Source organism: Taudactylus pleione, unplaced genomic scaffold (assembly GCF_031769625.1).
Source record: "Taudactylus pleione unplaced genomic scaffold, aTauple2 ptg000438l, whole genome shotgun sequence".
Classification (NCBI taxonomy): Eukaryota; Metazoa; Chordata; class Amphibia; order Anura; family Myobatrachidae; genus Taudactylus; species Taudactylus pleione.
The window spans coordinates 505,107-649,285 of record NW_028284840.1 but is presented as its reverse complement, the minus strand read 5'-3'; the positions used below and the strand labels follow the sequence as shown (position 1 = coordinate 649,285).

The window sequence follows — 144,179 nt, the reverse complement described above, 5'->3', positions numbered from 1 at the left end:
AGTTTAGAACACAAAAACAACATCGACTATCTCTCTAGAAATTATTGTGCCTGAAAATGTGTCTCTGTTTCTTTTCTAATATAGATCAACTGCACAATGAAATTCCATGTACTGATCATATAGGATTTCTATAAAAAGGTAACAATGTTTACTCTCAGTGCAGTGACACAATGTATACATACAGGGATATTTCCATTGTATATAGTATGTACACAATGTATACACAGAGCAGTGACACAATACATACAAACAGGGACATTTACTCACAGTAAAGTGACACAATATACACACACAGGGACATTTCTACACAATGTATAAAGTATATACACACAGCAGCCACAAATTTATACGCACGGGGATGTTTCCACACAATGTATAAAGTATTTCCACACAGCAGCCACATATTTATAAAGTCACACAAATCTATACACACAGGGACATTTCCACACACATTTCCATATGGGATGTGGTCAATATCCCGACCACCGGGATCTCGAAGGCACTGGAGCTAGGGGGAAGGTTGGGGGTTAGGCACTAGGGCTAGGCATTAAGAGGGGAGGGTTAGGTTTAGGCACTGGGGGGAGGTTATGTTCAGGCATCGGGGTGGAAGGGTTAGGGACGGGACAGGGGGAGGGTTAGGATACAGACCAACAGTGTCAGTATTCTAACCCTGTCAGGATGCCAGCATTGGGATTCTGGGTCTGAATCAGAGCCGGACGCTCTGACAATGCGCTCGCCAATGCGCTCGCTCTGAATCAGGGCCGGCCTTCTGTTTTTTTAGAGCGGCCTCCTGGCCGCTCACATAGCTGTGGGTGACAACCCACAGCTATAGCGAGCGGCCAGGAAGATGGTCGCTATGGTCAAGACCATCGGGCTTGCGATGAGACCCTTGTTGTAGGGTCTCGTTGCCGCAAGCCCTAGAGTGCTTTCGGCTCAAACAGAGCCGAAAGCACTCCCACTGACATCACTTGTGATGTCAGTGGGGCCGGCCCCAGACGGTAGGCGTTCCCATGGGAACGCCTCTGTCTGGGCAGCCACGCCCCCGGCCCGCCCACCAAAGGGGGCGTGCTGTCACTCAACATCGACAGCACGCCCCCTTTGGTACGAGACCCGGAGCGACGGTTTGCCCGTCGGTATCCGGGTCTTGCGCATGCGCACGACGGAGCCGGCTCCGTCGTGCGCATGCGCTCTGGCCACCATCGACCCGGTTGCGAGCGCTCAGCGCTTGCGACCGGGTCTGAATCAGGCCCACAGTGCAGTCACACAGTGTATACACACATAGCAGAAACAGTGTGCTCACACAGGTACATGTGCTCACAAAGCAGTCACGCAAAGTATGCGTACACTGCAATGTATACACACAGGGACACTTACAATCAATTTATACATAAGGTAGTCACACAATGTTCACACTATACACACAGCAGTCACACAATGTATAAGCACCATACATACATACACACACACACATGGTGCCACACAGATGTGGGGACAGTTACACACCGTGTACTGACACGAGAACATTACACACACAAAGGGACAGTTACACACCATATCCACGCAATGTATACAGTGTACACACAGAGCAAGGACAGTCACACGCCATGTACACACGCAGGGACAGTTATATACACCCTGTACATTTACACACACAAGGACAGAGCAGGAGGGACACGTGACACTAGTCAGGGACGCATGCGTAGTCGGTATGCGGTGACGTCATGACGCAGGAGACGTGCACACAGAGCACTGCGCGCGGGAAGTGTAAAGGGGAAACGGAGACCGGGCGCAGATCATGCAGAGGTAACGGCACCGGGAGTAGCGTTGATGCGGGGGGGGGGAGGGGGCTCTGGCTGCTTTAGTGTGTACAGCTCCATAGGCAGCGCTGGAGTCATGCTGGGACGTGTGGTGCCACTGACCTGCTCTATGTATTATTATAATACCCCCTCTCCTGCTCCATCCACCTCCCGCCCTACACTGTGCTCATTATACCACATATGTCTCTCACACTATGCGGATCCACCAACGCGACCCCTTCCACCAGGTACACCGTGCTGTGCTCCTGGGCTTCCCTCCTTATGTATGATAGCAGTCACCTGCGTTGTATTAGTTACTTTATAAGAAAAGTTTTTCAACTTCTGTGGCTGCGATTATAAATAAGGTGGGAAGCCCAGGAGCAGAGTATTGTGTACCTGGTGGAAGGGATCTGATGATATACTGATTATCTTGCATATGCCCCATTCTATGTACTTATATTACTGATTATCCCGCCTATGCCCCATCCTACTGATTATCCCGCCTATGCCCCATCCTATGTACTTCTATTACTGATTTATCCCACATATGCCCCATCCTATGTACTTCTATTACTGATTTATCCCACATATGCCCCATCCTATGTACTTATATTACTGATTTATCCCGCCTATGCCCCATCCTATGTACTTATATTACTGATTTATCCCACATATGCCCCATCCTATGTACTTATATTACTGATTATCCCTCCTATGCCCCATCCTATGTACTTCTATTACTGATTATCCCGCCTATGCCCCATCCTATGTACTTATATTACTGATTTATCCCACATATGCCCCATCCTACTGATTATCCCGCCTATGCCCCATCCTATGTACTTATATTACTGATATATCCCACATATGCCCCATTCTATGTACTTATATTACTGATTATCCCGCCTATGCCCCATCCTATGTACTTATATTACTGATTATCCCGCCTATGCCCCATCCTATGTACTTATATTACTGATTTATCCCACATATGCCCCATCCTACTGATTATCCCGCCTATGCCCCATCCTATGTACTTATATTACTGATTTATCCCACATATGCCCCATCCTATGTACTTATATTACTGATTATCCCACATATGCCCCATCCTATGTACTTATATTACTGATTTATCCCGCCTATGCCCCATCCTATGTACTTATATTACTGATTTATCCCACATATGCCCCATTCTACCTGTACCATCTCACCGACGTTAGCAGTATGTAGCAACAATTTAAAGAAGTGCTGAGCAGAGGCTGATTAGACTGTATTAGTATGTTCTCTCCCTATTTTCAAGGGTTTCCTTCCATAATCCAATGGCTTAGTCATACTGTATTATGTGATCTGTTCTCAGAGGTCATCAAAGGAGTCTTTATATGTGACATAACTTGGGGTTTTCTGTAGGAGACCTCTTCAAGAGATTCCCGCTTCGGGACGGAATACATCGAATCTTGGTTGGTCATGGGACTCGAAGAAGAGCTCAGACCTGTTCTGCGGAATGGGAGTGACCCCTATGGAGAAAGATCCACAGGACACAGAAAACACCCCTCAGGACCAAGTTGTGCAGATGACCCCACCTCAGAAACGCCAGAAGAAAAAGGAGAAAGATGACCTTTTTATTATAGCCAGGCGCCCCAGGTCAGCCAGAGCTTGTCAGTCAGGTATGTGTTACCTGTATCCCTGTTTCCCGTGAATTGTTGATTATTGCCAGTTTCTCTTGAGTATAGGACGTATTCAATTTGAGGCGAAAAGTCCTTTTCGGCGATAATTTTTCGCCAATGACATCATTTTCGCCTGTTTTGAGTTTCCTCCGTGTTCAATTTGGAAGACTTTTCACCTAGGCGGAAAGTCAATGCAATGTAATAGGCAAAAAAGTTTCGACTATGAATAGCAGGCGGAAAAAAGTGCAGAATTGCGGTTTTGGGGTACAACATTGTGGGAACCCCCGTGCAGCCTTAAGACAGTCCCCTAAAGGTAATTACGGAAAAAAGAAGTTTAAAAATATTTGGGACACCCCAAAAAAATGAAGTTTAATTTTGTGGGTAAAAAAAAAAAAAAAAAGGGGGAACAAAGTGCCAAACTATCTAAATTAATTCAGGTCGGGTCGCCATGTATGCGGCAGGTGTTCTCTTCATTGCGGGGACAAGCAGCAGGTGCAATTTTGCAGTTTTGTAAAAAATAACTTTAGGAACTTAAAAAAATGCTTATCCCCATTTTCATGTACCCCAAATTTGATTATTTTTTTGGGGAAAATAACTATTCCTAAGTGCTATTCTTTACCACTTCTTCATAGCCGCAAAATTGCACCTTGCGCGGCTATTACAAACCCCTACTTCCTTCAGCATGCAAAAATGGGGGTACCCATAGTGATCCCCCATGTCTGGACATCTTTAGGGGGAGTCCTACAATTATTTCTCAAAAGTTCCCCGTATTTTTTTCGCTGATCCAAGTTTCGCCTGTTTTCGTTTTCGCGTACTTTGGAATTGAATACGGGGAATAGCGGGCACGTGCGCTATACTTTTCCGCCTGGAAAACAGGCGAAGGAGGCGAAAAGTTCAGCCTCAAATTGAATACGGGCCTTTAAATCGGCTGTTGTGCATGTTCTATAATCATTTTTATTGCCATTTCCCTTCTAGGGGTGTCCTGGGACTCGTTGCCAGATGAGTTACTGCTGAGCTTGTTTTCTTACCTGCATCTTACAGACCTTCTGAGAGTCTCTCGGGTTTGCAAGCGGTGGAACAGACTTTCGTGAGTGTTTGATATAAGAGGATAAAATAATAAGTAATACTGACATCTCTGTTATGGAAACTCGCTATTCATAATGTAGCGTTCCTGCTATGCTGTTTTAGCCGGGTGCCGCGCCCTGCCCTATTTCTATAGGGCAAAAGCACTCTGGCGCGGCGCCCAGCTGAAACAGCCTGCGGGTGCCCCCCATGCGGGTCGCTGTGTCCCGCGGGTGGGAAAAACTGCAGTGTAGCAGTCACGGATGCTGGGTGCATGCGCCCAGCATCCATTCACACTGATAGCAGTGCTTGGGGCCTGTACTACGTGGAATCTATGAGAAGTCTTTACATATTAATCATAGACAAATTGTGATATATTTAAGAGGAGCTTATGGGAAGTGTTACTGCTGCTACCTTTATTATTATCCTTTATTTACATGACGGGATGAGGGCCCTGCTCACAATTTCAAGAGCTGCTGCAAATCACTGCGGTTCCGCTCCCTTTAATGAAATATATGCGGTATAGAGACAATAGGAGCGGTAGCAGCTTCTGTATTATGTGGAGGATGTAAGCGCCTTATGTGTTCTTTTTGGGTGTCTGTTTTACAAATCGGTAAATAAAACAAACAAACTAGATAACATTCTATGAGACAGTTTGGGGCCAAGACACATGAACATATTGTGGCACCATTAATTACACCATTATATCCCCATTATTATTATTGCTGTTTTCAGAGTTTGTAGTAGCACTTGATGTACTTTAGTTTGTGTATTTGTTGTGCTGTTTTCTTGCTTTACCAGACATGAAATTTTTTAATAGGTTGAATCCTTAATTTTTAGCCATTCAGTTGTTGTCTCTGCTTCTCTATCATACATGATACATTAATTTACCTGCACCACACACTACTGACATGAGCGCCCACTATGTGTGAATACAATCATTTCCTCCCCTTAGGTCTGATGAATCTCTGTGGCACAGCCTGGATCTGACGGCCAAACATTTGACAGACGGGGTGATTGGAAATTTGCTGTCGCTGGGTGTGGTTGTGTTGCGCTGCCCCAGGACTTGCGTTGGAGAAGTGATGTTTAAACAAATTAGGTGAGAAAACTTAGTCCTGTAAAACAGATGGGAGAGATTTAATCCTTATGTAGCCACATATTGTATTAAAATATTATGTATAATTAGAGCTTGTTCCTTACTTTCATGTCTATATATGTGGTGAGACCCAGTCGTTAGATGGCTGGATATTTGGCAACACGCAGTGTGACCAGATCTGTCACAAGGTTGGTGGCCCATTTAACATGGCTGCAGTTACTGCGGTTTTCCATTGGCACCAGCGGGCAGCCATGAGTGGTCCTCGGTGGTCTTTTTTTTGCTCCCGTCCCTTCTGTTTTGTCCTTCCTTCTCTCTCCTGTTCCGTCCTTCAACCACCCCTCTCTGCCCCCCACCGCACTCTCTCTCACACTCTCTCTCTCGCACTCTGTCTCTCTCTCTCGCACTCTGTCTCTCTCTCGCACTCTGTCTCTCTCTCTCGCACTCTGTCTCTTATATATATATATATATATGTGTATTTTTAGCAAAATCTTCACACAGCTTCATAAAGCTGCTGGTTTCTTGCAGGTTTTTCTACCACTTTGTGCAGTATTGGAGACCTTTAATGTGATGCTTATTGTGTCTCCTTAGGCCTCTGCGTCTCCAGCATGCAGACTTCTCTAATTGTACAGTAAGCACAGACACACTGCGGAGCATCGTCTCCTGCTGCCATAGGCTGCACAATCTGAGCCTGGAAGGCCTGGATCTTACTGATGACATATTATGGTAAGGAACTACAATACCATCAATGCTAGTATGGCGCCCGTGTATCCAGGTATTGCCAGTCTTAGCAGAGGATGCCAAATGTGTCCTAAAATGAATCAATGGAAAACCCGATATCTGCTCCTACGCGGGCGATTTAGATAGAAAGCTGTTCAATAACTTTTGAGTGACAAAACAAAGTAAACTCATATTGGAAAAATAAATTGAATGCATTGGTTTCAGTGACTTAACTGGCTAATATTTTTTCACAAAATGTCCCCAAAATTGTTGTTTTTTTTTAATTACATTTTGTAAATAATAGCTACCGTATTTAAGCATGATTCAGTTTATTTTCTTTTACAGATGTGCAGATTTCTTAATAAAATTTAAGTGAAACAAATTTACATAGATATTTTGTAGGCAATTAAATTTGGGGACATTTTTGGAACAAACTATTTTATGCAGTTTAAAAAAACCAAAAACAAAACCTTTACTGTGTTAGAGAGATAATATATATATATATATATATATATATATATATATATATAATAACATAGACATACCTCTAACTACAGGAGATTATTTTCCTGGAGTTGCTGAGCCCAGTGGCTGCCGGAATATTAGCTCCCGGCAGCCACCACTGGGTGATTCGGACGCGGTCACATCAGATGCAGCCGTGTCAGGGAAAGCCCAGCTCTGCGGAGTCTGATGTGATTACGCCAAGTGAGTGGTTGTACCGCAGTTTTTGATCTGTTTGGAAGAACTACTTCAACAGTGTAAGACACAAAACATTAGTCAAGTGATTGTCACCAGGTATTCAAAGTGGTGACAGAATATATATTGTGTATATTAGAAGTTACTGGTATTAGCTGGCCTTTATACTTGTGATTTGCCACTTCTGAATTGGGCAAACGTTCTAAAGGTGCGTACACACGGACAGATATATTGTTACGATATGAACGATATCGTTCATTTTTATTCTGTGAACGACCAACGATGCGCGTTCCCGCGTGAACGATAACTATATCTATGATCGTCCGTACATGCAGGCCAATCTGGACGATATCGTCAACTTTGCATGTTCAGAGATGTGGCAGGATGGCTCAGTGAAAGATATCTTTAATGTCGGTTGTACAGATCGTCCTGTGTGTATGCACCTTTAGACTGAATATGCTCTTTTATTGAATGAAGTACAGTGAGGTATGTAAAACACTCATTATGTCATACTTTAATTTAATTGGCATGTGTAGGTTTTCATTCCTACAAAATACCCCAAAACATTCCATTGAATGAAGTATAGACAATCATGTCCTCCTACTTCTTGCTTTTTGTCCCAAGTTTTGTGTCATCTAATCTTTGGGTGGGGCAATGTGCCGCCTGCTTCGTTTTATCCTTCCTTGCTGGGACCAGACATATCTGGAATGGGATGTAGTCAGCATCCCGGCGTGCGGGATGCTGACGAGCGAAATACCAGCGCCGAAATCCCAACAGTGTCGGGATCTCAGCACCAGAATCCCGACCACCGGCATCCCGAAGGTAGGTATCGGGCGTGTTAGGGGGAGGTTTAGGGTTAGGTATTAGGGGGAGCCTTAGGCACTAGGAAGGAGGGTTAGGTTTAGGGTGTGGGGAGGGGGAGATTAGGTTTAGACGCTAGGGGGGAGGTTAGGGTTAGGCATCGGGGAGGGAGGGGTAAGGGTTAAACTTACCATCTGTCCTTATGGGTGTCAGGATTCTGACTGTCGAGATGTCATACCCAACCCATCTGGAATAGATCTTGTACAACACCAAAGCATGTTCCTGGACAGTAACAGGACAACCTTCCTTTTAATGGGATTTTTAAACTATTTCTTCAGAAAATCTCCAAACCGATGAGTCTGGTTTCCTCCTCCGCCAGCCATATTGTAATCCCAGTACCTAGAAGTATGGATAGGTTTTCCTTTTCACAAAGTTTGGAATCTATGTGCAGTTCATTGATTACAGTTACTTTGTTTTTGCCAGGGCCATGGCGCAGAATTCAGATCTGGTACGAATAAACCTTGGCGGCTGTTCGGGGTTCTCTGCAGAATCGCTCAGGAAGATGTTGGAGAGTTGCACTGGGTAAGACACGGCTCGTATTGTGTCGGTAATGGTCAACATACAGTTAAATCACAACAGCAGCCTTCCCGGGAGGTGGTTGGCTGTAGCTGCTACAGCTAATCATCCTGGCTGGATTTTTATCTGTCATTGATTTAAAATGATTACCGATTGCACAATACTCAGACACTGGACATCGCCCAGCTGGCTGCAAACCAACTAAGATTCACTATAAGGTGCTATGAAATATAGCATGTTGCAGTGTCAGTAAGGTAGGAGAGCCATGTGGAAGCTTCGGTGTACAACCCTGGGAAATCAGGTAGTTGGGAAGTAATTCGCTGAGTGCGTTAGTGTCTGCACTGAAATGCCAGCTGGGTAAGTACAAATAAGAATAATTATGTGGGAGGGGTTCATCATTTTACCTAGAGATTACCTTTAAAAGCTACTGAAGGCGAAATGGAAGGTAAAATACACTTCCAGTGTTATTCTGAATTTAGTGTTGGAAAGTGCTGTACCATCAAAACGTATCATTGTGAATGGACAACCGGTTTACTATAGAGCGCAATGATCCCTATTTAAACAGTAAGTAAAGCTACTGAGAATAGGCCACATACACAAACTCCTGTGTAATCATATCCTTCATTTGAACATGTTAGTGATTATTATTATTTTTTTATTATTATTATTTAATTGTCATGTTTCGTGTCTTGCAGGCTGGATGAATTGAACCTGTCCTGGTGTGATTTCACAGCGGACCATGTGAAGATCGCAGTGGGTAACTTCCCTAGAAGTTTAACCCAACTCAATTTCAGTGGCTATCGGCAAAACCTGGAGATTGCTGGTATTTATAGTGCATTTATTCCTCTGGTAAACCATATAAAGTTTTTGTGTCTGCAGAAAAGGTTCATTGTATTGTGATGGTCTGTTGATGGGACGCAGTAACTGAAGCTGTAATATCTAACGCTCTGCAATTTCAACCAATCTTATTCTTATTGTAGATGTGGAGTCTTTGGTGCAAAGGTGTCCCGAACTGACGCATTTAGATTTGAGGTAAGAAGCTCACTGTTATAGAGTACAGTTTAGCCTATTCTATTAGTGATTTAGTAGTGACGTAACCTGTCTGTATGAAAGTCTTTTGGCTTTACCAGCTTGTTGCAGTGTACCTGTGAGCACGGCCTATCTACTAATTAGAAATCATTGTCATTAATGAAGCACAAAATGGCTGCCAGCATTGTGCGTAGGTAACCGGTATAGTGTACATTACCTCCGTGCTAACATTTCATTATTGAATAGTACTTAACAAATGGCAACAGATGAGTATCTCTGAGGATCTGCAGTATGTAAATGACACTGCTAGTAGTTTATAAAGAAATATTATTCCGGTCCTTATAGCGATTGTATAAAGGTATGATATGGTGATTGCAAATGTTTCTTTAGGTCTTTTAAAATCTGCTTGTTTAGTTCACAATCCCAGACAACGGAGCTTCAATGATCACAAACCTATCATAAAAGGCCAAACAGCTTGAAGATCCCTTCTGGGCTAAACAAACGCCAGCACTTCCTGTTCCCATGTCACATGCTGATCCCCCATTACTCTCTGTGAGTATGATACTAGGGGGGTTGACGCTTTACAGCTATTGTTTTTTGACGATTAACCCAGAAGGGATTTTCAAGTTGTTTGGCCCTAATAGTATCTGTTTTCTATCATTAAAGCGCCATTGTTTACCATGTTATATGTTTTGTGTAGGTGGGATGCTTTATTTATGGGAAACATATTGCAGTCATTTTTAGGGGTGCCAGAACACTATGGGGTCTAGTTACTAAGCAGTGAAATGAGATAAGGTACCAGCCAATCAGCTCCCAACTGTCATTTTTTCCAACACAGCCTGTGAGATGACAGTTAGGAGCTGATTGGCTGGTACCTTATCTCATTTCACTGCTTAGTAAATAGACCCCTATATCTTTATTTTAGTTAACAGGAAATGCTCATATGATTTATATGAAGTTTATAGAATTTATGACCATTGATTAAACACAAATATTATAGATTGGAAACTTGTCTTGCTTATGATAGGGCAGATATGAATGACAGGACTGTATAACCCACCCAGAGTAAACCCTGATAGGCCATATAAATATATACATTTCATTAGGTCATAATAATAAAACCTTCAGCCCCAGGAATAGTTATAGTAAGAGCAACATTGTACAAAACCTACAGATTTACCAAATCATGTATCCGTCACACACACACACAGTTACCAAAGTGCATCCTTTTATATATACTAAGTGGGCAGTTCCAAAAAGAAGTCAGTCATACATGTAATCAACACAATAAAAATATTAGGATTCAAGTACAAATACTAAATCTACTGACACTACAAAGTATACCATTACCCTAGAAGGACAAATGAAAGTGTAAAACCCAAGAGAGACACATCTACACAAAGTAACACAAAACACATGTACACAAAGCATACCACTCAGTAACACAAAACACACGTACACAAAGCATACCACCCAGTAACACAGAACACACGTACACAAAGCATACCACCCAGTAACACAGAACACACGTACACAAAGCATACCACCCAGTAACACAGAACACACGTACACAAAGCATACCACCCAGTAACACAGAACACACGTACACAATGCATACCACCCAGTAACACAGAACACACGTACACAAAGCATACCACCCAGTAACACAGAACACACGTACACAAAGCATACCACCCAGTAACACAGAACACACGTACACAAAGCATACCACCCAGTAACACAGAAAACACGTACACAAAGCATACCACCCAGTAACACAGAACACATGTGGCTATAGTGCCGCCCTCCAATACTTCCCTGGGCTCATAGCACCATGGTTAAAAGGGACACAATGACCTCCTCCTTTAATTGTGTTCCATGTCTATGCTTCCATTTCACTGTTCGTTACACACACAGCGGAGCATAGAATCAATGGAAGCAAATGCGCAATAGTACCTGGGGGCGTCAGAATGCGAGGGTTTTGTTTGGGGTTGTGTAATACTGGGTGAACATACCGCGATAAAGTCTTTCTCTCAACAGTGACAGCGTGATGCTGACCTCCGATTGCTTATCAGTCTTCCATCAGCTCCTCCACCTCCAGCATCTCGGCCTCAGTCGCTGCTACCAGATTTGTCCTGCAACCCTGCTGTAAGAACCTTATGCAACATAAATTTATTATATACATTTCACATACGTAGTGTTCGTTCTCGCACCCTGCACCTGGCGCAACTTGTGCAGTTCCTCTTTTCTGCCTGTGCTAGAAGCACCAGAGCAGAGAGCGACACCCCAGGCAGGAAAGAATAACTGTACGGGTTGTGACAGGTGCAGGGTGCTAGAATGAACACTAGATGTATATGATATGGATTTGGCGCGGTCCCTTCAGTTTCTGTGGTATGTATCTGTACGCCCGTGTTAGGGGATGTGGCACTGATCAGGAACCTTCTCTCTTTGCAGCGAGCTGGGAAAGCACATGCCCCTGAAAACGCTGGGGGTGTTCGGTATAGTGACAGACAGTTCCTTACAGCTGCTGAAAGAGTCGCTCCCTCACATCAAGATAAACTTTTCCTACTTCAGCACCGTTGCCAGGCCCACCACAGGCGCCAAAAAGAACCGGGATATATGGGGCATAAAGTGCAAGTTGTCGCTGAATCGTATGGACTCGTAGGAAGAGGAGTCGCTGATCCGGAAATCCAGAAACTTGAATTATTTTTATGACCACAACAAACTGCCCATTATCTGTGATTTACTATACGATCCGTTTCTTAGACACAGATTCATAGTAAAGTTAATGAGTGAGGCTCCACTGAGAAATGTAACTGGTATGCTGTGTCTGTGGATGGTTACATCACACCGTAATCGTCATTCGGCATGTCGGTCTCCCTATTACAAGCTACTAGGCTTTTTATGCTTGGTTTTTACAAGTGCTTTTTATACCTGGTTTTATGCATATCAGTTGGTGTTAACTAAGTTATTTGTAACTGGTGCTAATCAGTAATGACAAGCTACAAGGAGTGTCCTCTTTTTAATGCCTCATGCTATTTATAGTGGACATGGGCTACTGGTGCACATTGGTGACCCTCTTGCTGTCCTGTCCTTCACACAAAGGTTCTTTTCTTTAGTAATAGAATAAATTCCACTTCATAAGGCTGGAACCTGTTTGACACTTTTGCCACAAGGGGGAGCCATACTAGACTTGGACTATCACTTATTTCCACTTAGCGTGTACCTATTGCTAACAATATACTGTTTTGGAAGAGTTAGTGGCAGTATGAGCAAATCAATATATATGTACATAGCGTCTTACTGATTCTGAAAGAGAGAGGACTCCTTGAGATTGTAACGTCAGATGTGCTCAAATCATTATTTAAATTCTGACCATATTATTGGACAAAATAATGTGCTGTCATCTACAGAAACGTGAAGTTTATTATAAGGGTGTTTTTTTTTTTTGTTTTTTTATTAATCGGGACACAATGTTCAAACCTGTAATTATCTTCTCACAATCTTTATGCTAATATCACTTTTCTTTGGGGTGGGTGGGTTACTAGTGACTTTTATTATAAGTGACTGCATTATTTGTGTCTGCCACAAACAAACAGATTATTGCTTTAACACTTTGCAGATTTGGTGCAACTTAATTTTATTGCAGAAGGAAAGTTATGTTTCTGGACTGAGTTTAAAAGCATTACTGTATCTATGAAATGGCAGAACTGTGGCATCAGCCTAGCATGACACCTAATACGTCACTGGAAGTTATATTTGATAAATATTTTCACATTTCAAACTTTTTAAATATTCTCTTCAATATGAAAAAAAATTCTCACCTTCCATATTAGTAGTGGCAGAACAGCAGGAGCGTGGGATAAGTGCCTGTGCTATATTGATTTGTTTAAATGCTATAAAGAAAGATTGTAGGTTTCTGGGCCACATTTTTAATCACCTTTTTATGTTTTATAAATGAGATTTAATACAGCATATGGGGGTGAGGTAGGGCTGGACCAATACACTGCGGAATGAACAGCCATAGTTTTGTTCAATGTAAGTCGCCTTTTATGTCACAAATAATCTGGTGTTCTGCAAAAAAACTATGACAAGGACACTTTAAACATGTGACAGTATACATGAATTAAATAATGACGTAAGTATGCTTTTTTATATTCTGTTCGTTAAAATGCTTATCATCTGTTATTTCTCAACTGATGGACAAACAGACTTGAATAACTTTTTAATACACATTTTAAAATGTAGTCCTACAAAGACAACAAAAAAAAGAAAATCCAGACTGAGTTGGCTATTGTTGCATAACCTGGTTCCTATGGGCAACACCACCACTTATTTACTAAAGCTTCTAAAGCAGAAAAGTGGCAGTGTTGCCCATAGCAACCAGATTTTGTGTATCATTTTCTAGAATGCAGTAGAGAAATGATGGCTAGAATCTGATTGGTTGCTTTGGCAACATCACTACTATAAAATATACCCCTAAAAGAGAAATCAAACTAATGGTGCGTACACACGTAGAGATCCGTCGGCGATACGATATTGCTGACAGATCGTTATGCACCCTCCTTGGTGTGCTGGGTGATTGATATCGATCAACCAGCACACCACATACTTACCGTCGACTATAGCGATCGTGGGTCCCGATAGTAACTTGCTCGATAACGATATCGCTATCGTCCATACGTGCCCGCGCATTACTGGTCGAAGGTAAGTTGGTAGTGACCATTTAAAAGGATGATTTGATAGATAACGATATCGTTATCGTTTAAATCGCTACATGTGTACGCACCATAACTGTTTGGTATATATATTTGTTTTTAGAGAAGTAGTGATATTTTTTCATATTCTATTTTGCGGTGAGAATAGTAGGGACCCCAGCAATAGCTGCGAAATGATACCATAATGACATTAGTTGGACGCTTGTCAGGTTATTGGATGCCTTTACACAACAACGTTACAAATTCTGTGCCTTCTAAGATGAACACTATAGAGTGTATAAAAATCTGTTGTCGTAGTCATTTGTGCAACGTTGCACTGATCAGCAGCCCACAAACGTGGCGCTCGCATTTAATAAATCTTATCACTTTCACACCATTAACTCATTTCCAATGTATCTCTGTATGCTAGATCAATTTGTTAAAGCTAACTATACTAGTATTTACTGTTATATCCCCCCCCCCCCACCCACCCCCCTTTAGTTATGTATAGTGATGCGTGCCTGCAACATTATAAAGTATTCCATTTGATGCCATATAAGATTGCAATTTCAGGCGCAATGTACACTGCACACAAGTCCTGGAGCCAGGCGCCTATGACCTAACTCCGCAGCCCCCCTCCTGGGAAAAGGTGAGGGGGGGGATGGGTGACAGATGGAGGTGGAAGAAATGGGAAAGTGGGGAAAGACTATACAATAGCCATAGACGTGTCAAATGACAGGTCCAAAATACTAATATAAATAATGTGTATGTGGAGCAGCACAATAGCGCAGGCTTAGCATTACTGCCTTCCAGTAATGAGGTCATGAGTTAAAGTTCTGACCAATGCACTGATCTGTGTGGAGTCTGTTTGTTCTCTCTGTTGCATAGGTTTCCTTCCACATTCCAAAAAACATACTGGCTGGCTTCTGACAAAAATTAACCCTGGTGTGTGTATGTGTGTGTGTGTCCATGTAGTAGGGAATATCGACTATAAACTCCACTGGGGGCAGGGACTGATGTGAATGACCAAATATTTACTGTACAGTGCTGTGTAATGTGTGTGCTATATAAATAATGGTAATAAAGATAGCATTTCACCCTGTGACTTATCACCTCTGTTTGTGCTGCATACAAAAGTATCTGCGTTATCACTGCTAGAGTTTACCTGTGAGTCATACAACAGCAAGATGAGACGTCCCAAAGTGAGACATCGCTGCTGTGCAAGACTGAGGGGCCTATTCATCAACACTAAAATAATGCTTTTAAGGGGTGGGGGGGGACAGAATTACCGCAGCTGTAGGCAGTGCTGCGTATGCGCTGATTTTGTGAACGTAACATGCACAGCCCGGAATTCCAGCTGCGGTAAGGTAGTGGGGGAAAAGTATCTATTTCCTGAAAAGCTGTCATCGCAAATAGATTAGGTTATAGATAGGAGGAATGATTAATTCCTCTGGTAATTAGGTATAACTCCATGCGAGTTCGAAACCTAATTACCTCCATCCATTTTTTTTTTGTGTTGATGAATAGGCCCCTTTATCTCCGTTCAATTAAACATTTACCTGGCTTTTTATTACAGGACAATGTCATGCTTAGACCATGCACACCTCTCTCAATAAAGTTCTTAGTTCTGGGGTCTGTACATTCGTTTGGGCTACCTTTTGAACCACTGGAAGGATTTTGATGGGGTCTTCACTATTCTATACAGCATTGGTTGAGGAAGGTTTAGGTGTATGAACCATTCAGCTGTGACAAACAGGAGCCGTACAGTGACAATTTTAGTGAAGCAGCCACAGGAAAAAATCTAATCTTACACCGAGCCGAAGCAGTGTAGCTGCCCATGGTGCTGAAACCGCAAAGTGAGAGCCAATCGGAGCAAGCAATGTGCCCTGTTGCTTAGCAGCCTAGAGGGGGGAGTAAGCAGGATCACGTCTGAGGCAGACTGAGTGAGAGACAGCTCCTGCCTGGCTACTGTAACTTAATCATCAGGGCGTCTTCGGGTGTGGATCATTAGGTTTACAATAAAAAGATAGACAATACAAGTTAGACAGTCATTAGTCGACACACTAAAGGTCAACTGGTAAGAAGGTTGACATGGGCCGTTTGGGCACCATCGCAGCTGCACCCACAGTAGTTGCGCCACTGTTTGCATGCATGTTAGCAAACAATGGGGTCCTTTACAGGATCAGTGGAAGGTGAGGACAATGTAAACAAATAATGGCTGCAGGTGTACTTCAATGTTCAGTCGTCAATCCGGGCAATCCCTGCCAGCTAGTCTAATCTCAAACATTGTAGATTCAAGGAAACTCCTGGCAAATAGAATAATTTATGAGTATCCAGATAGAAGACCGACTATGTAAATGTCAACATGCAATAGGTCAACAAAAAAATGCAACATTTTTAGGATGAGGGTTAGGCAACAGGGAGTTAGGTTTAGGCAGGGGAGGGTTAAATTATAGAAAAACATGTCATCCATTTTTTTTTTGTGTTGACCTTTTGCACATGTCGGTCTACTGCATGTGGACCCATTGACTGTCAACCTTTACAGTTTTGATTTTTTGCACCACACCAATTTTATCAATATCCCCCTTCCCGCATACAACTACGGCCAGGCGATTGAAGTCCTAACAGCCATGTGCAGTTCACTATAGCAGAAGCTTTTATGTGGCTATGTGTTTATACTCCTGTGTGCATTTACGCTGCCTGCTAGGCCCAGACAAAGTACCTGTCAGCCTAGTGTGCCCAGGACTCGCCTGCCAAATACAACATGGACGGAGTCCGTTGCTAGTCGGTCTTTGGCTTTAAAGTAGAAAAAACGGCAGCCTCCAGTGAGTTGCACATTAAACACAGGTGGGCCATTCTCTGCCACATTCAACTTGATTTCCATTTCCAGGGTGGTAATGTTACATTGTAATTAGACATTGACAAATTGCACTAGGGATTGATCCCTTTCTCCATCCACAGTAAGCAGACACGTCCGCTTCGGTTCTATCCTCTGGGAAGCCGATACTTTCTCCCTCTCCCTGCTGCTGGGACCAGAGCTATGTACTCTTGGTACTAGGCCTAGTATGATATATAGGTGTGCCTTTTCTCACATCTATGGTTGTGATATATCTGTAGCTGCCAAACAGAGCAGAGGGAAGATCTGAAGTCTTCACGTTCCCCCAGGGGTAAACTTACTAAAGCATCGATTTGTTTTTTTTTCTCTCCTGCAGTTTGTCGATTTTGCTAAAAATAAAACAGATGGCAAATCACATGAAAATTTCCGACACTAGGTCACATTAGCAAACATCGGAAACTTTCCATAGACCGCAATACAAATCCCAGATTTACTAAGCATCTTGTTAGTAAAAACCAAAAGAAACTGCTTAAAAAAAAAAAAAAAAAAAATTGTAAAGGCCTCCAACTCGCCCAGACTTTATGCTAAACATAAAAAAAAAAAAACGCAGACAAATAAAAACTATCCTGAAACTAATAACACGCTCAACACAAACACATCACAGCAACATACAGTGAGGAGACTAAATTTAAATAAGACACCAGAAAAAAAAAAAAAAGACAATACACAACAGAAATACACAACACTACTTACACCACTTTTACACCACAGCTAAACACGGATTATTATCGGGTTAACCCGGTTGCTGCTGTAGAAGGGGCCAGAGTTGCATTCCCAGGTCGAGTCACCCGGAAATCCAACCCGGGTAATTTGCAAGGATTTAACACTGGAAGGAATCGTGTAACCCTGCAATGTAAAACAGGTCCTGTTTACAGGATGAATTTTTCGGCACTCGGAGAGTTCATCTCCAAGCGCTGGCATAAGAGTTCCAATGCACCGGTGTGCAGTGTGAACGTCGCTGACCCGGGAACATGGGTCGGGTCCATGGTCTGAAGAGTATCTGTCCTGGTTTGGAACCTTGTTCCAAATACCTGATCAGACCCGGGAATTTAGGCCCTGATTCAGAGCCGGACGCTCTGACAGAGCGCTCGCTCTGAATCAGGGCCGTCCCTGCTCCCTTTTGGAGCGGCCTCCTGGCTGCTCGCATAGCTGTGGGTGACCACCCACAGCTATAGCGAGTGGCCAAAATGATGGTCGTGATGGCCAAGACCATCGCGACCATCGGGCTTGCGACGAGACCCTGCGGTAGGGTCTCGCTGCCGCAAGCCCAGGAGTGCTTTTGGCTCTATCAGAGCCAAAAGCACTCCCACTGACATCACTAGCGATGTCAGTGGGGCCGGACCCATGGGAACGCCTCTGTCTGGGCAGCCACGCCCAAAGGGGGCGTGCTGTCAATCACTATTGACAGCACTTAACGACGGCTTGGCCGTCGTTATTTGGGTCTCGCGCTTGCGCACGCCGGAGCCGCCTCCGTCGTGCGCATGCGCACCCGGACACCATCGACCCGCTTGCGAGCACTCGCGAGCAGGTCAGAATCAGGCCCTCAGTGTAAAAGAGGTATTGCGCACAAATTCAGCCACAAAAACAACCACCAAACTCCTCTAAATCAATCCAAACTAGCTAGAGCTTTCCTTTTTCCACAAGTGCCAACTCCTTCCACCTAGAGCCACCACAGCGCTCGTGTTTGGACGATTTGTGGTGTTTTTATAGAATTGTGGTGACACAGTTGCATGTGATGCTTTTTACCAAAAGGAAGTTGATCGGAAATGTTTGCCGGTCTGTAGGTTTCACCCGTCTTATTTGATGCTGGAGTCCATCATAAAATATCAATCCGACTTTTAGACTGAAAAAAAAACGAGGGGTAACGCCAACGAAAGACAATAAGACACTCAAAAACAATGGTTAGTAAATACTGCATTTAGAACCTCTGAAACGCCGATGTTCAGCAGAAGTTAGATTTGATTCTTAGTAGATTTACCCCCCAGACATTTTCCTCTCGCATATTGCATTATAGGTCAGACTTTGAGTGGCATTTGTATGTGTTCAGTATGTCGACATTCAATATGACGACATTATGAATGTTGATACCCAAATTTAGTGTAAAGCTGCATACACACAACGATTTTCATTCATTTTTTCAAGGGAAAAATGAACGAAAACAGGATTTTGGTACTTACCGTTAAATCCATTTCTCCGATTCCACAGGGGACACTGGAGCTTCATGACAGTGGGGTATAGACGGTGGGTTGAGTTGAGCCTGGCACTTTAAAAATCTACAAGTGTGACTGGCTCCTCCCCCTCTATGCCCCATCAACCCCAGTTTTAAAGAACTGAGCCCGAGAGGAGACGGAGAACAGACTGAAGAACAGAGAAGGAGAACAGGAAAAGAAACATCCAACATACTGACACACTGCAAGAACACAGCAGGCTGCAGTGATAAACAGTCACACAATAAAAACAGACAAAACTGCAACAGAACTGAAGCAGAACAAGCAACTGAGAACAGGCAAGAAGCACTGGGTGGGCGTCCAGTGTCCCCTGTGGAATCGGAGAAATGGATTTAACGGTAAGTACCAAAATCCTGTTTTCTCCTTCATCCACTAGGGGACACTGGAGCTTCATGACAGTGGGGACGTCCCAAAGCTACCCTCCTGGGGGGGAGAGTGCTGAACGCCCTGCAAGACACTACGACCAAAATTTGAAGCAGAAGCCGCAAAAGTGTCAAATCTGTAGAAACGTACAAAAGTATGAACCGAAGACCACGTCGCTGCCCTACAAAGCTGTGAAGCCGAGACACCTCTACGTGCCGCCCAAGAAGTACCCACAGAGCGCGTAGAATGCGCAGAAATGGATACCGGCGGTGGTCGAGCAGAAGCAACATATGCCTGACGAATAGTCAGACGAATCCACCTGGCCAAAGTTTGTTTAGACGCAGGCCAGCCACGCCGATTAGCATCATAAAGGACGAATAAAGCCTCTGATTTACGTAGCCCCTCAGTACGGGACACATAAATGCGAAGTGCCCGAACCACATCCAAGGAGTGAGAATCCCCAGAAGAGTCCGACAACGCTGGCACTACAATCGGCTGATTCAGATGAAAACCCGAGACCACCTTGGGCAAAAAGGAAGGCCGGGTACGAAGTTCCGCCCGATCTTCGTGAAAAATCAAGTAAGGGGAACGGCAGGACAAGGCTCCAAGTTCAGACACACGTCTGGCCGAAGCCAGGGCCAATAAAAGGATCATCTTCCAAGTCAAATACTTCAATTCCACCTCCTGCAAAGGCTCAAAGGTGGATGACTGAAGAAAAGATAAAACAAGATTCAGGTCCCAAGGAGCCGTGGGTGGCACAAAGGGAGGCTGAATTCTAAGTACCCCTTGAAAAAAGGTCTGAACCTCCGGAATCAGAGCTAGGCGACGCTGGAAAAAAATAGAAAGAGCAGAAATCTGCACTTTAAGCGATCCCAAGCGTAACCCCGCATCGAGGCCTTTTTGAAGAAAAAGAAGACGTGGTAAATGAAAAGAGGAAGTGGAGGATCCACGACCTTCACACCAGGAGATATAAGCCCTCCAAATGCGATGATAATGCGCTGATGTTACCGGTTTTCTAGCCCTAAGCATGGTAGGAATGACCGACCTAGGAACTCCATGGCTTCTTAGGATGGCGGTCTCAATAGCCACGCCGTTAAACGAAGCCGCCGTAAATCCGGGTACACACATGGACCCTGTTGTAGAAGGTCCGATCGTAGCGGAAGAGGCCAAGGTTCGTCTGCCAGAAGGAATAAAAGATCGGAGTACCAAACCTGACGAGGCCAATCCGGAGCCACTAGGATGACGGTGGACGACTCTCGTTTGATCCGCTTGAGAATCCGAGGGAGGAGCGGAAACGGTGGGAACAGGTACACAAGGGTGTACGGCCAAGGGATCAGTAAAGCATCCGCTCCCACCGCTGCCGGATCCATGGTCCTGGAGCAGTAAAGGGGTAGTTGATGATTTATCCGAGATGCCATCAGGTCTATCTGTGGCTTCCCCCATCTGCAAACCAGTTGATGAAAGACCTCGGGATGAAGGGACCACTCCCCGGGATGAAGATCCTGACGACTGAGGTAGTCCGCTTCCCAGTTGTCGACCCCCGGAATAAACACTGCGGAAATGACCTCTACGTGTCTTTCTGCCCACAGAAGGATGCGACTGGCTTCTCTCATTGCCATCCGACTGCGGGTTCCCCCTTGGCGATTTATGTATGCCACTGCAGTGGCGTTGTCGGATTGTATCCGAACCGGAAGTCCTCGTAACAGAGGAGCAGCCTGTATCAAAGCTCTGTAGACTGCCCGCAGTTCGAGAACATTGATTGGTAAGAGGGACTCCTGCTGCGACCAAAGCCCCTGGAAGTGATTGTCCAGAACCACCGCTCCCCATCCGCGGAGGCTGGCGTCCGTGGTGACCAAGGTCCAATTCCAAATTCCGAAGCGCCGACCCGCTAACAGATGCTCCGTCCGAAGCCACCAGAGCAAGGATATGCGGGTCCGGGGAGACAGACGCACCAGCCGATGCATCTGTAGGTGGGACCCGGACCACTGAGACAGAAGATCCAGTTGAAATATTCTGGAGTGAAATCTGCCGAATTGGATGGCCTCGAAGGAAGCCACCATTTTCCCCAGGAGACGGATGCAAAGATGCACAGATACTTTCCTGGGTCTGAGCACTAGACGAACCAGCTCCTGTATGGCTATGGCCTTGTCCCTTGGCAAGAATATACGAAGCAGAACAGTGTCTAGAATCATTCCTAGGAACTGAAGTCTCTGGGACGGCATCAACTGAGACTTCTGGAAGTTCACAATCCATCCATGTTGAATGAGAATCTGATGTGTAAGGGACACTTGGTGTAAAAGGACTTCTGCCGTCGGAGCCTTGATGAGTAAATCGTCTAGGTACGGAACTATCGTCACCCCCCGAGAGCGCAAGTGAGACACCATGACGGCCATCACTTTGGTGAATACCCTGGGAGCTGACGAGAGACCGAATGGCAGGGCCTGAAACTGGAAATGAGCTTCCCTGATGGCAAATCTGAGGAAAGCCTGGTGAGGAACCCAAATTGGGACATGCAGATAGGCGTCCTTGATATCTATCGACACCAGAAACTCTTCTGCCTCTAGTCCCGCAATGACAGAATGGAGAGATTCCATCTTGAACCTGTGAAATGAAAGATACTGGTTCAAGGATTTCAGATTCAGAATGGGTCTGACTGACCCATCTGGTTTCGGAACCACAAAAAGGTTTGAGTAAAACCCTTGTTGTCTTTGTGCAGTGGGAACCGCCACAAGGACCTCGGCCAGCAAAAGTTTCTTGATCGCTTGACGCAAAATTAGTTGCTTCAAGGGATCGACGGGCAAACCTGTTGTAAAATAACGCAGAGGAGGAGTGAAAACGAACTCGATCTTGTACCCTTGAGATACCAGATTTCGAACCCAAGTGTCTGGAGAAGTCCGTCTCCAAACCTCCGAGAAACGCTGGAGGCGAGCCCCCACCTTCGGATTTCCGAGATGGGATGGGAGCCCGTCATGCCACAGGCTTGTCTGCTGGCTTGGGATCTGGACGGCGGCCAATATTTGCTTGACGTCCTCTAGCACGGCCTCCTCGCCCCGCTGAAGACGAACCTCGCGATCGTCCCTGAAATCTTGCCGATGCTCGAAAGGAACGAAAGGAAGGTCCCCTAAACGAGCGATGCGGAGGAGGTGCTGATGAAGGTAGAAAAGTACTCTTACCTCCAGTGGCCAGCGAGATCCATTTGTCCAGCTCTGGACCAAATAAAATATCGCCTGTGAAAGGAAGAGCTTCCACTGCTCTTTTTGACTCCGCATCCGCTTGCCAGGCACGAAGCCAAAGTGCCCGGCGAGCAGAGACCGCCGAAGCAGAAATCCTAGCGCCTACCTGGCCGATATCTCTGGAGGCGTCTCCTAAGTATACAGCAGACTCCTGAATATGTTCTGCCAAGGTAATCAGATCTGCCCGCGGAGTGCTGGATCTAAGACCCTCAGTCAATTGTTCCGCCCACTTTTCCACAGCCTTGTTGACCCAAGATCCTACCAAGGCCGGCCGGAGAAGTGCACCTGCGGCCGTATAAATGGATTTCAAAGTGGTTTCTAATCTCCGCTCTGAGGTTTCCTTCAATGTAGTAGCTCCTGGAACAGGTAACGTGGTCTTCTTTGACAACCGAGAAACCGAAGAATCCACAGGTGGCGGGGTCTCCCACCTCTTCCTATTTTCCGCAGGAAATGGGTAAAGAGAGAAAAAACGCTTAGGAATCTGGAATTTACGGTCCGGATTCTGCCAGGCTGCCGTCATCTGTTCATCCAACTGGAGAGAAACAGGGAATGTGACGGCCATCTTCTGTGACCTGGCAAATAAGGAGTCTTCTAACGATTCTGGAGCTTCCTGGCCAGAAATCTTAAGAACTTCCCTTACCGCTAGAATGAGTGCGTCAATACCCTGCAATGCCTCAGGTTCTTGTGAGTAAGTCTCTACGTCTGATTCGTCCAGCATCTCCCCTTCCTCCTGAGACGAGTGATCCGCTGCCGAATCCTCATCCGACTGGAGAACCGCCGGAAGAGCCCTCTTTTTAGATGAGCGACTTACCGTAGCTTCAGGAGCTTTAGACACAGAACCCATCGCTTGAGCAAGGCTATTCACCGAGCGGACTAAATTCTGAGCCCACGCTGGTTCTGCTAGAAAAGAAGGGTGAGATGTGCCAGGTAGATCTCTGGCAGACTCCCGTTCCCTACGGGAAGCGGCTAATTCAGAAGAAAGGTCCGCCATGACCCCGGCCAAACTATTTATGAAGGAGGGAGTGACAGACTGCGTGTTAGCACTGTCTGCTTCACACGTCTCGCACAGGGAAGACCCTTCGGAGCGAGCATGGGTAAACTTCTTCCTGCACTTAGTGCAGGCAAACAGCTTTTGTGATGCAGTTTTTTCTGTCCTGGATGTCATCATGTACTCACAGACAAGCACCACATACAATTCAGGAATGCAGAAGAAGTATAGGGAGAAGCAGAATTACAATAATAATGCTACTCAAGTATGGGAGCAGACAGAGCAATAAGGGAGGAGCAGAATTTCAATAATAATGCTACTCAAATTGCAGGCAGAGCAGTATAAGAGGAGCAGAATTTCAAGAATAATGCAACTCAGTAACAGGGGCAGACAGGCATATAAGGGAGGAGCAGTCAATAGGACCAGAAAGTAGTTAAAACCACCTTCTGTATTTACAGACCCCCTGTAGATGCTCTCAGTCTTCTTCTCTCCCCCTCCGCTCAGTGCCTGCAGTCTGAGGCGCCAATCCCGTTCAGAGTGCGCCAAACTAGCCCAGGCAGTGAAGGAGGAAGAGGAGGAGGGACCCATAAGCTCCTCCTCCTAATGGCCGCCGCTTTGTATGCGCGTGGCATACACTTATACAGTGGGACGTCTGTCCCCGCACTGACAGCGGGGGCCAGCGGCACGACCGCCACCAGTGTAACCGTGCCGGTGCCTTTTACACAAGCACCGGCACGCAGAGGCAGGACTGCTGTGACCGCGCCTACCTAACAGCCAGCGCCGGTGTTCTATCACAACACCAGCGTGGCAACTGACAGCGGGGCTGACAGCCGCGCGCTGTTTTCAGACCCAGCAGCTATTTTCACCTCTCCTGCTAGTCAGGAGAGGTGTGCTACTCACCGGGCTGCTGCGGCCAGAGCGCTGGGCAGTGAGGGGAGAGCGGGGACCCGGACACAAGCCAGTGGTAGCTGTGGTGGGCCCCGCTGAGTCTGATGACTCCTAACTGCCTAAAGCAGCCTCCCCCACGATGCAGGCAGACTGTCACAGCTAACAGTCTGCCTGTCCTCTTGTGACTTTGATTCTTTTATCTATAAAATTAATATAAGGGCTGGAGACAGCCCCTGTGCACCGGCTCTACTCGGGCACATTCTAAAAACTAGGGTTGATGGGGCATAGAGGGGGAGGAGCCAGTCACACTTGTAGATTTTTAAAGTGCCAGGCTCAACTCAACCCACCGTCTATACCCCACTGTCATGAAGCTCCAGTGTCCCCTAGTGGATGAAGGAGAAAATAGTTTACTAAAACTTCATTTACTAAATGTAATGAACGATTTTTATAACTACAAATGATTTTTGAATATTCCCTTACTGAAAATCGTTGAGTTGGTCAGTCTGACTGAACTACAAACGTGAATGCGCATGAACCATAATCGTTCATCGTTTTAACTTTCAACGAGTGAACGATATCGTTAATCGTTCAAAAAATCGTTGTGTGTTTATGCACCTTTAGAGTTAGGTCTCGGTTAGGACTAGGTTTAGGGTTAGTTAATACCTGCATAACGGTGGGTTTCGGTCTGATCGAAATGAAGTTACACACGTGACCATTTCAGTGAGTACAAATTAACAAACTTTATTTACAAGTAACTAACAAACAATTAACATACACAGTATACTCAACATTAGTTTATGTATTCAGGTGACACAGGTAGTTCACCTTCAACATAAGGTGTAGTTCATCTTCTGGAGAACCCTTGTTTCACAACACCCAGGTCATTCAATATACATTGCAGACACCCTACTGCAGTCCCAGGTCCATGCACAAGCCAAAGAGCCTTTGTCTATGTCTTGATTTATATACCATAGTCTGGGTGTTGGCTTTCCAGATATTAAACCCATATTAGTTACATACTGGGTACAAAGCACTGATTGGTACAACATAGCATGGACCATTCTTATGTCTTGCACATGCTCTGTAAGCATTAACATATACTACCAGACAAAGAAATACAGTAATGACATGTCCTAATGTCTGGAGATGAACTCTCAAAGGCCCTTTGTGTAGAATCTCAGTAACCCATAATGCTTAGCGTCTCTCCACATCTTACAATGGTCACCCCACTGGAATGTGGCTAACACCATATAAAGTATGAAGGGCTCAATATACATCTCTGCTAATGACAGGTACAAGTTAGGGCCCCTCAATATATATCTTGTTTGACCCCCAAAGGTTATCTGACCAGTCTATGCATAGACTAGAACTATATGAATACAATATCCTATTCAAGCCTCAATGGGGCCTAGCACAGGTATATGTGTTATAACTGATATGCCTATGTAGAAATTAATTATTTAACCCAGTGGTTACAATACCCCTATGGAAAACCGCATGGTCGACATGCCAACCTCCCATCCATGTTGACATACTGAATCTCACTTTTAATACCACACCCCCTGCACCATTTAGGTGATTTGCTTCTATGGTTGCTTTGGTACCGATGTACAATAGATACAGAGCAGAAATTCTATAGGGCACATGACTGCTCTTTAAATGGCTATGCTGGTTAGTTCTACTAGTGCTGTGTGACATATAGGGAGGTCCCTGGTAACTAGAGACAAGGCTTGTAGCACTCAGTCACTTGCTTCTTAGAGATCTCAATTAGGTTTTCGGTTGAGTCAGTGCTTGTGGCTTTGTCCACCTACTCTCCCGACTTATTTCTTGCGGCCAAGCTGTGTTGAGCACATCGGCCTCTTTTCATTGGTATCGGCATTCCCAGTTGATCATATTTTGTGTTCTTCTGTGGTCGGGTATAATTGCATTTCACCTTCACCGAAGGTGGTTACAGGTTCTTTTTTATTTTGAAGTCTAATTCCATGCTACAACAGATTTTTGTTGGTGTTCTCTGTTACACCCTGTGTTTTCCGTAATGCGACTGTTCAGTCCACGTTTCATACCTTGGTTTTGTTCTACAGTTTGTTCTCTTGTGACCCCTCTTTAATGTTGGTCGCAGGTTTCTGCAAGTCTCTGAGTGCCTTCCCAGCCAGGTCGTCAGCTTTGGGTCATCCCCTAGGGGATTAAGGAGAAAATAGGATTTTGGTATTTACCAATAAATCCCTTTCTCCAATTTCACAGGGGACACTGGGTGCCCTCCTGGCGCTGTTCCTTGTTGCAGTGTTCCTTGGAGAGGTTGTCAGCTGCATCTTGATTGTCTGCAGTGTGTCAGTTTATTCTGTTTTGATCTTGGACCTTCATGGTTGGTTCCTACTTCTCCTTGTCTCTCCTCTATTTTTCGGTTATCCATCTCCGCTCGGTCAACTTAGAGAGCACGTTCTGGGAAGTACAGTGACCCTAATCATATACCCTAACCTCCCCACAGCCCAACTCTAATGTAGACATTCTGGGAATGTCGGGTTTTTACATTTCAATATTTCATATGGTGAAATTGTAAAAATAACATTCCGAGGATGTCAACATGCCTGTCATTTCAACAAGGTTGACATCATTACCATTGACATAATGGGGGCAATTCAATTCAATGCGATAGATCTATTCAATTATCCACACTATTAACTAAGACTAGAGCATTTCTGTTTGCACCCTGTGAGCAGAAATCCGTCTTAAGTGCCGGCAGTTTCTGGCTTAGCATGGCCGGCACTTAAATCGGAGGAAAACCTGCTACCGCGACTTAACACCCGGCTTAAGGCACGGTAACCGGCATCTCCCACCTAAGTGCAGGGCGCGATGGGGACAATTGAATAGCTCCGGTTACTCCTTCCTGGCGCTGTTCACGCTGCGCTGAATTGAATTGCCCCCAATGACTGCATCCTATGGAAAATAGCCATCAGGATCTAGTTGGACAGTGGCACACGAGCACGTACAAGGTAACAGAAGCAGCAATAGAGTTATTTAATAGGGCATTGGGTCTCCAGCTAGAACAGCCATTAGGCACCATGGCATAGAGTCCATCAATGTATAAATGTGTGTTGATAGATGCAGCACTAATCTTCTACAAGAAACTTACTGCCACCTAGTGGATGATACAAAATGCAGTCTCAGAATATCCCGTAAATGCTCAATTACGTTTGGATCTGGGGACTGAAAAGGTCATGACATATGGACATCTGTATCCTAGTTCTCAAGCCACTGTTCAACCACATGTGCTTTGGGGGGAATGCTCTGTGAACCAATAACTCACCCCTCATATTCAGTCAGGCAAGAGGCTGCAACATGGGGAGAGTAGTTAACATTTGACTTTGCCTTCTATACGAAGCACCGCATCCAAACCATGAACCCTTTAATGTTGGAGACGAGCCCTCGGGATGGCTTAGGTTAGTGCCACATATGTACTCATTTGTTTGGTAAGAACATGGTGAAAGGATTTTGATCTTTAGTAGCCCACTGCCTGTGATCTTTCCATCAAACCCATACAGATTCATTGTCCTGCGAGATGAGCAGCTCAAGCACTGCAGGCACACTATAACCTTTACACCAGTGGTTCTCAAACTCCGGCCTCAGGACCACACACCGATCACCCAGCAGGAGCACAAGTGTATTCATTACTCACGGACACATTTTAATGATCCACAGGTGGAGCGAATTAATTCACTTGTAATTCTGTGAGGAGAAATGGAAAACACGCACTGTTTGGGGTCATTTACAGACTGAAATCTGTAGTTAAAATGAACTGTCATTTTGAAGTCTATCAAATGTAGTGATTGTAGAATTACATTTAGTCATCATAGGTTATAGATCAGCATTTTTCAACTAGTGTGTCGCAAGGTCAGTGCAGACAGAGCCATCTTTACTTGTACTGCTGGCTCAGGCAGTGTTGGGATCTTCAGGGAGGCCAAAGTGATTTATTTATTTTTTCTGTGAGGGCCAGCCAATGTGTTTGTTTTCTTTCTGTGGGGACTGTTTTGTTTTAGTTTTTTTCTGTTGTGCCCAATGTATTTGTTTTTGTTCTGTGGGGGCTATTGTGTTTTATTTATTTCTCTTGGGGGCGTAATGTGTGTTTATTTTTCTGTGAGAGGGCCAATGTATGTTCTTTTTTCTGTGGGGGGCCAATTTGTGAGTGTTTTTTTCCCATGGGGGACAATGTGGGTGTGTGTTTGCCTTAGCAATTTTAAAATCTTGTGCGGTGTGCCGCAAGTTGAAAAAGTTTGACAAATTAGAGTGTTATGGTAAAACTTACCTTTGTTAACTCTCTTTCTTCAAAGTCCATAGGGAGACCTTGGGGTGTAGGTGGTGGATGAGGACACCACGCAGTTAAAGCTTTACCTCCCAGGATGCATCTGTCCATACCCCAAGCCAGAGCCACCTCAATTCGTGACAAGCCAAAGACCAGAGTAGAAGAGAGAAGGAAGACTGGTACACACAAGAATCACACTCTAACAAAGGAGACAGGAAACCGGTGACCAGAAATATAGCCCATATGCAGTCAGGGGCGTCAGGGTGGGTGCCCTGTGGAACTTATGGACTTCGAAGAAGAGTTAACAAAAGTAAGTTTTACCATAACTAATTTTTCTTCTTCAGGGTCCATAGGGCTCCACAGGGAGACCTCGGGGATGTCCCAAAGCAGTCCTTTAAGGGTAGGGACTTTCCTGTGCTGAGAGGAGAATCCGACACCCAAAGGAAGAAGGAAGCATCCTGAGAGGTGAAGGTATCCAAAGCATAGAACCTAAGAAAGGTATGGACAGAGGACCACGTAGCCGCCTTACAAAGCTATTTAGCTGAGGCACCATGGCGAGCTGCCCACAAAGGACCCCGGGGGGCGAGTAGAATGAGCAGTAACAGTAGCCGGTACAGGAAGGCCTGCCTGCGTGAAAGCCTGTGAGATAGTCTGCAAAGCCATCTAGCCAATGTCTGTTGGCTGGCCATCCCTTATTTGAAATCCATAGAGCACAAATAAGGAGTCTGATTTCCGAAGGGAACTGGTATGGTCCACGTATATCCTGAGGGCACGGACCACATCCAAGGAGGCCTCACCTGGTGGGAGGTCTGGTGATTGAAAGGCTGGGACTACAATTTCCTCATTTATGTGGAAACTAGTAACATTAGAAAGGAAACCAGGGCAAGTCTGAAGCACAGACCTGTCCTGGTGGAATAGTAGAAACGGGGAGTGGCAGGAGAGCGTCCCTATATCTGACACTCTTCTGGCAGACGCTATAGCCAGAAGAAAAAGAGTCTTCGCTGGTAGCCACTGGGTTCCACAGAATCCAGGGGTTCCAATGGAGGACCCCAGAGGGCACGAAGAACGACTGGCAAATCCCAAGGAGCCACCGGAGGGACAAAGGGAGGCTGAATCCTGAGGACACCCTGGAGGAAGGTGTAGTTATTCGGTAGTGGAACAAGTCTACGCTGGAACAAAATGGACAGAGCAGAGACATGCACTTTCAGTGAGGCCAGGCGGAGTCCAAGGTCCAATCCGGCTTGAAGGAAGGCCAGGACTCTAGAACTTCAAAACACCTGGGGGTCGTAGCTTCTGGTATGACACCATTGGAAGTATGTATGCCACACTATGTGGTAGATCCGTCAAAGACTGACGGTCCAGGTAAAGGCAAGAACCCTGAGACAACAGGTCCTGTTGTTGAGGCAGCAGGAATGGAGTGTCGATGGAGAGACTCTGAAGATCTGAGTACCAATGACATCTGGGCCAAGCTGGAGCCACCAGCAGGACAGTGCCTCAGTCTTGTTTGAACTTCCGAAGAACTCGAGGAAGAAAGGAGACTGGAGGGAATAGGTACGCAAACTGGCAGGTCCACTTCACTGATAATGCATCTACAAAGGTTGCCTCTGTATCTCTTGTTCTGGACCCATACACTGGTAGTCTGCGATTGTGTCGGGAGCCCAGGAGGTCCACCTCTGGGAGGCCCCATCTGTTCACTAGGAGTTGAACCTCTTTTTGAAGAGACCATTCCCCGGGATGCACGTCGTGACAGCTGAAGAAGTCTGCTTCCCAATTGAGAACTCCCGGAATGAACACTGCAGAGCTGGGAGGTGACCCTCGGCCCATGTCAGAATACATGACACTTCTGTCATTGCTGCCCGACTGCGAGTGACTCCTTCATGATTGATGTAAGCCACTGTTGTGGCATTGTCGGACTGAACCTGTACAGGTTTTCCGTGAAGTATGTGCTGGGCCAGTTTGAAGGCCCTGTAGACAGCTCGAAGTTCCAATATGTTGATTGGCAGGGTTGATTCGACCGCTGTCCAACGGCCCTGAAAGGAGTGCGGACCGATCACTGCGCCCCAGCCCCGGAGACTGGTGTCCGGTGTTAGGATTATCCAGTCCGGGATCCAAAAGGAGTGACCCTTGGTTAGACGAGATGTCTGTAGCCACCGAGATAGAGACAGACGCACCTCCGGAAAGAGCGCCATCGTCTGAGCTGTGATCCGATGGGTTAACCCATTCCATCTGGAGAGGATTAGCCTTTGCAAAGGCCTGGAATGGAATGGAGCATATTCCACCATGTCGAAGGTGGACACCATAGATCCCAGAACCTGCATTGCTGAGTGGATTGACACTCGGCGACTGTGGAGACATTTGCGCACTTGTAGTAGAAGAGTGGAGATCTTGCCAGATGTCAGAAAGATTCTCTGATCCTGAGAATCCAGCAGCGCTCCCAGATGAATCATTCTCTGAGGGATTCAGGGACGACTTTTTCCAGTTGATTAACCATCCGTGCTTGTGAAGGAAAGCAATGGTTAGCTGTAGATGACTTTGAAGCACCTCTGGGGATCCTGCCAAGACTAGGATGTCATCCAGATATGGCAGCAGTCGGATACTCTGACCATGCAGGTGGGCCGCCATGATAGCCATAATTTTGGTAAACACCCGTGGAGCTGTTGACAGTCCAAAGGGCATAGCCAGAAATTGGAAGTGTTGCTGTAGTACAACAAACCGGTGATGAGGACGACACCATAGGTACATGTAGGTATGCGTCCTGAATATCCAGCGATACCATAAAGTCCCCAAGCTCCATAGCTAGGATGATGGAGCATAGGGTTTCCATCCTGAACCTTGGCACCCTTAGGAATTTGTTCAGGGATTTGAGGTTGAGGATAGGCCGATGAGACCCATTCGGCTTCTGAACCAGAAAGAGTAGAATAACCAGTCCCTCCCTGAGATAGTGGGACTGGCCCAATTACACCTGCTTGCAGCAAGGACTGTATGGCTTTCTGGATTTGTAAGGCCTTGTTCGGGTCTGAGAAATGAGAGGGCGTACCTGTGAGAGATCACTTCTCTTACCCAAGCATCCGTGGTGGTTTGACACCAGCACTGGGCGAACTGAAGAAGTCGGCCTCCCACTCTGGGATTTCCCAGAGGAAGGCCCATCCAGTTTGGCTGAGAGTTTGTCCTCGGGTTTTGAAGCAGGGCTTTTGGTGTTCCAGGTCTGCTTGGTCCTGGGTTTGGCGGCTCTCGTGGAAGCCGACTGCCTAGGAAAGGACTGGCCTTTAGGCTTTCCTTGAGTATGAAAAAGACTTAAAAGATGTAGTCAGAGGCCTTGTAGTAGAAATAGTTGAAGGCAGAAATGCCGTTTTGATGCTGCCAACGTGATTACAATCTTGTCAAGGTCTGGGCCAAACAAGATCTCCCCATTATAGGGTAATCCTTCAAAGCCTTTCTTGGAAGCCGTATCTGACTTCCATGAGCGCAGCCACAGGGTACGGCAGGCAGACACAGCCGCGACTGTGGAGGTTAGGCGACTGGCATCCAATGTTGCTTCCCCAATATAGGAAGCTGCATCTTGAATGTGGGCAACAAAAGACATCTGATCCCTAGAAGCTTCTGAGGAAAAAGAGTCTTCAAGGGCATCAGCCCAGCTCTCTATATATTTCAGGCAACCTTCCACCTTCCTATCTGTAGGATCCTTCAAGGAAGTAACTGTAGGAATAGGCAACGTAGCACTTTTAGTTAAACACGAACATGTGAATCCACCGCAGGGGATGTTTCCCATTTTGCACAATGAGCCACAGGAAAAGGGTAACATTAGGTCAGATGTTCTTGTGGTTGAAACCGCTTACCAGGCGATTGCTAGGCTGCAGCGATGTGTTCAGCTAGTTGATCCGATAGAGGGAATTCTGTTGAAGCCGCTTTCTGTCGTTTAAACAGAGGGTGCTTGGATTTAGGGGCTGGCTCATCATCTTCTATTAATAAGATTGATCTGACTGCTCGCACCAAGGCAAGAATATTAATTTTTGACCAACTCTCCTTCTCCTCCAGAGGGGAGTCAGGGTTAGAGAGATCAGCATCTTCTGCCTCCTCAGATGATACCTCAGAATCTGAGAATTGTGTGGACTGTTACGATAACACAGGACGCTTAAAGGGCTTACTGGGTAGGGGCTTCTCACCTTGCAACATGCATACTCTGCACCGACTTAGAGAGTACGTCTACCCATGGTGGGGGTACAGGAGGTACCTGTATCGCCTGAACCGGTTGTGGCAACACCAAAGGGGGCATTACAGTCTGCTGCAATAAACCCATGGGGAATTACAGCTGGAACCACTAGGCAGTCCGCTATAGTGGCCAGTACCTGAGAAAATGAAGTCCAGGGGGGCTCTTGTACAGGCGCTGGGTTGTCTGGAGTATAACACTTACTACATAACCCATCTTGTATCAAATCCTCCTCACTTAAGCCTGCAGAAGATAACTTGCATGGGAGCAGATGCCTGCTTGTTACTCTTGCCTTTGCTAGACATAGCTGCAGAGTAATATGGCACACAATATGGCACTGGGTATAATGCAACCACTGTGTATGTAGTGTACTAGTAGGAATGCAATATACTGGTCCTGTCTCATGCTTGGGAGCTGCAGGAGCACACAGCCCAAATATGGCACAGTGCAACGAACAACTGTATGTGACAAACCTCACAAAAACTTAGTTCTATAGATATGAGGCACAGGGAAACCCCTGAATACACCTGTATGTTAGGGCAATAGTCAGAGAATAAAGGGAAAGATATACAGTCAGGTCCATAAATATTGGGACATTGACAGAATTTTCATATTTTGGCCTCTATTCACCACCACAATGGCTTTGAAATGAAACAAACAAGATGTGCTTTAACTGCAGACTTTCAGATTTAATTTGAGGGTAATTACATCCAAATCAGGTGAACGGTGTAGGAATTACAACGGTTTCTATATGTGCCTCCCACTTTTTAAGGGGCCAAAAGTAATGGGACAAACTAAACAATCCTAAATCAAACTTTCACTTTTTAATACTTTGTTGCAAATCCTTTGCAGGCAATTACAGCCTGAAGTCTGGAACACATAGACATCACCAGACGCTGGGTTTCATCCATGGTGATGCTCTGCCAGGCCTCTATTGCAAATGTCTTCAGTTCCTGCTTGTTCTTGGGGCATTTTCCCTTCAGTTTTGTCTTCATCAAGTGAAATGCATTCTCAATTGGATTCAGGTCAGGGGATTGACTTGGCCATTGCATAACACTCCACTTTTTAGCCTTAAAAACTCTTTGGTTGCTTTTGCAGTATGCTTCGGGTCATTGTCCATCTGCACTGTGAAGCGCCGTCCAATGAGTTCTGAAGCATTTGACTGAATATGAGCATATAATATTGCACGAAACACTTCAGAATTCATTCTGCTGCATTTGTCAGCAGTCACATCATCACTAAATACAAGGGAACCAGTTCCATTGGCAGCCATACATGCCCACGCCATGACAATACCACCACCATGCTTCACTGATGAGATGGTATGTTTTGGATCATGAGCAGTTCCTTTCCTTCTCCATACTCTACTCTTCCCATCACTCTGGTACAAATTGATCTTTGTCTCATCTGTCCATAGGATGTTGTTCCAGAACTGTAATGGCTTTTTTACCAGGGAAATAATTCTTCTGTCATCCACCACAGTTGTTTTCCGTGGTCTTCCGGGTCTTTTGGTGTTGCTGAGCTCTCCGATGCATTGTTTCTTTTTTTTTTTACTTCAAAAATATTTCTTTATTGAAACACAGTAATTGTAAACAACAATACAAAAATTACACAGATAGAATTGGAGTCAGTAACATTGACATACTTATAGGATATGCACAGAAAAATCAACATCTAGTAACCGAAGTAATAGCTAATCAGTAAATATCTTCACCAATACATCTCTGCAATACAATTAGTAAAGCAATATAAATATAGATATAAATGACACCAACAATTTTGTGTTATATGAGCCCGGGATCCCGACATCTCTTCATGACTCCCAGTGGGACAATTATATGCATTAAAACAGTATCGGTGGATCATTTGCACAGATACGCGTTTCATACCAGAGTGTGTTCCTAAAACATTTCTCTAATTGTTCTGTCAATGATTGGGACAATGTTTCGATGTAGCTTTCCCAAGTGGAAAAGAACATTTCCGTGAACTTTTCTTTCTGCATCATGGCTTCAAGCCACTCCATTCGAAAGATATGGAAAAGTTTTCCTTGAAACATTGTTAATGTAGGTGCTGTGGGCTGCAACCATACCTGCAAAATGCATTTCTTTGCTACCGCCGAAATAATAACTTTTTACCCCCTCTCGGTACTTTAGTTTCCTTAGGTGTGATACTGATTATTGCCCATTCAGGTGTTAAGGAAGGCAATTTACTAAATATCTATTGACATAATTTCCCACCAAAACCCAAAAACCTTGTATAATCGGGCAGCTCCAGAGACAGTGCATCAATTCCGCATCCTGTGCTCCACAACGAAGACACCCAGAATCCTCCAGTAGTCCCATTACATATCTACAATGGGGAGTAAGATAGCTCCTGTGTAATATGTTTAAGAAGAGTTCAGTGTATGAAGTTGCTGGCATCAACTTAATCGATTGTTCAAATGAACGTAGTAAATGGTCTATGGATAAAGACGGAAAATATTCTTCCACTGTGCCAACCCTGTGTGTTGAGTACTATAATCCAGAGACTTATGTAAGAATGAGTAGTGTTGTGATATAGCTTTATTTTGAGAGTTCTCCGTAGTGAGTAGAGTATCAAGGTCATTATCGTAGTTAATGCTAGCTTTCTAGAGAGTTGAGCTATGTAATGTTGTGCTTGAAAGTATGATAAGGGTGAGGAACTTACAATTGGGTATTTGTCTCTAATTTGGATTAACGTTAAGGGCTTTCTTGAAGTAATATCTGTGAAATGCCGTATAGAAGTGATTCCTCCTCTATGCCAAAAGGTAAAGGGGTGTCCAGCATTACCGTGTTGGAAATTTGGGTTATGTACAAATGGAAGGTGTAAGGAAAAACAAGAGATATGGTAAGAACTTACCTTTGTTATCTCTGTTTCTACGAAGTCCATAGGGTCCACAGGGTTGACCTTGGGGTATAGCTGGATCTGGATCCATGGGCACCACGCAGTTAAAGCTTTGCTGCTCCCAGGATGCACTTGGGTCCGTCCTCCTCTATACCCCGCCCCCGACCACAGGCACCTCAGTTGGTAAGCAGCGAAGGCCGGAGGAGACTAAACAGAGAGAAGGAAGACTGGAACACACAAGAAACCATACTCACAGAAATGGGAGATGGAAAACCGGTGACAAGCCACACAGCCCATTTGAAGCCAGGTGCGTCAGGGGGCGGGCGCCCTGTGGACCCTATGGACTTCGTAGAAACAGAGATAACAAAGGTAAGTTCTTACCATATCTCTTGTTTTCTACTTCAGGGTCCATAGGGGGTCCACAGGGTTGACCTTGGGGATGTCCCAAAGCAGTTCAACTAAGGGCGGGGACGCTCCTGTGCTGAAAGGAGTACCCGGCACTCAAAGGATGCATCCTGAGCGGCGAAGGTGTCAAACGCATAGAACCTCAAAAACGTTTGAATTGAAGACCAAGTGGCCGCCTTACACAGCTGAACAGCGGAGGCGCCACGTCTAGCAGCCCAAAAGGGACCCACAGAACGAGTGGAATGAGCCTTAACAGAGGCTGGCACAGGTAAACCCTCCTGTGCATAAGCCTCACAAATAACGGAACGAAGCCAACGGGCTAACGTTTGCTTGTTGGCAGGCCAACCCCTCTTGTCAAAACCGAAGAGGACAAACAAAGAATCCGACTTCCTAACCGAAGCAGTCCGGTCCACATAGATTCTAAGTGCCCGGACTACATCTAAGGAAGCCTCACCAGCTGAAAGATCAGGTGACTGAAAAGCTGGCACAACAAGTTCCTGATTAATGTGGAACTTTGAGACCACTTTGGGCAAAAACTCAGGACGCATGCGGAGCACCGCCCTGTCCTGGTGAAAAATCAGAAAAGGAGGGCGACAGGAAAGCGCCCCCAATTCTGACACCCTCCTGGCCGAAGCAATTGCCAGGAGAAAAATAGTCTTAAACATCAGCCACTTGAGCTCCACCGACTCAAGCGGCTCAAAAGGAGGACCCTGCAAGACCCGCAGTACCACCGCCAAGTCCCAAGGAGCCACCAGAGGCACGAAGGGAGGCTGGATCCTGAGAACACCTTGGAAAAAGGTGTGAACATCTGGCAGTGTAGAAATCCGTTGCTGAAACCACACGGACAAAGCAGACACATGAACCTTCAGAGAGGCCAGGCGTAAGCCGAGGTCCAAACCCGATTGAAGAAACGCCAAGATTCTGGAAACCCGGAACACCTGCGGATCATAGTTTCTGGATTCACACCACTGAAAATAAGTGCGCCACACCCTGTGGTAAATCCGCGCGGAAGCAGGCTTGCGTGCCCTAAGCATGGTACCAATGACCGAACTGGAGAAACCCCTAGACCTCAAGACGGCTGTCTCAAGAGCCACGCCGTCAAAGACAGCCGACCCAGATCCGGGTAAAGGCAGGGCCCTTGAGATAACAGGTCCCGACGCTGAGGGAGAAGGTACGGAGCGTCGATGGAGAGGCACCTCAGATCGGAGTACCAAGGACGTCTGGGCCACGCCGGAGCTACCAGCACGAGCGTGCCGCCGTCCTGCTTGAATTTCCGCAGAACCCGAGGAAGCAGGGATATCGGAGGAAACAGATACGCCAGGTGAAACGTCCATTTCACCGACAGTGCGTCTACCAGACAGGCGCCTGCGTCTTGTCCTTGACCCATAAACGGGCAACTTGTGATTGTGACGGGAGGCCATCAAGTCCAGCTCCGGCAGCCCCCACCTGTCCACGAGTAGCTGAAACACCTCTGGGTGAAGCGTCCATTCCCCGGGATGCACGTCGTGACGGCTGAGGAAGTCCGCCTCCCAATTGAGGACTCCGGGAATGAAGACTGCCGAGATCGCTGGAATGTGACACTCCGCCCAAGCAAGAATGCGAGACACCTCCAACATTGCTGCCCGACTGCGAGTTCCCCCTTGGTGGTTGATGTACGCCACCGTGGTGGCGTTGTCAGACTGCACCTGAACCGCCCTTCCGTGAAGAGCGGGGCCAGACGACTGCAGGGCCCTGTATACCGCCCGCAGTTCCAGGATGTTGATGGGGAGAAGTGCTTCTTCCGCGGACCAACGACCCTGAAGCGATAATGAGCCGGTCACTGCCCCCCAACCCCGGAGACTGGCATCTGTCGTGAGCAGGACCCAGTCCGGGATCCAAAAGGGGCGCCCCTCGACAGATGCGCTGACTGAAGCCACCAAGCCAAAGACTGCCGAACCTCCGGGGACAACAACACCAGCATCTGAGAGCGGATCCGGTGAGGTAACCCGTTCCATTCCGATAGAATCAGCCCCTGTAGGGGCCGGGAATGGAACTGGGCAAATTCCACCATGTCGAATGTCGACACCATGGACCCCAGAACTCTCATAGCCGAATGGACCGACAGGCGGCAACTGCTCAGGCAACTGTGTATCCGCAGCTGCAGGGAGACCTTCTCCGGAGTCAGGAAAATCCGTTGCTGACAAGAATCCAGCAGGGCTCCCAAATGAACCATCCGCTGTGATGGAATCAGGGAGGACTTCTTCCAATTTATCAACCACCCGTGTGCTTGAACACAAGCAATGGTCAGGTGGAGATGTCGAAGAAGCACCTCCGGGGAGCTCGCCAGCAGCAGAAGATCGTCCAGCTACGGCAACAGACGTAGACCCTGACCCCGAAGGTGGGCAGCCATAACTGCCATCACCTTGGTGAACACCCTCGGAGCCGTGGAAAGGCCGAAAGGCAACGCCCGAAACTGGTAGTGATGGTTCAGGATAGCAAACCTCAGATACCGCTGATGTGCCGGCGCTATGGGCACATGGAGATAGGCGTCCTGGATATCGAGGGAGACCATATAATCCCCGGGTTCCATCGCCAGAATGATGGAACGTAACGTTTCCATCCTGAACTTGGGAACTCTGAGGTATCTGTTCAGAGACTTCAAATTCAGGATAGGGCGATGAGAACCATTGGGTTTCTGTACCAGAAACAGAGTAGAATAGTACCCCGTCCCACGCCGAGACTGCGGAACGGGAACAATGACCCCTGCTTGTAGCAAGGATTCTATAGCTACCTGAATCTGGCCAGCTTTGGTCTTGTCCAGAGAAGGACTTGTGCAGAAAAACTGGTGGGGCGGCCTGAACCGAAAAGACAGGGCGTACCCCTGAGAGACTACTTCTCGAACCCAGGCATCCGTGGTGGTATTGTGCCAACACTGGGCGAATTGGAGAAGTCGGCCTCCCACTCTGGGGTCCCCAGAGAGAGGCCCGTCCCATCAGGCAGCAGGCTTATCCTCCTGCTTGGAAGAAGGGCGCCGAGCACTCCATGCCTGCTTCTTGGGCTTGGGTGCGGCCTTGGTCGCCGAATGTCTCGGGAAGGACTGGCCCTTGGCCTTACCCTGAACCCGAAAGGCAGAGCTCCTCACTTTAGCCGGCGCAGAGGCCGAAGGGAGGAAAGCCGACTTGGACTTAGCCAAAGTATCCACTATTTTGTCCAAATCCGGACCAAATAGTAAATCACCATTAAAAGGCAAGGCCCCCAGACCCTTTTTTGAATCTGCATCAGCCCTCCAGGACCTCAGCCACAGGGAGCGCCGAGCAGACACCGCTGCAGCCGACACCCTAGAAGTGAGCAGGCTGGCATCCAAAGACGCTTCCCCGATATAGGAAGCTGCATCCCGCATCTGTCCCACTAACGTTCTCTGGATATCTGGAGCCTCATCAGGAAAGGTATCCTCCAAGGCATTGGCCCAGGCCTCAATGGCTTTAGCCACCCAGGAGATAGCCATGGACGGGCGAGCCACCGCCCCGGAAAGAGAATAAATGGACTTTAAACAAGTCTCCACCTTCCTGTCCATGGGATCCTTCAAAGAGGAGATAGACGGCAATGGCAGCGTCGCGCTTTTGATCAAGCGGGTAACGTGGGAATCCACCGCCGGCGGAGTCTCCCATTTCCTGCAATGAGCTTCAGGAGAAGGATAGTTCGCCGCCAACCTCTTCTGTGGATGGAACCTCTTACTGGGTAATTGCCAGGCCGCCGCCGTTAATTGATCAGACAGGGGGAACACAGTTGAAGTCACCTTGGCCTTTTTAAAATTAGGAAACTTCGACCTAGGAGCCGGCGCATCATCCTCAACATGTAGGATAGCCCGCACCGCCCTAACTAAGGCTGGAACATTAATGGAGGACTTAGCTTCCACCTCCTGCCCCATGGTATCAGAGTCAGAGTCCTCATGGATTTCTCCATCATCTGAGGACACTTCCGAGTCCGACAACTGCGCAGCTAGTGAATTCACAACCGGACGTTTAGACGCCCTTGGTGGCACATCACTTTGCAACATCGACTGAAACGCCGAGGATGAAGCCGCCAGACTCTGTATGGAGCTGGAGAGAACATCCACCCAAGGCGGAGGAGCCGTCGGAGCAAAACTCTGCAAAGGCACTACAGACTGACGCGTCACTGGGGGAGACTGCACATACACAGGCAGTCCCGAGTAAGGACCCACAGTCTGGGCCCCGGGGGGAGACCGCAATATTTGCTGAACACCCGGGGAATGGGGGATGGTGGGCTGAGGCAACGCCCTAGAAGGGACCGCTGATGGGACCGATAACCGGTCCGCAATAGACGCCAGCACCTGTGAAAACATCGCCCAAGGAGGGTCCTGTGACACAGGGGGGTTGGAGGGGCCCGGTACCAGCTGGCACCGCCCGCACAGACCATCCTGAGATAAGTCCTCCCCATCAACTCCAGCAGCACAGCGTCTGCAGGAAAATAGCACAGGAACCACAGAGCGCTCAGTCTCCTCATCAGACATGATACCGTAAATACACAAGAAATACGTATCACCAGAGGAATTACGGTTTTAACACCCGCGCACTCACCAGTATGCGACACAACAGCCCAGATATGGTACTGTGTAGCACACAACAGTATGTGACTGACCCCACAAATACGTGATATATATAAGTGAGGGTCTCAGAAAAACGCCCTTCCCCCAGTGACAGTAAGGAGAATAAGTCACAGACAGGCAGCACTAGCAATAGTCACATACAATGCAGAAAAGTTAGTACTCACTGCACCTTCCGCTACAATCAACCGCCCAGATTCAGTGTCTGGGAGGGCTATAGCGCTGTGTACACTGTCCTTTAGCAGGGGAGAGGTACACAGGGGGACCGGTCCACTCGATACCGCCTGGGAGTCTGCGATGCCTGCCATTAAAGATGGCCACCGGAGACCTCAGAGGAGGAGTGGCCGAGAGATAAGAGCAGCTCAGCGACGCCAGACTGCTAGTTGAAAGGCGCGCTGAGCTGAGGGGAGGAGCCGCTAGACAATGGCTAGTAATTAACCCCCGGGTTGCTGGTCCCGCTACCAGCCTGTTACCCTGGTGGTCTAGCGGACACGCGGGGTATTCCTCTATAGAGGGGGAGCCCGCCGCCGCCGCTAGCGCCTCCGGTCTGTCCCCAGAGACCGGAGGCTTCTGACTGCAAATAAAGTATCCGCGGGCCGCCGCACGCGGCGACCCGCGGCTTACCTGATCCCCGTCGCGTCCGGCAGCAGTCAAGGGAGTCCCCAGAGCCCGGCTAGTACAGGCTCTGGGGTCCCGCCGCGATCCCCAGAGCTGTACTGGCATCGCGGCGCCAGCGGGGAGAAGGAGCGGCAGCGTGGACGTCCTAAAGGACAGCCTGATGCTGCCGTTCTAGAAGTGTAAAAAAAAGTAGAAAAAAAATAAAAAATGTCTCTTTTAAAATAAAGCTTAGGGGCTGCTCCTGCAGCCCCACTGCGACAGGGTGACCCGACTCCGGCCGGGCACCAACTAAAACTGAGGTGCCTGTGGTCGGGGGCGGGGTATAGAGGAGGACGGACCCAAGTGCATCCTGGGAGCAGCAAAGCTTTAACTGCGTGGTGCCCGTGGATCCAGATCCAGCTATACCCCAAGGTCAACCCTGTGGACCCCCTATGGACCCTGAAGTAGAAAATATGAATTTAATGTGTGTCTACGACATAACTTTCTGGTGGTCATTAAAAGCGGATTGGTCTGAACGGACTCCGGTATTTCCTCATCATGTAAATGTATAAAAGAAATAATATTTATGTTGCCCAAAAAGGCTTCTTCCAGTGTCGTGTTGGCATATTGGTTTTTGTTATGAATCCAATCCCTTAAATAACGGAGATGTGCAGCATGACTATACAAAGTAATGTTTGGCAAATGTATGCCCCCATTTGATTTATGTTGTTGGAGTCGCACCATACCAATTCTGGCCCTTCCAGATAAATGTTCTCATAAGCGTTTCTATTTCTACTGTGTCCCTCTAGGTCAATAAGATAGGGAGAGATTGGAGTGGGTAGAGAAGTCTAGGAAATAAGATAATCTTTATTAAGTTGGCACGACTCAGATAAGAGATGTTGAGATGTTTCCATTTCTCAATATCCTGTTTGATAGAATACAAGATATGTTTCATATTGATTGCGTATAAGTTTTGAAGGTATTTAGGTAGTTGGATTCCCAAATAAGAAATAGATTTAGTTGTCCATTCAATTGAAGTTTCTCTAAACCAGGATGGTCGTGCACAACCCTTTTTTAAATAAAGTGCCTTTGACTTTTCAAAATTTTCCTTGAAACCAGATATTGATCCAATATTCGAAATTCGCCTTATTAATGAGCTAAGTATTCTCCGGGGTTCAGATATAAATAGGAGAGCATCATCTGCAAATGCAGACATTTTAACAGTTTCCGTGCCAATAGTAATTCCTTTAAATTGTGTCCAACTTTGCAATATTCTTAACATAGGGTCTAGTGCCAGGTTAAAGAGCATAGGGGATAGTGGGCAGCCCTGTCTAGTGCCCCTGGTCATCGTTATTCCTTCCCCTATAGTTCCGTTAATAAGCAATGATGTTGTTGGTTGTGTATAAAAAAATTTAATTAGAGATTGAAATACCGGGCCAAAGCCTCGTCTATCAAGAATTGCATAGCGATAGGGCCATGATACCATATCAAAGGCCTTGGTGGCATCAAGACTCAAGAGCATGGACGGGGTCTCGGGTTGTAAGTTAGCTGCCATTACCGCTGCTATTGCAGTACGTATACCTTTCACTGAATGTCTACCTTTAGTAAAGCCAAGTTGATGTGGTGTAAGTAAAGTTGTAAAAAAATGTTTGAAGACGATCTGACAATATTTTAGCTAATACTTTGAAATCAATATTCAATAAAGTAATTGGGCGATATGATGACATTAATGTCAAATCCTTATTGAGTTTTGGGATTAGAGAAGTGTATGCTTGGTTAAAGTTTGGATAACAAAGGGTATCAACTCTAATTTTTTTAAAAAGAGCACATAACATTGAGACCATCTCACGTTGTAAAATTTTGTAATACTCTACCGAGTAACCATCAGGTCCTAGCTATTTATTGAGGTGCATGGAGGATATTGTAGCAGATATTTCAGTTTCGGTAATATCGCTTTCTAGTTCCTCACGTTGTAAAGGTGTTAGGCATGGCAATGCTGCTTCGTCCAATATTTTTGTTAATAGAGCAGGGTCATAAGAATTCGCTGTATATAGATTTTTGAAATATTCCTGAAATTTTTTTTAGTTATGTCTGTGTTTTTAGTAAGTAATATCTGTGTATGAGTGTCTCTTATGACAGTTATGTGATGTTGTTTTTTAAAACTTTTTGTCATGTTCGTCAGTAATGTGCCGGTCTTGTTGCCCCACAAAATATTTTTGTTTCGTATGATCTAGTTTTGTTTGTGCCTGTACTAACACGAAACTATCCAGTAGTTGTTTCGCTTCTGGGTAAGCAGATTGTGTTTCTGGTGTGATTTGGGAAATATAATTTGTCAGTGTTGTTTGTAGGTTTCTCTGTAATGTCACATATTGTGCCTTGTTATCTTTATTTCTCTTCGCTATGTAAGAGAGGATGTGTCCACGCATTACTGGTTTGGATGTTTCCCAGAATAAAATGGGAGTGTCCCAATGGTCTATATTAGTATCCATAACATCTGTCCATTTTGCCACCAGAAATTTACGGAATTGTTCAGAATTATATAAATACGAAGGGAAGCGCCAGAGAAAAGGGCGGAAGTTATTTGATTTTGAAGCCAAAATTATTGATACTGGTGCGTGATCAGATACTGCGATGTCCCCTATTGAGGTAGAGATTATGTCTGAAAGAAGGGATGTGGCTAAAGGATTTGATGGAGTAGGTAAGTTATCTATCATTGGGTTAGCTACAGTATTCATATCTCCTCCTATTATTAAATTGAAATTGACTGTACTATGCAAAAGTTGTGTTATGGATTGGAAAAAAGCTTGTTGGTCGTTATTAGGTGCATAGAGGTTTAACAAAGTGTATTTGGTGTCACAGATTTGAATGTCCATCAATATGTATCGTCCCTCTGGATCTGAGGTAGAAAATAGTATGGTATATGGTAGATGTCTAGCAAGTAAAATAGCTACACCTCTGTATTTTGTGCGATATGAGGCCGATATACATTCACTAATCCATCTGTCCTTCAAAATAGATTTGTCACCCTGTTTCCAATGGGTCTCTTGGAGGAAAGTTATGTCAGGCTTCAGTTTCTTTAACGACATAACACACCACTTAAGTATAAAAAAAATAGTTAAGACCCCCTACATTCCAAGAGGTGACCTTAATTTTTTGAGCAGATTGAGTGTCAGAGGAGGTCATGTTTGTTATGGGAGCAGTCATCCAACGTCTATACCAAGGTGTAAACTTAAAAGGTATAGAGTAAAAATAACTGAATCCCCCCTGTCCCAGCCAGCAGGGAGAATTAATTGTGAATATAACACGACATCAAAACCCGGGCCTAGGTCATACAAAATAACTGTGTCACTACAATAATACAAACATAAAATGTGTTTCAATACTTTATCAAATTTTTTCCTAGCCAACATCTGACTGTACCTAGTCTGATTGTATTTCTCAGACATCGGTGGACAAATATCAACAAATAACAATTCAAACAAACACAACAAATAATAGCATAGCATAAATAAACCCATGAAATGAGATGTTCCATTCCCATTACCATGAACTGTAAATTCCCACATTTTTACAAAATACATAAAGCATGTATTTATTGAGGAATCATCAATTCGTCAAACAATCCTTAAGTGTTAATAGAAAAATCTGAATGAGAATGACCAGAGGAGTTTCTGGAAGAGAGGTTTGAAAGAAAATGTGTACGCGCTCTCTCAGGGTTATCAAAAAATAGCGTTTGGCCATTGTCAGTGACTTTCAGTTTTGCTGGATATAGTAATGCAAATCTCTTATTGTGTTCCACCAGGAACCTACAAACTGAGGAAAACGCTTTGCATTTTTGCGCAACCACAACAGAGAAGTCTTGGAATATAAGTATACGTTGGTCCTCGATTACTAAATCTCTCTGTTGTTTAAAAACTGATAGAATTTTTTCCTTAACTCTATAGTCTAGAAACTTCGCAATCACATGCCTCGGTCTGTTTCCCGGATCATCTCTTTCCGGGCCTAGCCTATGTGCTCTCTCTATTTGAGGTACCCCTATATCATCTTGGAGATCAAGATTTGTAATTAAAGTTTTTCCCAAGTATTCAATCAGTGAAGATCCTTTGACCTGTTCTGGTATGCCTATGAACCTCAAATTGTTACGTCTATGCCGATACTCTAGGTCATCGACCTTTTCTAATAACAATTTGTGGGAAGTTACATAGGAATGTGTGATTTTTATAAGGAGTGCAATTGATCTTCCACATCACTTGTCCTCTGCTCAACAGTGTCTAATCTATTAGAATGTTCCGATATTTTAGACAAAGCTGTATCTAAGGAGGTTTGAATTTTGTCTAGACTTATCAATTTTAGGGGCAATTTGATCAAGCTTTTCCTCCATTTTTGGGAGAAAATCAAGAAAGTTCTCATCCATTAGAGGTTTAAGTATCAAATTTTTCATCTTTTTTGGGCACGAAAGCGCTTAGCAAAGCCATCGCTAAGTCTGGGTTTGGGATTACAGAGTCGACTTTCCTTGTGTCAGAATTATCAGCAGGGGGAGTCTGTGTGGGAGAGGAAGGTGAAGTGCCTACTTTCGCTGGAGTTTTATTTGGCTTAACCATTGTGCGAGAAGAGGTTCTCTGTGGTAAAGGAGGCACAGATTTAGGGAAATATTTCTCCATATACCAGACACAATAAGACAAGCCAATATATTCCACCCACACTCAAAATATATGTCAGTTGTAGTGTGGCCAGTAGATGGCAGCAACTATATAACAAAGAAAGTATTCCTCCCTAACAAACTGAGTTAATCGTGAATAGTAGCGTTAAAGTATACAATAAGCCCTGTGACAGCAAAATATAACAGCAAGTGCAGATATTTAGTGAGTATACTCACGAAACCACTGTAATTTAAAGGAGCTGAATACTTAGTTCACCAATACAGCAGAGTATGGAACTAGATAGACAACAAAGGTCCAGAATTCCTCAGAGAGGTAGTAATTGTCAGCAGCTTTCTCGATCCCCTGGACTCCAAATAGCGTTATCCGACAGGTATACAATCTTTGCACTCCTTATAGATAGTAGAGGGGACCAGGCAGCATCACTCAGCAGCCTCAGAGATAGATGGCCCACAACAATGGAGATCCGCGGAAAGGACACAGACGGCTTCAGAGGGTTAAAGGGGGCGAAGCAGCGGCATCCAGCAGTCGTAGGGAAGGATGACCCACAGTAGCGGAGATCAGCGGGATAGGGCTCAATTGGCGTCAGAAAGGCAGAGGGGGTTAAACAGTAGCGCCCAGTAGCTGCAGAGGTGATCGGCTGAGACCTGTAGCGGGATAGGGCACAGCCAGAATCAAAAGGGGATAGCTTCGTAGGAGCAGGGGACGGCACCACTGATGTCACTCCAAACCCAGGGTACACCAGGACAGCTGATCGGTCTTAGTATTCTGTCCACCCGAATGCCCAGTTGCGCTGACTCCACAACCACAGCAAGGGACCAACGGAAGCGGCACCCGAGGACACCCAGACCAGGGAGGCAAGCCTGTCGAATGCGGTATCAAGGCAGGTTAAAGAACTGGCAGGCTGTCAAGGCTAAGTCCAGGGGGATATCTCCGTGCTTCAGTGCCAAAGAATTGTTGTCCTCTCAGCAGTCTTGGGCACACGCTCCGGCAGACCTGCAGTGAGCCATGAACTGCAAGATACCAGCCAAAGCCAGGGCGTAGGGGAGAGAGGAATGCCGGTGAGCGCTTCGGAGAGCTGTAAACAGCGCTACGCTGTCCAGTGCACCACCCATGTGGGGATCCTCAGGCCGCCGGCAGAGATGGGCGTCAGATCGCGGTGCACCAAACGCGAACCGCACCTCCTCCAGATTCTTCCGCCGCAGTCAGTGGAGAAATGACCCCGCCGTTGTCGCCTCTTCAGGAGATTGAGTATATCACTTTTGGCAGGGAAGCCACCGCTCCACGGTTGCAGGTAAGCACAAATGGCGCTCAGGGTGGTGGTGATAGGAAGACTGTCCTCGCAGCTTTCAGGTCTCTTGTCGGTGTAGGATATTAACCCGGCGCCGTGGTCTCCTACAATTAAGCACCGCCAGGAATGAGGATCGTCAAAGACAGCCCCACAGTAGGTTCTGAGCTGTATGCCGACTTAAGATGGCGCCAAATGCTTTCGCGCCAAGAAGGCCAAACGTCATGGCCTGACTGCGGGGTCAAATGTATGCTTCGGTCTGGCCACAGAGTGTCACCAAGTTGAACTCCGTATTCTCCCCTGTCCAGGGGGATACTTATGGTCAGTAGGTTTTCGCTTGGAGAAACACAATGCACCTGAATAGAGAAGCCAGATAGGGAGCTGAGCTAAAAAGCGGCCATCGCAGATGCCCCGCCCACCGGAAGTCCCGCATTCTTTCTTTTTAAGAATGTTCCAAACAGTTGATTTGGCCACACCTAATGTTTTTACTATCTCTCTGATGGGTTTGTTTTGATTTTTCAGCCTAATGATGGCTTGCTTCACTGATAGTGACAGCTCTTTGGATCTCATATTGAGAGTCGACAGCAACTGATTCCAAATGCAAATGTCACACCTAGAATCAACTCCAGACCTTTTACCTGCTTAATTGATAATGAAATAATGAGGGAATAGCTCACACCTGTCCACGAAATATCTTTTGAGTTGATAGTCCCATTACTTTTGGCCCCTTAAAAAGTGGGAGGGACATATAGAAACCGTTGTAATTACTACACCATTCACCTGATTTGGATGTAATTACCCTCAAATTAAATCTGAAAGTCTGCAGTTAAAGCACATCTTGTTTGTTTCATTTCAAAGCCATTGTGGTGGTGAATAGAGGCCAAAATATGAAAATTCTGTCAATGTCCCAATATTTATGCACCTGACTGTATGCTGACAGTAGATGAGAGAAAGACAGGCAGTGCCAGCATAAGTCACATACAGTGCAGAAATAATTGCAAAATAGCACTACAATCAACTACAGAGACTCAGTGTCTAGTAGGCTATAGCGCTACACACGCTGACTCCAGGGAGAGGTATGTAGGGGGACCGGACCCTGCATATCCCTGAGAGCATTGCGGCTGTGACCTTGAGAGAAAATGGCCGCCGGAAACCTCAGAGGGGGCGTGGTCAGAGAAGGAGAACAGCTCATGGAAGCGAGACCTCAGTGGAATGGCGCCCTGAGCTGAGGGGGCGCTTTGACGGTGAAGCTGACCTCCCCATGATGATTGTTTACCCACCGGGACACTGGTTCCCGCACCATATGTACCCTGGTGGTCTGGTGGATCACGGTGGCTGGAGCCTGTGTCCACACTCAGCGCCTCCGTTCTGTTCCGAGACCGGAGGTATGACTGCCCATGCGCGGGTCACCGCTAGCAATGACCCACCTTACCTGTCCCCTCGATGTCCGGGTTGCAGTCTGGGCCTATCCGCAAGGCCGGCTAGCTAAGACCCTGGGATGCACGCCGAGAGCACCAGCTGAAACTGGCGTTGAGGCGCCCGGATGAGTGACGGAGCAGCAGTGCAGACGTCCTGTGGACAGTCTGCTACTGCACACTCACCGGAAAACACAAAAAAATCATAAAAGTAAAAAGCTATCTGGGCTGCCTAAGCAGCCCACTGCATAATGGTGACCCGACTCCGGCTGTGCACCGACGAAACAGGTGCCTCAGGGGCGGGGTATAGACAGATGCATCCTGGGAACTAAAGCTTTAACTGCGTGGTGTCCGGGGTCCTCATCCACCTCCTATACCCCAAGGTCTCCCTGTGGAGCCCTATGGACCCTGAAGAACTCACTGTTATAGATCAAGGAAACATTTTACATTTATGCTAATTTAAAATCATAACCAACTCAGAGTCTAGTTTGTGATAAAATGGTTTGACATAATGCTTAATTCATCAATGTAGAACTTGTTCCTCCTTACACTCGTTACCAACGTATATGGGTATGTTACTTCTGCTAATTGTATTTGTCTGTTTTCATGACTGGGCCAGGAGCTCTTCCTCCTCATCATCATGCCTGCTTCCTGACCAATGTGCTTTCCTAAATTATGGTAACCACGGAATGCCAATTCCTGATGTCCTCCTGTCTGATATTACCATGGCAGTGTACAATTTGGTATCCAGTTGAACAAAATTGGCACTATGTATCACACAAAGATGGGCAGCACTTCTAGCATTTAATCAATAAAAAATTTTAATATAAAAATACAATATATATTATATATATATATATATATATATATATATATATATTATACACATACATACACACTCAACAGTGTAAACAGTTGAATGTGTATAAATTCACAATAAAACAGAAAACGGTAACAAAAAATATATACACTGGCAAAATATCTGAGGAAAACACAATAAATGTGTGAAGTGATTGCTGGAGGGTGTATATGCAAACTAGGGGTGAGCGGGTTCGGATTTCTGAAATCCGAACCCCCCCGATCCGAGTCAGGCTCGACTTTTCCCGCCTGACTCGGATCTGAAATCGAGGCAAAACGTCATCATCCCGCCTTCCGGGTCTCGCGGGTTTTGGATCCTATATAAGGTACCCGCGTCTGCGCCATTTTCTCACTCGGCTGTGGACAGTGAAGAGGGAGGGTGGGAGTTAGGGCTGGCTGGGCTGTGTAGTGTAGTGCAGAGTAGTGTTGTGCAGAGTAGTGTTGTGCTGCGCTGTGCTGCTGTTGTCCATAGGGGCAGTGTCCACTACTTCAAAGTCCATAGGGGCTGGCTGGACTGTGTTGTGCAGTCAGTTGTCCTAGGGGCTGTGTCCACTCCAAAGTCCTGTGCAGTGTCCCAGTCCTAAAGGGGTGCTGTAGTGTTGTCCAGGGGGTGCTCTGTCCGTCAGGGGTGCTCCCCCCAAGTGCTAAAAAAAAAAAAATATTTTTCCTGTGTTTGTGAATTGTGTGCGCAGTAGCCGCACGTGCATCAACAAAGTAGTGCCAAGCGTGCGCCTGAGTCATAAGTAAAGGGCCGGCTGGCTTGACCGTTAAAGGGTGCTGTAACCCCCAAAGTACACTTCAAACCAAATAAAATATTTTTTCTGCGTTTGTGAATTGTGTGCGCAGTAGCCGCACGTGCATCAACAAAGTAGTGTCAAGCGTGCGCCTGTGTCCCATAAGTAAAGAGCCGGCTGGCTCATTTCTTAAAGGGTGGTGTAACCCACAAAGTGCACTACTCTCCAGCAAAAATAAAAAAATATTTTCTGTGTTTGTGTGCGCCTTAGCCGCACGTATATATCAAATCGATATAACATAAATGGAGGACCAAACTTTCTCCGATAAAAATAAAATAGAGAAAGATCAAGAACCACTTCCTCCTAGTGCTGAAGCTGCTGCCACTAGTCATGACAGACGATAACATGCCATCAACGTCGTCTGCCAAGGCCGATGCCCAATGTCATAGCAGAGGGCACATACAATCCCAAATGACAAAGTTCAGGAAAATGACCTTGAAAAAAACATTTAAATCATCTGAACAGAAACGTAAACCTGCCAATATGCCATTTACGACACGGAGTGGCAAGGAACGGCTAAGGTCGATCCCTATGTTCATGACTAGTGGTTCAGCTTCACATGACGATGGAAGCCCTCCTCCCACTAAAAAAAATCAAAAGAGTTAGGCTGGCAAAAGCACAGCGAAGAACTGTGCTTTCTAAGAAGATATCACAAATCCCCAAGGAGAGTCCAAGTGTGGTGGTAGTTGCGATGCCTGACCTTCCCAGCACTGGACGGGAAGAGGTGGCTCTTTCCACCATTTGCACGCCCCCTGCAAGTGCTGAAAGGAGCACCCACAGTCCACTTGCTGATATGCAAATTGAAGATGTCACTGTTTAAGTACAACAGGATGAGGATACTGGTGTAGCTGGCGCTGAGGAGGAAGTTGGCGAGGAGGATTCTGATGGTGATGTGGTTTGTTTAAATCAGGCTCCGGGGGAGATAGTTGTTGTCCGTGGGATGAAAAAGCCCATCACGGTCATGCCTGGGCAGAAGACCAAACATTCCACCTCTTTGGTCTGGCAATATTTCTATCCAAATCCGGACAACAACTGTCTTGCCATATGTAAAGGTGGAATAAATAGGGGTAGGGACGTTAACCACCTAGGAACATCCTCCCTTATACGGCACTTGCAGCGTGTTCATAATAAGTTACTGTCAAGTTCAGAAACTTTGGCTAAGACCGTAAGCAGTCCAGGGACACCTAAATCCCGTTGTCCTGTTGTATCCAAGCGCCTGCAAACCACACCGTCAACTCCCTCCTCGTCAATTTCCTCCTTAGTCAGGATCGGAAGTAGTCTTACAGGCCATGTCACTGGCATGACTGACTCTCCTATCCGGGATTCCTCTGAAGGATCCTGCATTGCTCCGCCTCCTGTTGCCGCTGCTGCTGCTGGGAGTCGTTCATCATCCCAGAGAGGAAGTAGGAACACCACTACTTTTACTAAACAATTGACCCTCCAACAGTCCTTAGCGAGGAGGATGAAGTACGACAGCAGTCATCCTGAAGCAAAACGTATAACTGAGGCCTTGACTGCTATGTTGGTGTTAGACGTGCGTCCGGTATCCGCCATTAGTGCAGTGGGATTTAGACAATTGATGGAGGTAGTGTGTCCCCAGTTCCAAATCCCGTCTAGATTCCACTTCACTAGGCAGGCGATACCGAGACTGTACAGAAACGTCAGAAAAAGTGTCCTCAGTGTCCTGAAAAATGCCGTTGTATCCAATGTCCACTTAACCACGGACATGTGGACAAGTGGAACAGGGCAAACTAAGGACTATATGACTGTGACAGCCCACTGGGTAGATGTATCACCTTACGTAGCAACAGCAGCAGCGTCACCAGTAGCAGCATCTCAGAAACGCCAGCTTGTTCCAAGGCAGGCTACGCTGTGTATCACCGGTTTCAGTAAGAGGCACACCGCCGACAACCTCTTAGAGAAACTGAGGGAAATCATCGCCCAGTGGCTTACCCCACTTAGACTCTCCTGGGGATTTGTGATATCTGAAAACGCCACCAATATTGTGCGGGCATTACATCTGGGTAAATTCCAGCACGTCCCATGTTTTGCTCACACAATAAACTTGGTGGTGCAGAATTTTCTGAAAAGCGACAGGGACGTGCAGGAGACGCTTTGGGTGGCCCGAAAAATTTCTGGCCACTTTCGCCATTCAGCGACTGCGTGCCAAAGACTGGAGCGCCAGCAAACACTCTTGAACCTACCCCGCCATCACCTGAAGCAAGAGGTTGTGACGCGGTGGAACTCAACCCTCTATATGCTTCAGAGGATGGAGGAGCAGCAAAAGGCCATTCAAGCCTATACATCCACCTATGACATAGGCAAAGGAGAGGGTATGCACCTGACTCAAGCACAGTGGAGAATGATTTCCGTGTTGTGGAAGGTTCTCCAGCCCTTCGAACTTGCCACACGTGAAGTCAGTTCAGACACTGTCAGCTTGAGTCAGGTCATTCCCCTCATCAGGCTTTTGCAGAAGCAGCTGGAGAAAGTGAAGGAGGAGCTAAGACGGAGCGATTCCGCTCGGCCTGTGGGACTTGTGGATGAAGCCCTTCATTCGCTTTGCCAGGTATCCAGGGTGGTCAATCTGTTGAAATCAGACCACTACATTTTGGCCACCGTGCTCGATCCTAGGTTTAAAGCCTATGTGGTGTCCCTCTTTCCGGCCGACACAAGCCTGCAGAGGTGCAAAGACCTGCTGGTGAAAACACTGTCAGCTGAAGCGGAACGTGACACGTCAACAGCTCCTTCTTCATTTTCTCCAGCAACTGGGGCTGCCAGGAAAAAACTTAGGTATCCTAAGCAACCCGCTGGCGGTGATGCAGGGCAGGCAGGACCAAGTTTGGACATCTGGTCCGGACTGAAGGACCTGGCAACAATTTCTGACATGTCTACTGTCACTGCATATGATACTGTCACCATTGACAGAATGGTGGAGGATTACATGGTGACAGCATCCAAGTAGGCATGTCAGACAGTCCGTACCTGTACTGGCAGGAAAAAGAGGCAATTTGGAGGCCCCTGTACAAACTGGCTCTATTTTACCTGAGTTGCCCCCCCTCCAGTGTGTACTCCTGAAAGAGTGTTTAGTGCAGCCAGGAACCTTGTCAGCGAAAGGCGTAGGAGGTTGCTTCCACAAAATGTGGAGAAGATGATGTTCATAAAAATTAATTATCAACTCTTCCAGGGAGACCAGCCTCCAGAACGTACAGAGAGACCTGTGGTGGTGGATTCCAGCGGGGATGAATTAATACTCTGTGAGGATGAGGATGTACACAACACTTGTTTTGTGGGGGCCCAAACGAACCAATCATTTCAGCCACAGTCATGTGGCAGACCCTGGCGCTGAAATGATTGGTTTGTTAAAGTGTGCATGTCCTGTTTATACAACATAAGGGTGGGTGGGAGGTCCGAAGGACAATTCCATCTTGCACCTCTTTTTTTTCTTTGCATTTGCATTATGTACAGTTTGGGGCCTAGTTTTTCAAACTGCCATCCTGTCTGCCACTGCAGTGCCACTCCTAGATTAATTATGGTAGAAACAAAACAGAAGACCATTGATACACCCAGACGCGATAAAATAAGGGATATGGGAGCGAAACCTAAGGATAATAAATCAAATAAAGTAGTATCTAATTATGTCAAGCCTATTGAGGCTCATTTTTTATCCAGGAGGCGGGACCTAGAATGGAGGGAACAACCACAGAGGAGAGCACAACAATATATCAGCCCATATAAAAGAACAAGAATAGAAAATTCCAAGGGGGGAGAGGAGGAAAACACATACAACAGAAAAGAAAAAACAAAACATTATTAGAAAAACGTAAGACAGGGATTTTCAACTTATCGAGCAGAAATCTTAGCCCAGATGAGATTTCAATATTAACTAAGGGTTTAAAATTTTCGCCTACAGCTGAACCAAACCTGTTTGACCGCTTTGTGGAGTTGAACAGGTTTACTAGAACATTATGTCGCAAAAAATACTTTTGTAACCAAAATTTTGAAAGAGATTGAGTAGAAGCTTCCCCTATTGTTGTGGATCAATATGATAACTGAACATTAAACTTACTTACAGAATTACTAAGAGAATCAGGTACTCAAGAAGAAATACACTAGCCCATCTCCACTTGATCTGTCTATACCAATATTTTCCATTAATCATACGGACAAATTCAAGATCACATCAGAATTTTACCCTATGTCTTATAAAACTAAGTATATAGATCAATTTTATAAAACACCACTAGAAGGTTTTAGGAAAATATGTAACAAAAAAGATAATACAACTAAATCTAACCTTAATAAAAAAGAAAAAAATGCTTTAAACAAACTTACTAAGGATACCTCAATAGTCATTAAAGAGGCAGACAAGGGGGGAGGCTTGGTTATATTAAATACAACAGATTATGTACATGAATCACTTTGTAAAAATTCTCATCCCCCCCAATTGTCTAAGATTCTCCCTTCAAATCCTACGTCCAGTTTCCAGGAAGAATTATTGGAAATATTGGAGAGAGCATATACTAAAAAGAAAAACAATTTTTGTTTATCCCATTTCCTGTAACATCGATTTTTTATTATTTACCAAAATTACACAAATCCACAGTCTCGCCCCCAGGTCGTCCAATCCTATCCGGAATAAATTCTCTAGCTTCAAATATTTTTTATATAGACCATTATCTCCAACCTCGGGTCACAACTTTAAAATCATATATTAGGGACACCACACATTTTTTTAAATCCAATACACTATATCACGTGGCAGGATTCATATGCGTTTTTGACACTAGATGTGTCAGCACTATATACTAATATTCCACATGAATTAGGGGTGTCCCTGATTAATTCAAGATTGTTTAGAGACAATGATCTCACACAAGACCATGAAAAATTTATTGTAGAATGTATTAATTTTACTCTCCGTCACAATTATTTTTTGTTTCAGAGTAATTATTATTTACAAACGATGGGGACTGCTATGGGTGCCAGGTTTGCACCCAGTTATGCCAACCTCTACATTGGCGATTTTGAATCTACCCATGTGGAGGTGGGCCCTGGGCTGCGAACCTGGTGCTCTACGGTCGGTATATTGACGACTAATTTACAATATGGAACAGCCCAATAGAAACTGCTGCTTCTTTTGTAGAATCTCTCAATTCAAATACATACAACTTGACGTTTACACACACTTATAGCAGGTTGACCATAAACTTTTTGGCAATTACATTGGAGATTCAAGATAAGAAAATAGTTACATCTACATTTTGCAAATCGACAGATGCCAACAACTATCTACACTTTCATAGCGGCCATTACAGACCTTGGAGAACCAACATTCCTAGGGGGCAACTATTGAGAGTAAGGAGCAACTGTTCTGATCAAGAAACTTTCAATAAACAAGCAGAAAATATAATTAATCACTTTAGAGAGATCATTTCCAGAATCATTACTAAAAAAGGCAATAGAGGATACAAAAAGTCTAGATCAATTGGATCTAATACACAAAGAAAGAAAAAAAAAAAAGGGAAAAGGGGGACCAGGTGGGGTAGCAAAAGAAGCTGTTCTATACATTTCTAAGTATAATTGCAAATCATCAGAAATTAAGATTATTTCGCAGAATTATGCCATCCTAAAGTGTGATCCCATTCTTAAAAATAAATATCCCCACGGTAATCTAATAAAAAAAAACAAAAAAAAAAAAAAAACTTACTAGCTCCAAGCTTTCTTAAGAATGTACCTAAGGGTTTACCAGTCCAAAAGGAACAATGGTTACCAAATAGACCGGAGGGGTTTTTTTAAGTGTGGAAAAAAACGGTGTACTACTTATAAACATGTTCACAGTGTACGTAAAAACTTCACACTCCCATTTAAGGAGACTGAAATTAATATAAAGCAATTTATGAATTGTGAAACTGATTTTGTAATTTAATTTATTGTTTTGCAACTGTCCACTTTATTATGTTGGTCGTACTACAAGACCTCTTAAAAAGAGGTTCTTGGAACACAGACGCAATGTCATCAATTGCAAGATGAACCATGGTGTATCTAGACATTTTCTAGAATGTCACAACAGCAAAGAGGATTGTTTAAAAATTATGGGTTTAGAACATATAAAAACCACTGATAGGGGTGGGGATCGCTATCGGCATTTATGCCAACAAGAACTGTACTGGATGTTTAAGTTAAACACCCTGTTCCCCTGAAGGTCTTAATGAAGCTGTTGAATTGAATTGTGTTCTATAGAGGGGATACGTGATATGAAGATCTGAGATCCTAGGGTCCATCTGGTCCCACCATCCCTCGTCACCATACACGGCCCTATCTGAAGATATCCGTTACACATTATGGTTGGGTTATGACTTCACCTTTCGGGAGTACTCCCCCCATGTCCCACTTTAGGTTATCGTTCATATGGATACATCATGCATTACCTTAGGTACATTTGTTTTTCTTGCAGTCTGATTCAAAAAAATTGTAGTGATCCCATGTGATCTGTGGATGGGAGACGCGGAGTAGGGATGTGGGATCTTAGGGACTATCCGGTCCCATTATCCCCCATCGCATTCCGCGGGCCCATCCGGACAGATCTTAAATACATCTAGGTTAGATTATTACACCATCATATGGACTCTCCCCTTCCATGCCTTCTTCCTATCTCATTTATATCTATATACAGTCAGGTGCATAAATATTGGGACATTGACAGAATTTTCATATTTTGGCCTCTTCACCACCACAATGGCTTTGAAATGAAACAAACAAGATGTGCTTTAATTGCAGTCTTTCAGATTTAATTTGAGGGTAATTACATCCAAATCAGGTGAACGGTGTAGGAATTACAACGGTTTCTATATGTGCCTCCCACTTTTTAAGGGGCCAAAAGTAATGGGACAAACTAAACAATCCTAAATCTAACTTTCACTTTTTAATACTTTGTTGCAAATCCTTTGCAGGCAATTACAGCCTGAAGTCTGGAACGCATAGACATCACCAGACGCTGGGTTTCATCCCTGGTGATGCTCTGCCAGGCCTCTACTGCAAATGTCTTCAGTTCCTGCTTGTTCTTGGGGCATTTTCCCTTCAGTCTTGTCTTCTTCAAGTGAAATGCATGCTCAATCGGATTCAGGTCAGGGGATTGACTTGGTCATTGCATAACATTCCACTTTTTAGCCTTAAAAAACTCTTTGGTTGCTTTTGCACTATGCTTCGGGACATTGTCCATCTGCACTGTGAAGCACCGTCCAATGAGTTCTGAAGCATTTGACTGAATATGAGCATATAATATTGCCCAAAACACTTCAGAATTCATTCTCCTGCTTTTGTCAGCAGTCACATCAATAAATACAAGGGAACCAGTTCCATTGGCAGCCATACATGCCCACGCCATGACACTACCACCACCATGCTTCACTGATGAGGTGGTATGTTTTGGATCATGAGCAGTTCCTTTCCTTCTCCATACTCTTCTCTTCCCGTCACTCTTGTACAAGTTGATCTTTGTCTCATCTGTCCATAGGATTATGTTCCAGAACTGTAATGGCTTTTTTAGATGTTGTTTGGCAAACTCTAATCTGGTCTTCCTGTTTTTGAGGCTCACCAATGGTGAACCCTCTATATGCACTCTTGTGAAGTCTTCTCTTGATTGTTGACTTTGACATATATACATCTACCTCCTGGAGAGTGTTCTTGATTTGGCCAACTGTTGTGAAGGGGTTTTTCTTCACCAGGGAAATAATTCTTTTGTCATCCACCACAGTTGTTTTCCGTGGTCTTCCGGGTCTTTTGGTGTTGCTGAGCTCTCCGGTGCATTCTTTCTTTTTAAGAACGTTCCAAACAATTGATTTGGCCACACCTAATGTTTTTGCTATCTTTCTGGCTTGCTTCACTGATAGGGACAGCTCTTTGGATCTCATATTGAGAGTTGACAGCAACTGATTCCAAATGCAAATGTCACACCTAGAATCAACTCCAGACCTTTTACCTGCTTAATTGATAATGAAATAACGAGGGAATAGCCCACACCTGTCCATGAAATTGCTTTTGAGTTGATAGTCCCATTACTTTTGGCCCCTTAAAAAGTGGGAGGTACATATAGAAACCATTGTAATTCCTACACCGTTCACCTGATTTGGATGCAATTACCCTCAAATTAAATCTGAAAGTCTGCAGTTGAAGCACATCTTGTTTGTTTCATTTCAAAGCCATTGTGGTGGTGAATAGATGCCAAAATATGAAAATTCTGTCAATGTCCCAATATTGATGCACCTGACTGTGTGTGTGTGTGTGTGTGTGTGTGTGTGTGTGTGTGTGTGTGTGTGTGTGTGTGTGTGTGTGTGTGTGTGTGTGTATGTATGTATGTATATATATATATATATATATATATATATCAGGATTACTAAAATGTTAGACTTTGGCGGTGTTGCATGGCCTCACAGTAACTCTCTCCGACTTCACGCGCCACCTAGATAGTAAAGCTAAAGCTTAAGAAACGGGCTGATTGCTCATATGAGATGTGACTGTTGCTCTCTGGAGTTCTCAGTCTTTGTGTGAGCCCCCTTCCACTCTTGCCAGGGCATGTGCAGTGTGGCACTGGTGCCATTTTCCTTGCGATTTCTACAGCGATAAGCATAGCAGTGTGTATAGTCTATGGGTGCAGTGTGGGCCCCCTCTGTACATAGGGGGCCCCTGGGCACCGCACACCCATTATGAAGGGGTGGGCAATAAGCAGCCCCACCAGCTGTTGAACTACACATTCCAGCATGCCTTGCAAAAGTTTTAGCATGGCCAAATAGCAAAACCAAAGCAAGACATGCTGGGATGTATAGTTCTACAACAGCTGGGGTGGGTGCTTATTGCCCACCCCTATATTATAGATATGCCCATGGATAGGTAGCTGTCTCTTCACGTCTCATGAAAATAACCCTAATGTATTCCTCAGTCACCTTAGGTGGGGGGGAATGAGGGTGGTCTCATCAAGAGGAAACTACTTGCGTACATAATTCTAAACAGAATCCATTACTGGGGGTGGGGGGGTTGAACATAGTCTCTATAAACAGGCACTATATTAAAGAAAACATCACAGCATTTCACAGAAAGTACAGATGGACAAATTGTTTTTCATATGTATATTTATAGTGAAAAGCAGGAACTAAACAGCAGAACTAGTCAGTGAGGACAACCGCCCCAAAGTCCAAGGATTGGGTTTGCTAGAAAATAAAAAAGCTAATTTAAACAGCTAAAAAGAGCTTGATGCAAAAGAACCAAGCTATCAAAATTGCATTAGATGTGGCAATTTTTACAAAATGTACAACAGTCCCCAGAATGCGGGTTGCATCAATCATGTCAGATTGGCATCAGCATGGCCAGTAGTAGTAGTGAGTGGCAGCAATGAAGAAACTCGGACTGCGCCCGTCCCTGCCCCATTTGTGCTTGCGGTAGGTCGGAACTTTAGTCTGTAATAATCATCTACAATTCTGTTTAACTTATCCGAATAAAAAGTATCATCATTCCACATGTTCTTCCAGGACCAAGTCATTGTCTTGCACAGTGGGACTGTTTCTTTTTTACACAGGTGTAAGAGAATCCACAACCATTCCTATACATTACTAGAGTCCTGAGAATAAGGGGGTAGTGAGGGAAAGGATTGGAGGTCTGGCAGCAATAAATGCTTTCCTGCAGTAGGAGCTCCTCAAGCTCGCCAGCATCCTGTTCATTCGTCCAGCAGCACGGTACGTAGAGCGTCGTCACCCTCCATGGCTATCGTCACGATCGCTCCGTCATTGAACTCAAAAGATGTTCCGCCGTCGACAACCATGCAAGCATCCCAACACCGTGATCGCACGCACACCCTACAAAATATAAAGGACATTGGACGGTATTTTTATCAAGCCATCTTCACTGCCAAAAATAAAATTCAAGCTCCAATATAAAAGAGAGCTGCTAACATCTCCATCACTATATAAAGAGCTACTATCATCTCCATCACTATACAAGAGAGCTGCTAACATCTCCATCGCTATATAAGAGAGCTACTATCATCTCCATCGCTATATAAGAGAGCTGCTAACATCTCCATCGCTATATGAGAGAGCTAACATCTCCATCGCTATATAAGAGAGCTGCTAACATCTCCATCGCTATATAAGAGAGCTGCTAACATCTCCATCGCTATATAAGACAGCTGCTAACATCTCCATCGCTATATAAGAGAGCTATACTACCATCTCCATCGCTATATAAGAGCTATACTATCATCTCCATCGCTATATAAGAGCTGCTAACATCTCCATCGTTATATAAGAGAGCTGCTATCATCTCCATCGCTATATAAGAAAGCTGCTAACATCTCCATCGCTATATAAGAGAGCTACTATCATCTCCATCGCTATATAAGAGCTGCTAACATCTCCATCACTATATAAGAGAGCGACTATCATCTCCATCACTATATAAGAGCTACTATCATCTCCATCGCTATACAAGAGAGCTACTATCATCTCCATCGCTATATAAGAGAGCTGCTAACATCTCCACCGCTATAACAAGAGATATGGTAAGAACTTACCTTTGTTATCTCTGTTTCTACGAAGTCCATAGGGTCCACAGGGTTGACCTTGGGGTATAGCTGGATCTGGATCCACGGGCACCACGCAGTTAAAGCTTTGCTGCTCCCAGGATGCACTTGGGTCCGTCCTCCTCTATACCCCGCCCCGGCCACAGGCACCTCAGTTGGTAAGCAGCTAAGGCCGGAGGAGGAGACTAAACAGAGAGAAGGAAGACTGGAACACACAAGAAACCATACTCACAGAAATGGGAGACGGAAAACCGGTGACCAGCCACACAGCCCATTTGAAGCCAGGTGCGTCAGGGCGGGCGCCCTGTGGACCCTATGGACTTCGTAGAAACAGAGATAACAAAGGTAAGTTCTTACCATATCTCTTGTTTTCTACTTCAGGGTCCATAGGGGGTCCACAGGGTTGACCTTGGGGATGTCCCAAAGCAGTTCAACTAAGGGCGGGGACGCTCCTGTGCTGAAAGGAGTACCCGGCGCCCAAAGGATGCATCCTGAGAGGCGAAGGTGTCAAACGCATAAAACCTCAAAAACGTCTGAATTGAAGACCAAGTAGCCGCCTTACACAGCTGAACAGCGGAGGCGCCACGTCTAGCAGCCCAAGAGGGACCCACAGAACGAGTGGAATGAGCCTTAACAGAGGCTGGCACAGGTAAACCCTCCTGCGCATAAGCCTCACAAATAACTGAACGAAGCCAACGGGCTAACGTTTGCTTGTTAGCAGGCCAACCCCTCTTGTGAAAACCGAAGAGGACAAACAAAGAATCCGACTTCCTAACCGAAGCAGTCCGGTCCACATAGATTCTAAGTGCCCAGACCACATCCAAGGAAGCCTCACCAGCAGAAAGATCAGGTGACTGAAAAGCTGGCACAACAAGTTCCTGATTAATGTGGAACTTTGAAACCACTTTGGGCAAAAACTCAGGACGCGTGCGGAGCACTGCCCTGTCCTGGTGAAAAATCAGAAAAGGAGGGCGACAGGAAAGCGCCCCCAATTCTGAAACCCTCCTGGCCGAAGCAATTGCCAGGAGAAAAATGGTCTTAAACGTCAGCCACTTGAGCTCCACCGACTCAAGCGGCTCAAAAGGAGGACCCTGCAAGACCCTCAGTACCACCGTCAAGTCCCACGGAGCCACCGGAGGCACGAAGGGAGGCTGGATCCTGAGAACACCTTGGAAAAAGGTGTAAACATCTGGCAGTGTAGCAATCCGTCGCTGAAACCACACGGACAAAGCAGACACATGAACCTTCAGAGAGGCCAGGCGTAAGCCGAGGTCCAAACCCGATTGAAGAAATTCCAAGATTCTGGAAACCCGGAACACCTGCGGATCATAGTTTCTGGATTCACACCACTGAAAATAAGTGCGCCACACCCTGTGGTAAATCCGCGCGGAGGCAGGCTTGCGTGCCCTAAGCATGGTACCAATCACTGAACTGGAGAAACCCCTAGACCTCAAGACGGCTGTCTCAAGAGCCACGCCGTCAAAGACAGCCGACCCAGATCCGGGTAAAGGCAGGGCCCCTGAGACAACAGGTCCCGACGCTGAGGAAGAAGGTACGGAGCGTCGATGGAGAGGCACCTCAGATCGGAGTACCAAGGACGTCTGGGCCACGCCGAAGCCACCAGCATGAGCGTGCCACCGTCCTGCTTGAATTTCCGCAGAACCCGAGGAAGTAAGGATATCGGAGGAAACAGATACGCCAGGTGAAACGTCCATTTCACCGACAGAGCGTCTACCAGACAGGCGCCTGCGTCTCTTGTCCTTGACCCGTAAACGGGCAACTTGTGATTGTGACGGGAGGCCATCAAGTCCAGCTCCGGCAGCCCCCACCTGTCCACGAGTAGCTGAAACACCTCTGGGTGAAGCGACCATTCCCCGGGATGCACATCGTGACGGCTGAGGAAGTCCGCCTCCCAATTGAGGACTCCGGGAATGAAGACTGCCGAGATCGCTGGAACGTGACACTCCGCCCAAGCAAGAATTCGAGACACCTCCGACATTGCTGCCCGACTGCGAGTTCCCCCTTGGTGGTTGATGTACGCCACCGTGGTGGCGTTGTCGGACTGCACCTGAACCGCCCTTCCGTGAAGAGCGGGGCCGGACGACTGCAGGGCCCTGTACACAGCCCGCAGTTCCAGGATGTTGATGGGGAGAAGTGCTTCTTCCGCGGACCAACGACCCTGAAGCGATAATGAGCCGGTCACTGCCCCCCAACCCCGAAGACTGGCATCCGTCGTGAGCAGGACCCAGTCCGGGATCCAAAAGGGGCGCCCCTCGACCAGATGCGCTGACTGAAGCCACCAAGCCAAAGACTGCCGAACCTCCGCGGACAACACCAGCATCTGAGAGCGGATCCGGTGAGGTAACCCGTTCCATTCCGATAGAATCAGCCCCTGCAGGGGCAGGGAATGGAACTGGGCAAATTCCACCATGTCGAATGTCGACACCATGGACCCCAGAACTCTCATAGCTGAATGGACCGACAGGCGGCAACTGCTCAGGCAACTGTGTATCCGCAGCTGCAGGGAGGAGACCTTCTCTGGAGTCAGGAAAATCCGCTGCTGACGAGAATCCAGCAGGGCTCCCAAATGAACCATCCGCTGTGATGGAATCAGGGAGGACTTCTTCCAGTTTATCAACCACCCGTGTGCTTGAAGACAAGCAATGGTCAGGTGAAGATGTCGAAGAAGCACCTCCGGGGAGCTCGCCAGCAGCAGAAGATCGTCCAGGTACGGCAACAGACGTAGACCCTGACCCCGAAGGTGGGCAGCCATAACCGCCATCACCTTGGTGAACACCCTCGGAGCCGTGGAAAGGCCAAAAGGCAACGCCCGAAATTGGTAGTGATGGTTCAGGATAGCAAACCTCAGATACCGCTGATGTGCCGGTGCTATGGGCACATGGAGATAGGCGTCCTGGATATCGAGGGAGACCATATAATCCCCGGGTTCCATCGCCAGAATGATGGAACGTAACGTTTCCATCCTGAACCTGGGAACTCTGAGGTATCTGTTCAGAGACTTCAAATTCAGGATAGGGCGATGAGAACCATTGGGTTTCTGTACCAGAAACAGAGTAGAATAGTACCCCGTCCCGCGCTGAGACTGCGGAACGGGAACAATGACCCCTGCTTGTAGCAAGGATTCTATAGCTACCTGAATCTGACCAGCTTTGGTCTTGTCCAGAGAAGGACTCGTACAGAAAAACTGGTGGGGCGGCCTGAACCGAAAAGACAGGGCGTACCCCTGAGAGACTACTTCTCGAACCCAGGCATCCGTGGTGGTATTGTGCCAACACTGGGCGAATTGGAGAAGTCGGCCTCCCACTCTGGGGTCCCCCAGAGAGAGGCCCGTCCCATCAGGCAGCAGGCTTATCCTCCTGCTTGGAAGAAGGGCGCCGAGCACTCCATGCCTGCTTCTTGGGCTTGGGTGCGGCCTTGGTCGCCGAATGTCTCGGGAAGGACTGGCCCTTGGCCTTACCCTGAACCAGAAAGGACCGAAAGGCAGAGCTCATCACTTTAGCCGGCGCAGAGGCCGAAGGGAGAAAAGCCGACTTGGACTTAGCCAAAGTATCCACTATTTTGTCCAAATCCGGACCAAATAGTAAATCACCATTAAAAGGCAAGGCCTCCAGACCCTTTTTTGAATCTGCATCAGCCCTCCAGGACCTCAGCCACAGGGAGCGCCGAGCAGATACCGCTGCAGCCGACACCCTAGAAGTGAGCAGGCTGGCATCCAAAGACGCTTCCCCAATATAGGAAGCTGCATCCCGCATCTGTCCCACTAACGCTCTCTGGATATCCGGAGCCTCATCAGGAAAGGTATCCTCCAAGGCATTGGCCCATGCCTCAATGGCTTTAGCCACCCAGGAGATAGGGTAACGTGGGAATCCACCGCCGGCGGAGTTTCCCATTTCCTGCAATGAGCTTCAGGAAAAGGATAGTTCGCCGCCAACCTCTTCTGTGGATGGAACCTCTTACTAGGTAACTGCCAGGCCGCCGCCATATGATCCGATAATTGATCAGACAGGGGGAACACAGTTGAGGTCACCTTGGCCTTTTTAAAATTAGGAAACTTCGACCTAGGAGCCGGCGCATCATCCTCAACATGTAGGATAGCCCGCACCGCCCTAACTAAGGCTGGAACATTAATGGAGGACTTAGCTTCCACCTCCTGCCCCATGACATCAGAGTCAGAGTCCTCATGGATTTCTCCATCATCTGAGGACACTTCCGAGTCCGACAACTGCGCAGCTAGTGAACTCACAACCGGACGTTTAGACACCCTTGGTGGCACATCACCTTGCAACATGGACTGAAACGCCGAGGATGAAGCCGCCAGACTCTGTACGGAGCTGGATAGAACATCCACCCAAGGCGGAGGAGCCGTCGGAGCAAAACTCTGCAAAGGCACTACAGACTGACGCGTCCCTGGGGAAGACTGCACATACACAGGCAGTCCCGAGTAAGGACCCACAGTCTGGGCCCCGGGGGAAGACCGCAACATTTGTGGAACCCTCGGGGAATGGGGGATGGTGGGCTGCGGTAACGCCCTAGAAGGGACCGCTGATGGGACCGATAACCGGTCCGCAATAGACGCCAGCACCTGTGAAAACATCGCCCAAGGAGGGTCCTGTGATACAGGGGGGTTGGAGGGGTCCGGTACCAGCTGGCACCGCCCGCACAGACCATCCTGAGATAAGTCCTCCCCATCAACTCCAGCAGCACAACGTCTGCAGGAAAATAGCACAGGAGCCACAGAGCGCTCAGTCTCCTCATCAGACATGATACCGTAAATCACAAGAAACAGGTATCACCAGAGGAATTACGGTTTTAACACCCGCGCACTCACCAGTATGCGACACAACAGCCCAGATATGGTACTGTGTAGCACACAACAGTATGTGACTGACCCCACAAATACGTGTTTTATATAAGTGAGGGTCTCAGAAAAACGCCCTTCCCCCACACACCTGCCGGGCCGTAGGAGAAGGAAAGGGATAGTTATAAGCTGACAGTAAGGAGAATAAGTCACAGACAGGCAGCACTAGCAATAGTCACATACAATGCAGAAAAGTTATACTCACTACACCTTCCGCTACAATCAACCGCCCATATTCAGTGTCTGGGAGGGCTATAGCGCTGTGTACACTGTCCTTTAGCAGGGGAGAGGTACACAGGGGGACCGGTCCACTTGATACCGCCTGGGAGTCTGCGATGTGCCAGTAAAGATGGCCGCCGGAGACCTCAGAGGAGGAGTGGCCGAGAGATAAGAGCAGCTCAGCGACGCCAGACTGCTTGTTGAAAGGCGCGCTGAGCTGAGGGGAGGAGCCGCTAGACAGGGAAGGCTGCCTCCCCTGGCTAGCAATTAACCCCCGGGTTGCCGGTCCCGCTACCAGCCTGATACCCTGGTGGTCTAGCGGACACGCGGGGTATTCCTCAATTGAGGGGGAGCCCGCCGCCGCCGCTAGCGCCTCCGGTCTGTCCCCAGAGACCGGAGGCTCCTGACTGCATTGAAGTATCCGCGGGCCGCCGCACGCGGCGACCCGCGGCTTACCTGATCCCCATCGCGTCCGGCAGCAGTCAAGGGAGTCCCCAGAGCCCGGCTAGTACAGGCTCTGGGGTCCAGCCGCGATCCCCAGAGCTGTACTGGCGTCGCGGCGCCAGCGGGGAGAAGGAGCGGCAGCGTGGACGTCCTAAAGGACAGTCTGATGCTGCCGCTCTAAAAGTGTAAAAAAAGTAGAAAAAAATAAAAAAATTATCTTTTAAAATAAAGCTTAGGGGCTGCTCCTGCAGCCCCACTGCGACAGGGTGACCCGACTCCGGCCGTGCACCAACTAAAACTGAGGTGCCTGTGGCCGGGGCGGGGTATAGAGGAGGACGGACCCAAGTGCATCCTGGGAGCAGCAAAGCTTTAATTGCGTGGTGCCCGTGGATCCAGATCCAGCTATACCCCAAGGTCAACCCTGTGGACCCCCTATGGACCCTGAAGTAGAAATAAGAGCTATACTATCATCTCCATCGCTATATAAGAGAGCTACAATCATCTCCATCGCTATATAAGAGCTACTATCATCTCCATCGCTATATAAGAGCTACTATCATCTCCATCGCTATATAAGAGCTGCTAACATCTCCAACGCTATATAAGAGCTACTATCATCTCCATCCCTATATAAGAGCTGCTAACATCTCCATCTCTATATAAGAGAGCTGCTAACATCTCCATCGCTATATAAGAGAGCTGCTAACATCTCCATCGCTATGTAAGAGAGCTATACTATCATCTCCATCGCTATATAAGAGAGCTGTTAACATCTCCATCGCTATATAAGAGAGCTACTATCATTTCTATCGCTATATAAGAGAGCTGCTAACATCTCCATCGCTATATAAGAGAGCTACTATCATCTCCATCGCTATATAAGAGAGCTACTATCATCTCCAACGCTATATAAGAGAGCTACTATCATCTCCACCGCTATATAAGAGAGCTACTATCATCTCCATCGCTATATAAGAGAGCTATACTATCATCTCCATCACTATATAAGAGCGCTGCTAACATCTCCATCGCTATATAAGAGAGCTGCTAACATCTCCAACGCTATATAAGAGCTGCTAACATCTCCATCGCTATATAAGAGATACTATCATCTCCATCGCTATATAAGAGCTACTATCATCTCCATCGCTATATAAGAGCTGCTAACATCTCCATCACTATATAAGAGCTGCTAACATCTCCAACGCTATACAAGAGAGCTACTATCATTTCCATCGCTATATAAGAGCTACTATCATCTCCATCGCTATATAAGAGCTGCTAACATCTCCAACGCTATACAAGAGAGCTACTATCATTTCCATCGCTATATAAGAGAGCTACTATCATCTCCATCGCTATATAAGAGCTGCTAACATCTCCATCGCTATATAAGAGAGCTGCTAACATCTCCATCGCTATATAAGAGAGCTATACTATCATCTCCATCACTATATAAGAGAGCTGCTAACATCTCCATCGCTATATAAGAGAGCTGCTAACATCTCCATCGCTATATAAGAGAGCTGCTAACATCTCCATCGCTATGTAAGAGAGCTACTATCATCTCCACCGCTATATAAGAGAGCTATACTATCATCTCCATCGCTATATAAGAGAGCTGCTAACATCTCCATCGCTATATAAGAGAGCTGCTAACATCTCCATCGCTATGTAAGAGAGCTATACTATCATCTCCATCACTATATAAGAGAGCTGCTAACATATCCATCACTATATAAGAGAGCTGCTAACATCTCCATCGCTATGTAAGAGCTGCTAACATCTCCAACGCTATATAAGAGCTACTATCATCTCCATCGCTATATAAGAGCTGCTAACATCTCCAACGCTATACAAGAGAGCTGCTAACATCTCCATCGCTATATAAGAGAGCTACTATCATTTCCATCGCTATATAAGAGAGCTACTATCATCTCCATCGCTATATAAGAGCTGCTAACATCTCCATCGCTATATAAGAGAGCTGCTAACATCTCCATCGCTATATAAGAGAGCTACTATCATCTCCATCGCTATATAAGAGAGCTATACTATCATCTCCATCACTATATAAGAGAGCTGCTAACATCTCCATCGCTATATAAGAGAGCTACTATCATCTCCATCGCTATATAAAACAGGAGATATGGTAAGAACTTACCTTTGTTATCTCTGTTTCTACGAAGTCCATAGGGTCCACAGGGTTGACCTTGGGGTTATAGCTGGAACAGGATCCATGGGCACCACACAGTTAAGCTTTTAGCTCCCAGGATGCACTTGGGTCCTCCTCTATACCCCGCCCCCGAGCCACAGGCACCTCAGTTGGTAAGCAGCCTAGGCCGGAGGAGAATATGGAACAGAGAGAAGGAAGACTGGAACACACAAGAAACCATACTCACAGCAATAGGAGACGGAAAACCGGTGACCAGCCACACAGCCCATTTGAAGCCAGGTGCGTCAGGGCGGGCGCCCTGTGGACCCTATGGACTTCGTAGAAACAGAGATAACAAAGGTAAGTTCTTACCATATCTCCTGTTTTCTACTTCAGGGTCCATAGGGGGTCCACAGGGTTGACCTTGGGGATGTCCCAAAGCAGTTCAACTAAGGGCGGGGACGCTCCTGTGCTGAAAGGAGCACCCGGCGCCCAAAGGAAGCATCCTGAGAGGCGAAGGTGTCAAACGCATAGAACCTCAAAAACGTTTGAATAGAAGACCAAGTGGCCGCCTTACACAGCTGAACAGCAGAAGCGCCACTTCTAGCAGCCCAAGAGGGACCCACAGAACGAGTGGAATGAGTCTTAACAGAGGCTGGCACAGGTAAACCCTCTTGTGCATAAGCCTCACAAATAACGGAACGAAGCCAACGGGCTAACGTTTGTTTGTTGGCAGGCCAACCCCTCTTGTGAAAACCAAAGAGGATAAACAAGGAATCAGACTTCCTAACCGAAGCTGTCCGGTCTACATAAATTCTAAGCGCCCGGACCTCATCTAAGGAAGTCTCACCAGCTGAAAGATCAGGGGACTGAAAAGCTGGCACAACAAGTTCCTGATTAATGTGGAACTTTGAGACCACTTTGGGCAAAAACTCAGGACGAGTGCGGAGCACCGCTCTGTCCTGGTGAAAAATCAGGAAAGGAGGGTGACAGGAAAGCGCCCCCAATTCAGACACCCTCCTGGCCGAAGCAATTGCCAGGAGAAAAACCGTCTTAAATGTCAGCCACTTGAGCTCCACCGCCTCAAGAGGCTCAAACGGAGGACCCTGCAGGACCCGTAGCACCACCGCCAAGTCCCAAGGAGCCACAGGAGGCACAAAGGGAGGCTGGATCCTGAGAACACCCTGGAAAAAGGTGTGAACGTCTGGTAGTATTGCAATCCGCCGTTGAAACCACACGGACAAGGCGGACACATGAACCTTCAGAGATGCAAGGCGTAAGCCGAGATCCAATCCTGACTGAAGAAATTCCAAGATCCTGGAAACTCGTGAGGATCATAATGTCTGGACTCACACTACTGAAAGTAAGTGTGCCACACTCTGTGATAAATCCGTGCTGAAGCAGGCTTGCGTGCCCTGAGCATGGTACCAATAACCGAACTGGAGAAGCCCCGAGACCTCAAGACGGCTGTCTCAAGAGCCACGCCGTCAAAGACAGCCGACCCAGATCCGGGTAAAGGCAGGGCCCCTGAGACAACAGGTCCCGACGCTGAGGAAGAAGGTACGGAGCGTCGATGGAGAGGCTCCTGAGATCGGAGTATTAAGGACGTCTGGGCCACGCCGGAGCTACCAGCACGAGCATGCCGCCGTCCTGCTTGAATTTCCGCAGAACCCGAGGAAGCAGGGATAGCGGAGGAAACAGATACGCCAGGTGAAACGTCCATTTCACCGACAGCGCGTCCACCAGACTTGCGCCTGCGTCTCTTGTCCTTGACCCGTAAACGGGCAACTTGTGATTGTGACGGGAGGCCATCAAGTCCAGCTCCGGCAGTCCCCACCTGTCCACGAGTAGCTGAAACACCTCTGGGTGAAGCGACCATTCCCCGGGATGCACATCATGACGGCTGAGGAAGTCCGCCTCCCAATTGAGGACTCCGGGGATGAAGACCGCCGAGATCGCCGGAATGTGACCCTCCGCCCAAGTCAGGATACGAGACACCTCCGACATCGCTGCCTGACTGCGAGTTCCGCCTTGGTGGTTGATATACGCCACCGTGGTGGCGTTGTCGGACTGCACCTGTACCGCCCTTCCGTGAAGAGCGGGGCCGGACGACTGCAGGGCCCTGTATACTGCCCGCAGTTCCAGGATGTTGATGGGGAGAAGTGCTTCTTCCGCTGACCAACGACCCTGAAGCGACAAAGAGCCGGTCACTGCCCCCCAACCACGGAGACTGGCATCCGTCGTGAGCAGGACCCAGTCCGGGATCCAAAATGGGCGCCCCTCGACCAGATGAGCTGTCTGAAGCCACCAAGCCAAAGATTGCCGAACGTCCGGAGACAACACCAGCACCTGAGAGCGGATCCGGTGAGGTAACCCGTTCCATTCTGATAGAATCAGCCCCTGCAGGGGCCGGGAATGGAACTGGGCAAATTCCACCATGTCGAATGTCGACACCATGGACCCCAGAACTCTCATAGCCGAATGGACCGACAGGCGGCAACGGCTCAGGCAACTGTGTATCCGCAGCTGTAGGGAGGCGACCTTCTCCGGAGTCAGGAAGATCCTTTGCTGACGCGAATCCAGCAGGGCTCCCAAATGAACCATCCGCTGTGATGGAATCAGGGAGGACTTTTTCCAATTTATCAACCACCCGTGTGCTTGCAGGCAAGCGATCGTCAGGTGGAGATGTTGAAGCAGTACCTCCGGGGAGCTCGCCAGCAACAGGAGGTCGTCCAGATACGGCAGCAGCCGTACATTCTGGTTCCGAAGATGTGCGGCCATGACCGCCATAATCTTCGTGAACACCCTCGGTGCCGTGGAGAGACCAAAGGGTAGCGCCCGGAACTGATAGTGGTGTTGAAGGATAGCGAACCTCAGATACCGCTGGTGTGAAGATGCTATCAGAACATGGAGGTAGGCGTCCTGGATGTCCAGGGACACCATGTAATCCCCCGGTTCCATCGCCAGAATGATGGAACGTAACGTTTCCATCCTGAACTTGGGAACTCTGAGGAATTTGTTCAGAGACTTCAAGTTGAGGATAGGGCGATGAGAACCATTGGGTTTCTGCACCAGAAACAGAGACGAATAATACCCCGTCCCTCGTTGTGATAGAGGAACGGGAACAATGACCCCTGCTTTCAGCAAGGACTCTCTAGCCTCCTGAACCTGTAACGCCTTGGTCTTGTCCTGAGAAGGACTTGTGCAAAAAAACTGGTGGGGTGGTCTGTGCCGAAAAGACAGGGCGTACCCCTGGGAGACCACTTCTCGAACCCAGGCATCCGTGGTGGTATTGTGCCAGCACTGGGCAAATAGAAGAAGTCGGCCTCCTACTCTGAGGTCCCCCAGAGGGAGGCCCGTCCCATCAGGCCGCAGGTTTATCTTCCTGCTTGGAAGAAGGGCGTCGAGCACTCCAGGCTTGCTTCTTGGGTTTAGAGGCAGTCTTACTCGCAGACTGTCTCGGGAAGGACCGACCTTTCGCCTTACCCTGTACCCGAAAGGAACGAAAAGCCGAACTCCGAACCTTAGCAGGCAGTGCCGCCGAAGGGAGGAAGGCCGACTTGGATTTAGCCAGGGTGTCCACTATTTTGTCCAAGTCCGGACCAAATAGTAATTCCCCATTGAAAGGTAAGGCCTCCAGACCCTTCTTTGAATCAGAGTCCGCTCTCCAGGACCGCAACCACAAGGATCGGCGACCAGACACCGCTGCAGCCGATACCCGCGAGGTCAGCAGACTAGCATCTAAAGAAGCTTCACCAATGTAAGAAGCAGCGTCCCTCATTTGTCCCAACAACGCCCGCTGGACATCCGGAGCATCGTCTGGGAAGGTATCTTCCAATGCATTGGCCCACCCCTCAATGGCCTTGGCCACCCAGGAGATGGCCATGGACGGTCGGGCCACCGCCCCGGAGAGGGAGTAAATAGACTTTAAGCAAGTCTCAACTTTCCTGTCCGTGGGATCCTTCAGCGAGGATATCGACGGTAATGGTAAGGTGGCGCCCCGAGTTAAACGGGTGACATGGGAATCCACCGCCGGTGGAGTTTCCCATTTTTTACAATGTGCCTCAGGGAAGGGGTAATTAGAAGCCAACCGCTTCTGAGGAAGGAATCTCTTACTGGGCGCCTGCCAAGCTACCGCCATATGATCCGTCAACTGATCCGACAGGGGAAACACCGCAGAAGCCACCTTAGTTTTTTTGAAACTAGGAAACTTCGACTTAGGAACCGGTGCCTCATCCTCTATAAGAAGAATAGCTCGCACCGCCCTAACTAGTGCTCGCACATTAATGGACGACTTGGTATCCATTTCCTGGACCGAGGCGTCCGAGTCAGTGTCATCAGGGACCTCCCCATCATCTGAGGAACCCTCTGAGTCCGATACCTGAGCAGCCCGTGTCATGAGTGGGCGTTTTGAAATCCTAGAAGGCATGTCAGTCTGCAACATTGACTGAAAAGCCGAGGAAGCGGCCGCCAAATTTTGCACGGAGTTGGAGAGCACATCCACCCATGGTGGAGGAGTCGCCATAGGGGCCTGAAAAGGTACCACAGGCTGCTGCGGCACAGGGGAAGCCTGTATATACATAGGCAACCCCGCATAGGGACCTACTGATTGAGACCCAGGAGGACTCCGCAATAACTGCGGGACACCCGGGGAATGGGGGATGGTCGGCTGGGGGACCGCCCTAGTAGGGAGAGCAGTCGGGACCGACAGACGGTCCGCAATAGACACCAGCACTTGAGAAAACATCGCCCACGGTGGTTCCTGCGCCAGAGAAGGTCTGGATGGGCCAGGAGCCACCTGGCATCGACTACACAGGCCATCCTGTGACAAATCCTCCCTATCTACTCCTGCAGAACAGCGTCCGCAGGAGGCCAACACCGGAGCCACTGAGCGCTCAACCTCCTCGTCTGACATGACAGAATATATTATATATCTGGCACCAGGGTAGAAGTAAAACGCACTCACCGGTGTGCTGAACAACAGCCCACAATATGGCACTGAGTAGCACACAACTGTATGTGACGGACCTCACAAATACGTGATCTATATAAGTGAGGTCAGTAGAAACGCCCCTCCCCCACACACCTGTAGGGCTTGTAGGAGAAGTAAAGGGATAGGTATAAGCTGACAGTAAGCGGAAAATAAGCACAGACAGGCAGCACTAGCAAAAGTCACATACCATGCAGAAGTAATACTCACTGCACCTTTACACTACAATCAACCTGCCCAGATTCAGTGTCTGGGAGGGCTATAGTGCTGTGTACGCTGTCCTTAATCAGGGGAGAGGTACACAGGGGGACCGGTCCGCGTGCTCCCTGAGATCTGCGCTGCCACTGGGAAAATGGCCGCTGGAGACCTCAGAGGAGGAGTGGCCGAGTAGATGCAGCTCAGCGACGCCAGACTACGTGCTGAAAGGCGCGCTGAGCTGAGGGGAGGAGCCGCTGACAGGGAAGGCTTCCTCCCCTGGCTGGCCATAACCCCAGGGATGCTGGCTTCCTGCTTGCCCCTTTATCCCTGGTGGTCTAGTGGTCCCACGGGTTATGGGGGGGGCCCGCCGCCACTGCCAGCAGGCTCCGGTCTGTCCCCAGGACCGGTGGCTAAAGGACTGCATTTAAGGCATTCCGCGCGCCGCCGCTAGCCAGCGACGCGCGGCTTACCTGAATCCCCGGCGACTCCGGCAGCAGTCCTGGGAGGTAGACAGAGTCCGGCTAGAACGGACTCTGCCCTCCCGCCGCGATCCCCAGATCAGTACTGGCGTCGCGGCGCCAGTCGGGGATCAGAGCGGCAGCGTGGGCGTCTGTACAGACAGCCCTTCGCTGCCGTCTGTAGTAAAAAGAGATTAAAAATAAATAAAATCTAACTTAAAATAAAAAGCTTCTGGGGGCTGCTCCTGCAGCCCCCCTGCGCGGTGACCGACTCCGGCCGGGCACCAGCTTACACTGAGGTGCCTGTGGCTCGGGGGCGGGGTATAGAGGAGGACCCAAGTACATCCTGGGAGCTAAAAGCTTAACTGTGTGGTGCCCATGGATCCTGTTCCAGCTATAACCCCAAGGTCAACCCTGTGGATCCCCTATGGACCCTGAAGTAGAAACACCGAAATATTAATCCCTTCGGTAATGGCATTGCCCAACATTGATAAATTCAATATGATCACATAAGTGCCCAAAACATTTTTTTTTTTTGCCTACAACCATTCAATTCAGACAAAAATATTGTATTGTGTTTTGTAGTAAACAATGTAAGTTCTAGCCAATGGGAACACCCGCTGCTACTTCACTTACTTGGAGGTAAAACCACGCTGATAAATACTGGAAAATACTCGGTTTGCAATGGGCTCCCGCACACTGAAAAACATTTTTTGCTCCTCGGGGTTGAATATTAAAGAGTCATTGTATTCATTTGTTACTGCAGAGACAAAAGACGACGTATTTATCTGCATAGGAAGCGTAAGGAAATAACATTATGAACAATTCGTGTACCAGCTCTGTATGGTACTGCTTGTACAATCAATTTTACATTAAGTGTAAATGCAGACTGTAGAGCCGCTAAAGCAATATTCCTAAAGCGGCAGCTCATTAATTCATTAGGAACTGACTAGTCATAACTGGGTGGCAATGACAGAAGGATTCCATAGGTGGCATTTCAGTTACAATATAACACACACATGCAATATTATACACACACTGGGACGATAGGTTTGTCAGGCACTACAATAGCTTACCTCTCTCTATTAGGTCACTGTCCAGAGGCAAGTTCAGCTTCTTGTGGCTTTTAACTAAGAGACAATGATAAAAATAATTACCATACCAAAATTGGAAGCAGCGATACCGAATGAGGGTGGGGATACTGGCGGCCAGATTACTGGTACACGATTATATAGGTCTTCTACCCAACAATCTTCTTCTCCCCAGCAAGTGAGAGTGACATCAAGGTGAAATAACCGGGTTACTGAAAGAGTCCAAGGCTTAGGGCAGGAGTGGGCACAGTGGGTAGTGTCCACAGCAATGGGTTGCTTTGTAATGACATCAGTAAAATATATGGGGAAAGCTACAAGGATGGTTATAGCCATCTCGGTCATCACTTATGTCAGGTCATTACTATTTGCTGTCGAGGAACAATGCTATTAATAACACTTCCCAGGTGGTCTCCACCATTTCTCATATGCATTATGGAGGCATCAGTCACCACTAAAAAAGGTCTATAGTCATCCATTAGTGCACCTTCACTGCAGAAAACAAAAATACCCCAAAAACAAAACATATCTGATTGGAAAGTCCCAACGTGTGCAATAAATAAAAAAAGTGTCACTCACCGATGCAAAGTATTTCTTCCACTGTCTGCGGAGCCATTTTATTTATGTTGTAAGACCTACAAAAAGGCACAATGAAAGGCTCGGACACCTGACCATACCCAGCTATCAATATAATGCAGTGTTTTCCCCAGAATTTTTTTTCCAGCCGAGTGGCATAAAAAAAAATAGCCGGTTGGGGGCCTTCGCAATAATATGAGATATGGTAAGAACTTACCCTTGTTATCTCTATTTCTACGAAGTCCATAGGGTTCCACAGGATACCTTGGGGTATAGGTGTGACGTCAGTCGCAGGGCACCAAAGAGTTAAGCTTTCAGCCTCCCAGGATGCACTAGGTCCCCCTCCTATACCCCGCCCCCGGGCCAAGGCACCTCAGTTAGTTACCAAGCCATAGGCCGGAGGAGGAGAAGGAAGAGAGAGAACAAAGATCTGGACACATACAAGAATCACATTCTCACCAGAGGGAGACGGAAAACCGGTGACCAGAGCAAAGCCCATCTGCAGCACAGGTGCGACAGGGCGGGAGTCCTGTGGAACCCTATGGACTTCGTAGAAATAGAGATAACAAGGGTAAGTTCTTACCATATCTCATATTTTCTACTTCAGGGTCCATAGGGTATCCACAGGATACCTTGGGGATGTCCCAAAGCAGTATCCTTTAAGGGTGGGGACGCTCCTGTGCAGAAAGGAGAATCCGCCGCCCGAAGGAAGCATCCTGAGAGGCGAAGGTGTCAAACCTGTAATACCTCACGAAGGTATGGACAGAAGACCACGTAGCAGCCTTGCAGATCTGAACTGCCGAGGCACCACGTCGAGCTGCCCACGAAGGACCCACAGACCTAGTGGAATGAGCCTTCAGAGAAGGAGGGACCGGTAGGCCTTCATGAAGATAAGCTTCAGAAATAGCCATACGGATCCAGGCTGCCAAAGTTTGCTTTGAAGCAGGCCAACCCTTTTTACGGAAGCCAAAGAGGACAAACAAAGCGTCCGACTTCCTAAACGAAGAAGTGCGGTCAACATAAGTCCTTAAGGCCCGCACAACATCCAAAGAGGCCTCACCCACGGAAAGACCCGGTGAGTTAAAGGCCGGAACAACTATTTCCTCGTTAATATGAAACTGGGAAACAACTTTGGGAAGAAACTCGGGCCGAGTGCGGAGCACTGCCCTGTTCCCATAAAAAACCAAGAAAGGGGGTCTACAAGAAAGAGCCCCTAACTCAGAAACACGTCTGGCCGAAGCAATGGCCAGAAGGAAAACAGTCTTAGCTGTTAGCCATTTAAGATCCACTGAGCCCAGTGGTTCAAACGGCGGTCCTTGGAGAGCCCTCAGGACCACAGCCAAATCCCAAGGCGCCACAGGTGGAACAAAGGGCGGCTGAATGCGGAGAACACCCTGCATAAAGGTGCGCACATCCGGGATTGTAGCAATCCTACGGTGAAACCAGACAGATAGGGCCGAAACCTGTACCTTCAAAGAAGCAAGGCGAAGCCCATGATCTAGTCCCGCTTGCAGGAAGGCGAGAATCCGAGACAGACGAAACTCCCGCGGTGCATAACCTCTCGGTCGACACCACTGGAAGAACGTATGCCACACGCGATGGTATATCCTCGCGGAAGACGGTTTCCGAGCTCGTAACATGGTCCGCACCACAGAGCTGGAAAACCCCCGGGACCTCAGCATGGCCGTCTCAACAGCCACGCCGTCAAAGACAGCCGAGTCAGGTCCGGGTGAAGGCAAGGACCCTGAGACAGAAGGTCCGGTCGTAGCGGCAACCGCAGAGGAATGTCCACGGACAGACCCTGAAGGTCTGAGAACCAGTGCCGTCTGGGCCACGCGGGAGCTATCAACAGGAGCGTCCCTCCTTCCTGTTTGAATTTCCGGATTACCCGTGGAAGAAGGGAGACCGGAGGGAACAGGTATGCGAACCGGAACGTCCACCGGACGGACAGAGCATCCACCAGAGACGCCCCTTCGTCTCTTGTGCGAGACCCGTACACCGGCAACTTGTTGTTGTGCCGGGACGCCATGAGGTCGATTTCTGGAAGACCCCACCTGTCCACCAGTAGTTGAAAAACGTCCGGGTGCAGGGACCATTCCCCCGGATGAACGTCCTGGCGACTTAGAAAGTCCGCCTCCCAATTGAGCACTCCCGGGATGAAGACCGCTGATATGGCCGGAAGATTGCGCTACGCCCAAACCAGGATCCGAGAGACCTCTACGAGAGCCGCCCGACTGCGAGTTCCTCCTTGCCTGTTTATGTAGGCCACGGTGGTAGCGTTGTCCGACTGGACCTGCACCGGGCGACCCTGGAGAAACCGCTGTGCCTGCTGGAGAGCATTGAAGACCGCACGGAGTTCCAAGATATTTATTGGAAGCTCCGCTTCTGTCGGCGTCCACCTGCCCTGGAACAAGTGTGGACCCGAAACTGCTCCCCAGCCCCGAAGACTGGCGTCCGTTGTCAACAGGACCCAATTTGGAACCCAGAACGGACGTCCCTTGTTGAGGTGGGTCGTCTGTAACCACCACGTAAGGGACAGGCAAACCTCCTGGGTGAGCACAATCGTCTGGGACTTCAGAGACTGAGTCAGCCCGTTCCACTTGGACAGGATCAGGTGCTGCAGAGGTCTGGAGTGAAACTGGGCGTATTCCACCATGTCGAACACCGACACCATGGAGCCCAGTAACCTCATTGCCGAGTGTAAGGACACCCAGCGGCTGTGCAGACAACTGCGCACCCTTGACTGTAAAGCAGAGATCTTGTCCTCCGTCACGAAGATCCTTTGCTGTCCCGAGTCCAATAAGGCTCCAAGATGCAGAATCCTCCGAGACGGGATTAGAGTGGACTTCTGCCAGTTGATTAGCCAGCCGTGCCGTTGCAGCAGTGCAATGGTCAGGTCCAAGTGGCGTAACAGGAGCTCTGGAGATCCTGCCACCAATAACAGGTCGTCCAAATACGGCAACATGCGGACTCCCTGCAGCCGCAGAGAAGCCGCCATGACCGCCATCACCTTGGTGAAAACACGTGGTGCTGTTGCCAGGCCAAAAGGTAACGCCCGAAACTGGAAGTGGTCGCTGCTGATTGCGAACCTGAGGAACTGTTGATGGCGCCAAAGAATAGGGACATGCAGGTAAGCGTCCTGTATGTCCAATGACACCAAGTAGTCCCCAGGTTCCAGCGCCAGAATGATGGACCGTAGGGTCTCCATCCGAAACTTCGGGACCCGCAAAGACTTGTTGAGTGCTTTGAGGTTGAGAATCGGACGATATGACCCATTGGGTTTCTGTACCAAAAATAGATTTGAATAGAAACCCTGGCCCCTCTGGGAGAATGGAACCGCCACTATAACTCCAGCCTGGAGCATAGTGTGCAATACCTTCCGCAGCTCCATAGCCTTGTTCCGGTCTGATGGGAGACCCGTGGTGAAGAAGCGAGCCGGGGGTCTGTGCCGGAAGGAGAGGGCGTATCCGTGAGAAACCACCTCCAGAACCCAAGTGTCTGTCGTAGTGGTCGACCAACACTGGGCGAACTGTAGCAGGCGGCCTCCCACCCTGGGATCCCCCAAAGGGAGGCCCGGACCGTCAGGCCGCAGGCTTGTCATCTGGCTTGGGGGCCGGACGTCTGGTACTCCATGCCTGCTTCCGGGGCTTGACCGATTTCTTAGGGCCAGCCTGTCGAGGAAACGACTGTGGTTTGGGCCTGCCCTGGGCCCTAGATGACCGAAAGGACGATGGTCCCGAACCAGAAGGAGCAGCGGCCGACGGGAGACAGGCAGATTTGGCTGCCGCCAGCGTGGCCACAATCTTATCCAGATCCGGACCGAAGAGAACTTCTCCGGTAAACGGCAACGCTTCCAGACCTTTCTTGGAATCTGCGTCCGCCTTCCAGGATCGCAGCCACAAGGTGCGACGAGCAGCTACCGCTGCTGAAGAAATTCTAGACACCAGAGTACTAATGTCTAGAGCCGCCTCGTTGATGTAGGTGGCCGAATCACGGAGATTGCCAATCAACTCCGCCTGATCGGCCGGACAGTCGGATTCAAAAGAAGCCTCTAATGAATCCGCCCAGCGCTCCATCGCTCTGGCAACCCAGCAAATGGCCATAGCCGGCCGTGCTGCCCCCCCTGCAAGGGAATAAGCGGACTTCAGGCAGATTTCTACCTTGCGGTCCGTAGCATCCTTAAGGGAGGACATGGATGGCATCGGCAATGTGGCACTACGGACAAGACGGGTCACGTGAGAATCCACCTGTGGAGGGGATTCCCACTTCGCAAAATAATTATCCGCGAACGGATAAGCCACCGCCAGGCGTCTCTGCGGCTGGTATCTTTTGCCAGGTTGTTTCCACGCCTCCTCTAAATGGTCCACCAACTGACCCGAAAGAGGAAAGACTGTGGCATCGCCCTTCACATCTTTGAAAAAGGCATACTTAGATTTAGCCGCTGGGGGAACTTCGTCCTCAATCACCAAGGCTGTGCGGACCGCCCGAATAAGTCCAGGAATATATACTTTGGACTTAGCATCAGCGTCCTTAGTATGGAGAGGTTCCTGATCGTAAGGATCTAGAATCTCCCCATCATCAGACGTCCCTTCGTCATCCTCATAAGGAGCGGACAGAGACGCCACCGGCCTTTTATGAGACCGCATCACAGACTCCCCTTGCAACACATCCGACAAGTGCTGTACAGAACTCGTCAGGGAGTTAACCCACGCTGGCTCCTGAGAACCCGGGAGCGGGGAAATAGGGAGACTGTGGGGTACCACCAATTGTCGTGGGAACCCCTGCATGGGTGACGACACCACAGACTGCTGGGACAAACCCATCGGAGTAAACGCGGGCTGCGGAGCTAACTGGCCCACTAAAGCTGTTAACGCCTGAGCGAAACAAGCCCAGGGCGGCTCCTGTACCGGTGCTGTAACCGTAATAGGCCGCGCCATGGACAAACACTGCCGGCAAAGGCCCTCCGCGCTACCCTCCCCCTCCGCTAACGGTACTTTGCACGTGGTACACTGTAGCCGGAGGGGAAAATCACTTTCAGACATGATGGCACCACGTATGTGACCTCTCTCACCAATTAAGTATTAAATAGGCGAGAGACCACCCTGCAGCACCGCACCGCAAGGGCTGTAGCAGAAAGAACAGGGACAGTAATAAAGCTGACAGTTTAGATGAAGAAAAGATTACAGGCAGCAGCGCTAGCACAGTCACATACAATGCAGAGAAATAACAATTCCTGCACTAACAGCGCTGATCACTCAACTACACAGACACAGGGCCTGGTAGGACACAGCGCTGCATACACAGACCTGACCACAGCGGAGGAGAGGTATGCGGGGGGACCCAGACCACGATGCTTCCTTCCAGACTTCCAGCAGCGTTCACCATGCGTTCTGGAGAAGATGGCCGCCGAGGAGCAGAGAGGAGGCTGGCCTGGGGGAGGAGCGCTGCCACAGGACCAGTCGGCAGCATGCAGAGAGGGCTGTGTGCAGCGGGGGAGGCGCCGGCTGTGAGACAGGGAAGGCGCGCTCCCCTGGCATGCATTTAACCCCTGGGACGCCGCAGCGCTACCGCTCTGCTGCGGTCCGCTGTCCCAGGGGGTAGTGGAAGCGCAGGTTGGTCGCCTGGCTCCACGCTGCAGCCAGTCCCCAGGGAGCCCCCTGCCTGGGGACTTAGGACCATGTGATCAGCGGGGACCCACCGCGGGACCCCGCTGCTTACCTCTGTCCCCCTTGAATCCGGCCATGGTCCGGAGCATCTGGGGTCACCGCTAGCTGTGACCCCAGACGCCCACCAGCATCCCCGGATCAGTACCGGCGTTCTGGTACCGGCGGGGTGTAGGGAAGACAGCATGGACGTCAGGACTGACTGTCCATGCTGTACATCCAGTTGTGCAGCCACAGCTGCATGAAGAATAAGCTTCAGGGGCTCTTCTAGCCCCCACTCCAACAGGTGCACCCGACTCCGGCCGGGCACCAAACTAAACTGAGGTGCCTTGGCCCGGGGGCGGGGTATAGGAGGGGGACCTAGTGCATCCTGGGAGGCTGAAAGCTTAACTCTTTGGTGCCCTGCGACTGACGTCACACCTATACCCCAAGGTATCCTGTGGATACCCTATGGACCCTGAAGTAGAAAAAATGTTTTAAACCCTGACCTTATAATGATTTGAACTTGAAATAACATTTTATATATTAATTCTCTTCTTCTTATTAAGAGGCCCAGTCGTCTTATAATGAAAAAGTTGCAAAGTCTGTAGGATCTGGTTCTTTTTATAAAGCTCCCAGATACTGTCCCCACTTGCAGGCTCCAAAAGTGCCGGGTGGTGCACCCGCAAAAAACAGCCTGGGGAGAACACTGTAATGTATTGTTCTATTACACCAAAAGCCTATAATAAACCATTCTTGAAAAAGAATAACTACTTAATTAAAAATGAGAACACTTCGAATATGAAGTGACTTGTTTTCATACACTGTTTTTATATTATCATATACCTTTCTCTATTTCAGGAGAGTTACAAACAAAAAGACAACATTAAATCGTCAATATCCATTCCACACCTATAGCCACTGACCGCTCAGATCACAGCAGGCAAGTATAACAAGCCTAAACCAATTGCATCTCCTACCAAAATTAGACAGGAAATAACCAAATAAAAGTGAATATTCCACAGTGGGGGAGATGCGTCAAACCCTGGAGAAAGTGGAGAGAGATAAAGCACCAATCAGCTTATGTCACTTTACAGGCTGTGTGTGAAAGTTTATTTGTTGGTACTTTGATCTCTCTCCAAGCTTTGATACATTATACTATACAAATTACAAAGCGTATCCCTAGGTCAAGATTGCACTGGGATAAATCGATACCAACAGATAATTGTGGTATGACCACCGCAATATCTATCACTAGAAATAATGGCGATAAAATCGTGACTCTACGTTCACATAAACTGAACGATGTTTACACAGATCGATCAATAAGATTATGCTGGCATCCGATCACAATAAAATCTCTTAACGAGCAAGAGACCCTCCTCTTTTGTGCCCTCTCTCTTTTTTCTTGTATCGTAATAGCTCAGGCAATGTCTGGAGTGTTTAAGCCCCTGGGAGTGCCCCCGCTGGGTCTGCAGAAGGATGCTAATAGCATATAAAGTGGGCATGATTGTGGCACATGTCATTTAGTGTGGCAGAGGACAAGGAATTCCAGTGCTCCTCTTCCTGGACATGCACAAGTCTTGAAAGACAAATACTGACTCCAGTTGAAACTGCTGTTTCTAAAGCATATAAGAGCCTTACTAACCTGCTAGGCTAGCTAGAGAGCAGGGTAAAACCACATCGCTGGGAGAGTGAAAGCCTTGGGGAGCAGGAAACAGACAAACTTTGATTTGCTTTCAATATTTAGCACATGTGGCTGCGTATGTTTAGAGGACAGATCTGGACGGGATTGTTGTATCCAGTGACTGTAGTAGAGAATACTTACCAGGCCTTTGAGCCTGTCCCTGTGCAAACATTCAGACCCGAACTCTTCTGCTTCTCCCAAGGACCATCGTCCACCGAGATCTCATAGTAGGAGGCCCTATGAAGCGAGAAGGTAAAACGTGGTTTGCAGAACTTATAGTTCACCTTGAATGAGACAGAACATAAGTGTGTATCAGGTGTGCAAACGGATATCGCTCTATATTCAACACTGCAGCCAGGGCACAGCCAGAGCAAGCCATAACATTCAATGCGATAGGAAGTTAGGAAATGGGCGGTTTATAACAATGTAACCCATTGGCTGTAACATTTATGTGAAAAAAAAAAAAAAAGTCTTACTAGGAATCTAGATCAATGATAAACCTGTATATATAGGACTTACTGTTAAAGAGTATACTTTTCAATTACAGGATTGTTCAAGCAAAGAGACAGAAGTGTTTTCAGTTAATAATGGGGAATAGGAACGCTGCCTTGTTCTGTACACAAAGATGATTTTTGCATCCCAATAAGCCTTTTCTTGGAGCATTGTCTATGTAGATGACTGGGACATCCACTACCTCAGGGAGGCAGAATAAAGCATAGGAGAGACTAGATTTAGGAACTAAAATTGAAGATTAACCCCGTAGGTGAGCAGTTATGAAGGGACTAGGACTTCTGTAGAAGCTACTGGAGGCACTACGCAGAGTTAAAAATTCCAGAAGGAACGGTTTACTGTAGTGTTTACTTTCTACCAATGAAGTATTTAAGACTTGGGGGAAAAAAAAAAAGTTGTGCTATAAAAAACAGTTCATGTACTTGAATGTATGTAAATGTCCCATGCGTCACACAGAGAATCACTCATAGGAGGTTATTTTACAGAGTGATTGTGGTGGAGTTTATCTTAGTAAGCAATGTAGATGAAAGGAGGATAACCTTTAAAAGCAGAGGAAGATGGAATGGATGGGGCAAAGAATTGTCATGCTATTGGCTGACTGCCTGTCATTGGTCAATAGGCATTAAAAGTCCCATAGCCTAAAATAATTCCTGAGCAACCATAGAGGAAACACACCGGTTCCACGGTTTGATGAACCAATTATTTTGAACCATCAAGAGAAGTTTAGGAGGACAATCATGGAGTCCTTGGAGGTAATATATTTCAAGCTTGAGGCTCAGCCACTAGCCGTATGACTGCTGTTGGCACTTCCTTAACACTACCCTGGACTATCAGAAGAATGAAAGGGGTCTATGCCAGTGATTCCCAACCTCGGTCCTCAAGGCACGCTAACAGTCATGGTTTTAGTGATATCCATGCTTCAGCAGAAATGGTTAAATCAAAATAACTAAGGTACTAATTTAGTTACCTGTGCTCAACTATGGCTATCCTTAAAACCTGGACTGTTAATGTGCCTTGAGGACCGTGGTTGGGAACCCCTGGTCTATGCACTAAGCCTTGGATGGAGATAAAGTGAAGGGAGATAAAGTGCCAACCAAACAGCTGCTGTCATTTTTCAAACACAGCCTGTAACTTGACCGTTATAAGCAGATTGGATGGTACTTTATCTCCATCTCTAAGGCTTAGTACATAGATCCCAAAGTATCGTAGCCAACAAGTGGAGAGGTAGCAGGAGACATCGAAGTTGTAGGCTCAGGTAAAGGCCATACTAGGATAGGAGAAAACAAATGCACTAGTACTGTCCCACCTCAGCGGATATGAATGGTATGGAGAGGAGAATTGAGGTGGACATTTAGCAATGTAAGGTAGACTACCATCCAGCCAACTCCTCTCTGGAAGAGTCCACAGAAAGAGGAACAGTCATGGCAAACAAACATTCCTACTTCCCGTACATCGTGCCAAGATGTGAAGGTGGGAAACCTATTCCAGCAGGGATAAACCCTGCAGTCTTCTCTGGGACTAGATGTAAACGGGTGTTGTGACTTTAGGATGCTCCCAGTACCACTCCTAAGCTGGATACACACTAAACCAAGGATACTCCCAGTACCACTCCTACGCTGGATACACACTAAACGACTGTATCTAGCTATGCGACCCACGACCCCAGCGGGCCGACATATCGGGCGGTCCGTACAGACTGAACGATCCGGTGCCCGACATGCCAGCCCCGGCCTATTATCACTGCATGGAATCGTCAGACGCATCGCCTGATTTAACTGCGTGTACAAAAGATCAGGCGATGCGGCTGATGACCCAACGGGAGCCCTAACTACACGATGTAGTGCATACACCCTGCACGATATGAACGATCTGTAGTTCTGATGCGTCAGAATCGGCCAAAACTTTAGCGTAGTGTATAGGGGCTTTTTACACAGCCATCTCTAATACACAGATCGGGCAAACATTCAAGAACAAGAGAAACTAAGGTCTACTTCTTCTAGCAGGAGTCGATAGACCAACGATGGGCATACTGATAACTCTTGGGCCTCAAGTGTGATCCTCAGACCTGTAAATAGGGTCACGAATGAAAAACGACCCCCTAAAAGACCTTTGCACAGGCCACACCACTGATCCCAAAATGCCCACACTTGCTACAAAATACCACCACATTCCCTCAGAAGCCTGCAGGGGTAGGAAGGAGTGCCTGTGGTGCAGAAAGCAGATGAGGTTATGTAATGTGGGAGCTGCAGCTCCCATTCATTATTATTCTCTGCTCCGTTATAAAGCGGAATGGAAGAGCTGGAGGGGGCACATATAAAGGCTGCCTGATACCATAGCGATACACATAGTTGGTCTAGACCTAGTCAGGCTAAAGTCTATTACATGGACTACCCTGACTCGCTTGTGAGGAACAGACCTTCCAAGAAAGCATAAGCCTCAAGTTCTTGTAATAAGAAAAAATTATGATAATTATTTGCCATCATTTTAAGCATTAATATGGTGCGGAGCATAGCATTAGTGTGCAGGCCAGACATAACAGCAATTTATTACTACTAAACAAAACCACAGAGACAGTAAATGTCAACTTTCATGAGAAAATGGCTAACCAAACCATAAGACAAAAACTGGCCGCGAGTCAATTCAATGTGATGTTGAATAGCCCCAGGAGGGAGCTCCTGAAGTTATTCAATTCAACGCAATGATTTCTTCTCGCACCCTCCTGGGGAATGAGAGGAGAAATCCGACAAAAGTGCCGGCCGTGCGGCCGTTTGCCGACTTATTGCGGCTCTAACAGCCTTGCCGCCGGCACTTCAGTCGGAGAAGGCTGGTTCTCGCGACTAAACACTCCGGTTAAGTGGCGAGAACCGGCATTCTCCGACTTAACATCGCGCTGAATTGAATAGCTCTGGAAGCTCCCTCCCGGGGATATTCAACATCGAATTGAATCGCGGCCATTGTTTCATTATAGCACAACGATCAGCAGAAATGGTTATCCAGATAAAATTATGGACCCAACCATATCCCTTAATGATCTTCCTTACCATAATACTAATGTGTGTTTACCTAGCTGGCGAGAGGAGAGTGCACAGATACTGCTTCGCTGTCTGTCCAGCCTGCATGGATCAATCTGAAAAAGGCTGATCCTACCTCCACAGTAGTGTTCATACTAGCACCCTGCACCTTACTCTTTCCTGCCTGGGGTGTCACTCCCTGCTCTGGTGCTTCTAGCACATACAGTGCTGAATCTCAGTCGTTTGTTGCATCAGCTGAGTGTGCTAGAAGCATAAGAGCAGAGAGCGACACCCCAGGCAGGATAGAGGAAGTGCATGGGTTGTGACAGGTGCAGGATGCTAGAATGAAGACTACACAGTATTGTCATGTGTGCCAGCAGGTTACAAAGGAACTTGCCGCACAAAGCACATTACTGTGTAGCAGAGAGGCACGACATAGGACAAATCACTTTCATGTAGGCTGGGAACAGGCGGCTGACCTGTGTGCAGTAGCTAACTAAGCACAAATAAAATATTATGGGAAGGTCAAATGTTTGGTGGAAGGGTCAATAATATTTTAGTCTATGAACCCTGATGCAAATCGCACTAATCAACTGTAACCCAAAGAACTCGATTATTAGACTAGTGCAAGGTATAACAATATTATAAGAAAGTACCTGGAGGACAGAGACTCGCCGATGAATATCTCGTTTAATGCTCTTACAGGCAAAAGATGGGGCCCGGATACTGTTGCAGAAGCTAGGTAATGCCAAACAGTTATGTAATTAGATGGTGAAATAGCAACAAAAATGATTTTTGTATACACAACCTCTTTCTTCTGACACTACCAAGTACACAGGGCCTGACTCAGCAAGGAATGCAACTGCGAATGCAAGAGCGATTACGAAAGCAGTTCAACTGCGATAGTATGCCAATTCATTGCGATCGGAATACACAATCAGGCCCACTTTACTTAGCACACATCCTGCGAAACCATCGGTACAATCGAGTACCATCGCAGCCTAACGCACACTTGCACAAGCCCTGACCTTACTCAGATATTGCCAACTTCCATGCACGCTATCAGGCCTCAGGCTGCGTATGGCATCGCAGTGGATAATTTATGCACACCCCATGCAAACAGCGTTCAAACGCACTGGCACGCCTGCATTTTCCAGACCATCCCCCCGTTAACACCCACAAACTGCACTTCCTGTCGATTGTTGCGTACTGCGTATGCGCAGACCAATCGGCTGATTGCATGCTTATTAGCAACAGCGTTCCTTGATGAATCAGGCCCATAGTTCTCAAGATCTGTACGTTTAAAAAGGGAACCTAGCCTTAATCTTACGAAAATAATCAAATGATTAATAATCATGTAACGACTGTTTTGTAGCAGAGTGAAAAATGTCTCGAAATAGGCAACAGTAATCATGTAGATTGGAGCCATAAATAATTACAAAACTCATGGGCAGTGTGGATGTTTAGTCTTATATAGGATAGAAACACACATAACTACATAGAGCTGGTTTATGCAGAGTGTGACCAGATATGCATATGACTGGCTCCCGTGCGTCTAGCCCGATTGTCTCTCTGGTGCACTTTCCAACCTATTTCACATATCACGGTTGTTCCGGCACCATTCAATTCTCTCTAGAGAAAGAGGAAGTTACACTGCAATAGTGTCACCCTGCAGTGCTGTGTGTAACTGTATTTGCACAAGTTGCTTTTGACCAACTGGAGCAGTGGTGGTTTTACAGCCCAGGTCACGGAACGTCTGTAAAACCAAAAGGAAAAAGAACCTCCCTGCGTAAGTAATGTAACTGAAACCTACATTCACCTTACTTTGCTCTGGAGGAAAATGATGGGCCTTATTATGCTGTTCCAGGCTCAGCTGCTGCTCGTGCAAGTCTACAGGGCTCAGGTTTATACCCGTTCCTTCCAGGTAGAGTCTAATGCGCTGGCGCCACAGCCACCTAGTCAGAAAACAAAAAGTATTCTCTGTGGACACCTTCACAAGAACGGACAAAATAAAACATGTACATACACACTACTGCACACACGCACATTAATATAGTTCATTACAATACGCAGTAGACGCAGTTATTATGGAGATGACCCAAAGTTTGGGAGACTGAAGATCAGGTCACTAAGAATGAATAGCATTAATGCGGCCAAGGGCCTATTCATCAGCGTCAATGGGTCAGTTAAACATGTGGCCACCGTAATTCCTGCATGTTTCTCACATTTTTAAGGGAATCGGTATGTTCAGATCCTGACGCCGGAAGACCGGCAACAGTGAAGATGCCGACAGGGGATTTAGGTAAGTAAAACTAACCCAGTCTCGTTCCCCCCTCCCTCCTAACCCTCCCTTAGGGGTGCCTAACCCTCCCCCCCCTGTGCCTAAACCTAACCCCCCCGTCCCTGCAGCCAAAACCTAAGTCTCCCACGCGGGGGGGGTTTGGTATCGGGGTGCCTAACCTTAATCTCCCCCTGGGGGTGCCTAACCCTAACCCACCTTTCCCCTAGCCTAACCCTCCGGGGGAGGGGGGGGGTGTACCTAACCCTCCCGGGGGTGTGCCTAACCCTAAGTCCTCTCCCGGGAGCTCTTAACCTAACCCCACCCCCAGCTGTCCGCGCCCAGCTTACCTACGTTCGGTACGTCGGGCATCGGGATCCCGGCGTAGAGATAATGATAGGCGTCAGGATTTCGACGCCTATCATTAGACCCCTGCTGGGATTAGACAGTCGGGAAGCCGGCGGTCGGCATTTCGACCATCGGCTTCCTAACTGCATCCCTTTTTTAAGTAACTGACCCATTCTCCATTGCGGCAATGCGGATATCTCCTGCGTGCAGTACAGACCTGATATTGCCCGCCACCCCCTACACTAGTATGGGGTCAACTATTTATGAAACTCTGAAAACTGACTGCTGTGACTACTGTCCTCTTCAGACGCCATTAGCCCAGAACCCTGCTGTTTCCTAGTGGAAGGAGATCCAAATTGGGTAGAGAGCCAGGCGGACCCCTCCTCCAACACCAGCAGAACACATGCATGACCTAAAGCCGAAAGAGAGGCTCTAATTGAAGCCTGAGGTTATCACCCTTTTTCACACCCGTTAAATTAACGGGTCTAATTGAATTTGCCCCCTATATCATTTTAGACAAGTCCTTCACCCTTCCCGTTTGCTCTGCTCTAACTGTACAGCTAAAACATCCGCTGCAGGGCGCTATTTCAGCAACAGTGAAACAGGTAAAGTCAGATCACAATTTGCTTTTCGACTGGTACGTTGACAAAACACTTGCAAAGAGGATTTTGGGGTACTTACCGTTGTAGCTGGGAATGCAGTAGCTGGCAATTTACTAGCTAAACTTGTAGCTTTAACATGTTCCCTCTGCAATCCCATGATGTCAGTACAACTTCAAAAAGTACCTGGTAAGGGGAAGCAGTAACCCAGTGAAACTGTTATAACCAAAATAAAAACAGAACCGCAGGGACCAACCGGTCAAAAAACACACAACGCAACACGACTGAGCGTGAGAGAAGGAACGCAGTATCCCTCGGCATGACTCAGAGAAATGGTAAGTACACAAAAATCCTCTTTTCTGTTTCCTCAATGCTGGGGAACACTGGACCATGGGATGTTCAAAAGCCACCCCAGGGGAGGAAACGCTCAGGCTGCCTGACCGGAGAACTGTACGCCCAAAGTGGGCGTCGCCGGAGGCAAAAACATGAAACTTTACAAATAAAAAAATAATCCCTAGCTACAAAGGGCTGCAAGCAAGCCCTTCAAATCGTGCCCAACTCCACAGGCACTTACACTACACTGACATCAAGGGGTTGCAGAGGGGAGGAGCTTAGTGTTGAAGCTACAAGTTTAGCTAGTTAAGTGCCAGCTACTGCCTTCCCAGCTACAACCCATGGTCCAGTGTCCCCCAGCATTGAGGAAAGAGAAATTTACTTTCTAATTCCCCGTCACTAAAGAGTTCATCTCAGAAATTCTCAACGTAATACATAGAGCTTGATTTGTTACCTTGAGTGCCTGTTACAATGTACTGACTTTATATAAGTGCTACAGTTGTATTTTTCCTTTCACTGAACACATCAAGGTCATAGATACCTGCTAGAAGTATGACAGGAATCGTACCTGAACTCACCGCTATAAAGTTTGCGTAGAGCTTCTGGGAAGGAATTAGTGTATCGCACTGGGAGACAAAGGTGTCCTTCAGACCTTAAGGGAAATACCAATATGTACACAATACACAAAAGCTTATTAAAATGATTCCAGTTACACACAAATACAAAACGATATATAGAGTGGAAAAATGACGTACACACATCAGGGCACTAAGACTGTTGTATAAACAATCAAAAAAGACCTGGTCTCTTGACCTCTTTGTATACTGCACAAATAGGAAACGCTTGAAAACACCTAAATGAGATTACCAACAACAAACCTAGTACAAACATACAATATACGGTAACTGTTAAGGTGTCACATTAAAAAAAAAAATTACAAGATGATCCAATATGAAAAGGGGTCCAGTTTATACCATAATGCAGTGGTTCCCAAAATTGGTGCTGCGAGTTGGTGGCCCAGGACCAAATCACTTTATCTCAAACTCGGTCCTCAGGACCGAAACAGTGCATGTTTTCCAGGTCTCCTCACAGAATCACAAGTGAAATAATTAGCTCCACCTGTGGATCTTTTCAAATGTGTCAGTGAGTAATGAATACACCTGTGCACCTGCTGGGTGACCTGGAAAACGTGAACTTTGTGGGGTCCTGAGGACAGGGTTTGAGAATCACTGATAGGCAAAACAAGGGCTGCCAATTATAAAATATATGGACAAACCGAAGAGCAACCCTGTCCACCACCACATAACTGCAACCAACGGTGACAGGTAAGCACAGTTTACTTAATGTAAATCATTTTTGCTGAATTTTTCAATAATAAACTTTTGGCCTAAATGCTAATACTCTAGGGCACAGGTTCTTAAACTCAGGCCTCAGGACCCTAAACAGTGCATGTTTTCCAGGTCTCCTTACAGAATCACAAGTGAAATAATTAGCTCCACCTGTGGATCTTCTAAAATGTGTCAGTGAGTAATGAATACACCTGTGCACCTGCTGGGTGACCTAGAAAATGTGAACTGTATGGGGTCCTGAGGACAGAGTTTGAGAACCACTGCTCTAGGGCGCAGTGATTCATTAAAGTTTGGGAACCACCGCAGTAATGGAAACGTGAAGGTTTCCAAACCACGACAAGGTGTAATGATGTTGTCCATCTTTTGGGACTGGAGGATGGGTTAGGGAGTTACACAGTGAAATTACACCTAGGACAACATAATTGATGGCGGGATTCCTGTAAGAAACCTGCAAGAGGGGGGCGGAGGGATAAAATCCACTTACGGATATGGAAACCATGCAGAATTTTGCGATGACAGATTTGTGTATATGTCCATTTGGATTGGAACATAACAGTAGCACATTTCATATTGGGGTTAAGTATTATAAAATAAGTTGAATTTATGCGACACTGCCTTAAGAGTTTACCTCACTGGATCGGTATTAACTCCAATCACCGGCTTGTATCGGTCCTGCACTTTGCTAGCAGCGAGGAGCATCGTACCGTCCCCTAGAACGAAAAATTTTCTTCAAATGAGTAACAATATCTACGGACATGCTTCAACTATAGACAAGATCTCAATCTAAAACCAATGGAGTGCGGGCTACTCATGCAATTTTAATTTACTACTAGAAGGAAACCAAATTATATTCCAAAACCACCGCACTTGATCGTCTGCGAGCATATTTTGCAATCAATCGCATACTAACGCTATTTTTGTTTTAAAGCTTCAGCACTATGTAGAGCCGTCCAATGACTGGGACATACAGAAGAAGTTCTACAGTGCTCTCTCCGTGACTCATGTCCGCCCGCAGTAACGGAACGCAGAAGGTTGGCTGCGGACACAACACCCGCTTCAGGTTACTGCCTAAAAATCTCGATTCCCATAAGCAATAAGAAGCTCACAGTGTTGGTGAGAATGATAGAAGGGCAGAGAGAACAATTAACCCCCTAACACACAAACATTAAAAAAAAGCTTCTACTTTAGGAGTGTTTTTAAAATGCAACTATTATTTAGTTTGCTACAAGAGGTAGAGCGTTCTACCTCTGTACTGGGGACTCGCACTCTACTGACAGTCAATGTAATTGCATTTGCTAAAGCAACCTTTTTTTTTTTCTCTTTTCTTAGTGCCTCTTGCAAAAAGAATGGAAATTTACTGCATTAAACTGCTTTACATTTAAAAAATACTCTAAAAACTCGTGAACAGGTCGGGGCATCTTTTGAAGCAATGGATTCTAGTATTTGCTTCGTTTTCATCTTCATTTAGAAGAAACATGAGCATACAACAAATAGAATCTGAGAAATGTAGGAAGCTGGCTCTTTCTATCCTGTTCGTAAGCCAACGTAAAACATTTAATGTTCAGAGATTCAGAGTGAGAGTCCCCAGTGATTGTGCTGTACAGGTAAGTATTACACTGAATACAGGGTCGGGATTCGATCACTGAAGCGATGTGTTAGAATGTATAGAGGTAGAAGCACAATTCACTCTGCAAGCCAAATAGATTTAGTCTCTATAAATGAGGGAATTAAAGGCTAAATACCCAACTCACTCTCCTTTTATTGGTGGTTGGACACAAGAGGCAGGATGCATCAAAGCAAAACCCCCACAAATTACAGTTTTGGATGCTTACCGCATACGCACCAATCTCTAGAATGAGATACATTCCGGAGCTTAGATACAGTGGGCAATGACATCTTTACATCGCATTTCCCCCCGAGAGGGATCCAATTGACTCCTCTCAGCAACCCCTGTAGCACGTGCATCAATCGACGCATACGCTGAAGGACTCCCGGGTTCCAAACTCAGAAGTTCAATCTCAAAGGACAGATCATACCGGGAAAGCTGTCCTTTGCGGTTACTAACTCTGTATGCTTGCAGTAAAACCCAGTTAGGCTTGTGAGGAGTGGGGGAATGCATCCCGCCATGGGCTGGCAATATCACATATTCCATGGTTTCCATAAAGCCTGTCAAAATATCTTTAATATGGCTAATCAAATAATAATTTACAGTAATGAACAAGTACACGTGCTTTCAGGAAAGCGTTCACTTCACGATGTCAAGTTCAACATGTAGCGCTGCATGCACAAATGATGCACTCAGTGTCCATTATTTGGCGTTCAACGGGAGTCCTCACTGAGTACTTAAATCACCATTCGGTCTATGTATTAAGGAACATATGGCGGAAAAGCAGTGGCACAACCATTCTTTCTCCATATTTGCTAAATGCTCGGCCAACTGTGCCCGGAGGAGTCCAGGCAGAGCGATGGCATTGCATGAATGGAAGTCACATTAACCAGATGCGCACATTTCCCCTTACTCCACTGCCTTTATGCTCCAAATTCTGAGGTGTTGGTGGGTCCGCTCTCTCTATTTGAGCAGAGCTGTGCTATATGCAATTACTGAACATGTCATAGGTTGCCACTCTGCTGGGAGTTTCTTGACAACACACTTGGATGACAAACTATAAAGCTGGGTAGACATTTAACGATGTGTACCCAGCCGACCTGTCGTGCGCCGGGACCCGGCCACTTGCCGATGTCGGGAGTGACATTGCGACTGCGGGGGGCCATGCTGTATTCGGCAGCATGGCTTTCGCTGACTATGTCACCCATCAGACCTGCATGCAGATTCAACAGGCGATGTTGCTGAAGAGTGTACACACTAGATGATGTTGCCAGATGCGGCTGGATCGGACGACATATCGTTTAGTGTGTACCAACACTAAGGTCGCATCCACCCTAAAGATTAGGTCCACTGTAGAGAAGTAATGGATACAGAAACAAGAAAGACACTATAGTTGTGGGGTATCTGACACTACAGCTTTCAGTACATTGTAAGTAGCAAACTTCTGGGGTCTACCTCCTGCCGAGATAATGGCATCAGCCCATCGTACCGTCTGCTCGTCATAGTCTCTTCTTTTCACCACCCGAACTTCAATGCCTTCATTCCTGAGAGAAGAGGGGAGACCTGGTAAGTGCACAAACATGTACGGTGGTGTTCTAGTACGTGCTCCAGGCCTGCAGACATGCGGGGGGCAGCCACAGCCAAGTCGTTACTGTACTATATAATGCACACAGTATATTGTAACACCAACGTTGCCAGGGACAACAGAGCCCGACATCTCCAGCCTATCAGCATTATATAATGCAGTAAACCCAGCACTCACCAGCTGACAGGTCACATGTCGCTGACTCGTGAAGGTGTCTCCTGGTTAATAACAGTCGGCATATGTGGTGCTCACTTGAAATATAGAATGTACCCTGGAAGCAGCAGGTCATATTTGTAGTTTAGTTGGCCCAGCGCTTGAAGTCAGTACCGTGGGTAGCATCAATACTTTCCTCATCAGGATTATTAGATCGCCATTTGAGTAGTGCACACAGGGCAACGTACCGCTGGCACAACACCTGTGTTAATGAATTCCCCCCCCTAATCATTAAGAGGGTCAATGAAGCGGAAACCGTTTTAAAAGACAACGTACCTTAAACTTTCTACAATTCGCTCTACATTTTCTGAATGAATATTATGTCTCTGTAACAGACCATTGTAACTGGAGCCTTTCAATGCAAGCTGTAAAACACAAAAAAAAATTAAAAAATTAAATAATTTTAAAAACATAACCACGTTGGCGAAACATTTTGATGCAAGTTGTTCAAATCTTAAAGTTCTATATTATTTCCTTGCAAGGTCAGCAAAACTTCACCCTCCAGGACCTAATACACGTGCATAGCATTAAGTTTCGCTAAAGAATATCGCCCCCTGACTCACGTCACTTTATACAGGAGATAGGGCACAATAAAATAATTGAATAGCCCCCTCTGGCTTCTGAACAGACTTCCTCTCCCTTTGACTCACCTCCACTTGCCTGTTAAGAAACAGTGAACCCCCCATCCCTTATCACTAGTCCACATCTAATTTGTCAGTTACTGCCCAGTATTGTCCAATGATGTGTCATTTTACATTTACTATAGCACTGATGTGTCTTGTTTTACTGTTACTGTGTGTATATAAACTGTACGGTTCTGCGGAAACTATCTGGCGCCTTAAACAATTTGAGTTATGGTATAATATACCTCAGTTAACTCTTTCTTCGAGGTCCATAGGGTCCACAGGATCTAACTTGGGCTATGTAGTGGAAATGATCCATTGCACCAAACAGCTTACAGGTTTGAATCTCCCAGCATACACTGGTCCTCCTCCCTATATACCGCTCCCTCAGCCACAGACATTCAGTTTGTGAACAAGCCTAACAGCAAGAGACGGAAAGTCGAGAAGGAAGTACATCACACACAAGAAACACTAAACATAGGAAGAGGGAATTAGTGATACAAAAGAGCAAAAGAACAGATCCCAACTGAGGCCAGGTGCATCAGGGTGGGTGCCCTGTGGACCTCCAAGAAAACAAGAGATATGGTAAGAACTTACCTTTGTTATCTCTGTTTCTACGAAGTCCATAGGGTCCACAGGGTTGACCTTGGGGTATAGCTGGATCTGGATCAATGGGCACCACGCAGTTAAAGCTTTGCTGCTCCCAGGATGCACTTGGGTCCGTCCTCCTCTATACCCCGCCCCGGCCACAGGCACCTCAGTTGGTAAGCAGCTAAGGCCGGAGGAGGAGACTAAACAGAGAGAAGGAAGACTGGAACACACAAGAAACCATACTCTCAGAAATGGGAGACGGAAAACCGGTGACCAGCCACACAGCCTATTTGAAGCCAGGTGCGTCAGGGCGGGCGCCCTGTGGACCCTATGGACTTCGTAGAAACAGAGATAACAAAGGCAAGTTCTTACCATATCTCTTGTTTTCTACTTCAGGGTCCATAGGGGGTCCACAGGGTTGACCTTGGGGATGTCCCAAAGCAGTTCAACTAAGGGCGGGGACGCTCCTGTGCTGAAAGGAGTACCCGGCGCCCAAAGGATGCATCCTGAGAGGCGAAGGTGTCAAACGCATAAAACCTCAAAAACGTCTGAATTGAAGACCAAGTAGCCGCCTTACACAGCTGAACAGCGGAGGCGCCACGTCTAGCAGCCCAAGAGGGACCCACAGAACGAGTGGAATGAGCCTTAACAGAGGCTGGCACAGGTAAACCCTCCTGTGCATAAGCCTCACAAATAACTGAACGAAGCCAACGGGCTAACGTTTGCTTGTTGGCAGGCCAACCCCTCTTGTGAAAACCGAAGAGAACAAACAAAGAATCCGACTTCCTAACAGAAGCAGTCCGGTCCACGTAGATTCTAAGTGCCCGGACTACATCTAAGGAAGCCTCACCAGCGGAAAGATCAGGCGACTGAAAAGCTGGCACAACAATTTCCTGATTAATGTGGAACTTTGAGACCACTTTGGGCAAAAACTCAGGACGAGTGCGGAGCACCGCCCTGTCCTGGTGAAAAATCAGAAAAGGGGAGCGACAGGAAAGCGCCCCCAATTCTGAAACCCTCCTGGCAGACGCAATTGCCAGGAGAAAAACCGTCTTAAATGTCAGCCACTTGAGCTCCACCGCCTCAAGAGGCTCAAACGGAGGACCCTGCAGGACCCGTAGCACCACCGCCAAGTCCCAAGGAGCCACAGGAGGCACAAAGGGAGGCTGGATCCTGAGAACACCCTGGAAAAAGGTGTGAACGTCTGGTAGTATTGCAATCCGCCGTTGAAACCACACGGACAAGGCGGACACATGAACCTTCAGAGATGCAAGGCGTAAGCCGAGATCCAATCCTGACTGAAGAAATTCCAAGATCCTGGAAACTCGGAACACCTGAGGATCATAATGTCTGGACTCACACTACTGAAAGTAAGTGTGCCACACTCTGTGATAAATCCGTGCTGAAGCAGGCTTGCGTGCCCTGAGCATGGTACCAATAACCGAACTGGAGAAGCCCCGAGACCTCAAGACGGCTGTCTCAAGAGCCACGCCGTCAAAGACAGCCGACCCAGATCCGGGTAAAGGCAGGGCCCTGGAGACAACAGGTCCCGACGCTGAGGAAGAAGGTACGGAGCGTCGATGGAGAGGCACCTCAGATCGGAGTACCAAGGACGTCTGGGCCACGCCGGAGCCACCAGCACGAGCGTGCCGCCGTCCTGCTTGAATTTCCGCAGAGCCCGAGGAAGTAAGGATATCGGAGGAAACAGATACGCCAGGTGAAACGTCCATTTCACCGACAGAGCGTCTACCAGACAGGCGCCTGCGTCTCTTGTCCTTGACCCGTAAACGGGCAACTTGTGATTGTGACGGGAGGCCATCAAGTCCAGCTCCGGCAGCCCCCACCTGTCCACGAGTAGCTGAAACACCTCTGGGTGAAGCGACCATTCCCCGGGATGCACGTCGTGACGGCTGAGGAAGTCCGCCTCCCAATTGAGGACTCCGGGAATGAAGACTGCCGAGATCGCTGGAACGTGACACTCCGCCCAAGCAAGAATGCGAGACACCTCCGACATTGCTGCCCGACTGCGAGTTCCCCCTTGGTGGTTGATGTACGCCACCGTGGTGGCGTTGTCGGACTGCACCTGAACCGCCCTTCCGTGAAGAGCGGGGCCGGACGACTGCAGGGCCCTGTACACAGCCCGCAGTTCCAGGATGTTGATGGGGAGAAGTGCTTCTTCCGCGGACCAACGACCCTGAAGCGATAATGAGCCGGTCACTGCCCCCCAACCCCGAAGACTGGCATCCGTCGTGAGCAGGACCCAGTCCGGGATCCAAAAGGGGCGCCCCTCGACCAGATGCGCCGTCTGAAGCCACCAAGCCAAAGACTGCCGAACCTCCGGGGACAACACCAGCATCTGAGAGCGGATCCGGTGAGGTAACCCGTTCCATTCCGATAGAATCAGCCCCTGCAGGGGCCGGGAATGGAACTGGGCAAATTCCACCATGTCGAATGTCGACACCATGGACCCCAGAACTCTCATAGCTGAATGGACCGACAGGCGGCAACTGCTCAGGCAACTGTGTATCCGCAGCTGCAGGGAGGAGACCTTCTCTGGAGTCAGGAAAATCCGCTGCTGACGAGAATCCAGCAGGGCTCCCAAATGAACCATCCGCTGTGATGGAATCAGGGAGGACTTCTTCCAGTTTATCAACCACCCGTGTGCTTGAAGACAAGCAATGGTCAGGTGGAGATGTCGAAGAAGCACCTCCGGGGAGCTCGCCAGCAGTAGAAGATCGTCCAGGTACGGCAACAGACGTAGACCCTGACCCCGAAGGTGGGCAGCCATAACCGCCATCACCTTGGTGAACACCCTCGGAGCCGTGGAAAGGCCAAAAGGCAACGCCCGAAATTGGTAGTGATGGTTCAGGAAAGCAAACCTCAGATACCGCTGATGTGCCGGTGCTATGGGCACATGTCGATAGGCGTCCTGGATATCGAGGGAGACCATATAATCCCCGGGTTCCATCGCCAGAATGATGGAACGTAACGTTTCCATCCTGAACCTGGGAACTCTGAGGTATTTGTTCAGAGACTTCAAATTCAGGATAGGGCGATGAGAACCATTGGGTTTCTGTACCAGAAAGAGTAGAATAGTACCCCGTCCCGCGCTGAGACTGCGGAACGGGAACAATGACCCCTGCTTGTAGCAAGGATTCTATAGCTACCTGAATCTGACCAGCTTTGGTCTTGTCCAGAGAAGGACTCGTACAGAAAAACTGGTGGGGCGGCCTGAACCGAAAAGACAGGGCGTACCCCTGAGAGACTACTTCTCGAACCCAGGCATCCGTGGTGGTATTGTGCCAATGCTGGGCGAATTGGAGAAGTCGGCCTCCCACTCTGGGGTCCCCCAGAGAGAGGCCCGTCCCATCAGGCAGCAGGCTTATCCTCCTGCTTGGAAGAAGGGCGCCAAGCACTCCATGCCTGCTTCTTGGGCTTGGGTGCGGCCTTGGTCGCCGAATGTCTCGGGAAGGACTGGCCCTTGGCTTTACCCTGAACCCGAAAGGACCGAAAGGCAGAGCTCCTCGCTTTAGCCGGCGCAGAGGCCGAAGGGAGAAAAGCCGACATGGACTTAGCCAAAGTATCCACTATTCTGTCCAAATCCGGACCAAATAGTAAATCACCATTAAAAGGCAAGGCCTCCAGACCCTTTTTTGAATCTGCATCAGCCCTCCAGGACCTCAGCCACAGGGAGCGCCGAGCAGACACAGCTGCAGCCGACACCCTAGAAGTGAGCAGGCTGGCATCCAAAGACGCTTCCCCAATATAGGAAGCTGCATCCCGCATCTGTCCCACTAACGCTCTCTGGATATCCGGAGCCTCATCAGGAAAGGTATCCTCCAAGGCATTGGCCCATGCCTCAATGGCTTTAGCCACCCAGGAGATAGCCATGGACGGGCGAGCCACCGCCCCGGAAAGAGAATAAATGGACTTTAAACAAGTCTCCACCTTCCTGTTCGTGGGATCCTTCAAAGAGGAGATAGACGGCAATGGCAGCGTCGCGCTTATGATCAAGCGGGTAACGTGGGAAGCCACCGCCGGCGGAGTTTCCCATTTCCTGCAATGAGCTTCAGGAAAAGGATAGTTCGCCGCCAACCTCTTCTGTGGATGGAACCTCTTACTAGGTAATTGCCAGGCCGCCGCCATATGATCCGATAATTGATCAGACAGGGGGAACACAGTTGAAGTCACCTTGGCCTTTTTAAAATTAGGAAACTTCGACCTAGGAGCCGGCGCATCATCCTCAACATGTAGGGTAGCCCGCACCGCCCTAACTAAGGCTGGAACATTAATGGAGGACTTAGCTTCCACCTCCTGCCCCATGACATCAGAGTCAGAGTCCTCATGGATTTCTCCATCATCTGAGGACACTTCCGAGTCCGACAACTGCGCAGCTAGTGAACTCACAACCGGACGTTTAGACGCCCTTGGTGGCACATCACCTTGCAACATGGACTGAAACGCCGAGGATGAAGCCGCCAGACTCTGTACGGAGCTGGATAGAACATCCACCCAAGGCGGAGGAGCAGTCGGAGCAAAACTCTGCAAAGGCACTACAGACTGACGTGTCCCTGGGGAAGACTGCACATACACAGGCAGTCCCGAGTAAGGACCCACAGTCTGGGCCCCGGGGGAAGACCGCAACATTTGTGGAACCCCCGGGGAATGGGGAATGGTGGGCTGCGGTAACGCCCTAGAAGGGACCGCTGATGGGACCGATAACCGGTCCGCAATAGACGCCAGCACCTGTGAAAACATCGCCCAAGGAGGGTCCTGTGATACAGGGGGGTTGGAGGGGCCCGGTACCAGCTGGCACCGCCCGCACAGACCATCCTGAGATAAGTCCTCCCCATCAACTCCAGCAGCACAACGTCTGCAGGAAAATAGCACAGGAGCCACAGAGCGCTCAGTCTCCTCATCAGACATGATACCGTAAATACACAAGAAATAGGTATCACCAGAGGAATTACGGTTTTAACACCCGCGCACTCACCAGTATGCGACACAACAGCCCAGATATGGTACTGTGTAGCACACAACAGTATGTGACTGACCCCACAAATACGTGTTTTATATAAGTGAGGGTCTCAGAAAAACGCCCTTCCCCCACACACCTGCGGGCAGTAGGAGAAGGAAAGGCATAGTTATAAGCTGACAGTAATGGAGAATAAGTCACAGACAGGCAGCACTAGCAATAGTCACATACAATGCAGAACAGTTAGTACTCACTGCACCTTCCGCTACAATCAACCGCCCAGATTCAGTGTCTGGGAGGGCTATAGCGCTGTGTACACTGTCCTTTAGCAGGGGAGAGGTACACAGGGGGACCGGTCCACTTGATACCGCCTGGGAGTCTGCGATGTGCCAGTAAAGATGGCCGCCGGAGACCTCAGAGGAGGAGTGGCCGAGAGATAAGAGCAGCTCAGCGACGCCAGACTCCTAGTTGAAAGGCGCGCTGAGCTGAGGGGAGGAGCCGCTAGACAGGGAAGGCTGCCTCCCCTGGCTAGCAATTAACCCCCTGGGTTGCCGGTCCCGCTACCAGCCTGATACCCTGGTGGTCTAGCGGACACGCGGGGTATTCCTCAATTGAGGGGGAGCCCGCCGCCGCCGCTAGCGCCTCCGGTCTGTCCCCAGAGACCGGAGGCTTCTGACTGCATGTAAAGTATCCGCGGGCCGCCGCACGCGGCGACCCGCGGCTTACCTGATCCCCGTCGCGTCCGGCAGCAGTCAAGGGAGTCCCCAGAGCCCGGCTAGTACAGGCTCTGGGGTCCCGCCGCGATCCCCAGAGCTGTACTGGCGTCGCGGCGCCAGCGGGGAGAAGGAGTGGCAGCGTGGACGTCCTAAAGGACAGTCTGATGCTGCCGCTCTAACAGTGTAAAAAAAGTAGAAAAAAATAAAACATTTCTCTTTTAAAATAAAGCTTAGGGGCTGCTCCTGCAGCCCCACTGCGACAGGGTGACCCGACTCCGGCCGGGCACCAACTAAAACTGAGGTGCCTGTGGCCGGGGCGGGGTATAGAGGAGGACGGACCCAAGTGCATCCTGGGAGCAGCAAAGCTTTAACTGCGTGGTGCCCGTGGATCCAGATCCAGCTATACCCCAAGGTCAACCCTGTGGACCCCCTATGGACCCTGAAGTAGAAAAAAAGTGTTAACTAAGGTATGTTATACCATAACTCAAGGGTGGGGGCGCTCCTGCGCAGAGGAGAATCCGCCGCCCAAAGAAAGCATCCTGGTAGGCAAAAGTATCAAATGCATAGAATTTGATAAAAGTATTGACGGAAGACCAAGTGGCTGCTTTGCACCTCTGTTCAGCCGAGGCGCCATGTCTAACCGCCCACGAAGGTCCCACAGACTGAGTAGAATGTGCTGTCACCATGTTTGGGACAGGGACACCAGCCTTGTATAGACCTGAGAAACAGTCATACGTAGCCAGCGAGCCAAAGTCTGCTTGTTTGCTGGCCAGCCTCGTTTGTGAAACCCATATAACAGAGCTAATCTGATTTCCTGATGGAGCTGGTACGATCCACGTAAATACAAATCTAGGGAAGCTTCACCTGTAGACAGGTCTGAAGACTGAAAGGCCGGAACTACAATCTCCTCATTATATGGAAAGGGGAAACCACATTTGAAAGGTAACCCGCCTTCGTATGGAGGACAGCTCTATTTTGATTTAAAAAAATCAAATATGGAGAGCAACATGACAGAGCTGCCAAATTAGAAACTCTACGAGCCGAAAGTGGGGAGAAAAAGTGTGTTTGCTGTCAACCATCTTAAGTCCACCATATCCAAAGGGAGCTGTCTGCAATTCCCTGAGAACCAAAGTTAAATCCCACGGTGCCACCAAAGGGACAAATGGAGGTTGCAGCAGAAGAACCCCCTGCAGGAATGTTCTAACATCCGGCAGAGGGGCAATTCTGTATTGGAACAAATCTGACAATGCAGAAAACTGAACGCTGAAGGTAGCCAGACGAAAACCTAAGTCTAACCCAGCCTGAAGAAAAGAAAGTAGTCTTGCGACCTTGAAAATCTTAGGGTCATATTTTCTGTGAGAACACCAAAGAAAAAATTGATGCCAAATTCGGTGATAGATGCGGGCAGAAGCAGGCTTCCTTGCCCTCAGCATCGTCTGAATCACAGAGGCTGAAAAACCTTTGACTTTCAAGACGGCAGACTCAATAGCCATGCTGTTAAAGCCAGTCGAGGTAAATCTCGATATAGGCAGGGACCCTGCACTAGCAGATCCGGCTGTAGAGGCAGTGGACTGTCTACGGACAGACATGTCAGGTCGGAGAACCAATGCCTCCTGGGCCAGGCGGGGGCTATTAGTATTATCCTGCCGTCTTCCTGCTTGAACTTTCTCACAACTCTTGGGAGGAGGGAGATTTGAGGAAACAGGTATACCAACCTGATGTGCCACCTCACCACCAGAGCGTCCACGAAGGTGGCTGAGGGGTCTCTTGTTCTGGACCTGTACCTGGGGATTTTGTGATTGTGACGTGACACCATGAGGTCTACGTCCGGTACTCCCCACTTGTCCACCAGGAGTTGAAAGACATCCGGATGAAGTGCCCATTCTCCAGCGCGTATGCCCTGGCGACTTAGGAAGTCCACTTTCCAGTTGAGAACACCTGGGATGAATATTGCAGAGATTGCTGGAAGATGGCATTCTGCCTACAGCAGAATTTCCACCACTTTCTTCATGGCTGCCAGACTGTGTGCCTCCCTGATGGTTGATGTAAGCCACTGCTGTCGAGTTGTCGGACTGAACTTGGACAGGCCTGCCTTGTAGGAGGTCCTGCGCCAGTATGAGCGCTCTGTGCACTGCACAAAGCTCTAATATTTATTGGTAGGAGACTTTCCCGAACCGTCCATCTTCCCGGAAAGGTGTGATGGCCTGTCACTGCTCCCCATCCTCGCAGGCTTGCATCAGTGGTGAGGAGTACCCAATCCGGGACCCATGACGGACGACCCTTGTTTAAATGAGTCGTCTCCAGCCACCAAGCGAGGGAGAGCCGAACCTCCGGCGAGATGCGGATCATATGAGACTTTATGAGATGATACTGACCATCCCAACGAGCCAGACAGAATCCAATCCTGCAGGGACCTGGAGTGGAACTGGGTATAAGCTACCATGTCGAATGTGGATACCATGGAGCCCAGCACCTGCATTGCCAAGTGTACTGACACTGTTTGCTTGCAGAAAAGACTGTGCACATGAGACTGTAGTTGCACAATCTTGGCTTCTGGTACAAGACTCCTCTGTCCCAGAGAATACAGCAGCGCCCCAAGTGCAACATCTGCTTTCGAAACCCAGGCTACAGCCATAGTTGGTCTGGTAGTAGCTCAAGATAATGAAAACATGGATTTCAAATGATTAAAAGAGGTTACAAATTGTCAAGTTTTTTTTGAAGAGGATGCTGCAGGGATGGGTAACGTAGCGCTCCCAATTAACCTTGTGACATGAGTATCCATCATTGGGGGAACTTCCCATTTGTTACACTCACCAAGTGCAAATGGGTATCCAGAGGTTATATTCCTTGTAGCATGGAAATGCTTCCCAGGAATACTCCATGCCTCAGACATGAGATCAGTCAGTTACTCAGACGGAGGAAAATAATCCTTAGCCATCTTCTGACACCTAAAGACGGAGCGTTGGCTGTCAGCGGAGCCTCCTCTTCATCTATACTGAAGGACAGATCTAACCGCTCTCACCAGAGAGGGGACATCCACAAGGGACTGACTGTCTTCTACTACTACTAAGACCCAGAACTTTGAGCATCAGAGCCTGAAGTCCGGGTCGTCATGAGGCAACAACTGATGGGAACCTCTCTTATGCCCCTGCTTTACCGCCACTTGTCTCTCTGGCTGCTGAGGAGCTATAGACGGCGATATACTCTGACTAGAGTGAGCAGTAGAATTAACCCAACAAGAATTCATGGGGGGCATACATATAGAAGGATGCAAATGCTGTGAACACCCCATAGCATGAGGAAATACCACAGCCGGAGCCCGTGCTTCTGCGACTTTGTCCACTAAGGCCCGTATTCAATTAGTTTCGCACCCGCGATACTTTTTCCCATGCTGGACTTTTCGCCTACATCGTATTTTAGCTGCAGAAACTTATCGTGCTCTCCACCGTGATTCGCCATATTCAAGTCCAAAACACGCGAAAACGCCCTAAAAGATGCACTAACATTGGGGATCAATGTACATGCCCCCGAATAGGCTTAATAAAGCTATTTGGGCTACTTAAGGTGTGTCAATTCTTCTAATTAGCGTCTTTGCACTAGTGGTGAATAGCATTAAGCAGTTTTTTTGGGATAAAATAAGTAGGCCTGTAAAATTTGGAGTACTTGAAAATGGGTGCAAGCATGGTTTAAAGTCGCTAAAATAAAGTTTAAAAAAAACGCACCTGCAATCCAAAAAACCCATACTTGTAGACCCCCCAAAAGTCTATTACGCTAGTATTTACGTTTGCACCCCCACTTTGCACTTTATCGCCTTCTTTTTCCAAGTAATTTTTTGGGGTGTTCCTCTATTTTTTTTTTACGCAGATATCCCTATGGGGGCTGTCCCAAGGGTGCAGTGTGGTTTTTCCACCTTTGCACCCCAAAATAGAGATTTTGCACTTTTTATCAACACCTATTCATAGGCGAATCTTTTTTGCCTATTACATTGCGTTTTCACGTACACGAAAAAAAAAAGTTTGCAATTGAAAACTGAGATAAGCTTCCGTCTGGCGAAAAGTCGCAATCGGCGATAGTTTTTCACGGATTGCGTCTTTTCGCGGCTAAGTGAATACGGACCCAAGTGCGACAAAACAATACCACCTGGGTGGCTCTAGCGCTGGAGCAGATGTACCGGATCGAACAGGTAGCTGTTTACAACCGTAATTACACAATCCATCCTGGTTACATCCTGCTCAGACAGGCCTGCCAAACAAGACACACATGATCTTAGTACTGGCATATCATCCTTCTCACCTACACCTTTAGACATGACAAATGTATAAATGGTACAAGGTGTACAGTATAAATGCAATGTGACCCTTTATCAATGAAACCCCCAACGCCCTTCAGAGGGATGAGGAGAAACAGTGATAGGTATAACTGATAGTTTGGAAACAAAAAGGCAGTACAAATACAGCAGCTAGCATTAAAGTCACATACAATACATAAATACGCACAGTTGCTGTTGCAAATGAATCAACTAACCAGCCCCACAGGAGTAGTGGTAGGATATAGAGAGCTATATACCAGACCCAAGGGAGAGGTATACAGGGAGACAGACCAACAGCTACAGCAGTACTGTACATAGTGTTACCGCTAGGCTGTTTCAGCAGGGCGCCGCGCCCGGCCCTATTTCTGAAGGGCAGGAAGCACCCTGCCCTCCAGCGTGGCGCCCCGCTGAAACAGCCTGCAGGTTCTATGCTCCACCCGTGGGCCGCAGTGTCCCGCGGGTGAGGAAATGGCAGGGCAGCGGTCACCGCCGGTGGATGGACGCTGGGCGCATGCGCCCAGCATCCATTCATAGTAACCTCGGCGCTTGGGGGCTGCCTGGCATGTCCGTAAGTGCTGGGGACGCCCCCAAGAGTGTTTTAAAGGGGACGCGTCATAAAGACGCCCCCTTTTCAGGCGCGCGCAGAAGTACCCTTGCTCTAGGTCAGAGGTGGTCAAATATAGCAAACCAGACGCTGAAATACCATATAGGAAGTTGCGTCTGGGTTGGGAGAGGAGCGGCCTGGGGAGCGCCTATCTCCCCTAAGCTGCGATTTTGACAGCACGGGTATGCAGGCCTCATAGTAGTAGACGCTTACTAGTACGTCTACTACCCGTCCCCAGCGACAGACGATATGGCCCCGGCCGTCTTAGTGACGACACGTCAAACGAGGCATACACCCGCAGCTGCACTCGATGCGTCTCCTACGCCGGATGCCAGGACTGCCGCGCACGATTCCCCGTGAGGAATCGCTTACCTGTCATCTCCGTGCCTGATTGCAGTCCAAACCTCAGCAACAGCCGCTAGCTAAGCCACGCTGAGGCCCACCGAAAACCTAAGGGCATATAGCGGTACTGCTGTTTCAGCGTCGGCGGAGGTAGTAGGAGTACCTGCGTCGTTAATGGCGCCTGGTACTTCTAAACTCAGTAGTTCAAAAACGAAGGCAAATCAAAACAAAAAAGCCTGGGACTGCCTAGGCAGTCCTGCTGTACAGGTGCGTCTTGTCGCACACCAAACAAAAAAAACTGAATGCCTGTGGCTGAGTGCAGGGTATATAGGGAGGAGGACCAGTGGGAGCATCAAAGCTGTAAGCGGTTTGGTGCAATGGATCGTTTCCACTACATACCCCAAGGTAGATCCTGTGGATCCTATGGACCCTGAAGAAATAATAAAGGATAATAATGCTGGCCTGTGGTGGTGGTGTTGCCTCTGCTGTGAATTTTCGATTTGCAAGTGAATGGGACAATTTGGTGGAGTTCTTCCTTAAATTCTAGAATTAGGCACTGTAACATTTCTCCTAGTGACGACATCATGAAACAATCAGTTTTTCCACGGTGCGATAGCCGATACAACGGCAGACATATCGGGCACACACACTGAGCGATTTGGTGTATATATACCCCATATAACAAAAAAAAAAAAAAAAATATATATATATATATATATACACACACACACACATACATATATACACACACACACACACACACACGTACACACACTTTCCGCATACATTGAGTATTTTAACTGTGGAAACTTATCGTGTGCGTCCACACGATTCGCCGTATTCAATTCCAAAAACACAACCTGGCGAATGCAAAACAGACGAAAAGTGCTGTCACAATTGGGGAAATCAGCCTGACACCCCCTAAAAGATGCACTAACATTGGATTGGGGATCAATGTACATGCCCCCGATTAGCCCTAATAAAGCTATTTGGGGTACTTAAGGTGTGTCAATATCTTCTAATTAGTGTCTAATAAGTGGTGAAGAATAGCATTAAGCTGTTTTTTTGGGGGGGTGAACATAAGTAGTCCTGTCAAATTTGGGATAGTTAAAGTTGCTAAAGTTTTTAAAAACATAAAAAACGCACCTGAAATAATAATAAAAAAAAAAAACACCTCCCCCATACTTGCAGACCCCCCAAAAGTCTATATCGCTACTTTTTAAAGTTTATACCCCCACACTGCACTTTTTCGCCCCCAATTTCAAAGTGCATTTTTGGGGTGTTTCATTTTTTGATAAGGGTTTTTTGACGCAGCTATCCTTTGGGGGCTGTCCCAAGGGTGCCGAGTGGTTTCCCCACCTTTGTACCCCAAAATAGCGATTTTGCACTTTTTTTCTCCACCTTTTCAGAGGCAAATCTTTTTCGTCTATTACATTGCATTGCGTGTTCGCAAACGCGAAGAGTGTTTGCAATTGAATACGGAGACAAGCTTCCACCTGTTGAAAAGTCACAATCGGCGATACTTTTTCGCGTATTCCGACTTTTTGCGGCTAATTGAATACAGGCCGTAGTGTGCAATTCAATTGTTTTAGCGCGCCCAATCTCCCATCTAAAGAGGAGATCACGGGGCGCTTTTCAATTGCTGCCGATCTTCACCCAACCCTGGGGGTGCGAGCTTTAATGTCGGCGCTGGCAGCTGACCGCGCCAGACATTAGCAACAACTGAATAGCTCCATTCGGCGTGAAGGGGGGCTCAAATAATTTAATTCCACCCCTAATTTTAAACACCAAGAAGTATCGCACTGTATTAAGGAGCGCACGTGTTACTGATCTAATAGGGTCTTAAAAACGTTAGTATAATAAAAAGGGAAGAGACCACCTAATGCCAAAACATGTATATTCTTTTTTTTTTTTTTTTAAATCATTAGAAATTATATCGTCCATTGATGTGGGATGAGGGGGGAGTTGGCGAGCACAATTCTTTTTCTTTTTATTTGTTTAGATTGATTTATTTGATTAAATATTGAGATGAGGGTGTTATTTGTTTGTTATGTCTACTATGTATATTCCATATTATAAGATTACCTTTATCTATTTGGATATTTGTTTTCAATATTTATAGTATACGGTAATTTGATATGGATGACGTCTATATTTTAATATCTGGATGTTTTTGAATTATTTGTACCATTTTTCATCATAATGTCATATGTACTTTGATATTACAATTGTTATATTTTGTTGTATCATTCATTGCTTCAAAAAATAAAGATTTAAAAAAAAAAGAAATTATATCGTCTCCTTTAGACCTTCTGGATAGAATGCGCACAGTTAAAATATCAAAAAACCTCTTCTGAAACTGTTTCCACCACGTGGTGTGTGTTTGCATAATCTAGATCAAAACGTCTAGACACATGTAGGCAGCCTGTTGTGAAATTTTGTGTTCCAATATTTCACGTTTCAAAAGGTCTTACCGTCGTCCCTACATAGTGCATCAAACCTAGTCATTGGTAGTATCACAATTCATAAAAATACTTCAATATAAAGCTTTCTTGTGATACTTTAAAATACTTTCTGTGTCAGATTTACAATAATGTTACAAGTAATACACCGGTAACGGTCATAGGGTGTTCTTGGTGATTATGTGTTCACTGCTGTAATTTTATTCCTATATTAAATAATTAGGTAAACTAGAGACCAAATGATATTTTTAATTTACTTAAAAGATAACTTTTTTTTTCATGGGACCCAAGTACAGTGTGGGGTTTTAAAAAAATAAAAATGGTAATAATTTTCCTTAGCTCATAAGATCTTTTATTATGCTTGGAAACACAAGAAACGGGATGGGGTGAGTGTACTAGGGAGCAATGATTATTAGAAGGTACATGGTAAATTTTAGATGGCCAATATTAATCTATAAAACATCTCTAATCAACCAGTATCTATTATATCCACTAGTATGCTGTATAAAATTGTTTGACAATACTGTTTTTTTTGTATAATTAGAAGCGAACATTTGCAGGTCCTGCACCCAAACAAACAAAAAAAAATAAGTGTCTGGATTATACTGAAAAGTTAAGCCAAATTAAAAGTTTTGTAATTCTAAAAAGAAAATAATCAAAATCAATTTGATCGTCCCCATCGATAAGTTAGTCAGTGGCCCAGAGTGGTTGATCTGCCCCCAGGTCCTCCTCACATTGAACCATATAGGACTGTAACTGAGAATTTTAATCATCCACTGTTTGAAGCCCCGCAAGCAACACATAGGATTACGAGGGTGCATGGTCAGGTTTGCATTGTCAGCTATTGGGTTTTGCCAGGCAACTGTGTTTATCACATCTACACGCCATGCTTTCTTTGGGACTCGATTAGTTCCTAATTAGCAACAGTCTATGGGCGGTATTCAATTGTTTTTGCGGTCCGGATCTCCCGTCTCAAGTGACAGGAGATCGCGGGACGCTATGCAAAAGATGCCCATTTTCGTGCTGATCGCGCCCATAGTGGTCGGGTTTAGCCGCATAAAACGGGTACCTCCGACCAAAATGCTGGGCATGATCGCCAAAAGTGCTGTTTGGGCACTCAAACAGGTCACTTTCCACCAATTTCAGGTCGCACCCCTCTGGGGCTGCGAGCGGAAATGGTGTGCCGGCAGCTGATCACGCCCAACAGGAGCAACAATTGAATAGCTCCTGTCAGGCGCGGAAGGGGGCAAAAAAATTTAATACCGCTCTATATATTGTACGGAATGGTTTTACACAACCTCCAAGACACTATTATATATCACCCCCATGCCTACCTTCATCATCAATAGAGACTTGGACAGGAGATACAATTTTGTAAGGTTATGTTTACAAAAAGCAACACATGGTTTAATCTGGACAAAATGTTCCAGTAGTTAGTGAGTGAGAGCCAAAAGTTAAGAGGTACCTATTTTACAGCCTTTGGTGCTGGGAGTTTATATTACATGATCTTGCGTCAGCTGCATCAGTTCTCTTAATCCGGAAATCACCAGAGATTTTAACGATTATTCCTGCCTATGCTTTGAGCATCGATAGCCACAAATAGCAAGTGCCGTTTAAGATAAAGGAGGCCATACACTGTGCAATTAGCGGCTGATCAGGGCGATATTTCCACAGTCTATATACACAACCAAGCACCAATTATCAGTCTATCGGGCATACAAAAAAAAAAAAAAAAAAACTTTCAGCGTGCCCAACAGGTGCAATTATTTGTGCTTGGATGATGGACAGCCCAATACTCACCACAGACAGACAGACCACGTTTTCTGAAAGTGTTTGTTATTGGAAGTTTGGAGCATGTCAGATAATTTGTCTGTTGGTGAGTTTTATGTGACAGTATACGGCCAGTATTAGTGGCTCAACTGTTACATTTTCTGTACTGAAGAACCTCACTGGTCAACTGATGTGTATTGTAATACAGGTTGAGTCTCCCATATCCAAATATTTTCCAAAATACTGAATATTTTTTTGCATGACTGAGACAGTGAAACCTTTGCTTTTTGATGGTTCTCTGTACACAAACTAGGTTTAAGGCACAAAATTATTAAAAATAAAGTATAAAATTACCTTCAGGCTTTGTGTATATGAAACAAATGAATTGCATGTATGTACACAAACTTTGTTTGAGCCACATTATTGAAAATATTGTATAAAATGATCTGCAGGCTGTGTGAATAAGATGTATATAAAACAAATGCCATCTGTGTTTAGATTTGGGTCCCATTCCCAAGAGATCTCATTATGGTATCCAAATATCCCAAAATACACCTGGTCCCAAGCATTTTGGATATGCTAGACTCAACCTATATAGCAAGGGCTTCCTACAATGATAACACAGATTTACGATGTTTAAACCAGGCAAAACCTATCTTTGTTGCTTTTCAGAAATATTTTTTAAAAATGCAACAATATAAACCAATGAAAGAGGAGCGGTATAAAAAACACCCAACAACTACGTATTGAAACGGGATGCACTATATCTGGCCTTGAACTTGTAACCTTCGCTACACGTGACCTACTGTAGCAGGTAATTCTGCAACAGAGGATTTGTCTTAAACCTGATCATGTTAATTAGAGACATCTTACTGAGGCACATATTAAAGCTTCACAGACAGGATTTATATGGGGTTGGAATCTTTAATATAGAGAGTTGTATTCTTAATTTGCCATAAGACTAAATTGAATTGCTGACATTAAGCACAAATGGAGAGACGTAGGTCAACTATCCTGTCCTGAATTGCTGTCAGGATCACTGGGACTATGCGGACTGGTTGGGCACTAATGCCATTCCACCAGAGAAACGTCCAAAACTGGACCCGAAATTTAAAGGATAATTCCAGATTAAAGGGATTTAAGATTTTTTTTTTTAGATGACATACCCCATCACTACAACTACCAGAACAAGGTCTCCCAAACTCCAATAGTTCCTGAACCTGCAGTGCCAACACGCCACGTTCACGTGTACATCTGTGTTAGTAAGTATCACATCACCCTTTGCCTCTCCCTCATAGTTGTCACTGAGGCAATAAGAGGCTTAGAAACTCCACCAAGAGCATTGCTCCGGATCTCTGGGGGAAGGGGAATGCCAGCTAAAGAAATGTTTTTACATCAAGTTGTACTTTAAATATTCCCAGAAATAACTTCAAGAAGAGTGCTACATAGCAGCAAATACAAGTTTATACAAAATACATTTACATTATGTTTGTAGACCAAGCACCAGAAACATGTCTAAACTGCTGCTGGGTGGCACAGCTGGCAAAGTAGTCAGCATTACTACCTCGCCAGCACGACTATTTGTGTGGGTTTCTTCCGGGTGCTCCAGTTTCCAGGTTGAGTCTCCCATATCCAAAATGCTTGGGACCAGGAGTATTTTGGATATCGGAATATTCCGTATTTTGGAATAACTGCATACTATAATGAAATATCTTGGGAATGGGACCCAAATCTAAACACAGAATGCATTTATGATTTATATACACCCTATACACAGCCTGCAGGTCATTTTATACTATATTTTTAGTAATATTGTGCATCAAAAAAAAGTTTGTGTATATAAATGAAATAATTTTGTGCTTTAAACAAAGTTTGTTTTGTGTACATTAAACCATCAGAAATCAAAGGTTTCACTTTCTCAGTCATGCTAAAAATATTCCGTATTTGGAATATTCCATATTTCGGATTGTAAGCGCCACTGGGGCAGGAACTGATGCAAATTACTAAATAATCTCGAAAGTGCTGCAGAATGTGTATGCGCGCTATATAAATGTTAATAAATAAGGATTAAGGCTTGGTGCCACTAGGTATAATGTTGGTTTTTATGGGCTGTATACCATTTCAGGAAAACAATTATATGTTGGTCAATTTGTCCAGCCTTTTATTATCTAGTTCAAATGATTAGCGGATAGTTCTCAGCACCTATCCCTGTCAGCTCTGTGCCACGCTACCCTCTATAGTGCATGACCCTGTAGAGTCTGTTACCAGCCTGTGCAGCAGTCAAGCACCAGAGATGCAACCCGTACACAAACTCTGTAGTTACAACATTCCCCAGACAAACATGAAAGCACAAACCTGGCTGTAGTACCATAGTAATGCTCGGGAGCTCTAAAGGTCACAAAATGCCTCAAATCTTCCCAGCCCCTGTACTAAAGAGGGGGCTGTCAACTACACTTCTGTTCTAATGCCAGGGGAAAACCAAGAGACCACTTTGTTTTAGTCCCAGGTATTTTCCCAGAACTAGTATAAAATATAACTAGTTCCGGCAACTATATGCAGCTCATTGACAGGCATAATGCCTTCGTAGTATACTGCATACATATGGCTTATAATTTAATAGCAGACAAGTTACAACTACAATACTATTGGGTTATATTAACAGATTTTATTAACAGTTTCTTAAATAGCGCAGCATATTCAGTGGGGTTATTTACTAAGCAGTGTTAGGAGTCAGAGTGAAAAGTGATAAGGTACCAGCCAATCAGCTCCCAACTGTCATTTTTCAAACACAGCCTGTGAGATGGCAGTTGGGAGCTGATTGGCTGGCACCTTATCACTTATCACTCTGTCTCCTAACACAGCTTAGTAAATAGACCCAGTTGCACTTTACAATTAGAAACATTAATAGAACAAAACTGGGTAATAAGACATATAGGTAGGAAGGCCCTGTTCGCAAGCTTACAATCTATAGGGAAATAGGCATTGATACACAAGTATAGGTGCTATATATTGCAATTTGCTCCAGCCAGAATGCAGAGTTTCTTGGTAGACTGCATGATCCATTCACACAGGAATGTCGGCCAAATGTCAGGAGGGTGTGAGAGAAAGACAAACAGGGGTATTCAATATGGGAGCGAAAACATCCGTTTTTGCGTTAATATTGGAGGTATGACGTCATTATCGCAGGTTTTACTTTTACACCGTATTCAATTTCAAAGACTTATCGCAGTTTTGAAAAGTCTTTGATAAAAAACGGGGATAACTTTTCACCATTGAATAGGTGTCTAAAAAAAGTGCACATTGGGGTTTAGGGGTGCAGGCTTAAAAAAAAAAAATAGCCTGCACCCCTGGGAATGACATTTAAAAATGAAATGTGTCAAAAAAAGTTTTAAAAAAAAATAGGGACACCCCAAAAAATTTAAAAATTGGGGTGAAAAAAAAAAATGGGAAAAAATTGTTTAACAATAGGGAAATAGGTTCAGGGCTATTCTGCAAGTATGCGGCAGGTGTTTTGAAGAATAGAATTATAGCGGCAGGTACACAAATGCAGAATTTTAAAAAACTTACTTTAGGGACATAAAAATATGCTAGTACCCATTTTCATGTACCCCAAATTTGATGGGACCACTTAAAAAAAAACGAAAAAAATAACCTAAGTGCTCTTCTGCATCACTTCTTCAATGTCGGAAAAAAAACACCTGCTGCGGCTATTTAAATACCCGACTTTCAATTAAAGGCTAAAACGAGGGTACCCATAGTGATCCCCCATGTTTTTACAACTTTAGGGGGGGTCTTACGATTTTTTTAAGGAAAAATTCGTAACTTTACGCAAATCCAACTTCGGAGTTTCCCGTTTTTGTTAATTTTATATTGAATACGGGCATAGGCGGGAGCGCGCCCGATACTTTAACGCAGGTAAAATCTCCGATATGAAACGTTAACTTCGACAGTGAATTTAACGTTTCATATTAAATACCCCTCAATGTGTGAGGTTATGTGTGGACTGTGACAGGGGTTGTACAGCAGGGCTCGACAAATCCCGGGGGCCAGATCGCCATGGCTACCAGATTTTGCTGCCTGGCTACCAGATTTTGCAGTGAGGGAGTAAGCAGAGCCTCATCATCTCTGGTGGAGTTTCATGCCTATAGTATTGCGGTGTTCATATCATGCACAGGAGTGCATGTGCTGAGTGTCGCCTGCGGTGACTGCTGTGCCCGTGTCCGTCCCTGCCTGTGCTGACGACTCCTCTGATCCCTGCTGTCTTTCCCAGTCTACGCTGATCCTCCAGTACGTCACAAATGTCTACTGTATCTCCGGCTGCATAGATCTCTCCGGTAGTAGGGTCTATGCGTGGACAGGGAGAGAGGAGCAGCTTCAGAGGGATAGTGGTGTGACCATGAGGGGAGGGGGGTTTTGTTGTACTTTCTGGCATCATTATTTTATGTGAAATGTGGTCAGTTATTACTGGAGGGTGGGGGAGTGGAGCAGGGGAGCTGTGCAGAGCAGTGAGGGGGCCTCCATTTTACTGTGACCATTTTGTGGACTTGTATAGTGTGTATAACTGTTGCATTTGTAGATGCCCCACAAAAATGAGTGTATTCGGGAGGAGGGGTGTTAGAGATAGGAGCCCATATATCATATTTGCCAGGGCCGTAACTAGGGTAGTACAAATATTAAAGTTCCCTGTATGTGCCATGAAGGGTCCCTCCAGCAGATATCTGCCATGGTCCCTCCAGCAGGTATGCATGCAAATATTAAGGATCACCCTGACCGTACCATGGAGAGACCGCAGCAGATATGAGATATCTGCTGTGGTCTCTCCATTTCGACAGCATAAGCAGCACCCATAGCTTAGGGTAGTGCGGCCGATGCCGTCGCACAGGGCACCACAGGTTAGGGGGCACTGTTTGGGCCTGTCAAATTTCTGTTTAGTATCATTCTTGCTTGTAGCTTCCTCTTATTTCATCCCCAGCATCTCCTGGCATCTCCTTTCTATTCCCTGGCCCTTCCCCATGAAGCCATGGCCCTTTTTGGGTGCATTATGTCCCTTTGAAAAATGAGGGGGGCACCAATGCTCTCTCTGGCACAGGGCACCAAAAAGTCTAGCACGGCTCTGATATTTGCATGCTGAATGAGCACTATAGTCCCACTTACCACTTGTCAGCTGGGGGACAGAAGATCTGACAAAAGTCCCAATAGATTAGTGACAGTGGCCCCCAAATTGCAGACAAGCCCCCACTACAGGTTGGAGAGCCAGTAGCCCCCAGGCTGCAGACAAGGCTGGTGGGAGAGCCAGTGGCCCCCAGGCTGCAGACAAGGCTGGTGGGAGAGCCAGTGGCCCCCAGGCTGCAGACAGAACACACCTTCAGATTTGAGGCAGTGGCCCCCAGACAGAACATTCCCATCATATTAGAGGCAGTGGCCCCCAGACAGCCATTACATCTCTTAATCTCACGGGTTCCCGGACTGCAGATAGTGGCCCCCAACAGATGGGAGCCAGGGACCCCTGTGTCAACCACTCACCAGCATTTTCAGCTCTTCCTCCGACATCCCGGCATAGCGGTACCGCTGCTGCTCGAACTCATAGCGTGTGGTCTTGGTCACAACGGCCACCCGGTCCGGTCGGAACCCCTGGGCTTTGCAGAGACCCGTGGACACTCGTCTCGGGAGAGGGAGGCGCGCGGCGGCGGGGGGCGCCCGGGGCACGAGGCTGCAGCGGCACCGCGCGCACAGGAGGGCCCGGCACGAGCTCATGGCCGGGCCGGGTGCCGCGCGAGACTTCGGTGCCGGGTCACTGACCACCACACGCGCCAGAAACGCCCGTCTCCCCTCACCGCGCACACACACACACGGCGGATAGGACACTTCCCTTCTGTGCGCGCCTCCCTCGTGCTGTTGTTGACAGGAGGGCGGAGTGTAAGAGAGTGACCCGGGCGGGTGGTGGAGGGTTTCTTGGCGACAACCTTACTGTCCCTGAGAGTCCTTACCACCTGCTATAACTGACTCGGTCGCTATTACAAATCAATGCTCTCCTATGGGACATACGCCATTTTCCCGGAGACCATGCTTCCCCCTCCCAGTATTGCCAACTCTGAAATGGAAAACAAGCAACCTATAAGTGAAAACAAGCCCAAACCAATCCTAAAAAGCCCAATAAAAAAGGCCAATTTATGGGGGTGTCTCTTTGTTCACACTCTCTACCTGCCTAACATTTCCTTTATTCCCCCTCTTCTCTAACCTAAATATTTTAGTGTATGCACAGTCTTATCTGCCTATATTGCTTTTCTCCCTCTACACCAACCTCCATATTTTTACCTCCTCCCTCTTTTCATACCTCATTCCCTTGCCAGTCTTCAGCTGGGTTCACACTTGACGATGTGTGTGCCCAGCGATGCGACACCCGACCACGCAATATATATTGGGCGGTCAATACATACTGCATGATGTGGTGACCAAACGTCCGATATGTTGGACACCGGCTCCATCCACTATGCTGGCGTCGGCATCTGGGTCGTTTCATCGGCCCTACATGCAGGCAGACGGAACAACCCCGATGGATGACCAGCGGAAGTGCACAGGGTCACGCATAGTGGGTACACACTATCCGATTTGGACGATATGTCAGCCCAATTAGCAGGCCCCTCCCCAACACACGAAGATCAGCGATTATTAGTGATAAACTTTGTACAATATTCCGTTAATACCACCACCCCCTCCCCCATCTGTTAGTAACATCATTTCTATGACAATGATCATTGTTATAGTTTTTTTATGGTATCCTGTGGTACTAAAGTGCAGGTTTTTAGAAGTGGAGATGTTGCCCATAGCAACCAATCAGATTCCAACTATTATCGTCTAGAAGGTGCTAGATAAATGTTAAGTAGAATCTGATTCGTTCATATTGCCGACATTCTGGCAGTCCCCTCCGGGAGGGGGCAGCCAGGTCGGGCAGGCAGTGTGGCGTGGCGCGGTAGAGGGGGGTGCGGTCAGGGATACTACCTGGAAATGGGGGCGGAGCGGGTTTTTGGCCCCTTCCCTGCTACATGATGCTGAGATCTTCGGCATAGTGAAGCAGGGGGCGGGGTCATGATGATGCGATTCAGCGGGGGTTTGCCTGGTATTCGCAGGGGGGGGGTCCAGAGGGGTAGGCATATGGCTGGGAGGTTTACCTACTTTTCCGGGGGCCGGGTGCAGCACCCAATGTAAATATGGATTGGTTGCTATGGGCAACATCTCCACTTCTAAAAACCCGCACTTTAGTAAATATACCCCCTGTGTGTATTGTTCAGTGGCCTATGGTACAGTGGTGATGGCTCATCCTCATCTGTCATTTACTATATGCAGGAAAATATCTCAGTCTCACTTTCATGATTACTACAGGACATGGTTCTGATATCTGGAGCACTTGTAGCTCTGACCATACCTCCCAACCAATCCGATTTGACAGCACTGTCCTGCCATCCCAACTGTGGGCCACAGTTTGCCTTGAGGGATCAGGGCCGTAGAGAAGGGATCGACTAACTGCGTATGCGCAAACTATCGCCATGGATTTACCATCAAATGCTTGTGGTGTGATGGTGAACTTCCATCGCACTGAAACATTTGATGGCGGAAGTCCTTCCCAGCATTCGATGTCGGGCTTCCGAAGTCCATCTCTACAGTAAAGAGAGGGGCCGAGCTTGGGTACTGTTGGGGGCCCCTAAAAAAATGTTTTTTTTTAAATGAAAAATATCACACCGGCACTGCACAGGGGGGCGTCTTGCACCCCTCAGCCAGGGGAAGATCAAGGAAGTGGCAGGCAGAGAAGACTGCTGCTGGTCAGCGGCAGCAGCCTCCCTGGACCTACTGCAGCTTAGCAGCGTGTGCTGGGGAGAGAGATTGCTGCTGCTGACAGATAAGAATGGGGTAAAGGCGATTTCTCTCGCCCCTGCTCTGCAAAGGCATCCATTCACTACCAAGACTGCCAAGCAGGGATGGACATTGAATTTTGATGGTTTAACACCATCAATGTTTTTCTTGTATTGCTAGTGTTTTTACTATGCAGCCACCATCAAATGGTGTGGAAGCTATGGCCATTTGATTTTAAAATTCAGTTGAATTCAGCTGTTTATTATTGAGAACGGCGGCGGGTCGCTATTGCACAAACCACGGCAATGTTTTTTACATTGAATTATTTTAATGCAATGGTTAGTTAAAATCATATCGGAAGTTTAGATGGTGGAAGCCTGGCCATCATTTATTGGCAGAATTCAAATGTCCATCCCTACTGCCAAGAGAGGCTTAGGGTAGAACAGCAGCAGGAGAAGAAAGAGACGAGGTGCGTGATGTCTGACCACGCCCTCAAATTGATGTGTGTTGGGGCATACCACATTTCTTTTTTAATACGCGTACCTTTTGTGTGTGCATGCTGTTCCGAACCCCTTATATTCTACATGTTGGGAGGTATGTGATATTCACATGGCAAATGTGAAGGTTTAGTGGCGTCGCTAGGAGGTTGCGGGGAGAAGGGGAGCACAATGTGGGATGTGGTGGGAGAAGGGGTGCACAATGTGGGATGTGGTGGGAGAAGGGGTGCACAATGTGGGATGTGGTGGGAGAAGGGGTGCACAATGTTGGATGTGGTGGGAGAAGGGGAGAACACTGTGGGATGTGGGAGAAGGAGAGCACAATGTGGGATGTGGTGGGAGAAGGGGAGAACATTGTGGGATGTGGTGGGAGAAGGGGAGAACAATGTAGGATGTGATTGGAGAAGGGGAGCACAGTGTGGGATTGGAGGGATAAGTGAAGCACAATGTATGATGTGGATGCGGAGCACAATGTGGATGGCGGAAGGAGAGTGGAATGTGGATGGGTGAAGGGGAGCACAATGTGGAATGTGGTGGGAGAAGGGGAGCACAATGTGGAATGTGGTGGGAGAAGGAGAGCACAATGTGGGATGCGGTGGGAGAAGGTGAGAACAATGTGAGATGTGGATGGGGAAGGCACATTGTGGGGTGTGGTGGGAGAAGGGGAGCACAATGTGGGATGTGGTGGTAGAAGGTGAGAACAATGTGAGATGTGGATGGGGGAAGGCAATTGTGGGATGTGGTGGGAGACGGGGAGCACAATGTGGGGTGGGGTGAGAGAAGGGGACCACAATGTGGGATGTGGTGGGAGAAGGGGAGCACAATGGGTGTGGTGGGAGAAGGGGACCACAATGTGGGGTGGGGTGAGAGAAGGGGACCACAATGTGGGATGTGGTGGGAGAAGGAAAGCACAATGGGTGTGGTGGGAGAAGTGGACTACAATGTGAGATGTGGGAGAAGGGGACCACAATGTGGGTGTGGTGAGAGAAGGGGACCACAATGTGGGATGCGGTGGGAGAAGGAAAGCACAATGGGTGTGGTGGGAGAAGGGGACCACAATGTGGGTGTGGTGGGAGAAGGGGACTACAATGTGAGATGTCGGAGAAGGGGACCACAATGTGGGTGTGGTGAGAGAAGGGGACCACAATGTGGGATGTGGTGGGAGAAGGGGACCACAATGTAGGAAGTGTATGTGGAGCACAATGTTGATAGGAGAAGGGAAAACCTTGTGGGATGTGGATGGGAAGCACAATGTGGATGGGGGAAGGAAAGTGTAATGTAGATAGAGAAGGGCAAAACAATGTCTATGTGGAAGGGAGCATAATGTGGGATGTGGAGGGAGAAGGGGAGCACAATGTGTGATGTGGATGGGGAAGGGAGCACAATGAGGATAGGGGAAAGAAGCACAATGTTGAATGTGGATGGAGGAAAGGAGCACAATATGGATAGGGGAAGGAGGAGCACGGTGTGGGATATGGTGGAGAAGGGGCGCACTATGTGGATGGGGAAGTGTAGAACAGTGTGGGATGTGGAGGGAGAAGGGGACCACAATGTGGGATGTGGATGGGGGAAGGGAAGCACAATGTTGGGGAAGGAGAGCACAATGTGGAAATGGATGGGGAAAGGGGCTCAAAATGTGGGATGTGGAGAGAGAAGGGAAGCACAATGTGGGATGGGGAAGGGGAGCGCAATGTGGGATGTGAACGGGGAAGGGAGCACAATGTGGGATGTGGATGGGGAAAGGAGAACACAATGTTAATAGAGTACAAATACGGGGGAGGTACAATAAGGAGCATGAGGTGGCTCTCGGCTGGCATACAAGAACATAAGGGGGCTCTGGTATATAAAGTGTGGTTTTGGCGACACCCGTGTTCACGCCACATATCGGGGAATCTGGAAATAAAAAGTAACTCTCAATCTCCCTGTACTGCTCACGTGGAATGCAGTCATTGCTTCTGCAGCAAATCTCTCGTTGCTGCTCACTTGGGGGCTGATTTTGAGTTGAAAGCAAAGCAAAAAAATGAGCAAGTAACATTGCACTTTGGCAAAACTATGTTGCACTATGGGTGGGTGATGAGGGGTGTTTTTCCTTCTTTCTTTTTGTACACACAGGCCATTGCCAGCTTGTTTAATCCCAAAATATCTGAAGCAAATTATTCTATTTTTCATATAATCAGGTTATACGTAACATAAATATTTAAACTCTCAACGTGTTTAACCAGAATTATATACCTTTTAAATCATTTGGATAATTTCCTTTCATAAAGATAACGATGCACACAAAATGTTATAAGTAAAATGTTTTTATATTCATCAAATCAATCTTCATAAAACAGTGTTTAAACTTAACAATACTAGACCAGAAAGAAAGAGAGAGATAGAGAGACAGAGAGAGAGTGTTGTTGGGGCTCATGTCCTATTGTTCAAACCGCATGGTCTCAGAACACAAACTCCATTTTGAATGTCACAAAACTCACATAATGTTGTAACTTCTGTAAATCATATATCCATAATGATCATAATTATAATAACTATAATAAACCTATCTGAACTAAACAACACCAAAACTGGGTAGAGTTATAACTATGATCACAAGACTAGTAATTCACAACTTCCATTGAATCAAGCACATGATTCAATGGGGAAACAGGGAGCACATGGAATTTCCTTTGTTCACACCACATGGAGGTAGCCATCTTTAACAAACTGCAGACTACCTTTTACACGGTAATTATTACTTATACCGAATCTATTTGAACTATAAAATGCCCAAACTATGATAGTACATAACTTCACAATACTATCACAATATGGCTAGCAATCCGCAACTCCCATGGAACCACAACCAATAGCCGAATTCAACCTGAAATATTCACATTCCATACTACAATATTTCTTTATATAATATTTCAGAAAGTATAAACTACTAAACAGTGTACATTACTTATAAACTTATTACAATGTAATTGACCACTACCGAATTACGGGTTCCTTCATCACCAGCTGATATCAAACAATTATATATCTACAGATTGCAATATTTTACCCAATTTCCATCTTAATCTTAACCACACAATGCTACAGTCAGACCACAAGAATACAACACACACTAAACCTATCTTTCTCAGACTATGCAATTGTTAAAGCACATGGGAAGGAAGGGGGAAAGAGTATACCTATAAACTTAATATATATATCACAGCCAGCCATATGTATAAAACTGAACCCAAATCACTGCAAACTTTTACATATCGTCTACTACAGATTAACACAAACTATCTAAGGCATAACCAAAGCATTACAGCTTGATAACCTTGATGTTATCACAAAGATACACTATAAATTACAATATTAATCAAACCATCACCATGTTACTAACTACAGTAGAGATTATTACCCAATATCATTATGCCATTAATCCAGTCAAGTCAAATACTTATCGTGGTTTCAGAAGATATCTCCAGGCCTCCTGGGGACTGAAGCTGCATTCTTAGACGTTGGTTATCAGTCAGAGAGGGAGCATATCTTTTTGTGTCTTCCTCCAAGTGTGCGTGCCTGCATCTGTGAGAGACCCATCCTGTGTCTCTGTAGAGTGTTTGTGTGAATGCCATCCTCCTCCCCCACACCTGTGAAATCGTGCCTATACAGTGGCATCCCAAACCTTAGTGTGGTGTGTAGGGTCTTAGGCAGGAAGTGGTCTATATGTATGAACTAAGGGCCTGATTCAGAACCGGACGCTATTTGCGCTCGTTCGTTCAGAAAAAGGGGCCGGCTATTTAAATTGAGCGCTCGCTCTTTGCGGTCTGTTGACGCCTCTATGTCTGAGCGAGCGAACGAAACATGCGCTCGCTATTTTGTAAAGACGCCCCCTGGCCGCTCGCATCCTACGTCGTCTCCGCTATTTATTAGATTAATCGAGTACATCGAAAGGCGTCTGAACTGCTCGCAGTGCTTGTGGTTGGATTTTCCTACCGCAATCATGCGAACAGTTCAGGCTAAGAGACAACCAAGTGACGTGGCCGATGACGCTGCTTTGTTAATTATGCACACCCTTAAAACGCCCATTTTGACCGTTTGGCACGCCTGCGTTCGGATCTCCACTCCCCGTTTTCAAGCACCTTCCCCTGTTACCACCCACAAACGCCTCATCCTGTCACTCAAATTAGCAGGCACTCGCTATTTTGCGAACACACGATTTCCGACCGCACTGACTGGTTGGCGCATGCGCATTACGACCCATACGCATGCGCAGATGTGCGAACATCGCTCGGAGTGAACGAGCGGCTGCTTACGAGCGGCTCTGAATCAGGCCCTAAGGCTCTAGCCAAGTCTGTTCATATGCTAATGTGGACCCTGATAAACTTGTTTTGGGACCTGACTCTGGGATAAGGGATGACGGATTACATTTCATTTATAAATTTTGATTTTAGCTGTATAAGGAATTAATACTCTATATTTTGTGATTATTATACTATATGTTGATTTTAATATACACACTGTAACAGTGGGGCATATTTAAAATGTGCAGAGAGATTTAGGTTTGGTTGGGGCGTATCCAAACTCAAAGCTAAATTGTGATGCAAAACTAAAGTTGTCCAGCATTTGTGTGCTACATGCAAAAGCAGCCAGTATTTACCCTTTATTTAGAAGAATAAATATATTTGCGCCCCTTGCTTCACAACTTGAGACCTGATTCAGCATGGATCGCTATTACAACAGCATACACAGAATGGTCGATGGTGCGTACTGCATATACAATGTAGTGCACGTGCGTGAATTAGCATTGCGATCACTCAAGCAGAATAAAAGCCATCGCAGAGTGAGTGACAGGTTGTGAGTGTTTGGGGGTGGTGACGTGGGAGTGGACGGAGAAACGCAGACGGGTCTGCACGCTGTTGCAGGGGTGCACAGTATTTTTGCTTATGCCCAACTCTATATAGCCCTTAATGAGAGAGCCCCATTATAGCCCAGTTACGCCTCTTCAAGTGTACAGTAAATGTAATTGCAATGCGTGCCACTCTGCATCATCCTAATAAAACAGGAATATGTGGATGGACATGTTCCTTCAGCAATTCACGAATATATGCATGCTTACGTATTTTATTATTTCCTGCATGGTAATTAAGAGCATATAGAAATGATTGAGATTAACAAAAAGAGTTAAATCAAGATAGCATTTGTCTGCAATAAGTAGCTGAAGGCTAAAGGGGCAATTATGTTAGAATTCTACATGGGAACAGAAAGATAACACAGAATAAGTGTCAATATTATGGTTAAGACACCCATAACTAATTAAGGCCTAGCTCGTATGAATATTAAATAAATTAACATTCCCCATTGGATTAACGGGAGGTATAGCCAGAATAATAGTATAAAGCTTATGAGAGGGAGGGGGAGCAGTCGGAGAACAGAAGAGAGAGCACACAGGTTCTGGGGGTGCCGGGTGCCATTGCCGTATGTATGTATGAAATTGGCTGACTGGTATTTTGCACTGTGTGTCACAAATTTATTTTATAAGTATTCTCTACTGCTGCTGATATAACCTATCTTTTTGTTGTGAGTCTGCACTGGCAAAATACATATATGATTAAGCTGTCTTTAAGTAAAAGCATTGTCATTTATTTTAGACTCTATTTGTGTGAACTATTTAATTATCTTTTATAATAAGTAAGGTTTGTAAGTAATCAAGAACATATTGCGTAATCAATTTTGGAGGCCCCCAGCAGCGACATACACCCAGTTAACGCCCACTATAGGTCGTGATTGAGGGAAGGAGAGAGAGAGGACACAGGCAGTAAGTTATTTTGCTCATAAATTTATTTTTTAAGTGCGGAATTGTTTTTTTCTCTCCCCCTTCTCCCTCGGTCTCTGATGTAGTGGTAAGTTAAACTGTGCTGTATTAATTAAATGTTCTGGATTTGTTCATTCTTGTTAGACGTTTGATAAGTTTTCCCCCTTATTTTTGATTATAATAAGTGTAGTGTTGTAGCCTGTCTGAAAATGGCGCTGTGAGCTGTGTGTGTTTTTTTCTTCTCTTCCCCTTCTCAGTCTGGGCAGTGTGCCAGTAGATAAGAAAAAAGTTATTCTGGCCTGCGGAGCACTTTCCACTGAAATATGTTAAGTGTAAAATATTGGTGGTCTTTAAATTTGTAAATTGAGTGGTTGTCTTTGCATTATTCTTTTTGTTGATATATTGATTTCTGAAATTATTATTGGATTGCTGTTGTTTTTTAAGGGATTGCATTATCTGTCAGATATGGAACAGAGGGCCTGATTCAGACCCGCTCACGAGCGCTGAGCGCTCGCAAGCAGGTCGATGTTGGCCCAGTGTGCATGCGCACGATGGAGCCGGCTCCGTCGTGCGCATGTGCGAGACCCGGATAGCAATGGGTAAGCCGTCGCTCTGGGTCTTGTACCAAAGGGGGCGTGCTGTCAATGGTGAGTGACAGCACGCCCCCTTTTGTGGGCGTGCCGGGGGCATGGCTGCCCAGACGGAGGTGTTCCCATGGGAATGCCTACTGTCTGGGGCCGGCCCCACTGACATCGCAAGTGATGTCAGTGGGAGTGCTCTCGGCTCTAATAGAGCCAAAAGCACTCCAGGGCTTGCGGCAATGAGACCCTACCACAAGGGTCTCGTCGCAAGCCCGTTGGTCGCAATGGTCTTGACCATCGCGAACATCTTCCTGGCCGCTCGCTATAGCTGTAGGTGGTCACCCACAGCTATATGAGCGGCCAGGAGGCCGCTCTAAAATTAAGAAGGATGGCCCTGATTCAGAGCGAGTGCTCTGTCAGAGCGTCTGGCTCTGAATCAGGGCCAGGCTTCTATGTTATAATAATTTCTTGAAAATAGAATGTACTGAAGTTGTAGGCATCAAGGAATTGCATTGATATCTTCTATTTATTTTTCTGCTCACTCTGAGATTTAAAAAAACATTGTGCAAACCAGTTTTTTATTTTTGTCGTCCCTGTTTTGTATGAGAAAGTTGTGTGCATTTGTGTATGTTTTGGCTGATCTTAACGACAGCAGGATCTGGTCAGAATCCTACCCGGGTATCGCTTATGGCTGCCGCTCGGAGTTGGGATTAGAATAGATCCTCTGTCACTAGTGAAAAACACACACTATAAGGCCATAGACAGCAGTGTATGTAACATGTATGAGTGATCCATCAAAATAAGGTTGCACATATTTCTCTTATCTTTCTTTCTCCCACCTTTTTTTCCTTTGGTAGAATCCCCTGATTGGGTGGTTAAGGTAGATGTGTTTTAATTGTATTTTGCTGTGTTAGATTTAGCAGACAGTTTGATTAACATAGATCAGTTTCTGCTGATGTGTTATGATATATTGTAAACTTGAGGTGTTTATTCCTGAATTTGAAATATTGTTTAAGATTTTGTGTCAGATAAATGTTTAGGTTTTTTTGTTGTTATTAAGTAATTATTTAGGGGTTGAGGTAACAGGCATTGGTGACATATATATTATATATATATATTATCTATATATGATATATATATATTAGGGGTGAGCGGGTTCGGATTTCTGAAATCCGAACCCCCCCCGAGCCCCCCCGATCCGAGGCCGATCCGAGTCAGGCTCGACTTTTCCCGCCTGACTCGGATCTGAAATCGAGGCAAAACGTCATCATCCGGGTCTCGCGGGTTTCGGATCCTATATAAGGTACCCGCGTCGGCGCCATTTTCTCACTCGGCTGTGGACAGTGAAGAGGGAGGGTGGGAGTTAGGGCTGGCTGGGCTGTGTAGTGTAGTGTAGTGCAGAGTAGTGTTGTGCTGTGCTGCGCTGTGCTGCTGTTGTCCATAGGGGCTGTGTCCACTACTTCAAAGTCCATAGGGGCTGGCTGTGTTGTGCTGTGCTGCTGTTGTTAATAGGGGCTGTGTCCACTACTTCAAAGTCCATAGGGGCTGGCTGGACTGTGTTGTGCAGTCAGTTGTCCATAAGGGCTGTGTCCACTCCAAAGTCCTGTGCAGTGTCCCAGTCCTAAAGGGGTGCTGTAGTGTTGTCCAGGGGGTGCTCTGTCCATCAGGGGTGCTCCCCCCAAGTGCTAAAAAAAATATATTTTTTCTGTGTTTGTGAATTGTGTGCGCAGTAGCCGCACGTGCATCAACAAAGTAGTGCCAAGCGTGTGCCTGTGTCATAAGTAAAGGGCCGGCTGGCTTGACCGTTAAAGGGTGCTGTAACCCCCAAAGTACACTCCAAACCAAATAAAAAAATATTTTCTGTGTTTGTGAATTGTGTGCGCAGTAGCCGCACGTGCATCAACAAAGGAGCAGCGCCAAGCGTGCGCCTGTGTCATAAGTAAAGGGACGGCTGGCTTGACCGTTAAAGGGTGCTGTAACCCCCAAAGTACACTCCAAACCAAATAAAAAAATATTTTCTGTGTTTGTGAATTGTGTGTGCAGTAGCCGCACGTGCATCAACAAAGGAGCAGCGCCAAGCGTGGACCTGTGTCATAAGTAAAGGGCCGGCTGGCTTGACCGTTAAAGGGTGCTGTAACCCCCAAAGTACACTCCAAACCAAATAAAAAAATATTTTCTGTGTTTGTGAATTGTGTGCGCAGTAGCCGCACGTGCATCAACAAAGGAGCAGCGCCAAGCGTGCGCCTGTGTTATAAGTAAAGGGCCGGCTGGCTTGACCATTAAAGGGTGCTGTAACCCCCAAAGTACACTCCAAACCAAATAAAAAAATATTTTCTGTGTTTGTGAATTGTGTGCGCAGTAGCCGCACGTGCATCAACAAAGGAGCAGCGCCAAGCGTGCACCTGTGTCATAAGTAAAGGGCCGGCTGGCTTGACCGTTAAAGGGTGCTGTAACCCCCAAAGTACACTCCAAACAAAATAAAAAAATATTTTCTGTGTTTGTGAATTGTGTGCGCAGTAGCCGCACGTGCATCAACAAAGGAGCAGCGCCAAGCGTGCGCCTGTGTCCCATAAGTAAAGAGCCGGCTGGCTCATTTCTTAAAGGGTGGTGTAACCCACAAAGTGCACTACTCTCCAGCAAAAATAAAAAAATAATTTCTGTGTTTGTGTGCGCCTTAGCCGCACGTATATATCAAATCGATATAACATAAATGAGGACCAAACTTTCTCCGATAAAAATAAAATAGAGAAAGATCAAGAACCACTTCCTCCTAGTGCTGAAGCTGCTGCCACTAGTCATGACATAGACGATAACATGCCATCAACGTCGTCTGCCAAGGCCGATGCCCAATGTCATAGAAGAAGCCACATACAATCCCAAATGACAAAGTTCAGGAAAATGACCTTAAAAAAAACATTTAAATCATCTGAAGAGAAACGTAAACTTGCCAATATTCCATTTATGACACGGAGTGGCAATGAACGGCTAAGGTCTTTCCCTATGACTAGTGTGTGTCATACTAGTATGACTAGTATGTTCATGACTAGTGGTTCAGCTTCACATGACAATGGAAGCCCTCCTCCCGCTAAAAAAATCAAACGAGTTAAGCTGGCAAAAGCACAGCAAAGAACTGTGCGTTCTAAGAAGATATCACAAATCCCCAAGGAGAGTCCAAGTGTGGTGGTGGTTGCGATGCCTGACCTTCCCAGCACTGGACGGAAAGAGGTGGCTCCTTCCACCATTTTCACGCCCCCTGCAAGTGCTGAAAGGAGCACCCACAGTCCACTTGCTGATATGCAAATTGAAGATGTCACTGTTGAAGTACAACAGGATGAGGATACTGGTGTAGCTGGCGCTGAGGAGGAAGTTGGCGAGGAGGATTCTGATGGTGATGTGGTTTGTTTAAATCAGGCTCCGGGGGAGACAGTTGTTGTCCGTGGGATGAAAAAGCCCATCACGTTCATGCCTGGGCAGAAGACCAAACATTCCACCTCTTTGGTCTGGCAATATTTCTATCCAAATCCGGACAACAACTGTCTTGCCATATGTACCATATGTAAAGGTGGAATCAGTAGGGGTAGGGATGTTAACCACCTAGGAACATCCTCCCTTATACGGCACCTGCAGCGCGTTCATAATAAGTTACTGTCAAGTTCAGAAACTTTGGCTAAGACCGTAAGCAGTCAAGGGGCACCTAAATCCCGTTGTCCTGTTGTATCCAAGCACCTGCAATTTCCTCCTTAGTCAGGATCGGAAGTAGTCCTGCAGGCCATGTCACTGGCATGACTGACTCTCCTATCCGGGATTCCTCTGGAGGATCCTGCATTGCTACGCCTCCTGCTGCCGCTGCTGCTGTTGCTGCTGCTGGGAGTCGTTCATCATCCCAGAGAGGAAGTAGGAACACCACTACTTTTACTAAACAATTGACCCTCCAACAGTCCTTTAAGTACGACAGCAGTCATCCTGAAGCAAAACGTATAACTGAGGCCTTGACTGCTATGTTGGTGTTAGACGTGCATCCGGTATCCGCCATTAGTGCAGTGGGATTTAGACAATTGATGGAGGTAGTGTGTCCCCGGTTCCAAATCCCGTCTAGATTCCACTTCACTAGGCAGGCGATACCGAGACTGTACAGAAACATCAGAAAAAGTGTCCTCAGTGTCTTGAAAAATGCTGTTGTACCCAATGTCCACTTAACCACGGACATGTGGACAAGTGGAACAGGGCAGACTAAGGACTATATGACTGTGACAGCCCACTGGGTAGATGTATCACCTTACGCAGCAACAGCAGCAGCGTCACCAGTAGCAGCATCTCAGAAACGCCAGCTTGTTCCAAGGCAGGCTACGCTGTGTATCACCGGTTTCAGTAAGAGGCACACCGCCGACAACAATCATCGCCCAGTGGCTTACCCCACTTAGACTCTCCTGGGGATTTGTGATATCTGACAACACCACCAATATTGTGCGGGCATTACATCTGGGCAAATTCCAGCACGTCCCATGTTTTGCTCACACAATAAACTTGGTGGTGCAGAATTTTCTGAAAAGCGACAGGGACGTGCAGGAGACGCTTTGGGTGGCCCGAAAAATTTCTGCCCACTTTCGCCATTCAGAGACTGCGTGCCGAAGACTGGAGCGCCAGCAAACACTCTTGAACCTGCCCTGCCATCACCTGAAGCAAGAGGTTGTGACGCGGTGGAACTCAACCCTCTATATGCTTCAGAGGATGGAGGAGCAGCAAAAAGCCATTCAAGCCTATATATCCACCTATGACATAGGCAAAGGAGGGGGTATGCACCTGACTCAAGCACAGTGGAGAATGATTTCCGTATTGTGCAAGTTTCTCCAGCCCTTCGAACTTGCCACACGTGAAGTCAGTTCAGACACTGCCAGCTTGAGTCAGGTCATTCCCCTCATCAGGCTTTTGCAGAAGCAGCTGGAGAAAGTGAAGGAGGAGCTAAGACGGAGCGATTCCGCTCGGCATGTGGGACTTGTGGATGAAGCCCTTCTTTCGCTTTGCCAGGATTCCAGGGTGGTCAATCTGTTGAAATCAGACCACTACATTTTGGCCACCATGCTCAATCCTAGGCTTAAAGCCTATGTGGTGTCTCTCTTTCCGGCCGACACAAGCCTGCAGAGGTGCAAAGACCTGCTGGTGAAAACACTGTCAGCTGAAGCGGAACGTGACACGTCAACAGCTCCTTCTTCATTTTCACCCACAACTGGGGCTGCCAGGAAAAAACTTAGGTATCCTAAGCAACCCGCTGGCGGTGATGCAGGGCAGGCAGGACCAAGTTTGGACATCTGGTCCGGACTGAAGGACCTGGCAACAATTTCTGACATGTCTACTGTCACTGCATATGATACTGTCACCATTGACAGAATGGTGGAGGATTACATAGGTGACAGCATCCAAGTAGGCATGTCAGACAGTCCATACCTGTACTGGCAGGAAAAAGAGGCAATTTGGAGGCCCGTGTACAAACTGGCTCTATTTTACCTGAGTTGCCCCTCCTCCAGTGTGTACTCCGAAAGAGTGTTTAGTGCAGCCGGGAACCTTGTCAGCGAAAGGCGTAGGAGGTTGCTTCCACAAAATGTGGAGAAGATGATGTTCATAAAAATGAATTATCAACTCTTCCAGGGAGACCAGCCTCCAGAACGTACAGAGGGACCTGTGGTGGTGGATTCCAGCGGGGACGTGTTAATACTCTGTGAGGATGAGGATGTACACAACACTGAAGAGGGTGAGGAATCGGTGAATGAGGATGAGGACGACATCTTGCCTCCGTAGAGCCAGTTTGTGCAGGGACAGATTAATTGCCAGCTTGTTTTGTGGTGGCCCAAATGAACCAATCATTTCAGCCACAGTCGTGTGGCAGACCCTGGCGATGAAATGATTGGTTTGTTAAAGTGTGCATGTCCTGTTTATACAACATAAGGGTGGATGGGAGGGCCCAAGGACAATTCCATCTTGCACCTCTTTTTTTTCTTTGAATTATGTACTGTTTGGGGCCTAGTTTTTCAAACTGCCATCCTGTCTGCCACTGCAGTGTCACTCCTAGATGGGCCACGTGTTTGTGCTGCCCATTCGTGTCGCTTAGCATAGTCAGCCATCTACCTCAGTGCAACCTTTTGGACCTAAAAACACTATTGTGAGGTGTGAGGTGTTCAGAATAGACTGGAAATGAGTGGAAATTAAGGTTTTTGAGGTTAATAATAGCATAGGAGCAGAAAAATCAACACATTCTGTGATTTTAGCTGTTTTTATGCTTTTTAAAAAAAAAATACAGATCCAAAACACAAAACCCAGAACCCAAAACACCGAAGGGTGGTTTTGGCAAAACCAATCCAGATCCAAAACATGAAGAAAGATCCAGATACAAAACCAAAACACAAAATACGAAAAGTGGCCGGTGCACACCCCTAATATATATATAGTTTGATAAGTTTTCCCCCTTATTTTTGATTATAACAAGTGTAGTGTTGTAGCCTGTCTGAAAATGGCGCTGTGAGCTGTGTGTGTTTTTTTCTTCTCTTCCCCTTCTCAGTCTGGGCAGTGTGCCAGTAGATAAGAAAAAGTTATTCTGGCCTGCGGAGCACTTTCCACTGAAATATGTTAAGTGTAAAATATTGGTGGTCTTTAAATTTGTAAATTGAGTGGTTGTCTTTGCATTATTCTTTTTGTTGATATATTGATTTCTGAAATTATTATTGGATTGCTGTTGTTTTTTAAGGGATTGCATTATCTGTCAGATATGGAACAGAGGGCCTGATTCAGACCCGCTCACGAGCGCTGAGCGCTCGCAAGCAGGTCGATGTTGGCCCAGTGTGCATGCGCACGATGGAGCCGGCTCCGTCGTGCGCATGTGCGAGACCCGGATAGCAATGGGTTAGCCGTCGCTCTGGGTCTTGTACCAAAGGAGGCGTGCTGTCAATGGTGAGTGACAGCACGCCCCCTTTTGTGGGCGTGCCGGGGGCATGGCTGCCCAGACGGAGGTGTTCCCATGGGAATGCCTACTGTCTGGGGCCGGCCCCACTGACATCGCAAGTGATGTCAGTGGGAGTGCTCTCGGCTCTAATAGAGCCAAAAGCACTCCAGGGCTTGCGGCAACGAGACCCTACCACAAGGGTCTCGTCGCAAGCCCGTTGGTCGCAATGGTCTTGACCATCGCGAACATCTTCCTGGCCGCTCGCTATAGCTGTGGGTGGACACCCACAGCTATATGAGCGGCCAGGAGGCCGCTCTAAAAATTAAGAAGGATGGCCCTGATTCAGAGCGAGTGCTCTGTCAGAGCGTCTGGCTCTGAATCAGGGCCAGGCTTCTATGTTATAATAATTTCTTGAAAATAGAATGTATTGAAGTTGTAGGTATCAAGGAATTGCATTGATATCTTCTATTTATTTTTCTGATCACTCTGAGATTTAAAAAAACATTGTGCAAACCAGTTTTTTATTTTTGTCGTCCCTGTTTTGTATGAGAAAGTTGTGTGCATTTGTGTATGTTTTGGCTGATCTTAACGACAGCAGGATCTGGTCAGAATCCTACCCGGGTATCGCTTATGGCTGCCGCTCGGAGTTGGGATTAGAATAGGTCCTCTGTCACTAGTGAAAAACACACACTATAAGGCCATAGACAGCAGTGTATGTAACATGTATGAGTGATCCATCAAAATAAGGTTGCACATACTTCTCTTATCTTTCTTTCTCCCACCTTTTTTTTCCCTTTGTTAGAATCCCCTGATTGGGTGGTTAAGGTAGATGTGTTTTAATTGTATTTTGCTGTGTTAGATTTAGCAGACAGTTTGATTAACATAGATCAGTTTCTGCTGATGTGTTATGATATATTGTAAACTTGAGGTGTTTATTCCTGAATTTGAAATATTGTTTAAGATTTTGTGTCAGATAAATGTTTAGGTTTTTTTGTTGTTATTAAGTAATTATTTAGGGGTTGAGGTAACAGGCATTGGTGACATAAGTGTTTTATTAGATTTTGTTTATTGTCTTTTATGAAAGGTGTGTATAGAGACGTGAATCTGGTTATGTGAAGTTGCAGGGGTAATGTTATAGACAAAGAAGAGAAGTCCACATGGCTAGATGGTGTAAAATCGATCTGCAATTATTTGAAAACAAGATAATATTGATGTAAAGATGCTGGATCTGATAACGAAAGACAGATAGCACAGGGTAGATGTGTAGTTACAGGTGGTGTAACAGGTGTGCTGATCTGATAACGATACCAGGTAGCACAGGAAGGGTGTGTTAATCTGATAACGAAGACAGGTAACATGGGATAGGTTTGAGATTTTTATTTTGACAGATGTGTCACAATTTTAAAGTGAAAAGAAGGTTAATCCCAGTTGTCTTGTAAGGGGCAACACTGTCTAAGTATTTGTATGGGATTGAAGAGAGTTCATGTAAGTGATATGGAGGGTATGAGCAAGTGATTTGAATGTGCAGAGGTAGTTGACTGTAGCCTGCAATAGGGCTACAGAGTACAGGGACAGGGCGTGTGAGGCACCTGGATGATAATGGTTGTTTGAATGAAGGTGAGAAGGAATTGGTTTGGTGAAATGGTTAATAATACCAGGGTAGGTTAGCACAAATTGTATAGTATCCCACTAACAAAACTTATACTTAGGAAAAAAATGGTATGTTTCTCATTACAAGCGTAAAGCCTCTTTGAGACTAGGAAGACAGTGTTCCCATTTCAAGGTCAGGAGATTAGCTATTTGAGGGGAAAAAAAGAGTTTTACATTTGCAGCAGAGGAAAAAAAAAGCGAAAGACATTTCTTGTTTATTGCATTGAGTGAGTTGCCAAAAGAGGTAGTCATAAAAAAATGTTTAGAGCTTGGCAGCAGAGGATGGGGAATGAGGTTAGCGTAATGCGGGATCTAGGGATAATAATAAAAAATGCATATGTGATTAGGAATGACAAGTATGTATGCAATTATGAAAGACTTGTATGATGATGAGAGTGTGAATTTTGTTTCTGACTGATATGAAAATATCCAGAATGGTCACCAGAACCAGTGTTTAGCACATTTAATCTGTCTGTTTAAGAAAACTTTTAAAGCAATAATTATTTTAACCAAATTGGCCAACTTTATTTAATCAAACAATTGTAATTTCTCACAGTGTTGCAATAAGAAGCTACACAATGACACCTACAGTGCGGGATGGCAGTCAGCCAACGGCACCCCCTGCCTTTACAGCTCTCTCCTCCATCTCCCCAAACCCTCTTACCTCCTTCCTATACAAATGTTATTTCATCTCCATATTTTGTCTCTTTATTCTGTTTTTTTCAAGATTTATACCTCAGAGACTGATGTCTCTGATGATGACAATGCCTAAGTTTACTGCTATATGTGTGCTTGTTTTTCCTAATCAACAATACCAAGATTTGTACCTTACATACTATTGTCTCTGAAGAAGCTGATTTAATGCCTGTTTATTTATAATCAACAATTTGTTTATGACCATTCCCCAGAAGTGAATTGTAAAATCTGATTCAGCTGATTCTGTTTCTGACCATTACTAATATACGTGTCCCTCCTGCAACTAATCTCAATATCATTAGCAGGTTCAATGTGTCCTGGATACCTTGCATTTATCTAACCATTTATTGTTTGTGAGGACTTCACAGTTCCCTGATAAAGTGACCCTGATGTCACAGGAATCCTACATCATGTGCAGCATCATTCACAGTGCAGAAATTTGTGTCCAGATATAGAATCCCATGTGTTGTTAAAGGTGACGGAGGTACACATTTTACAGGAAAGGTATTCCAAGCAATGTGTCAATATATGAGTATAACAAGCTAAATTAAATGTGTAAACACTAATATTAAGTACAAGTTAGCTAAGATGGGTGTAGACTGCCATCAGTTCACTGGGGGCTTTACCTCTGGTTTTGTATAGCATTCACACCACTCCAAATCAGCCACTTAATCTGTGCCTTTATGAGCTACCTTTTGGAAAACTGCCTATCCTCATTGTAAGTCCAGCAACGGACTTGTCACTGTCAAGGAAAGCTTATGAAGAGACTCCCAGAGGGACCTTGTCATGGAGTCCAGCCTGGAGACTATGTAATGGTGTAATGGTGAGAAATTTCTTATGTTCTGGTTATCTCATATATCGATGGCAAGGCCTGTTCCAGGTCCTGCTAACAACCTCAACGTGGCTGAAAAGGACAATTGGATTCACGTATCTCACTGCAAGAAGTTTTCCGACCTGGTGGTGAGGTCAGTTGAAGCAAGAGAAATCGCAGATAAAGACATTGACTGTAATCTAAATGTAATTAATTTATTTGATGATGAGCCTGATCAGAGCCACAGTTCAGACCAAAATAAGGTCCACAGAATCGGGGACATTATTAGTAGTATTCTGCGGATTGTGGGCAAATGAAAGGAAAGATGGCTATTAGTGATCAAGTCTCTGTGTATCCATTGATTGAGGCAGTTATTTTTGTTGCATTTTTACATTTTTTCTAGTGAATGAGGGCTGTCAAGGACTGGTGGCTGACGAGGATGGTGTGGCGAGTTATCCTAGGGGTACTGCCGAGGCCATAATGGTGGACTCCATTCCTGTTTTGAAACTCATGCTCATAAGGGATAGGGTATTAACTACATTAAGAGATATAAAAGACGCACACACTCATTTGACTACTGATACTCCCAGGTATAGGTATTAGAAAGTTTGAAAAAGAAATATATAAACGTAACAAAATTCAGGTAAATAAGGACTAATATTGGTACTGGATATAAGATACATCTAGTGAAGTATCGGGAAAAGAAGAGTCATTACATTGAGGAAAAGGCGTGGAGGTTTGCCTCACAATTCCAAAATGTATATGTGAATGTGGTTTAAATCAGAGAAGAGGTGTATACAATGGTGCAAAGACAGCACCTCTATACAAACTGACACTTCTTCCCTAGACACTTATAATGAGCTCATAGGAAGAACAATAAGGTTGATTGTTGGGTATATAGTCACCATGTCATTCAGGGAATGTTGTGTTAATGTCTATCTCATTGCACTCAAATCAAACAACACTCACTATGTGGAACTCACACACTTGAACCTTATAATGTCACATGTTCCCATCGTTTAAAATTAACAAGGTATTCAAGGTATAATCAGGACAACATCATGCGTATTAACAAAACGGTACAGGAGCTTAGGGTACTTACTTGGGAACCAGTATTTGTAACACAATCTTACAAAGTGGACCTTTCAGAGTTAAACTTGTTTGGGGATTTTTTAAATATTATTAAATACACAAAACCTAATAAAGAAGAATGCGTGAGTGCAATAATAAACTGTGTAATAACAGTAGGAATGTAGGGGTACAATAAAACATACAGTCATCGTATTGCAGAATGTGACAAGCAAGAATAAAGCGTGGATGAAAAGGGTGCCCTGTGAGGTTCTAATTTTGTTGTGGACCCGGGGTGGTGATAGGAGCAGACACAGAAGCAGACTTAAATGAAAAAGTGGAGTTTTTAATAAGTGACTTAGAAGACATGGGAATGGCAAATGAAAAAGTCTAGGTATAGCACTAAAGTGCACTTGATAACTGTAGTGGGGGTTAATGGGGAAATGTCCAGATAGTGACAGGCAGGAACAGTCCAGTATACAAGTATGGTGAGCTGAAAACAGAATACAGGTATGATGAGCTGTAACTGAATGCAGGTTTGATGAGCTGTAACTGAATGCAGGTTCGATGAGCTGTAACTGAATGCAGGCAGAGGTAGTGAAGTCCAGCTTGGAGTGAAATGAAGCAAGGTGCAGGGAAACAGCAGGTTCGGGTACTCAGGCAGGTAAGAAGGTATATGGAGGGTGCAGGGTAGGTTCAGCAGGTTGGAGCAGGCAAGGTTCAGGTTAGGAGCGTATACAGGCAGGTAAGGCACAGGTACTCTCTCTCAGCCGCAGCTGAGAAACACATTGCACTGGCAAAGGAAGGAAGGCTCTAGACCTTCCTAAATACTCAGTGCTGTGCTGTGACTGGCTAGAATGAGCAGATGACCTACCAGGATTGGACAGCTGGGATCACATGGCCGCAGGTAAGATGGTGGCGCCCATGCCAACGGAACGGAAACACCGCCAGACCTCGCCAGGCCTAGTGACAATGTGCCCGCACAGAACCATGCACAGCCAATGCCCCTCACCAAACACCAGCACCACTGCCAGAGACCCCCTGCCATAATGACCTCACAGGTAATACCCGGTGACTACCATGCCGAGAAACTCTGGCCGTGACATGCCCGTTGTAATGTTCCTAGTGATGCTATTTTAATAACACATTGCCTAATGCATTAAGAAGAAATCAGATGATGCAATTTATGAGAGATATGAACTTTCTTTGGAGTTATGACGAAGGTTCAGAGGATGGAACTGATAACGCAGGAATATGTGGATGGACATGTTCCTTCAGCAATTCACGAATATATGCATGCTTATGTTTTTTATTATTTCCTGCATGACCCTGTTGGGGAAGGAGAGCACAATGTGGGAATGGATGGGAAAGGGGCTCAAAATGGGATGTGGAGGGAGAAGGGAAGCACAATGTGGGATGGGGAAGGGAGCACAATGTGGGATGTGAATGGGGAAGGGAGCACAATGTGGGATGGGGAAGGGGAGCGCAATGTGGGATGGGGAAGGGGAGCGCAATGTGGGATGTGAACGGGGAAGGGAGCACAATGTGGGATGTGGATGGGGAAAGGGGAACACAATGTTAATACAGTACAAATAAGGGGGAGGTGCAATAAGGAGCATGAGGTGGCTCTCGGCTGGCATACAAGAATATAAGGGGGCTCTGGTATATAAAGTGTGGTTTTGGCAACACCCATGTTCACGCCACATATCGGGGAATCTGGAAATGAAAAGTTAGTAACTCCCCGTACTGCTCACATGGAATGCAGTCATTGCTTCTGCAGCGAATCTCTCGTTGCTGCTCACTTGGGGGCTGATTTGAGTTGAAAGCAAAGCAAAAAATGAGCCAATAACATTGCACTATGGGTGGGGCATATTTAAAATGTGCAGAGAGATTTAGGTTTGGTTGGGGCGTATCCAAACTCAAAGCTAAATTGTGATGCAAAAATAAAGTCCAGCATTTGTGTGCTACATGCAAAAGCAGTGCACGTGCGTGAGTTAGCATTGCGATCACTCATGAGTGAGTGACAGGTGAGCGTTTGGGGGTGGTGACATGGGAGTGGATGGAGAAACGCAGACGTGTCTGTCCATTTGAACGCCGTTGCAGGGGTGCAAAGTAGGTAGAATTGGTGCCCCGAAGTACTACCTTACCTAGAGCCCCATACAGTATTTTTGCTTATGCCCAACTCTATATATATAGTAGTATGTACACACTACCATCCTATCAGAATGGATAATTGACAGTAACTAACACCTACTCAGGGTGATTGTACTATCCACCAATCATTCAAGCCAGATTTGCATATGTTAGGCCCACCCCTAGACTACTTAGTTAGACGCCAGGAATTCCATCACAACTGTATCTCCTTGAAAAAGGCCTTAAAGGCTGAAACGCGTTGGGACTCACTGCATGCCAATTTTTAAACATATTTGTTTTTGCCTATGCCTATACCGAAGACGTAAGACCAGTGTGCACACTGCATACAATCCAGAACCATTTTCAAGTACCCGCTCTTTCCACCAGGACATCAGCGTGTGTTACTACCACAGTCATGTGACCAACCCTCGGCTTACTCAGGAAGCAAGCGTCGCCGAACGTGGGAGCAAGAGCCGGCAGGGCTAGGAGCGGTGCCCTCCAGGGTAAAGAGGTAAGTCCCACGTTGAAAGAGGGAGACACGCGGCACACTACTCCCACGAGCGGTGGGTCCGTGCTGTCTCCTCCTCCGACCTCAGCACACACCCTGGCACAGTCTGCCGGAGTTGGCTTGTTCAATCAGGCATCCTCCAACACCTTTGCCAGCAAGTGACATGCGCTGTATAGAGACAACCTCTCCCCAGCAGATTACACTGTACTCCTTGACCCCAGGAAGATCACTCCGGGCACCTGTATCCATCATCTCATCCTCATTAGTATATCAACAGTGGGATGCCGCTACTGACTTCATATCTTAATTTTATTTCATTCTATTTTACTTTGCATCATCTATTCCATACAGCGACTTTTGACAGTAATTACCCAGCCCCATATCCGATTATTAATATTCCCAGTCCGGATCTCCACCATTTATTCAGTATTTACTACCCATCTAACATTCTTAGTTGGGAGTTACGGACACCACTCTGCATGTGCACCTTTTCTGGCTCTCTTTGGTTTAGCCCACTTTCAATAAATACTTTTGTTTTTTTATCATCAGATTACTTGTATTGGCTATATTTCTGCATTACTATACAATTCATGTAATATACAGTGAAGATCTTTGTAACAGGTCAATATTACCTGTTTTCTGCCACCTGAGTATTATCATTACAACGTATTTACTTTTGCTTGCTTATAACCAGTTATTTACGGATGTTTATTTGACCTTGTACCACTAGGACGATACATATTTACATATTCAAATCAAATATTTACATTTTGATTTACAAATCCCACATATGTTCCACAAAGGTTGAGCGCTACAACACTTTTTCTTTGTTTATGCTTAATATATAGGTGAGGGTACCTATAAGTTATTAGCAGCTCATCGCCCTAAGGGAGCTCAGTGCGCAGGATCATTCTGCTTTATTACCAACTCTATATAGCCCTTAATGAGAGAGCTCCATTACAGCCCAGTTACGCCTCTTCAAGTGTACAGTAAGAGTAAATGTAATCACAATGCGTGCCACTCTGCATCGTCCGTACTTGTGCGCACGCCCTACATGTCATTTTGAAAGTGGTAAAAATACCTGAACAGTGACACATTTAACTGGCTAATAGTTTTTCTAAAAATGTTCCCAAAATTGTCGATTTTTTATATTTTTATTATCAAACTAACAGTTGACGACGGCTTCGCCCACGATGAAATCGCTTCTGCAACCATTTTTTTTTTATTGAAGTACTCTAGTTGTATTGCTTTGCATAGGGGTCCTGTCGCGGGAGTGGCCCATGTGACCAGCAGCGCTATACAGACTGGTGGCAGCAGTGCCTTCACCCACCATTCACACCAATGTCACTGTGTGCCCTGTGCACAGACTGCTATCAAGCCTATGCTATTCACCCACCACTCACACCAATGTCACTGTGTGCCCTGTGCACAGACTGCAATGTAGCCTTTCCTACTACCCAACACTCATACTTGCCAACTCTCCCTCATTGTCAGGGAGACTCCCTGAAATAGCAGCAATCTCCCTGTCTCCCTGAAGAGTCTACAAATCTCCCTCATTTCACCTTACCCCCATTATGACATGGTTATATAAAAGAAAAAACAGAGATATATACATTCAAATGGGTTCATTAGTATAATTTCCCTGCATTGGTTATAAGGTACAATGATCCCTATGGCTACATGTATTGTCTGAGAAGTATCAGAGTGTTTTCATCAACAAGTAGATCTTACTAACTGCTTTGGGGCTCATTTACATGTGGATTCAAATCAATTTTATGACACGTCTCTCAGATGCAGCAGTACACGTCCACTTTACCGCCACGCTCATAAGTGCTGCTTTCACAATCTCCCTGAAATGCTTTTTCAAAAGTAGGCAAGTATGCCAACACTCACACCAATGTCACTGTGTGCCCTGTGCCCAGACTGCTTTGTAGCCTCTCCTATTCACCCACCACTCACACCTATGTCACTGTGTGCCCTGTGCCCAGACTGCTATGTAGCCTCTCCTATTCACCCACCACTCACACCAATGTTACTGTGTGCCCTGTGCCCAGACTGCTATGTAGCCTCTCCTATTCACCCACCACTCACACCAATGTCACTGTGTGCCCTGTGCATAGACTGCTATGTAGCCTATCCTATTCACCCACCACTCACACCTATGTCACTGTGTGCCCTGTGCCCAGACTGCTATGTAGCCTCTCCTATTCACCCACCACTCACACCAATGTTACTGTGTGCCCTGTGCCCAGACTGCTATGTAGCCTCTCCTATTCACCCACCACTCACACCAATGTCACTGTGTGCCCTGTGCACAGGCTGCTATGTAGCCTTATCCTATTCACACCAATGTTACTGTGTGCCCTGTGCCCAGACTGCTATGTAGCCTCTCCTATTCACCCACCACTCACACCAATGTCACTGTGTGCCCTGTGCCCAGACTGCTTTGTAGCCTCTCCTATTCACCCACCACTCACACCTATGTCACTGTGTGCCCTGTGCCCAGACTGCTATGTAGCCTCTCCTATTCACCCACCACTCACACCAATGTTACTGTGTGCCCTGTGCCCAGACTGCTATGTAGCCTCTCCTATTCACCCACCACTCACACCAATGTCACTGTGTGCCCTGTGCACAGACTGCTACAGTATGTAGCCTGTCCTATTCAAGTGACTGCAGGCATGGCATTGAATGGTAACTTACCTAACACTTTTTAGAACTTTGGCATCAGTATATTAATGTAATATGTTTATTTTGTCCACCCTCTCAGTGGCTTTTTTGGATATGTTTGTTTGAGTCTAACAAACAGGGATCTCTCAGAGAGGAGCAGCCCTATCATCTTATTTTGGCATAGAATACACACTCACACCCAATCAGCCATGCCATTACAAGCACTGTCACTGACAGTTGAAGTGAATAACATTGATTATCTTGTTACAGTGGTACCTGCCAAGGGATGAGATAGATTAGGTGGTGGATATTTTAAAATGTGTCAGTGAGTGATGAGTACACCTGTGCACATGCTGAGTGACCTGGAAAACGGGAACTGTTTGGGGTCCTGAGGACAGAGGGCCTGATGCTGAGCGCTCGCAAGCGGGTCGATGGTGCCCTAGTGCGTATGCGCACGACTAACGACGGGGTAGCCGTTGGTCGATGGTGAGTGACAGCACGCCCCCTTTGGTGGGCGTGCCAGGGGCGTGGCTGCCAGGCGGAGGCGTTCCCATGGGAACGCCTACCGTCTGCAGTGGCAAACGCAGGATTTCTAGAGGGGGGTTTCCAAATGCTTGATTTTAGAGTGAGTGTGGCCAGTCCATGAAGAGGGCAGACTTAGTGCTTATCCAGCTTTAATATGCGTCATACAAAGTATATTGTGTGTCATAATTCCAGCATATACAGGACCAGAGATCACAGTAAGCCATTAAATGCGGCAGTAGGGCCATCCTGCCTGAGATCAATGTTTTTATTTTAGATGTGGGCATCATTCCAGAGCATGGGAGCAAGTCCGGGAGTCTGGGGGAGCAGCAGAAGAACCTAGCACTGCCCTGGACATATATGTACATATTGGGCTCTATAGCAGTGCATCCCTAACGGTGCATGTTTTCCAAATCCCCTAATTGGTGCACAGGTGTATTTATTACTGGCTGATACATGTTTAAAGATCCATAGGTGGTGCTATTTATTTAATTTATGATACCGAGAAGAACATGCAGCGGTAGTAAAATTCCAATTATATTACTATTACTATTCATGGTGTGGGCTGGGGAGGGGGTTTCCAGGCAGATGGAAACCCCCCCTGCGTTTGCCTATGGTCTGGGTCC

The 144,179-nt window shown here is 46.8% G+C and overlaps 2 protein-coding genes across 2 annotated transcripts; one reads left to right on the top strand and one right to left on the bottom strand.

Annotated features, from left to right (window-relative positions):
* Window positions 1-1,669: 1,669 nt before the first annotated feature.
* SKP2 (S-phase kinase associated protein 2) lies at window positions 1,670-15,205 on the top strand. Its single transcript, XM_088447771.1, has 10 exons — window positions 1,670-1,803; window positions 3,207-3,463; window positions 4,439-4,550; window positions 5,481-5,624; window positions 6,210-6,344; window positions 8,319-8,417; window positions 9,107-9,234; window positions 9,392-9,443; window positions 11,481-11,588; window positions 11,895-15,205. Exons 1-10 carry the CDS (start codon window positions 1,796-1,798, stop codon window positions 12,103-12,105), a joined length of 1,254 nt encoding a protein of 417 aa, XP_088303897.1. The 5' UTR covers window positions 1,670-1,795; the 3' UTR covers window positions 12,106-15,205.
* A 44,622-nt stretch (window positions 15,206-59,827) lies between these two features.
* NADK2 (NAD kinase 2, mitochondrial) lies at window positions 59,828-117,877 on the bottom strand. Its single transcript, XM_088447778.1, has 12 exons — window positions 117,371-117,877; window positions 95,732-95,820; window positions 95,113-95,201; window positions 92,680-92,761; window positions 91,271-91,354; window positions 88,969-89,099; window positions 87,801-87,882; window positions 83,765-83,860; window positions 76,298-76,353; window positions 75,707-75,760; window positions 75,267-75,390; window positions 59,828-60,562 (listed from the first exon to the last, which is right to left on the bottom strand). The coding sequence occupies exons 1-12, from the start codon at window positions 117,599-117,601 to the stop codon at window positions 60,424-60,426; spliced, it is 1,257 nt and encodes a 418-aa protein (XP_088303904.1). The 5' UTR covers window positions 117,602-117,877; the 3' UTR covers window positions 59,828-60,423.
* Between the last annotated feature and the right edge of the window lie 26,302 nt (window positions 117,878-144,179).

Excerpts from the sequence above, each read along its gene's own strand:
- NADK2 (XM_088447778.1), bottom strand. The coding sequence starts at position 117,601 with ATGAGCTCGTGCCGGGCCCTCCTGTGCGCGCGGTGCCGCTGCAGCCTC. Across the intron at positions 95,821-117,370 it reads AGGAAGAGCTGAAAATGCTG|CTTGCATTGAAAGGCTCCAG; the intron begins GTGAGTGGTTGA and ends TGTGTTTTACAG. Across the intron at positions 75,761-76,297 it reads GGAAGAAATACTTTGCATCG|TTAAAAGCCACAAGAAGCTG; the intron begins GTGAGTGACACT and ends ATTGTCTCTTAG.
- SKP2 (XM_088447771.1), top strand. Across the intron at positions 4,551-5,480 it reads AAGCGGTGGAACAGACTTTC|GTCTGATGAATCTCTGTGGC; the intron begins GTGAGTGTTTGA and ends TCCTCCCCTTAG. Across the intron at positions 9,444-11,480 it reads CTGACGCATTTAGATTTGAG|TGACAGCGTGATGCTGACCT; the intron begins GTAAGAAGCTCA and ends TTCTCTCAACAG.